Here is a 103,485-nt window from a genome sequence, read left to right on the forward strand (position 1 = left end):
TCACTTCCCCTAAGAAGTCTTCTCAGACCACCAACTGACATGTGAGCTTCCTCCTTCGTTTTGCCCTCAGAACTCTTCCTCAGAGACCTGAGTTTTCTCCTCTGATCTGTTCCTCAGGATGAAACCCCAAATCCTCTTTTTGCATTCAAAGCCCCCTCCCCTATTTCCCCCGACATTTCCAGCCTTCTTATATTCCACATCTCTCCAGTCTTTAGTCAAGTGATACTGGTCTCCTTCCTGTTCCTTTCACAAGACATGGCAGCTTCTGACTCCAGGCATTTTCTCTGGCTGTCCTCTACTTCTTCATCTCTGCCTCCTGGAATGCCACCTTGTACAATCCCTCTTAATTCTAGTGCCTTTCTTCTATTGATTATTTCCAATGTATCCTTGTTAAGGAATATTAAGGGATTCCATTGTCTTTTTGTGTTGTCATATCTTCCAGAAACACTGGACCCACAGTATGCAGGAGGCCCCAAATATGTCAAGGACAAAGCCCCCACCCTGAGCTGACATAATTTGCATCCCAAGTTGGACTTCCTGTGTGTCCTTGGGAGTCAAGACAGGGTGCCAGTTTAGTCTACACTAGGCTGAAAAGTTGCTCTTGCAGCTGGGACCCTTTTTGTTTGTTTGTTTGTTTGTTTGTTTTGCAGGGCAATGAGGGTTAAGTGACTTTCTCAGGGTCACACAGCTAGTGTCAAGCGGCTGAGGCTGGATTTGAACTCGGGTCCTCCTGAATCCAGGACTGGTGCTTTATCCACTCTGCCACCTAGCTACCTCCCTCCCTTATCACTTTTGCCAGTTTAATGGTGGTGAGATGAAACCTCAAAGTTGGTTTAATTTGCATTTTTCTTCTTACTTGTGATTTGGAGCAATATTTTAATAAAATTGTTGAACCTCTGTCTTTCATCTTTGGAAAACTTTATCTGTAGCCTTTGGCCCATATATAGCCATTGGGACTTGGCTCTTAGTCATACATTTGTGCCAAGTCTCTATACAATTTATATATTATCATGTTTCTTTTACTAGAGTGTAAACTCCATGAGGGCAGGGGCTGTTTTCCCAGCCCCTGTACAAAGTAAACTCCTGATAAGGCTTGTTGATATCATAGATATTTGTTGCAAAGATATATTTTTCCATTCCATTATTTCTCTTGTTATTCTAATAACCCTCATTTTTTTTAAATGGGAGAGGCCCCTTCTCTAACTCAGCACCATGTACATAAAGCGATTGGGAAAGAACTCCACAGAACACCACAATGGAGAAAGGAGGAAGAAAGGAGGGCTGAGACACACAATGATTGACAGACTGACTGTCCGATCATGTCAGAGTGACTGCACCCTCTCTTCTCTTCAGGCAAGCAAGATCCAGAACGGAGATGTCTGGGGTTTGCAGTCCCTCGAAAAAGCCCGGATCCAAAGTAACCAATCAGATTTAAGGACAGAAGACTATTGTTTTCCCCCCCCCCCACCACGGAGTACTCCGCCCAGAGGTACGCAGAAACAAATTGATTGACCGATTTATTATCCAATCGAGTTTCCCCGTCCTGCTTTTACTGGTAGCCAAGACCCAGAACAGTAGAGTCTGGGACTTGCAGTCCCGGAAAGAGCGCGGACACTGAAATCACCAACCAGATTTGAGTACAGAGGAACGTACCTATCTAGGGTAGGCTTGTTACTAGGCAACGGCTCTACTGACCAATAAGAATCATTGAGCCCTCGGTTGCCGTGGTGACCGTGTTGACAACAAGATGGCGGCGCTGCCAGGCCGGCTCAGTGCCCTGGCGTGGTGAGTCCCCAGCCAAAGGCCTTCGCTGTCCCTAGTGACCCCCCAAGCAGCCCGGTGTCCTCTCTCCCCGAGAGCCCGTTCCTGGAGCTCACAGTAAGACTGAGTGAGTCGCAGAAGCGGAGTTTGGGGCGGCCTCGGGAGCTTTCCTCCTCCCCCTAGTCCTGTCCAGGAGCTTTCCGTTACCATGACAACGGGTCGGATGAACTTTGAGGAAAGGGAGTGCGGGCTCTTCAGAGTTGAAGGAGGGGGGAGGGTTGGGGTCGCGGAGTGATGATGTCACGCCGCGATAGGAAACGTAATGGGGAAGGGGGAGACAGCCCCCGCGCTCGGGGAGCCCCCAGTCTGGTAGGGGAGACACGGCCTTTTCCCCCTGGGAGCCCCCAGTCTCAGGGGAACGCAGTCCCGCTATTCAGGGCCTTCCTCCTCAGCCCTGGTCTAAGGGAGTGAGAGAGTTGCCCTTAGGAAGCCATCAGTCTGATGACGGTGGAAGGTACCATATCCTGGAAGCTTCTGGTTCCTTGAGAAAGACAGGGCCCATGTAAAGTAAAGGGAATATAATGATAACATCTCCGCAACGTGGAAGGAGTGTGGGGGGAACATGGATGGATAGAGTAGAAGGGGTTTAGGGGAGTCCGTTGGGGAAGGCTGCCTCCGGAGGAATTTTGTGTAGGGCCATCAACTCTATATTTATTGGGCACTTTCTCTGGGTCAGGACCTGGTCATACCAAGCGAAAGACTTGGTTCCTGCGGTCTATAGTCCAGCAGAGGACTAAGACCAAGCATTCATAATACGGGAAGAAGGGGTTAAAGAATATCGTGAAGTGGCCTGTCGGTTCAAAAGGAAGAGATCCCTTCTGATTGGGCAGGCGATTAGGGAAGTCTTCCTAGGAGATGCGGTTTTTGAGCGGGGGTTGAGGGTAAGGCAACACCCGGTCACTGAGTTGTATGTTGCCTTAGGGCTGCAGCCAATGAAATGAGAGGATGCTATGGACGAAAATGGGGCAGGGGAATGGGGCTTGGGGAAATTTGTGATTAAGTGATTAAGAAATCTGTTTGATCGGTTCCTCAAAACATCCTGACCCCAAAACTTCCTGTTTGATTAGCCAGTCGTTTTTTGAGGTGACACTCACTTTTTCCCAGCAGTTCATTTCACTTTTGACTAGCTCTAGTAATTCTGAAGTTTTCTACTCCAATCCCAAATTTGTCTCTTTGCAACTTCAACCCATTTTGCCTTCTGGGATTAAGAAATACAAATTTAATCCCTCTTGTGTGTGTGTACACCTCCCCCCCCCCAATTTATGCAGGTTAAACAATGAGGGGATTGTTTATGGAAGGTTGAACTGAGCCTCACAGCCCACATAAACTCTTTACTATTCTGGAACCTCCTACCCCAACGAACTATTTACAGGGTAAATAGAAGATAATTAACAAAGAAAAGGCACTGGAATCAAGAGGGTTTGAGGAAGGCCTCCTGTAAAAGATGAGCTTTTAGTTGGGATGTAAAGAAAGCCAGGGAGGTCAGTAGTGAGAGCAGAGGAGGGAGGGTGTTCAGGCATGGGAGACAGCCAGAGAGAATGCTGGGAGCCAAGATGAGTGTTTTGTTAGTGGACCAGTGAGAAGGCTGGTAAGGTCAATGAGTAAGGTGTAAGAAGACTGGAAAGGTAGGAAGGGGCTGGGTTATAAAGTGCTCTGAATGCCAAACAGAGCGTTTTGTATTTGATCTTGGAGGCAATAGGGAGCCATTGAGTTTTATTGAGTAGGGGCTGGGGTGACGATCAGAACTGGATTTTAGGAAAATCAGTTTTGTGGTGAATGGAGACTTGGAGTAGGGAAAGACTTTAGACAGTCAGGCCCACCAGCTGCTTGTTGCAGTAATTGAGGTATGAGGTGAAGAGGGTCTGCACCAGGGTGGTAGTGGTGTCAGAGGAGAGAAGGGGGCAAACTTGAGAGATGTTGCAAAGGTGGAATCAGCAGCCCTTGGCAACAGCCTCGCTATGCGGGGTGAGGGATTATGAGGAGTCTAGGATGACTCCTTAGTTGTGAATGATTGGGAGGATGGGGCTGTCTGCCACAAAAGTAGGAAAGATAGAAGTGGGGAAGGATTTATGGAGAAATAAAGAGTTCTTTGGACATGTTGAATTTAAGATGTCTGTACTGGACATCTGGTTTGAAGTGTCTGAGAGGCAGTTGGAGATGTAAGATTGGGTCAGCAGAGGTGGGGGCAGGACAAGTAGATTTGAGAATCATTACATTCAGCTTGCCTTTGGTTAGGCCACCAGGTCTTTTCAGATTAACAGCTGAGTAGCCATTCTTCCCTTCCTACTTTCACTGTTGATTTTTTTTTAGCCTACATGTAAGACTTTATTGATTTTCATCTTTATCAAACTTAATCTTATTTAGTTTTTGTCCCCACGTGTTAACTTGGCAAGATCTTTTTGAATCCTGACTGTTATCCTCCGAGGTTTATGTCATCTGCACATTGGATAAGCCTGTGGCTCATTCCTTTATCCAGTTCATCCATAAAAGTGGTAAACAATCCAGGGGACCCTCCGTAGAGAACTTCCACTTCGACAAGAAATGAGCACTTTGTGCGAAGCTGCTTAGGCAGTTAGGTGGCGCAGCGGATAGAGCACTGGCCTTGGAATCAGGAAGACTCATCTTCATGGGTTCAAATCTGTCCTCAGACACTTACTAGCTGTGTGACCCTGGGCAAGTCACTTATCCCTGTTTACCTCACTCTCCTCATCTATAAAATGAGTCGGAGAAGGAAATGACAAACCACTTAAGTCTCTTTACCGAGAAAACCCCAAATGGGGTCACCAAGAGTCAGACACGACTGAAATGACTCAACAATAAAAAAAAATGTTCTATCAATCTAGCCCACCTGTCTTCATCTTTTCCACAGTAATAGTGTGAAGGATTTTGAAATATTTTGCTAGAATCTAAGTAAATAGTGTTTGTAATATTTGCCCAATTTACCAATCTATTGTTGTTCGGTTGTGTCTGACTATTGGTAACCCCACGAACCATAGCATGCCAGACCCTTCTGTCCTCCACTATCTTTTGAACTCTTTCCAAGCTCATGTTCCTTGCTTCCATCTTCTCCTCTGTCAGCCCCCTTTCCCTTCTGCCTTCAATCTTTCCCAACATCAGGGACTTTTCCATTGAGTCCAGTCTTATTATGTGGCCAAAACATTTCAGCCTCAGTTTCAGTATTTATCCTTAATCCTGTCAAAAAAGGAGAAAGGACTCAAAGTGGCTTTGGGTGATCCCTGCACTCCTTTTTCTTGATTTATCACTAATCATGCTATGATCTCAAAATTTTCCAGGAACAGAAAGAAACCAAACTTACAGGCTTATACTTTGAAGACTTCATCTCTTTTATTTAAAAACTATAGGGACATTTTCCTTTCTCTCCTCCAATCCTTCGGTACCTCTCCTCCTGCCCACAGTTTTTCAGGGATCACTGACAGTGGTTCAGCAATCCATTGACTAGTTTTTTTCAGGATCCTGCGTTGTAGTTAGCCTAGGTCTCGTGGCTTGAATTCACCAGATGCCTGGTGAACTCTCATCTAGCTCTCTTTTTTTAAATTGTGCACCTTCTTTATTAAAATATCATAATAAATAACTTTTTGTCCATTCCAGAAGCTAGAGACCAGCCTAGACAATGGAGCTCAAATCTTTTTACATAATTAGACAAAACCCCATAATGATGAGTCTTCAAAGAAACTGCTATCATTTCTATTTGGTTCAGCATGTTATAAAATTAACAGGTCATTTGGCAAGAAACAGAGTGGGTAGAGGCTCATGGCTAACAAAGTCCCCATTAGCCACTTTTGTTCTTGTCTTTCCAATCTAAGATCATTCTTCTTGGCAGAGAAAACTAGTAAAACAAGAGTTGAACAGCCTAGTCGTCTCTCTGTTTTCCGTTGTTGTCATTCCACATACCCTGATCTGTGTACATATCCTATACAGGCAGGAGAAGGGCACAAGTGCTATGAGATCAGAGGATTACAACCAGCTGAGGAGAAGCAGGCAAGGCGGCAGCAGAGCTTCAGAAGACATCAGGAAGGAGGGTGTTTACTGGGTGTTGCTGCCTGTGTTCTGCCCTGAGATAGTTGCTAGGTGTGGTGTGGTTTGGGGGTTCCCCCCCCCAGGGGAACATAACAGCTGTCTTCAAGTGTTGAAGGTTGTCTTATGATGTCAGAAAGCTGAAGGGTGTATTTGTGTGGGGGGAGGGTGTAGGTGTGTATGTGTGTAGTGTGTGGTGTAGATATGTGTGTGGTGTGTATGTGTGTGATGTGTGTTATATAGATATGTGTGTGGTGTATATGCCTCAGTGGTTCTGAATGGCCTTGAATGCCCGGTGCCTCCCCCTTGGAGATTCTGTGACCTGTGTAAGCAGCACAAAGGAAGAGGGGAAAGGCTCCCACAGCAGCAGCGGCATACCTCTCTGGGGATAGTGGCAGGGAAGTGATCGTAGTATGGAAGGGTAGTGAAAGAGGAGGCCCCAGGCCCCCTTTCCAGAGTGGTGACTGTAAGTCAATTTGTGTCGCATGGGGTGTCTTTCACTTTATACTTTCAGGGACCTTCTGACCAATAGGATCTAGAATTAGCAGCTATGAGTTCCCCTCTGGCCTCACTTTCCAAAATACGGAGGGTGCCTCTGCAGCCGGATGTCCAAAATACAGGGTAAGGAGGACCCAGCCCCTGGCTCTCAGGCAGCTAGTATCCCCAGGTTGGTGCTGGGTGTAGGTATGGAGCAAAACCCCCTGAGAAGTGATAAAGGCCAGACAGCGCTGGGCTGGGAGTTCCCCTGGGTTACTTAACTCTCTGTGCCTCTCTGCCCATGGGCTCTGTTCTTCTGATGTTCCTGACAATTCTCGTACCCTATGACTGATCTGCAGAGATTCTGTCAGCCTCCCCTGGCTGCCCATCCGATGCTGAACAATCCTCCCACCTGGGAAGTTCTGTCGACATCAAAATGAAATCCAGAGATGAATGTGTTCACGTTTGCTGGTGTTAAGTTCAGAATAACAGCAACAAGAAAAGCTGACCCATCACTGTAGCCCTCCCTAGGGCCTCCCAGGCACTGGGAAACTTTTGCTGCTGTCCCAGAGATGCCCTTTGGGAGGAGAAACAGATGGAGATCTGTCCCCTGCCTCCATCTGAGGCCAACCTCGCCTCCCCCAGCTACATGATGAGAGTGTCACAAAGCATTTAACCCTGGTGTGCTACTTGACTGTTTGTCAGAGTACCTCAATCATAACTCACGATTCTATCACACTTGACCTGTTTTCTCATATAATTCTCTCAATTAGGCTCCCCCACACACAGATATTCTGCCCATTTTAGAGATGAAGAAACTGAGACTTAGCCTAAATGTGTCGCCTGTGTTCTGGGACTGGAACCCAGTGCATGGGATCATTTAATGCCAGAGGCTTTGAGTCCCATCCTCTCGGTGTGACTGCCCAGCACCCACCCGGCTCACTGGGTCTCCTGTGGCCTGATGCCTTTCCTCTCGTGGATCTGCTTATTTGATTCCCAAACCACGTCTTCCCTAAGGAAGGGAAGGTGGGCATCATCTCTCACTCTAAGGAGAACAAAGTCCAGACGGAACACTAAGCCTGTTCCCACCGCAGGCCTTCATTCCGCTGGTGGGAGTCTCTAGACTCCAGACCTGTTTGTTTTTGAAGCTGCTTCTCAACTCTGTCCCCTTGTTCTGTTAGACATTTAAGAGCAGTCTAGGGATAGGCCACCCAAGCCCCTGAGTCAGTCCTGTTTTTGTGTCCCCCCCACCCCCCGCTCCGGCTCCCGCTTCCAAGGCAGGAGGAAGGAGGTGGCCTCTACCTCTCCTTCCCACTTCCTTTGGATCCAGGATCAGGGAGCCGCCGGCCAGTGGGCCAGGGAGGAGGCCTTTTGCCAACTCCCCTTTCCCCTCAGAATGTGGCTGTTTCTAACTGGCATTTCCTTTTTACCCCCTCGGGTTTCCAGGAGGCGATCGTTGCCTTCTCGGATGAAAGCCTTTGGAGGTGAGTGTCTGCCCAGTGGTAACTGCTCTTTATCTTCCTGCCCTGGATGCTGCTGCTTGGGGTGGCCGAGCTGAACAAAGGAAGCCCCTTCTCTCATGCTGGTGGTTGTGGGAGGCTGCAGTTGTTGGGGGGTTGGGAGGGGACTTCAGTTGCCACCCCTCCCCCTGAATTATCTGCCAGCTGGGCTGACTGATGCTGCTCCCTTCTCCTCTTGTCCCTGTCACATCTCCCTTCTCCCTCCCCACCCCCACCTCCAAAGTCCTGTTCTCCGGTGTCCAGTTAGTCATCCATCTGCAAACCACCCCCCATGGGATGACGGGATGCCCCTCTCTATGGAAATCCTTCCCGTCTTCCTCCTTGTTCAATCTGATCCCCTCAAGCTTCTGCCTGGGTGTTTTACTCCTCCAGCCCTTTGTCAGTTTGGGATTGCTATCCTATCCTTCATTGTAGCCTCCTTTAGAAAACCCCGCACCGGACTCCGTATTCTGTGATCCACTCCTGACCTTTCCACCCAGGGACTGTCCCTATCTTCCCTTTCCCCTCCTCCCTGCCCTCTCAGGCCTGTCCAGGAGCCGGCCCATATGACTCAAAAGAAAGCCCCATGTTCAGCGTTGGCCTCTTCCTGGCATTCCCTCACCTGCCCAGCTTTCTCTAGGATGACTCTTCTCCCTTTGGTGATGAGTGTCCAACTGGCCATGCAGCGTGCTCTCCGTCTGGCTCAGTCACCTTGAGAGTTGGGTACCGCCCTTCGAGGAATGGGGTCCTTACCCTCTCTTTCTTTGGGAAAACCCTTATCAGCTCTCCCCTTCCCCTACACCAATACCTTGAACCCTGAGACAATGTGGGTTCCAGAGTCTGCATTAAAAAATAACCTCACACTTTTGGGTCTCCAGAGGATGAGGATGATTTGTCAAATGATGGACTTAGTTCAGAAGAAAGGGCCCCGGGCCCTGGCTGCACCAGAGAAAAACCCTTCCATCTGGGAAGATCTGGTAAGTGCTCATGTCTGCCTCTGAAGACCCGAGGCCGACAACATTGTAGGTGGTCAGAGCAGGCCGAGGCCACCTCTTCAGAAGCCCTGACCAGCCCCTATCCTGCCTCCACCAGGCGGGCAGCCCCTTCCATTCTTCCACAGCTCTAGTTGTTAGAAAATGCTAAAGGATTAAGCATTTATTAAGCACCTACTAAGTCCTAAATACTGTGCTAAGCACTTTTATTCATTTATTTATTTGTTTTTGCTTGGCAACGAGGGTTAAGTGATTTGCCCAGGGTCACACAGCTAGTAAGTGTCAAGTGTCTGAAGCTGGCATTTGAACTCCCATCCTCCTGAGTCTAGGGCTGGTGCTTTATCCACTGTGCCACCCAGCTGCCCCCCAAACCAGTCTTTCTAGCATGTTTTATGGGCTACAAAGCACTTTCTAAATATAATTTCATCTGTCTTCCCAACCATGTTGGAGCCAGAGCCTATTATTACTCTTATTTTACGGAGGAGGCATGACAGATTCTCCTCTTGAGAAAATGACCATGTACTGGGAGAAAAGACACAGACCCTTATAGCTATGTGACTGTTGGTTGCTAGGTGCCCTCCTGGCATTCTCTAACACAGGCAGATCCAGAGCTAAGACCTGCTGTGTCCACAGTTCAGATAAGATGATTTCACAGCTTTTATTGACGTTTGCTTCATGCTAGCATAAGTTGTGTTTGAAAGTACTAGCAATTAATCCACAAGCCCTACACTCACACATACCGCACACCACAATGACCCTATGGGGAAGCAAGCCCTTTGATGAGGCCTCTGCTCTTACTCTACAGGCTTGGGCCATTCCCAGAACACATTTGAGGACTAGAACTCCCATCCTTCACAAACAATCCATACATCTCTGTCACTATCTTTGTGTTTTAAGTATACACCCACAGCAGTCACTGCTTCTCCCATGCTTGTCACACCAAGGCAGTCCCCCAGTCAGCTAATGCCACATACAGTGGGCCTCTAGCCACTTCCTGACGCCCTTACATGCACTTATACCATGGAAGGGCAATCAATCTCTTTTGCAATCTTTTCCACAACAGCAAGACAGAATTATGCTCATAAGTGCAACACACCAGTGTTTGTATTCCCTTCTTAGCCCTGCAGCATCCCAAGCTTCTGACAGATACAAGAGAGTGTTATGTGCAAAGGAGATATAGAGGCACGATGAATGCTATGAGATATTTGAGGAAGAGAAATCATTTTTCATTTGGGTAGTTTTAGAGAAGGTTTTATCAAGGATGTGGTACCTGAGTTCGACCTTGAAAGGAATGAGGATATGAGATTTGAAGGAGAGGCCCATTCCAGGCATGGGGGATAGTGTGCATAAAGGCAGAGATATTTGAAAGGGCAGAACAGTCTGCAACGTGGATAAGCCTGGATAGGCAAGTTAGATTGTGGAGGGCCCTGAATTCCAAGGTGATGAATTTATCCTTTGTCAAGCAATGGAGGGACACTCAAGGCTTTTGAGTCAAAGGGTGATATAATCAGAATTAGGAAGATTTCTAGGACAATAGTGTGAATGATGTTTATGAGAAGAGACTAGAGGGGCAGCTAGATGGCGCAGTGGTTAAAGCACCGGCCCTGAATTCAGGAGTACCTGAGTTCAAATCCGACCTCAGACACTTGACACTTACTAGCTGTGTGACCCTGGGCAAGTCACTTAACCCCCATTGCCTACAACAACAACAAAAAAGAAGAGACTAGAGGCAGGAAGACCAGTTTGAAGGCCATTACAATAGCTTGGGGGAAGCTGGAGAAAAGAGAGGTGACTGATTAAATTTGGGATGCAGTTAGTCAAAGAAGGCTCCATGGAAGCATTGAGTCGAGTTTGGAAGAGGGTAAGGATAAGAAATGTGACAGTGCCCTTGTCAGACAGCACCTGGAGAACTGGACATGGCATTTCAGGAGTGAGATCTGCTGAGTGGATGGGGGCTTGAAGCCATCCCATGCCAGGAGGGGTTGAAAGGAAGTGGGGATGAGGAAATGTAGTATAGTGAAAAGGGCACTAGATTTGGAATGTGGAGACCCCAGTTCAAGTCCCTGCTCTTCTACTTAGCTGTCTGATTGTGAGCAAGCAGGGCTTCAGTTTCCTCGTCTATAAATCAGGTAGAATAATACAAGTGCTACCTGCTTCACGGGAAAGCACTTTGTAAACTTTATAGTACTAGAAAAATGAAAATTATTAGTAGGATTAAGTTCAAATTGTAAAAGAAAACATCAGCGGTGGGAGGAGAATGTGTCTGCAGCCTCGATGTCGTGTTAGAAAAGCGCTCTGATGAGGGGGCAGCTATGAGGCACAGTGGATAAAGCATCAGCCCTAGACTCAGGAGGACTTGAGTTCAAATCCAGCTTCAGACACTTGACACTTACTAGCTGTGTGACCCTGGGCAAGTCACTTAACCCTCATTGCCCCGCAAAAAAAAAAAAAAAGCACTCTGATGCTCATTCTGCTTGACCTCCGATGGCAGAACCAGCCCAGCGAATGGAAGTGCCAGGAAGATAGTCTGGTTCTCTTTAAAGCAGTTTCCTCTAGCAAGCAGGGCTGTCCAAAGTGGAGTAGTCTCCTTCCCCATCATTTGGGGCATCCCGGGGGGACCTGGCAGGCATTTGTCTAAGATATGGGAAATGGGATTCCTGCTTCACATTTGTTAATACATCACCAAAGTCCCATTAGTGTTGAGATTCCTTGATTCTTCGTGGATTGGGTATCCCAGGGCAACCTGAACTTCCAGTCGGCCTAGTGATTAAGGAAGGGCTAGGGAGCAGATTTGGACACCCCTGAGGCCGAGCTGAGGGTGTGGAGCCCCAGAAGGTGGGGGCCAGGCGATGGTTAAAGGGTCTCGAAACCTAGCCTGAGCTTCCCCGTGCAGGGTTCTTTCCACTTCCCCTTGGTTACACATTGCCTCCTCCCTCCTTCTCACTGTACACATCATTTCTTCCACAGACTTTGTGAATGCCATTCCATCTTGGGCCCTGTACTGGGGTGGAGACCTAGGGTTTTCAACAAAGGGTAGGGCTGGGGTGGGGGAGGGGTCACCAGGAAGGTGAAGGGTCATTCAAGAAGTGAAGGGTCTAGTCAGGTCAAGGACATAGGGAGATCAGTCAGGGCCTGGAGGTCAAACAAGGGTTGGAAGGTCAATCAGGAGCTGGGAGAATCAGGTCTTAGACAGTCAATAGGTGTGGGAATTTGGGGTGACTGTTGGAATTGGTTCATTGAGGAGGGGGTGGCGGGCAGTCAGTCTCAGGGTGGTCAGTGGGCGAGTCATTCAAAAGCTGGACACACTCTCTGTTTGGTTATCAGAAACCTCAGGAGCTCGGTGGAGTTGGGAGGTTGTGTCAATTTATTTCCTGAACACATGCCCCCCTCCCCTCAGTTCTTCAAGCCTTAAGTCCTTTTTTTGCCAGGGTCCCTACCCCATGACATGGGCCTGGTCTCCTCTTTGGTGAAGAGGTTAACTGAACTGGAACAGAAGGTGAAGACGCAGGCTGAAGAAATCAACTTCAAGGTACTGGGCCCAGGCTGAACCAGCTGCTGGCTGCTAGGCCACGGGTGGTTCCAGATGAGGCTTTTGAGCCCCTGCAGGAAGCCCCTACTGCATGGGATCCTAGTAGCTCAGCAGTTCAGTGGGAGGCATGGGCATCTTCCCTTTGCTCTATCCCTGCCTGGGGTGTTTGGGATCCAGGGCCTCTGTGACCCTGAGCCATGGCAACTGGGTTCCAATGGCTTTGTTCTGCCCCTCATTCTGGAATCTCAGTTTCTATACTTGTGGGCCCGGAAGGAATCACTAGAGGCTTCCCAGAGGCACCATTCCCAGCTTCCTGAGTGCCAGGAACCGGTCTGGGGCTGATGTTGGTGCCTTGGTACTGCAGGACCAGTGGATCAAAAGCCTCAAGTTGAAAATCAAAAACCTGCAGCCAGACGAAGGTAACAGAATCCTCCGGCCAGAGTGCTGGCCCCTCTGGCTTCCCCTCCCACTCCCAACTCCAGCCCTGGTCTAAGAGGCTCACAGTTCTAGTGAAGAGACACATCATCTCTGCCTTGCTGGGGTGGGAGGGGAGCCCGGACACACAAACCTGAAACACATAATATAGAACAATACGCCCTTTGTGTAGACAAGAGAGTAGACCTGCCTGCTTGGCCGCAGAGGGCAGAGCTAGGAGGAAGTTGTACAGAGGCGGATTTAGACTCAGTGGGAGCCAAAGTTTCCTCTGAGAGCCTCCCCAAAGCAGAGTAATCTTCCTTGGGAGGTATTCGCCCTCACTGGGAGTCCTCAAACAGAGGATGAGTAACCTGCTTGTCAGAAGTAAAATCATGGAGGGGATTCTAGGTCAGATGGGAGTTAGATTAGAGGCTCACATCTAGAGCAGGTGGTTGGGGGGAGTGGGAGTCCAGGAGCAGGTAGCTGGGGAAGAGCACTGGGGTGTGGCCATGGGTAGCCCAAGGCTTCGAATGACTACATCCTCCAAGTTTTCTTTCCATCTTCAGCTCAGAAGTCTAAATGCTACATCTGTTGGAAAACAACATGGAGAAGATAATTTAAGGCTTCAAAACGCTGGTCTTATTCAAATTCAAGATAACTGCTGTCTTGTTCCATGTATCACTCTAGTTCGTTTTTGAACTTTGTAAACACTCTTATTAGCTGTGGTTCAGTGACCAAAATGATGACACTTGCAATCCTTGCCTTGAGAAGATCCTAAGAGGGGCAGCTAGGTGGTGCAGTGGATAAAGCACTGGCCTTGGATTCAGGAGGACCCGAGTTCAAATCCAGCCTCAGACACTTGACACTTAACTAGCTGTGTGACCCTGGGCAAGTCACTTAGCCCTCATTGCCCTGCAAAAAATAAAAAAAATAAATAAAAAAAGAAGAAGATCCTAAGAATGAGGTGGTTGGGTTTTGTTTTGTTTTGTTTTGTTTTTTTGTGGGGCAGTGAGGGACAAGTGACTTGCCCAGGGTCACACAGCTAGTAAGTGTCAAGTGTCAGAGGCCAGATTTGAACTCAGGTCCTCCTGAATCCAGGGCCAGTGCTTTATTCACTGTGCCACTTAGCTGCCCCCAAGAACGAGGTTTTGACACAGACATTAATTACAGTGTTGATGCTACCCTACAAGGAGAAGTCTAATGGAGCTAGATCGGGTGACCCGGGTGGCCAAACGAAAGGGTGGCCTGTATGGATTGCCAGTCCCGAAATTGTCATGCACAATGCATAAGCACAGGCTGCCCTGAATGGTTAAGACTGAAAATTTATTATTCAAAAGTCACAAGACTAATAAGTGTGAAAGAAATTTAAATAACTAAACTTGCAATTTGGTGGTGGTGGGGGGGGGGGAGTTTGTAGCATTTCTGCTTCTGAGGTCATTAAGCCTTGTAATTGCACGAAGACTTTGGAGACACCCTGTATGAGAGGGTGGGGATATACTAGCCTTTGAGGAATGAGTCTGGGCAGTGTGTCAGTGGTTGGACAGAAGTTCTTTGAAGTGGGGCAGGTAACCAGGCTATTCACTGTCCTCCCTGGAGGGCCTGGCTGGAGAGGCCCTATGGGAAAGCTGCCTGGAGGCATTATCCATTAAGATCCACACAGTCTACTTAGAATGCTCTCTCTCTCCTCCTTGCTGTCATCTAGCCAGCTCACTGGTGCGACTTCCTCAGTTATGTCAGTGCCTATTTTTCAGGCTTTCTTTTCATCCCAACCCCTTAACACAACCTTCCGGGGCTTCAATATGCATGTCAAAGAGCCCCTTAGCAAACTGACTTTTTCATTCCTCCATTTGAGTGACTCTCTCCACTCCACTCGAACTCCCCACCAGCATGGTCCCACATCCAGCCTCAACCATCTTCCAAACTGCATCACGTCTAAGACCTAAACCGTCACTGTCAGTAACCTCTCCTCCTCGCTAACCACAGCCTCCTCTCTCTCCTTTCCACCTGTTCTCATGCACATGCGACCTACTTACTCTTCACCTTTCTCATGACCTCTGGCCCCTCCACCCATCTCTGTTCTCCCAGTCCCCGTCCCCTGCTTGGGCTTCACTTGTAATTTAATGTCCACTTATTGATTTCATATAATACCCATTTAAAGCATTGCCAAACATTGCCCCCCTAACCATTAGCTCTTCTTGACCTGGGAATCCTTTGGGTAATAGTCACTCTCTGAGCTCTCTACTCCTGCTCTGGGAGAATCATCCATTACCCATTTATGTGGTATCATTTCAGCTGAGCCGTTGTTGTTTGACGCTTCCTCAACCCTTCTCAACTTCCTATTTCATTTGCTATAGTGTCTGTTCTTTGAATCAACCAAACATTCATTAAAAACCTATTGTGGGGGGAGGCTAGGTGGCGCGGTGGATAAAGCACTGGCCCTGGATTCAGGAGGACCTGAGTTCAAATCCGGCCTCAGACACTTGACACTTTTACTAGCTGTGTGACCCTGGGCAAGTCACTTAATCCCCCTTGCCCCGCCAAAACAAAAACAAAAACAAAACCAAAACCAAAAACCTATTGTGTCCTAAAAAAAAATCCCATTGTCTAGCAAAAACCTATTGTGTCCTGAGGACAGAAAAACAACCATGAAAGAATGAAAGAAATCCTGGCCCTTAAGAGCTTTCATGTCCAATAGGCAGTTGTTAACACAAACCTGGAGCTCAGGAGAGATATGGGGGCTAGGTATATATAGAGCTGGGAATTATCTCCATAGAGATGATAACTGACCCCAGAGGCTAATGAAGTTACCAGGTGAGAGTGTGCAGAGAGAGGGAAGAGGGAGAGAAAGGGGAGAGGAGAGCAGAGGAGAGGAGAGGAGGGGAGAGCAGAGGAGAGGTGAGGTGAGAAGAGAGGAGGGGAGGGGAGGGGAGAGCCCAGCACAAAGTTCACAGACATCACCTAGCTGCCTACTTCTCTGAGATCTCTTAGCCCCTCTCCCCCAAATTTCCAAATATCACCAACCATCTTTCTTTCTCCCTGGTCACAGAAAAGATGTCCTCACACCTTGTTAAGGTGAATTACTCTGCCCTAGTTACCAACAACTTTCCCTTTGGCAGATCTGACAGTCTTTTCTAAGACTTCCTCCTCTTGGCTTTTCTGCCACATCAGACACCGTTGAGCCCCACTGCTCTTAGGTTTTCTCTGGATTTTCATGACACTGTTCTCTCCTGGTTCTCCTCCTACCCATCTGCTCCCTCCTTCTCAAGCGCCTTTGCTCTCACTGCCGTAGAGAATCACACATAGCCTCTGATCTTGTCTGTCTCAAACAGACCCTGGCCTTGCTGTGTTCCAAGCTGCAGCTGACGCTCTTCGATCTCTGCTTTCTGACCTTGTCTGTCTCAGACAGGCTCTGGCCTTGAGGTACCCCAGCGGCAATGCCAAGCCTCCGTTAACCACTGACCTCATCTTCGTTTGATAAACTCGCCACTATACCGTGCCTACTCTTTTTTTTTTTTTTTTTTTTTGGTGAGGCAATTGGGGTTAAGCGACTTGCCCAGGGTCACATAGCTAGTGAGTGTTAAGTGTCTGAGACCGGATTTGAACTCAGGTCCTCCTGACTCCAGGGCTGGTGCTCTATCCACTGCGCCACCCAGCTGCCCCTACTCTTTTTGTATATAACCAGGTGGGCTACAAGGCTCGCTGCCCATTGATGGAGGATTGAAAGTCCCTTTGGGCCTGCACAGAATAAACTCTCTCTCTCCACCTTGAGGACCTGTCTAAGTATTTTCTGTGGCAATTGTGGCTCCTTTCTCTCTTTCATTGATTCTTCATCCTCTTCTTGATCCCTTAAACCCTTAAGGTTGGTGCCCCTCAAGGCCGCTTCTTAGTCTCTCTTCTCCTCTGGGTTCTTTCCCTTGGCAGTCTCATTCACTCCCATGGCTTCTGCTGGTCCTTCTGTACAGGTGGCCCCCAAATCAGTATCTCCAGCCCTGCCCTGTCTACTGAACTCCAGATTCACTTTCCTATTGGCCCCCAGGGCACGTGCATTCCAATATCCTCTTAGCACCTCCAATTCAGTGTGTCCAAAACGGAGCTTATTTTCCCCATAAGTCAGTTCCTACTTCTGACTTTGCCATTTCTGTCTCTGGCACTATCATTTACTCCATCTCCCAGGTTTGTATCTTTGGGGCTTCTCTTTGACTCTTCCCTCTTCCTGAATTCTCATATATAGTCAGTTACCAAGTCCTAACAATTCTCCTTCTATCATATCAACTCTCTCCTATTTCAACTGCTTTTACCCAAGTAGAAAAAATATATGTGTGTAGTGTGTGTATATATATATGTATATACACATACACATATATAATACATATGTACACACATGTGTATATATGTGTTATATATACACACACACACACACACACACACATATATATTTACCACCCACCAAATGATCCCAACAGCTTCTTTCCATCAGTCTCCAATCCTGTTCTATCTCTCCTCTTTCTCTTCTCCATTTCAAATGAGCTGTAACTAGCAGTCACTGTCTCTGGGATCAGTTGAGTTTGGGGATGGGGCCGCAGCCTGACTACATGGTTGTATTATCCCCCAGAGGTTGGGCAGTGCAATGATGGGAGTGGCAGTGATGGCCCTGGGACCGTCAGGCTGAGTTTGGGACTGCTGGCCCTTCTAGGGGGGCCGCTCCATTTGTCAGGTTCTGCTCTGCCTGTTAGAATAGTCTTTTCCATATGTAGATCTGATCAGGTCACTCTTTTATGAAAGAATCTTCAGGTCCTATGTCCAGTACCTACTGAATAACATTCAACGGCTTTGCCTTGCATTTGAGGTCCTCTACAGTTTGGTCCCACTCCACCTCTCATATTAAGGCAGGAACTTTGCATGCCAGTCAAATTGGACCAGTCTCTGTCCTGTGATTTCCCACCTCCATGCTGTTCCTTATGCCTCTGGTGCCCTGCAGTCTCCTCTTTGCATGTTGAATTTCTATTCACACATTAAGCTTGACCCTAATTGGTGCCTCTTCCATGCATGCAGTCCTACCTGATCCCACTATGGGTTATTAACAACCTTTTACCTTATATCTCCCCCTCCCTCCCTCCATCTCTCTCTCTCTCTCTCTCTCTCTCTCTCTCTCGGGGCAGTGAAGGTTAAGTGACTTGCCTAGGGTTACACAGCTAGTGAGTGTCAAGTGTCTGAGGCCGGATTTGAACTCAGGTCCTCCTGAATCCAGGGCCGGTGCTTTAGTTAAGTATGTTTATTTCTTATCCATGTCTCATTGAAATTTTAAACCCAACCCAGGGCTTGGCACATAGTAATCATTTAATACATATTGTATGAATGAATGACTTGGTAGAATTTAAAGAATATGCAAGAAGCTGGATTAGTCTACCCCCAAATTTGAAATGGAATGTGGAATTCTGGTGTGTACCCCCAAAACTTCATCCTAGGTTGTGCCTGACCCTTAAAGATGTCTCCTTGGGCAGCACTTGAAAGCCCAATATTGTTGGTCAGTGAGATCACCCTGAGTCTTGCATCTCTGCTATGGTTGTTAGGGACCCCCTGAATGCATCCTGTCTTTTCCAGAAGATCAAAGAAGTTTAACTCGTACAGAAGAACTGGAAGCCAAGTGTCAGCACCTTCAGAATCAGGTCCATGAGATGGAGGTGAGACAGATAAAGGCAGGGAGGGGACGCACCCTGAACACAACTTTGGGGCACCTCCCAGTGACCATAGAGGTGATGGGACCCAGGAGCCATGTGGGCCTTTTTCTAGCCTCCTCACCTATCCACCACTCCTAGTAGACCTTCCTGTCACTCATCCCCACAGGATTCAAATCCTAGCTCTGATGCTACCCATGGGACCTCTGAATCTCAGCTTCTTCTTCTTTTTTTTTTTTTTAGTGAGGCAATTGGGGTTAAGTGACTTGCCCAGGGTCACACAGCTAGTAAGTGTTAAGTGTCTGAGGCCGGATTTGAACTCAGGTACTCCTGACTCCAGGGCCGGTGCTCTATTCCCTGTGCCACCTAGCTGCCCCGAATCTCAGCTTCTTTATCTGTAAAATGAATTGGTCGAACTAAATCATTCCTAAGCTCCCCTCCACCTCTCAATCTTAGGAAACTATGAAAGAGCTGCTGACCTAGAATGTCTTGCTCTGTGTTTTCCCGTGCCCTGATGGATGCAGGTTATAGCTTACATAAATGACAGCTGTCAGCACCATCCTCCTCCTCAGAAACCCCTTTTCCCTCAGTCACAATTTAGCTGGAAGGAAGCAGTGAGATACAGTGGAAATGACCTGGGCCTTGGAATCAGAGGTCCGGATTCTAATGTTGGTCCTGAAATTTCTGAGCTCTGTGACATGGGCAAGCCCCTGAGCATCCCTAGAACATCCACCCTGGGATCTGAGCCTCCTCTCTCCCCATTACAAGGCCAATGGATGAAGGCGAGTTATTATTAGGAAATGGTCACTTTCCTTTTCCTCTGATTGATTGCTTAATGAAGGCAGTGCCTAATGGCCAATGTCACAGCCTAGTTTAGAGCCAGGAAGATAAACCCTCAGACCTCACCCCTCAGCCCAAGCTGCAACATCAGCAGACTCTTCTTATGACGAAGCCAGCCTTAAGCTCGCCTTTCGCATCTCGTTTCCTGGTGCCTTGTTTAACCCAGGTAGCATGCGTCCCCTTGAAACTCCTGTCCTGTGGCTTCTGGCAGGAGCCCTCTTTCAAGGAGAGAAGTTGGTTGGGGGAACAGTCCTAAAGGGGTATGTTCCCCCACAACTTCCCTGTTTTTGTGCTGGAGCTCAGGACAGGGAGATAGGAGACTTGGGTTTGATTCTCAACCTTGGCAGGAGGTCTAACCTGCTATATGAGCTTGAGCAAATCACTCCTCCTTGCTGGGCCTCAGTTTCCTGATCTGTGAGAAGAAGGGCTTAACTGGAGAGAGAATCTCTAAGGGCCTTCTCGACTAGTCACAACAGCTCATGTTTTTTATACTACTTTGGGACTTACAGTGTGAAATGCATCCTTTATCTTGAGATCTAGATAAAGCAAGCCTTGTTATTTTTATTTAACAGATGAGAAAACTGAGACTCAGAGTGAAGCGATTTACCCTAGGTCACACAATTAAGGGAGGCAGAGCCAGGTCTTTGGCTCCAAGTTAGTGTCCTTTCTACCACCCCACGCTCGGTTGTCTCAGCTCTGAGGGTCCCTGCTTCTACTCCTAGGATTAGGCAAAGAGTATGAGGAGCCAAGGCTTCCCAGCTCTGGCCTGGATTCTGCTGTGAGCTTGTTACTCACTGAATCATGAAATCGGTAACCTTCCCTGCCCTTTCCCTTCCTGGTGGCTCTTCAGGAAAGAAGCCCAGCTAGCGGCCCTCTTCCTCTGTGTCTTTCTCTTTTTCCTGCTCAGCGATTTCTGAATGACTATGGACTCGAGTGGGTGGGAGAACCATCAGAAACTCAGATGGACATGGAAACGGACTTGGAGGCGGAGAAGTGGACAATGAAGAAACTCTGGAAGCCAGGTAGAGTGGGCCATTACCTGACTCCAAGCAGGGCACTGGGACCTGGCACCTTTGGGCAAGATGTATCCCCTCTCTGGGACTTGGTTTCCTCGTCTGTAAAATGCTCTTATTTGAGTAGTCTCGAAGGTCCCTCCCAGCACTTACTTTCTAGAGTCTAATTCCCTTCCAGCTCTGATATTCCAACACTGACATTCTATGGTTTTAGGTCCCTCCCAGTTCTGATGGTCTGTGTTCTATAAGCCCTTCCACTTGTAACCTTCAGTGATGTTACATCCTTGTTTTGCTTCCATACTTTTCAATATAGGAATGGCCTGAATTCAATCTTTCTTGCCCATCGAATGGCGTGTTTTTCATCTCTCATCTCCTTTTCCTCTCTTGGCCCCCCTACTTTGTTTCATTCTTGTCTTGACCCTGAAGTTGGGACTCTTATCCTTACCTTTAAAAATTCTTTGTTATTATTGTGAACTTGACATGAACAATGTCAATTTTGAACAGTGCCAAATTACAAATAGTGAACTATGACAAAAATCAACTGTTTGCCCCATACAAAGAACAGAAGAAGAGGACTGTATATGAGACCACAAATCTCCATTATGTATTATTGTTTTTTAAAAAAATAAATTTCAGAGTTATCATGTTAGTTCCCAAACTGCTCTGCTTGTCAGTGTCTTTTTCTGAATTTCCTTCTTCCCTCTTCTATTTATTTTTAAAAGTGATTCATTGAGGGCAGCTAAGTGGCAGGTCCTGGATTCAGGAGGACTTGAGTTCAAACCCAACCTCAGACACTTGACACTTACTAGCTGTGTGACCCTGGGCAAGTCACTTAACTCTCATTGCCCCACCAAAAAACAAACAAAAAAAAGTGATTCATTGATGCTTGCTTGTTTTCTTCTTCTTTTTTTTAAGGATCACAATCATTATCCTTTTCCCATACTTCCCTTCACCCAAATAAAAGCCCTCTCTTGGAACAAATAAATGTAATAATTCAAAACAAATCCACAATTTGCCATGTCTGAAAATGCAGGCATCATTCTCTGTGAGTCTCATTAGCTCTTCTTTAGAAGCATGATTCATTATCAATTTCAGGGAGTCGTGATTTGTTATTGCATTAATCAAGATTCTTAAATCTTTCACAGTTGTTTTCCTTTACTGTGTTGTAGTATAGAAATTGCTCCAATGCTGCTCACTTTACTCTGTATCAGTTCATACAAGTCCTTTGAGGTTTCTCTGATTCTGTCCTTTTTGTCATTTTTTATGGGGTAATCATATTCCATTACATTCATATGCCATAATTTGTGTAGCAAATCCCTAATTGATAGACATCTATTTTGTTTCCAGTTCTTTGTTCCAACAAAAAGAATGCTGTTATAATTATTTTTTTTACATATGGGTCCTATCTCTCTTTCTTTAGAGTATAGGCCAAATCACAGTATCACTGGGTATCAAAGGGTATGCACAGTTGAAATATTTTTATGAATATAGTTCCAAATTGCATTCCAGGAAGTGTTGACCTTCTCACAGTTCCATGACAGCGCCTTTGTGTGCCTGGCCTCCCAAAGCTGCTCTGATAGTGGTTATTTTTCCTTTTTTGGTCATCTTTGCCAATCAAATGGTTTTGAGGTAGAACCTCAGAAGGGTTGGGGTTTTTTTTAACTTTTTTTTATTCTGAACTGAAAGAAAAAAAAAAGATGAGAATTTCCACTTACACAACAAAACACACAGAGAAGATTGTATGTAAAACCATGAATCTTCATTTTGTACTGCTTGCTTTTTTAAAAAGTTATATTTCATAGCTTACTTTCAAAATTGTCCTTTTTGTGCTCCCTTCTGAACTTCCTCCTCTTCTGTGCATTTGAACAAATGTTTCTAAGACCTTCTTTTAAAAATCATTTTTGCTACTTGCCTCCCTTTTCTAATCCTTCACTCCGAATTAAAATAGAGGCAAACAAACAAACCATATAACAAATAAATATAAATAACACAAATCATCCATACAAGTGACCTTGTCTCTTTCCCCCTTCCCCCAAGATCCTCTTCTCCTCCCTCAGTATCCTTCCCCACCTCATTCAAAACCCATTACAAACATTAGTAGTAGTCAATCAAAACAAATGTCCACATTGGCTGTATCCAAAAAGATGGTTGTCTCGTGCTGAATTCTGAGTTCTTCCATTCTCTGTTAGGAGGTGGGTAGCAGGTATCATCATTCGTTCTCTGGAATTGCCGTTGGTCATGCTGATCACATTTATATATCATCACTTGCTTCGCTATTCTCCAATGTATGGGCACTCTCTTGGATTCCCATCCGTTGCCAATTCAGAAAAAGCTATCAATTTTTTTTTGCATATCCTTGAAATTTGTTTTGCTTAGGAATCATCTCCCCCCTTAATCTATATTCTCTCTTTTTCCCTCCCCCCATCCTCCTTTCTCTCCTATTTTCCTCTTGAGTGAAATAGGTGTGTGAATTCGTACATGTATCTATGTGTGTGTGCATGTGCATATGCATGTGTGTGTGTGTTCTTCCTTCTTTAAACTGATTCAGGAGAGAATGAGGTTCAAGTGTCAACCGGTCCTTCTACCTCCTCTTCCTTGTATCTATAGATGTCTACTTGTGCACCCTGAGTCCCTCACCTTCCTCTCCCTTTCCCCTTCCCCCTTCTTTCCACTCTTCTCTTTAGACCATCAAGACATAACAGAACCACTCCCCAGGCCTTGTGTAATTTGATTCCTTCTCTGACCCCTCATGATGATGGTGCATGTGTCTTCTTGCCATATTTAAATGCAGTCAGTTTATCCTTTATAATTCTTCATTCATGTTGCCTTTTTAGGCTTCTCTTCACTCCTTTGTTTAACCTTCAAAGTTTCTCTGCAGCTCTGGTCTTTACATCATGAATGCTTAGAAGTCCTTTATTTTATTAAAGATCCATTTTTTTCTCCTTTAGGATTATATATTCAAGATTTCCTGGGTAAGTTATTTTGGACTGGAAGTTCATATCTTTTCCTTTCTGGACGATCATATTTTAGATTCTATGCTGCTTTATAGTGGTGGTTGCTAAATTATGTGTGAGCCTGTCTGTGGTTCCTTGGTACTCGAATTCTTTCTGTCTGCTTACAGAATATTTATTTATTTATTTTAAATCTGGAAACTCTGGATTTTGGCTATGATGTTCCAGGAGTTTTCATTTGGAGGTTTCATTCAGAAGGTGACTGGTAGATTCTTTCTATTTCCACTTTGCCCTTGGGTTCTAAGAGATATGGGTGGAGCAGCTAAGTGACACAGTGGATAAAGCGCTAGCCCTGGATTCAGGAGCACCTGAGTTCAAATCCACCTTCAGACACTTGGCACTCACTAGCTGTGTGACCCTGGGCAAGTCACTTAACCCTCATTGCCCTGCCCAAAAGGGAAAAAAAAAAAAGAGATATGGGCAATTTTCTTTTAAGATTTCTTTTTTTTTTTTTTTTTTTAGTGAGGCAGTTGGGGTTAAGTGACTTGCCCAGGGTCACACAGCTAGTAAGTGTTAAGTGTCTGAGGTCGGATTTGAACTCAGGTACTCCTGACTCCAGGGCCGGTACTCTATCCACTGCGCCACCTAGCTGCCCCTTAAGATTTCTTGCAATGGGATGTCTAGACTTTTTTTTTTTTAGTTATACTGTAGATAGTCCAACAATTAAAATTTTTTTTCTTCTCGATCTGTTTTCTAGGTCAGTCATTTTTTGCTTTGAGACACTTTACATTTTCTTCCATTTTTTCAGCCTCTAGATTTTGTTTTAACATTTCTTGTTGCCTCATGATATCATTGGCTTCTATTCAATCCATTCAAGTTTTCAGGGAGTTTATTGCTTGGACAAAGTTTTGAACCTCTTGTTCCAAGCTGTTAATTCTTTCTTCCATAGCTTTCCTTTCTTTGCCATTTTTTGCTCAGGGATTTTTAATCTATTTATATAAAAGTTTTGTTTTGTTTTTTTACCTTCCAAGCTGTATTTTTTTTCTTGTAGACATTTTGAAGTCATTCTTTTCTTCTCTGTGTCTTGAGTGTCCCTAGCACCCTAATGGCTCATAAGAATTCACGATGGCTTTTTTGTTTGTTCGTTTGCTCATTCTTCTAACCTCCTTCCTGACTGGGGACTTGGTATCAGGGCTAGGCTCTGTGGCACTTCTGGGAGAAGGTTTGGGCTGGTGCTGTTGCTGTTTTCTTGGGGTATTGAGTGTTGTGTTATTGCAGGATCTCAGGGACAGTCTGGGAAACTGCAAGCTTCTGGGGCTTCCCAAGTGTTTGCCCTGGATTACCAGGGCAAAGTTGATTTGAGCTCTGTGAGTTCCTGACGTGGGTTTGGGTCTGATCAAGAGAAGATGCTGCTGGACTCTTCCCCTATCGTCCAGCTTGGAAAGCTGTGTGGGTTCAAAGTGGCAGAATTTTAAGCTTCCCCTCAGTCTGGGTTTCCTGCTTTGGTTATTTGGTAGGCTGATCTAGATGCTAGAAGTGAGATTCTGCTCTGCACGTGGGAGCTGAGCCTCACTACTGCTTCTGGTGGTGCCTTCTTTCTCAGTCCACTGCACAGGGTCTCCCAACCTGGGAAAGGCAACGCCACTGTGGCCCCACTGTGCACAGGTCCCTTTCTCAATCTTTTCTGGATCTGTGACCCAGAAGTTGTGCCAGTGCCATGGTATGGGTCTGGGATCTCTTTTTGGTGCTTGGGTGCAACCTCTCCCTGATGCTAGAGGGCCATGGGGGCCACATACATGCTCCTGCCCCAACCCTGTCCCCAGTAACTGCAGGCCTCTCTCTCTCTCCCTATGCTGACCTTGATGGGACAAAAGACTCTCTGTGACTTTTTTCTGGGATTTCTCCATCAGGATTCAGTCTGGTGCATTTTACAGCTGTTTGGAGGAGTTGTAGATGGACGATCAGCTACACTGCTTCCTTCTACTTGGCCATCTCAGCTCCTCCATCAGTTCCTGTTTGCCAGCATTCTCTGAAATTGTCTCTCATCATTTGCTGCAACATAGTAATAGCCCATCATATTTAGATGCCATAGTTTGTACAGTCATTCCTTAGACAACCCTTCAATTTCTATCTTTATTTCCTCTTTTAGCCTCCCCACCCCACCCCTCATTTCAGGATCAGAAAGTTTGTTTAGCTTTTGATTTTTCTCTCCCCCATAGTATCCTTCCTCTTAACCCATCCCCTCTACCTGCCACTTGCCCCCGCTTATTTCTCTATTGAGCTTGATATAGTTCTTCTTCTTTTTTTTTTGGTGAGGCAATTGGGGTTAAGTAACTTGTCCAGGGTCACACAGCTAGTAAGTGTGTGTTAAGTGTCTGAGGCCAGATTTGAACTCAGGTCCTCCTGAATCCAGGGCCAGTGCTCTATCTACTGCACCACCTAGCTGCCCTGAGCTCAATATAGTTCTACAACACACTATATGTGTGTGTGTGTGTGTGTGTGTGTGTATGTGGTGGTATGTATGGTATATTGTGCCATTCTTTGTCTGGTTCAGATAACAGTGAAATTCATCTGAATTCCCACTCCCCCCCCCCACTTCCTCTATATTTGCATACTCTATTTTCACATATCTCAGTGATAAGAAATAGCAAGTTTCTCCTTCCCTTTTTTCTACATAAGGTTACCTTTACTCTCCCTTCCTTTTCTTCTCTTAGAACAGAACCTATTCACCCCTAGGTCCTCTACTCTTTCATTATTTAACTCTCTCAATACCCTTTGAAGACATTAAGGTTCTGAGGGGATATTTATTTCTTTTCATTACTAGAATATTAGCAGTGAATCATCATAAGGCCTCTTCCAGTTGCTCAAACAACCTTGCCTTTCTAGGTTTTTCTTCACTCTTGGCTTTGTATTTCCAAGTTTCTACAAGTTCTAGTCTTTCCATCAGGTATGCTCGAAAGTTCTCTATTCCATTAAAGATACTTTCCCCCCCTCCATAGGATCATATTCAGCTTTTTAGGATATGTTATTCTTGGTTGTAAAACTTTATCATTTGAGGGGGCAACTAAGTGGTGCAGTAGATAAAGCACCTGTCCTGGATTCAGGAGGACCTGAGTTCAAATCTGGCCTCAGACATTTACTAGCTATGTGACTCTGGACAAGTCACTTAACTCTCATTGCCCTGCAAAAAAACAAACAAAACAAAAAATAGATATCATTTCCCTTTTGGAGTACAGTATTAGAAGATTTCTTCTCATTAGTAGAAGCTGCCAGATAGAGTAGAAGCTGATCATGACTATGGTTTCTTGGTACTTGAACTTCTTTCTGCCTTCTTGAAGGCTTTTTCTTTGATGTAGGTAGGATTTTAGCTCTAGATTTTGGCTCCGACATTCCTGAGATTTTTGTTTTTGTGGTTTCTTTCAGGAGGTAATCAGGAGGTTTTTTTCCTCATCCTTACTTTGCTCTCTGTTTTTGTCAGATATGAGCAGTTTTCATTTATGATTTCTTGAAATATAGCGTCCAGACCCCTTTTAGATCATTTTTTCTTTACAAACAAGTAATTTGTTAGCAGTTTGCGTGGCATGGAACCATAAGTAATTAACTTAGGTTGTACTGTCATTGTAATTAAATTGGCACAACCTGAGCAGTAGTCAGTCTTTGTATTTATTTAGGTTTGCCTTCATTTCTATAAGGAGTTTTTTATAGTTGTGTTCAATTCCTGTGTGTCTTAGTATCTGGACTCAGAGATATTTTCTGTATTTTGTAGATATTTTGAATGGATTTTCTTTATCTTTTCCTGCTACTGGGTTTTGCTGGTAATATACAGAAAGACATAATTTTTATGGGTTTATTTTATTATCATGATATTTCACTAAATTATTGTTTCACTTTAATTTTGGTTGATTCTCTAAGCTTCATTACATAAACCCTCATATTATTTGCAAAAATGATCATTTTTTCCCTTATTGCTTATGCTTATTTCCTCAGTATTTTCTTTTTGTTTGTTTGTTGCTTTTTGCTGGGCAATGAGGGTTAAGTGACTTGCCCAAGGTCACATAGCTAGTAAGTGTCAAGTGTCTGAGGCTGGATTGGAACTCAGGTCCTCCTGAATCCAGGGCCGGTGCTTTATCCACTGTGCCATGTAGCTGCTCCAGTATTTTCTTATTTTAGGTTTTTTGTTTTGTTTTTTTTTAGTGAGGCAATTGGGGTTAAGTGACTTGCCCAAGGTCACACAGCTAGTAAGTGTTAAGTGTCTGAGGCTGGATTGGAACTCAGGTACTCCTGACTCCAGGGCCAGTGTTCTATCTACTGCACCACCTAGCTGCCCCTATTTTAGAACTATTACCAAAATTTCTAAATACTAAATAATAGTGATAACAGTGGATATTTTTGCCTTACCCCTGAACTTATAAATGCCTCTAATGTTTCTCCATTACAGATAAGGCTAGTTTTTGGCTTGAGATAGATAGAACTTAACATAAGAATAGTCCATTTATTCCTGTGCTTTTTAATGTTTTTTTTAATAAAGAGATATTTTCATCAGAAATTTCTTTTGCATCTATTGATACAATAATATTTTATTGCTTTATTAATATAGTTTATTATGCTTCTAGTTTTCTCAATATTAAATCAACTTTGTTTTCCTGGCCATAGTATATAATTTTTAAGATATTTTTTGTAGTCCCTTTGTTAATATTTTATTTGGTATTTTTGTGTTGCTATTCATTATCAATATTGGCTTATAGTTTTATTTCTTTGCTCTATCTAACCCTGGTTTTGATGCCAGGACTATATTTGTCTCATAGAAGGAGTTTGTTAGGATCCATTTTTCTTGATTTTTGCAAACGATTTATCTAATACTGGAATTAATTGGGGTTTTTTTATTTGTTTGTTTTTTTTTAGTGAGGCAATTGGGGTTAAGTGACTTGCCCAGGGTCACACAGCTAGTAAGTGTTAAGTGTCTGAGGTCGGATTTGAACTCAGGTACTCCTGACTCCAGGGCTGGTGCTCTATCCACTGCGCCACCTAGCTGCCCCTGGAATTAATTGTTCTTTGAATGTTGGACAGTATTCACTTATAAGTCTATCTGGTTCTATATTTTTTTTCTTTGTGAGTTCCTTTTTTGGCTTATCTCTTCCCCCACGTCCCCATGGTTGGGTTATCTAAATTCTCTATTTCTTCTGTGTATGTGCATTGTACTGATGTTATTTCATTATTTATGGTACCTTTAAGCATAGGGTGGCTTTTCTGCTTATTTTTTGTAACTGTCTGTTTTTAGTTACTTTGAAATCATAATTACCTCTGATTTTTAAAAATTCACTTAAAGCATTATAAATTCTTCTCCAGTCTCTCAGTTTAATTCTATTTATATATTAAGTTTTTCTTGTAAACATATTGTTTTATCCTGTGACCTTCCTTCATTCTGTAGGTGTCATTCATCCCTTTAACATTCACTATTTGGACTGGTTCATATGAGTTCAAGATCTCTAAGAAATGGTTATAGTCAGATTCATCATCTTTTCCTTTATCTGTTTCCCAGCTTATTTAAATAGATCAGGGTGGAACTGGCATCATTGCAATAACTTCTTATTTTTATCCTTTCTTCTGATTTGGTGTTGATTTTGACTTTTGCTGTCCTGGTCAGATGGCACAGACAACTGATTTGGGAATGACTTCCACATCTGTAACTAGTACTTTCATCTATGTTAAAATATAGTTGGTTTTCTATTTTGTGAGGTTACTCTGTGTTTACTGTGTCTGCTGCCTTCCAAATTTCTTTTTGAAGAAAGTATTCATGGTGTAGGCATAAGGCTTCTGGTTAGTCTCCAAGGCCTAATGAAAACACCTCTGGGATCTCTTTTATTCCCCTCTCCAGAGAGAACCAGGCAACTATCCTTTCATTTAGCTGCAGTTTTGTTTTTATGAATCAACTTTATTTCAAGGTATCACATAGACCCCTGCGTATTCCCAGCCGAGGTCCCCGTGGTGTCCAACACCCATTGTACAACAGTATGAGAGCATTTTCTACCGCTAGTAAAGCAGCCTCACACTTTCGTCCTTTTGTTAAGAGAAAGGATGCCTATTTCCTTTAGAAGCACGTCCAGGAGTTTTCATCTGTTTCGTTACTATTTAGCATAGCTCCAACTTCTGGCTCCATTCGTGGTAAGTCTGTTCATAATGGAAGGGGTTAACTTCCCCAGTTGCATATCAACATATTCATCTTTGGGCAAAGATCTCAAATGTAGAATGCAAACAATTAAATTAATGTCTGTATGTCTAATAACCATGTGATTCTTTGCATCAGCTGTCCCATTTTCCGCCACTCTGCTATTGTTAGGAGTGGAATAAGTGGACCAGGAACACACAGGACTGAAAACCCACCTTATATTTTTCTTTGTTTCCTGGATTATAGAGAGAAGCAGCAAGTTATAGTGGATAGAATGATTAGCCTAGATTCTAGAAAACTTCAGTTCAAATCCTGAGCTGTGTGACCATAGGCCAGTTGCTTCAGGGTTGATTTGTCTCAGACAACTCCCTAGGATTTAATGAGAAATATAGAAGGGATCGGAGAGAGTTCCCATACCAGGAGTTCTCTGTGCTGATGAAATCACAGATCCTTGGAGGGGATGAGGGGTTGCTAACCAAAGAGTCTATCATCTGGTAGCAGACATGCTGATGATGAGGAATGTTTTCGCTAGGCTGGCCCTTGTAAAGGGCCCAATAAGTCACCAGGACCATGAGTGTAGCCTTTCCAGATTGGTAGAACCCACCAGAGATTGTCCTCAGCAACTTTAGCTTTGAAGAACCTCGTTTTACCTCCAGAATAGCACGAGGCATTGGATTAGGACTTGGGAGGAATAGGACTTCTAAACTCTCTATGGTTTACAAAATACTTTCCTCACAACATCCCTGGGAGGTTGGAAGTGCACATATTGTTTTTCCCAGAAGTGGGGGCAGCTAGGTGGCAGAGTGGATAAAGCACTGGCTCTGGATTCAGGAGGACCTGAGTTCAAATCAGCCTCAGTTGACACTGTGTGACCCTGGGCAAGTCACTTAACCCTCATTGCCCTGCAAAAAAAAAAAATAATAATGAAGTGACTTGTCCCAGATCTCACCACAAGGACATGTCCCAGCCTATGTGTCAACCCACATTTCCTAATTCCTTGTGCATTATTCTTTCCCTTGTATCACACTGGATTAGTGGCTATGAATGTCCGTCCAAGTGCCTTGTGATCATAAAATGGAAATGGGATTTAATTGCCATTATTATAAGTGATCTTAATACAGCCTGATATGGAGTCAAGGGCATGGATCAGGTGACCTTTCAGGGTGCCCTCAGGAACCCTAGGAATTGGGAAATGTGACAGCTCTTTTCCATGCTCCACTGCCCACACACATACCTGTTCTGGGAAGAGGATCACTATGTATTTCATGGCTCCATTCCCATTGGGGAGTCAGACACGAAAGTAGGTAGTATACTTTTCAAAGGGTCACCGGCCCTCAGGGACCCCTTGGTTACTAGGAGAATCCACGGTACCTGCTCCCACGGTGAACTTTGACGAACTGCTGGAGAACCTACGAGATCTCAGTCTTTTGGCTGGGGAGGGGCAGTCCCTGGTACACACCTCATCCAGTATGGCGATGCTCAAGACGCCAGAGCCAGTTCCCCTGACGTTATATCAGAACGGGATCATCATGTTCAATGGGCCCTTCCGCCCCTTCTCAGATGTCTCCACACAGGTAAGGAGTCCCAGTCGGCAGCACACAGGTAGGGCGATCCCAGCAGGCCTGGATGGTAGTCACAGGTCTGTCACTGATTCTCATTGTGACCTTGGGCACTTCACTCTTCTTTTCTGGGCCTTGGTGTCCTCTCCTGCTAAATAGGGAGGGCCAGGCAGGATACCCTTGAGGGGCCTTGAAGCTGTGATGTGCCAACAGGGAGGCTCCTTGATGGTCCTGCCCACTCTGTGTGAAGCCCCATGCCGACCTGGAGGAAGGCAGGGCAGGGGGATGATGATGGAGACCAAAAGTCCACGGGACTGCCCCTGTCCTTATGGAATCCACAGTCCAGTGGAGGTGACTGGTACACAATGATCCCCATGTGCTGCCTGAGGTTGAAGGGGGAAGCCCCTTAATGACTGGGAGGGGCACTGGGTGTGAGGGCCACTGGGACGGTTCACTTTGGACACCCGAAGTAGAGGTGTGTGGAAACGGCATATGAGATAGGCACCTACCGTGCCAAGCACACCGTGCCACTTCCAATGGGACCACAAACAGCTCTGAGTCACCAGAAAGAGCCAAAGGTTTTGGGGAGGTGACTGTCTGTCCTCCAAGAATAAGCCCCACTCACAGCTAAGAGGGCCCTCACCAAATACTTGGCTCCCAGGGGATGAGTCTGGCCACAACAGCTTCTGAAAATCCCTTAGTAAAGTGTGGGGGCGAGGTGAGAAATCCCAGCTCATCGCAGTATTAAAGAAGGGGATCTCCTCTCCCAGCCAATATGAGTAAGTGGGATATTCACGGGGATTGTCTGTGCCCCAGAGAAGTGAAGGCTGATGGGGGGGGTGCCATGATGTACCTTTCCATGGCCACCAGATGTGCCTTTTCCCTGCCAATACTGAGGGTGGCCTCTGCCTTAAAGTCTGGCTGATGGGCACCTCTTCTTACTGCCCTGATGACAGTGCCCACCTACTGCATGCAGGGCGGGTTCAGGGTTATGGGCATCCTATCCAAGTACCTCCTATAGCCCGGCAAACACAGGGCTCAGTCTGTACTGGATGTTCTCACATGCAGAAGGGACCTGGAAGGGAAGCCAGGTCAGGGCTTGGTGTTAACCAGCTTAGCAAGGACTGTGGGGTGGAGGGAATTGGCCTTCTCTGATGCAGTAGCCGCCACTTCCCCACCCAACCTTCCACCTTCTACCCATCTCCCCTGCAGCAGTGCATCCAGGACATCCTGGACGGCTTCTTCCCTTCAGAGCTAAAGAAAATCTACCCCAGTGGAGTCCCTTTCCAGGTGAGGAGCTCTGGTCGTGTCCCTGTTCTTCAGCCTGGGAAGGAGCCTGCCAAAGCCTCCCTGCTCCTCCTTCTATAGCTGGGCATCAACAACGCTTGGGAAGTGAAAAGCAAGAGCAGCACATGGCCCCAGGCCTCTAGAAACTCCCATCTGAGAGGGAAGGCGTGACCGGTGACTTCTGATGGGGTAGACAACCCTTGTCCTTGGGGAGCTCCCCACTCTCAAGGGGGGAAACTAGTGTCCTTAGGATGAAGACACCACACACATCCAGAACACAGAATCAAGGAAAGCTGGTTCAGCATGAGAGGAAGGCAATGGGGGGGGGGGGGGGCATGAACAAGCTAGTTGGGAAGGCTTCCTGGAAGAGGAGACTGGAGCTTGGTTGGGTCTACAGTGAGGCACTGACCTAGCTAAGGGCACCAAACTGTTTAATGGGAATAGGCCTGAGGGCAGGGGGACAAGCTTGGGGGGGAGAGGTCCCAGGAGTGGCTGCCTCAGTCGAACAGGCCGTGAGAGCCCTCTACTGGTCAAACAGAGGGATGGCTGCAGCAAGGAGGCTTGGTTGGCTTCCACTGAATTTAGCCTTTAAGGAGACTTCCCATGCATGTCCTGAGCCACGTACACAGATGTCTCTGCCCTGGTGAAAATTAGTCTAGTTGGGAAGAACTTTGTCATTTAGTGCAAACTCAAAAATCAGAAGACAGCAAGGCAGCTGGGAAAGAGCCCTGGACTGGGGATCAGAGGACCTGGTTGTGAATCCTGGCTGTGGGACCCCAAGTGAGGCTGGCCACTTCCTCTCTGGGATCATTTCCTTTCTGTTGATCAAGGAGTTGGATGAGATGAGCTCTGAGTTAGAATGGTCTTCAGAGTCCAGCAGAATTGAGCAGTCGATAATAACCCCTTTCAAGAAGCCTTTATTAAGGGGGCAGCTAGGTGGCACAGTGGATAAAGCACTGGCCCTGGATTCAGGAGGTCCTGAGTTCAAATCCAGCCTCAGACACTTGACACTAGCTGTGTGACCTTGGGCAAGTCACTTAACCCTCATTGCCCCCCCCAAAAAAACCCACCCACAACCAAGAAACCTTTATTAAGCACCTACTGTTTGCAACCCTTTGCTCAGATAGATGAAAAAGATACTCTCATGGTGCAAGAAGAGGGCCAGGCTCAGAGTTAAAGGGATGTGAAGGGAGCTGGGTATCAGGGAAAGGTTCATAGAATAGGCACCTCCGGGCAGGCTGCCAGGGGAATCTTAGCTGGTAGATTGAGATGACAAGTCAAGTCCATTCCATGCCAGAAAAAGCCTGAGGATGGCATTTATTAGACACCTATGGTGGGCAGAGCCCCGTATCTGGGCAACAGGGGAGAGTTTAGCAAAAACTTCCCACCATTCTCGTCCTCATCGAGACTACAGTCTAATCAAGGAGATGGAGAATACCCCAAAGCAAAGGAATAACAAGAGGCAGCTCAGTGGCTCAACGGATAGAGCCCCAGGCCTGGAGTCTGGAAGACCCAAGTTCAAATCTGGCATCAGACACTTCCTACTGTGTGACCTGGCCAGTCGCTTCGCCCCATTTGCCTTAATCCACTAGAGAAGGCCAATCCCCCCAGTATCTATACCAAGAAAACCCCACTGATAGCATTGGTGTGCTGTAGTCCATGAAGGTCATGAAGAGTTGGACACAAATGAATAACAAAGGCCTCCCTCCTACCTGACTGTTCAGAGAGCTCTCCCTCCGTCATCTCTTTGTGTTGTAGTTATCTTAGGAATAGAGATATTTACTGAGAGCTAGTGGTGGAAGGATGGGCCCCAAATCACTGCTGACTGTGATATTCACCCCTGAGGCAGAGGAAGGGCATAGAGGGACAGAGAAGGAAAAGGGGCAGCTAAGATGGAAGCCTGGGAGAGAGGGGTGGCCCTCATGACAGAGTAGAAAGGACATCGGACTTGGGGCAGAAGAGCCAGGCTTAGCCCTGGCTCAAAGTGGCATTCTTCAGCACTATGGAAATGTCACCTCTTTTGGAGAGGTACCAAGGGGTGGTGAGAAAACTGTTAAACTTAACATCAGTCTCCTTGGGTTCAAATCCCAGGACCACTGCTCGCTAGCTCAGAGACCATAATCAAGTCACTGCTATGAACTTCATTTTCTTCATCTATAAAATGGGAGTAACAATACTTGGAGTACCTATTTCTGAGTTACTCCTCAGTTTCATTATCTCTAAAATGGGCATAGATAACACTTGCTCCCAGAGCTGTTGGGAGGCTAGCACTTTGTTAAGTGCTACAGAATATTGCTATTATCTTCTATCTCTTTCCTGTTTAGACTTGCTGGAGAAGGGTGGGGGAAGAGGATGGAAGGCCTAGAACATCTCTTGAGTTTGGCAGATAGGGAGCCCAAGGGTAGGAGGAGACACACCACCCACATCTCCACCTGCCGTGGGAGAAGACACTCAGTCCTTCCCAACATATTCCTTTCTTTCCCCAGGTGACAGACCTTCGAAATGTGGTTTACCAGGAGAAGCAGCTTCCTAATAAGGTCTTCTCAGGCCCTGGGTATGTGGTAGGAAGGATGAATTCTAAGGAGACCAAAAAACTGAATGACCAGTCAGGTAAGCCTCTGGCTGGGAGGAGAGAAGCCAGGTGGTGGGGGGAACTTCACAGAGTGTTGGAATTGATGGGGCCAAATCACTCTGGACAGGCATCCCCAACAGACTAGGCCCCAACATGACTCGAGAGGCAGTTGGCTTATTCCATTCCACTCTAAAGCACCACCCGTTATTGGGAGGGCCCCTCTTCCACGTGACAGAACTCCTCCAGATACCTGAAAGCAGCCATCACATCCTCTGTTTTCTCAGTGGGGTGAACAGGATTTTATATGGCAGTAGTGTTTAGTCCCTTTTCCTCTTATCCATCCTTTCTAAAATGTGGTACCCACAATGGCCAAGCATCCCCTTGTGGTTTTCTCGGAGCTCCTCCCTTGCATAGATGCCCTGCCTCTTACTGCTGCCACACTGGCTGGTTACCCTCCTCCCCATCCTGTCCTGTGTGCAGCTGATTTTACTTTTAAGTGCAGGCCTTGACATTGATCCCAGTGATGCTCATCTGGCCATGTTAGTGCTCCCTTTCTGTAAATTTGATAAGCATTTAGTCTAGACCTTCATCTAACTCAGCAATGAAGATGCTGAATTGCAGAGGGCCTGGGACAGGTGCCATGTCTAAACTCCATCCCTCTGACAGCGATAGACAGCCCCCTTCCTTTTGTGGGGAACTCCTCCCAGTTCTCCACAATCAGCAAAGAACAGTTTCTGAAAAAGCTTCCTAAATTTGTGATCCGCCACGGGGAAGTGATTGAAGTCCGGGAACCTATCCGGGAAACGCTGGAGGTGAGTGTCAGCTGTCCCCTGGCAGGGCACCTATAGCAACGGGCTGGGACACACTCCGCCAGACTTGGGGGAGCCTGCCTGCTCAGCCATCAAAGGGGGAGAATGGTGTTATTACCCCATACGGCAATGCCTGGGGCAGGATCTCACTTTGGACCACTCTGGGGGTCCTGATGGTTGGAAAGAGCCGCCACATAGGGCAGTTTCCCTGATCTCTAAGTGGAGACTAGACAACAGCCACTGGGCAAAAAGCTCGGGGCTCCAACACTTCCATTGCGTTTTCCATTGCGTTTTCTCCGAGCTGGGCAGCTCTCAGCCCTCCCCCCCTCCATGGGATGGTTTTCCTCTGAGGAATACGCTTACTAATTATCCCTTCACTGGGAATCCCCTCTGCACTTCCCATCAGTCAGCACCAAAGACGGTGGACAGCCTTCTTCCCTGGGGCTCCCTGTGGATAAAGACCATGTCTCCTTTCCTTCAGCCTGTGGATTCCATGAGAACAGGGGTTATTTCTTGCCTGCATCTCGACCCCATCCACACTGTGTGTGTATGTGTACTTGGGCCTAACTTAGGAGATTTCTATTGTAGGCAGCAGACCTTATGGCAGAGTTCTCAGAATACAAGTGGGGAGGGAGGGAGGAGGCCTACAAGTCTCAGGGACAAGGTTTTGCTTCCTTGCCTCCAAGGGCTGCTCTGGGTCCCAGGAGATCTTGGTGGAGACTGAGAGGTGAGAATCCTGAGGGGGGAAATGGGGAGATGAGGGCAGGGCTGGTGATGGGAGAGAGGGCTGAATTACCTTTACAGGAGCCCCCAAGGTGGGCTGGGTGGGGGAGGGAGAGGCCACTGGGAGTAGTCCAAAGCCCCTGCAGCCCTGGGCCCCAGGGTGACGGGGCCGGGGGCCCCCAGGCTGAGGCAATCGTCCAGGGAGATTCCCACCACCACTCTTCGGATCAAGTCTGAGAACGGGGAGCAAACGTTCGTGCTGCCCATGTCACCTCTAGACACCATTGGGGATGTCAGACGGTACCTTGCGCAGGCCAGGTCAGTGCCTCCCACCCTCATCACTTTGCTCCCAATTCTCTACCCTGGCTGAGCATGGTCTTGGAGCCAGTCTGCATGTGACCTTGCCTGAATGCCCCGACCATCCAGCCATCCAACCCTCCTCAGGCTCTTAAGAACATCCTAGATGGGGCAGCTAGGTGGCACAGTGGATAGAGCACTGGCCCTGGATTCAGGAGTACCTGAGTTCAAATCCGGCCTCACTTACTAGCTGTGTGACCCTGGGCAAGTCACTTAACCCCAATTGCCTCACCAAAAAAAAAATAAATAAATAAAAAGAACATTCCAGAGCTGGAAGGGACCTTGGCGATGGCTGTTCCCTTCCCTTTCCTTCCCTCCCCTCCCCCCTTACAGATGGGAAAGGTGAGACTGAGAGGGAAGTCACTTGCCCAGACTGAGTTCATGGCAGAGCCACAACCTGAGTACAGGCCTGGCTGCTAATGTGTCTTCCCAGAAAGAGGCAAACATGCTGGGCCCCTCTCCTCCCACCCCTCTGCAGTCTTGTTCAGAAAAGGGCCAGTGCTGTCCCCCACGCCCAAGTCCACAGTGCGCCTGCCCTCTCTAACATCGTGAACCCTCCCACCGCAGGGACATGGACCCGGCCGAATTTGAAATCTTCACTGCCTTCCCACCTACCGTGTACAGAGATGACTCAAAGACACTGCAGGCCTGTGGGCTGGTGCCCAATGCCATCCTGCTTCTTCGGCCCCCCAAGACTCCACACTCAGCTCCCAGTCTTTAATAAAATCACATTTCCCCATCCACTTTGGGGACTCTGAAAGGCTTGGTCTATACATCCTCTTTGCTACAAACCAGGCCCCCATCTACCCAAAGCCAGCTTCCTAGGGGGGAGGTGAGGACCGCAGCTGGGCTGGGGGGAGGGGAGAGGAGGAGAGTGAAGCGCCCACAGCTGGGGGAGGGTGGGGCCAGGCCTTTGTCTACTCTGCAGGATTCACTTCTCTTTCCTCTTTGGCCCAGGAGATCAGATCAGATCTTGGCTAGAGGAAGGAGAAGCAAGGCCAAGAGTAAGCTGGAAGGTGTGGCCACTGTCAGAGAGTAAACTAGAAGGAGTGGCCCAGTTCTGATTCTCAGTGGTGGCACAGAGGGGACAGTCAACTTATTTGGGGGGCTCAGCCTTTTGTGACACTTCTAGATCACCACCTGGCTGACACCTTAAATCAGGCTGAGTCAAGCAATACAACTTCCACTGCCCAGTCTGGGTGAGTCCCAAAGACACAGGGCCGTATGCACTTAAAGGACAGTTACATACCATACACAGAGTGGTGTGTGCAAGCAAGGCCACCGGGAAACACATGGCACATGAGCCAGGGCTGTAAATACTCCCCAGCCCCAAATGAAAAGCTCCCAGGAGGAGAAGCATGGCAGTGCAGGAGCCAAAGGAAGGGTGGAAAGAGGAGCAAGGCAGAGGCAACCAGCCCTTAACCCACCTTTTCCCAGGCCACCCCAAAGGACCAATCACAAACTGGCTCCAAGCCAACTGGAAGGTAACATTTAATCACCCCTCAGGGCCAGAGGACCTGTGGCTGGTCAATAGGGTGCTGGGCCCTACTGTCAGCTTGTCACCAGATGGCCGCCTTTGGGAGGGGTAGCAGCAGGAGGGAGGATCCCTCCCTGGAGACCCTGTGCAGGCTGAGGAATGAGGGGGAGGGGAAGAGCACAGATACCTCGGGCAGTTCTTAAGACTGATGGGCATGGAATGAATCCTAAAGGGAATGGAATGGCAGATATCCTGGAATTAGAAAGGGAAAAGAAGTTGAGTTATACCAGGAAAGGCCAGGGTCAGGGGCAAGGGAAGAATACAAGGACACATAGGTCCAGTGTCAGGGATGGGGAGTTGGGATCTAGGATCAGCGGTATGGGGGTCTGGAACTGGAACCCAGAAATACAGTACAGGTATAGAAATTGGTCCCAGGCTCCTTCATGACTGGGAGAGGGAATGTTGGTCAGAGTCTATGGGGGTGGGGGGTCAGTCCAGCTTCAGGAACTCCTGCAGGGTGTCCTGCTCCACAGCCTCCACGAAGAGCTCATAGTCCTGGGGGGAAGAAAGGGCACCCTGAGTAATGGGTTGTAGGGGGCCCTGCCTGTCGCCCCACCCCTAAAACCCGACCTGGAGTCCCTTACCCCACAGTATTTGTTCCCATTGCATATCTGGGGTGGGATGGCCTTGGGGTCCCCAGCCAGGGTTCTCATCTCCTCCCGGAGGGCGTTGTCCTGGGAGATATCCACCAGTTCGTACTGAATCCGCTTCCCATCCAGGATGCGGGTCACCTCGCTCTGCTGGGACTTGATCTAGGGGAGCCAAGAGGAGAAGGATGGTGGGGGCACTGAACCAGGGGGCATTGTGGCTGGGGGAGAAAGGGAGGCAACGGCGGGAGAGGAGTTGGGGGAGACTCGCTGTCGAGGTGTGCAAATGCGGGTTAGAGAAAGAACAGAATGAGGACCCTGTACAAAGGGTGGGGGGTGGGGGGCTGGGGAGGATGGGGCAGGGGCCGTCCATGCCAGCCAGTATCTTCGAGGAGGAGGGCGGAGGTGTGCACTGGCGGGGGGTGTCGGAGAGATGGGGAGCCAGACCAGGGGTGGGGTCAGCGCTGGGCCGGAGCCCCCAGCCCCGCCCCCCGGGGAGGCTGGGCCCAGCGGCCGCCGGGCAGCGCCCCGGCTGCAGGAGGGAAGGCGAGGGAGGCTCTCCGGTTTCCCGGGTCGCGCGGCAGCCCGGGACAAGCGGCCCCACTCCGCCCCCTCTTTCTTTCCCCGCTCACCTCCCGGGAACCGGTGACCGAGGTGCTGTAAACGCGGAGGCCGCTCATGCTGTGGCTGGGCCGGGCTGGGCGGACACGCGAGGGCGGGGACAGCGGGGCCGCTCTGGGGCTGCGCGGGCCGGGCCGAGCCGAACCGAGCCGGGCCGGACAGACAGACGGACGGACCGGGGAGCAGGAGCAGCGGCAGCAGGCGGCGGCGGAGGAGGCGGCGGCCGCGCGGCGCTCGGGAGGGGTTTCCTTCCTGCCCCGCCCCGTGAGTCAGTGGCGCTCGGGACCAATGGGCGGGCCCTGAAGGCGGCCGGGGGCGGGGCCTCCCCTTCAGCCTCCGCGGCGGGGGCGGGGGCCAGGGTCGCGCGCTCGGCCTGGAGGCCCCCGCCGCGCGTGGCCTGGGATTCATGGGCACCCCGGGCCCGCCCGGCCCCTGCCTCCGAGCGCCTTCCCAGGGGCCGGGGGGTACGGGCTGGGAGGTGCCATGGGGCAGGCGCGGCCGGGCCTCCCTCGCTCCCCGGGCGCTCCAGGCTTTCCACAACCCCCGCCTTCCCCGAGCTGGAGACACGGAGCCGGGCTTCGGCAGCCCGCGCGGGTGCCTGTGCCTGCCTCGGCCCCCGGCCCCCGGCCAGAGGTGGACCCCTCCTGGAGGCCCCCGAGTGAGGCCCGGGGCCCCCCAGCATGCCCCGCGCCGCCCCGGCCCCAGCCCGGGCCTGTTCCTGCTCAGGTATCCAGGGGACCCCATCTGTTCCCCACTGCGGGGAGATGGGGCAGAGAGGCAGAATTAAAGCCGCGCAGCCAGTTAAACCTTTTATTTTGTAATCAAAATAATACAAACCAGTTGGTATAACAAAGATCCATATAAATATCTGTGCTTATAAACTTGGGGGGGGGCAGCCCTGAGCTCCGAGGGTAGGACACCCCGAGGGGGAGGCAGCTTCCCCAGACATTCTATAAATTAAAGGGCATGGAGAAGAGGATCCTTCCAGGCCTGGGAGGCTGGTGCACCAAGGCTGCCAGGGGCCCGATCCTCAGCCTGGTATCAAGGGCCAGCCCTAATCACGGGTTCTCATGCCCACATCGTGCACACTTAGGACAAGCACACAGAGCCGGGAACAAATGAGGGCACCATTCTCCGCACTGGAAGGATAAAAAAGGGGCCTTGATCCAAGGCTTCTCTAACAGAAGAAAAAACCCAACCTAACAGGCCTTGCAAACAACTCAAATCCAGCCTGTACCAGAAACTAAGAAGCCAAAACGTGAACAGCTAAAAAATCCGGAGCCCAGGGTGCAGAGGTCTGTGTGGGCATTAGTGTTGAGGGTTTTCCAGGGAAGCTTTTCCTAACCCAACAGGGGAGGAAAGGAAGGAGATGAGACTCCCCCAAGAAGCTGGACAGCTAACTCTCCCATAGCCCCCCTGGGCCAAGGTAGCCAGAGGAAAGAAGGGAAAAGGGCAGCCTCTACCCTATTGGCTCCAAGCAGCTGTGGCCAAGCTCCCGAGCCAGAGAGGAGCAGAGGCCTTGCTGAAGGATGGTGAAGACCAGCTGCACCATTCCACCAGTGACAGCATTCAGTCCCCTATTGCTTGCAGAGACCAGGAACAAGGACAAAGAGCGAGCAAGTTATTTGTCTGCTCCATAGCTAGAAACACCACAATCCCAGGTTGAAAAAATGACCCGGGTGGCTCTTAGTGGACAACTTAGTTAAGGTGGGAGGTGAGAGGGAGAATTAAGGCACGAGAATCTCAAGTAATCCTTGGCCCCACAGATTCTTCCTTCCCCCACTAGATCTCATCTTAGTCAAACCTAAGGGAAAACCATGGAGATGTGTGTCTGGGCACCAGAATCCTGGGCATATGGTATCTAAGGCAAGTTGGGGGAGGCATGGAGGGGTCCTTGTCATTAATGATCTGAGGGCAATCGCAGCAAGTGTCCAGAGACTCTTTCTTGCTCGGCCCCTTAAAGAATGCTGTGAGCAAAACAGTGGTCAAGAAGATCTTGGTTCCCATCTGCAAGGATGGCAACAGGCCAGGTTTCCTCACATGGGCCTGAGGCCAAGGCAGGGTTTTCCTGGGCACAACCTGCTGCCCAGGGAAGGCCAGTTAATGATTAACTCACCCTCTCCCATCACCACCCAGGGCCCCCAATCAGGACTGGCAAGTGCCAATAAACATGTTCCTGAAGGACAAGACATATCCTTGGCAGGGGGCTTTCCAACTTATTCATCACTCCCTCACAGCAAATCAAAAGGCAGTCACTGGCCTGGCCTCTCTTCCGCCTGGTTTCTCCCTCTATTTGCTAGGTCTTCACTGGGTGATGCAGTTGTCTCCCATATCCTGGGCATATCTGTCAGATATGGTGGTACGCAATTCCTCGATGTCACGATGCAATTGCCTGACTTCTTCTAACTTCTTGATGATAACATCTGGCTTCTGCAAATCCGGCTCAGTCGAGGGGTGGGCTACAGCTGGGGAAGAAAAATTCATTCAGTAGGCCTAGTGGGAGGAGCTTGCCATGAAGAGATCCACAGACTTGGAACATGGCACCTCAAGGGGCAGCTTATCCCCTACCCATGGGCCTTGGGTCCATCTTGGATCAGACCAACCAATATTGATTTAGAACCTACTATGTGCAAGGAACTAAGGGACTTTAAAAAAAGATAAGCCTTTCAGTTCCTCAAGGAGACTAAGGTGGAAATGCTGGCCTCAGAGGCCTGTGATTGAGGCCTAAGTGTAACTCTTGCTGGGTGACCTGAGCAAGTCCCTGTGCATCTCTGGGTCTGAAACTGCTTGTGTGTAAAAGGAGATGACACCTATATGACACACCTCCCAGGGCTCTAGCTGGATATGATTATGCCTGCTTAGACACTTGACAACTGGATGACCACCACTGGGCTCAAAGGACTGGCAGCTTCCTTCTAGTTCTGTGTTGCTTAATGAGGATCATTTCCTCCCCAGACCCCCCCAGCACCCACCCTGGCCTTGAGACTTACAATGGATGCCCAGGAGAAGGGATAGGTTGGGGTCTTTGCCCTGGGCCCTCTGGGTCACAATGCTGCATACAGCCTGCAGATCATGCAGGCAGCTGCCCAGCTCATGGTGCAGTTCCTGGGCTAGCTGAGCTGTGTCTGCAGAGGGCAAAGATGCTGGCTGGGCCTGGCGAAGGTGCTCCTGGAGGGTCAGGTTCTTCTCAATCAGGTCTTGGTTCTGCCCTGAAAGCTGAGCACACGGGCAAGCCATGATTAAATCCAGGCTGGGGGCGGGTAGACATAAGGCTCTGAGTCAGCAGCAGGCAGCCAGGCCCTGGGTTGGGCCCCCAGATAGCAGGGTCTGACTCTATCCTCCCACCCGCCTAGAAAGGGAGTGTTTTCTCTGTGAAGCCTTGGCCTGCCACAGTAGCTGCTTCCCACAGGGGACCTGAGTCACCAGCCTGCAGGTTCCTATTCAGGAACCAGAGAAGTTACTCTCCACCCCTTGGAAATGCATCTGCAGCCAGTGCCTCAGCCAACACTGTTAGCCAGGCCATTAGAGAAGCCTGAACACATACAAGTGAAATCTGAGGAGAACAAAACCTCCGCTGGAGATACTGGTTTCAATCTTTCCCCTCCACCCTAACAAGAGCGGCTCTGGGCCAGGCTGGCCGGGCCCCATCTCTTTGTGAGGGAGTCGAGGAAAGAAGAGGCAGCAAGAGGAGCAGAGGCTTAGGTGACCAGTGTGTGCCTAGGATTTGGGAAAGTGTCCTGGAGACTGGGCTTCATGGCCTGTGTGACCTTCAGCTAGTTACTGTCGATGGTATTTGGGCAGCTAGATGCCTCAGTGGACAGAGTGCTGGGCCTGGAGTCAGGAAGATGAGTTCAAATTCAGCCTCAGACACTCACTAGCTGTGTGACCCTGGGCAAGTCACTAAACTTCTGTTTATCTAATCTACTGGAGAAGGAAATGGCAAACCACTTCAATATCTTTGCCAAGAAAACCTGACATGAGGTCACAGTCAGACACAACTGAATGACACAGAAGGTACTGATGGAACTATAAGATCTTTTGAGTTGGAAAGAATCTTTGTATGATTAGATCTTTAGATTCCCTTCCAGGCTTCAGGGACTTGGATTCTGCCACCTTGAATTAACTGGCATTGAACACTGCCCTCCTCCCCCCACAACTCCAACTGCAGCTGAACCCATCCCTCATTGAACACTAGACCTATGAAGGATGGTAACTTCACCCCACTACTCTTTCTCTCTGACGTTCTGAGAAGATGCTGAACAGATTTTCCCTCCCCCAGTTCCCACCCACTTTAGCCTTAACCTGGGGCTGAGCCCAGTTAAAGAACTCTTTGAACTCTGCTTCCTGTTCAACTCACTGTACAAGGCAAGAAGAACAGAGACTAAATACAGAAAACATTCTAGGGAAATTAAATCCAGGGGGTGGGGGGTTCAAAATACAAAATATTTTTTATAAAAAAGTTTTAATAGTCCAAAAGTCCATTTGCTGATGTCATCTCCACAAGCCTCAACATCAAATGGTGGCAGAGGAGGGGAGGGGATGGGGACGGCGCTAAAACCCAGGAGTCTAGGGGCCAGCCAACACGCCTGTATACCGGCAGGGGAGTTGGTTAAGCTGTTTTCTGCATTGAGCCAGATAGGTCCTGTAGAAAGGAATCCCAACTGGTCTCCAATAGAGAAACCCTGGCCTCCAAGGCCCCAGACTCTTACCCTGTTCTCACCTCCTTTACTGCCAAGCGCAGCTGCTCCAAGGCATTTTCCCTCCTTCTGGCTTCCTCCTTCAAGGCTTGACCAGCTCCTTCTTCTTGGGCCACTTCTGCCTCCAGGCTCTGGGGGCCACCAAAGGGAGTGGAGAGAGCAAAGGATTACAAGCCAGCCACCAGAAGCTGAGACTGGCTTCTGCCAATTTCCCACCCAGCGGCTTTGGTAAGGGCTATCCAAGGCCAAAGAGCCAGGTGACTGACAGAATGGGAGGATCAAGCAAGGCTTCAGGGAAAGCTGGACCCAAGGACAACTTAGCTTTCAAAAGGCCTGGGTAGCATCAAGGAGGAAGAAAAGAAAGACCTTCTCTCTGGAAAGTGAATATGGTCAAAGGCCTGAAACTGAGACGGCCAGGGTGAGGTACAGGGAAAGGCCAGCAGCCACTGAATTTCAGAGTTGGAAGGGGCCTTCAATGCCAACTAGTCCAACCTGTAGTAATCCAAACAAACACCAGATGTGTGAAAAGTCTGACAAGGGCAGAGTCCAGCGGGACTATCACTCCCTATTTCTGGACCCCAGGCTTCTCTTGGCAGTCTTTCCTGGCTGCCATCACATCTGAGCTCATACTCAGCTCACTAAAACCCAGAGATCTTTTTTTCCAATTAAAGCCTGTCTAACTAGGGACAACCCAGCATCACCTCATCTTCTGGTCTTTTCCTACTCCAATGATGAGTTTTTCTGAACCCACTGTATCTGATTCAGGCCAACTTCCAAGGTGCTGCCAATGTATTTGGTTTTTTTTTTGTTTGTTTGTTTGTTTTTATAATTTTTTTTTTTTTGCAGGCAATGGGGGTTAAGTGACTTGCCCACGGTCACACAGCTAGTAAGTGTCAAGTGTCTGAGGCCGGATTTGAACTCAGGTCCTCCTGACTCCAGGGCCGGTGCTTAACCACCGTGCCATCTAGCTGCCCCATGCTGCCAATGTATTTGTGATCAGACCCTGACCCATCTGTCAGCTAGCCCTCCCAGGTGAGGGTCTGCTACCAATTCACAAAGCACTGAATCTATGCCTTTATCCAAGACTGATAAAATCATTCAACAGCTCAGAGTCAAGGAGAGATCTCTGAGGCACTCTCACTCCTTAGGAGACCGCCTTCAGTCTAGTAACCCTGTCCAAAAAGGATATTATGTTAGTATGACATGGACTCTGGGATTACAACTTCTTTTCTAGGTGTTTCCCATGCATCTCTTTAATAAGATGGAGGGGTTCCCCCACATGCAGCTCTGTAGGTTATGACACAGTTTGTGCTTGGCTGATACCCCTTTAAAAAAGCCCAGGGTCACTGCCATGCCTCAACTTGGCATCGACTGAAGAAGGATGACAGTGAGGACTGAAATCCAGATATGCACAGACAAGGGGTGCTCCCCCAAATCAGCCACAGCCCTTAAAACAGGACCAATTAGAGGTCATACTAAGGTTTTATACAAGCCAGTCCTGAGGAGGATGGGGAGATTAGGCAGGTCTGGGAAGCACAAGATGTATTTGGATCAATACAACATAAATCAGGTCATGCTTACACCCCCACCCCCTTGCAAAAAGCATCATATGGTTAAAGACCCATGTTAACTACCCAGAACAATAGAATTATATGGTTTTGGGTCCCAAAGAGGCAGTAAGACTTCCCAACAAAACTGCTACATTGTAATATTTTCATGCATTTAAATGTTCAGAAGGGACAGCCTGTTACCAGACTAATTTCCCTACTGGACAACTCTAAAAAGCTAAATATAAGTAGCCCAGACCACACAATGCCAAAGGGGCATAGCAGGCTCTGGGATTATTGACTGCAATTCCATTATGTGATGGGTGGAGGGCAGAAATTCTTCCTGTAGGAACATACCTCTGAAAACCACACAAAGATCTGCTTTGCATACAACTTCTGGGATGTATTGAATATATTTGTGAAGATCTGGCACCTGCTTACCTTCACTTGTGAACACAACTGATCTATTTTCTTCTGTTGCTTATCCACAATCTAAAAGGCAAAGAAAAGGGAAAATGCCAGCGCTTATTTCCCCGCAAGTGAGTTTGCACTATCAAACGTCAGTGGCACACTAGCCTCACAGTGCTGTAGGTTCTGGTTGACTCTGGTACAGCTAAGATCCAGGTCATGAATTCTCTGAGTGGGGATTGTTCTTTTCTTTGTGTTTGCATCTCCTCTCTCTCCTTAGCACAGTTCTTAACACAGAGTATGCAATAAATACCTGTTTATTGATTCTGGCAGCTTGGTTAGCTCAGTAGTGAGTTAACTGAAGAGCAGAAAAAGTACTGGCCTTGGATTCAGAAGACCTGGGTTTCAAAATGTACTAGCTATGTGTCTGTGGGCAAATCCCTTAACCTACATCTCAGCTTCCTCATCTGTAAAATGGGGATCATACTATTTGCTTTCCCTCCAACAGAATCATTGTGAGGAAAGTAAACAACATAAAATGACTCATTGTTCTGTCTCTCTGGCACCAGCTAAACCAGGGTTTGGTGGCAACTACTACCTGTTTTTTTACAGCCGTGAGCTAAGAATGATTTTTATATTTTAAAATCAAGTTTTTATGGTACTTAAAAATATAAGAAACCATGATTAACTTGCAGACTGTACAAAAACAAGTGGTGGGCAGCATCTGGCCCTGGGGCTTCTGGTTTACTAACCCCTGGTCTGAACCACTGATCTTGGTCATTATAAATGAATACTGTTGGCAGGAAAAGGATTGAGCAGGATGTGTGCTGAGTGCAAGATGGCCAAGAATCTTGGGAGAAAAAAATCCCTGTCATAGTGTAATGGAAAGAGTACCAGCCTGAAAGGACTTTGTGGTTACATACTGGTTGTGCTCCTCACTAGGTCTGCACCTCAGCCTCCTGCTCTTTTGGAAAATGATGGTATTGGACTTGATGGTCTCCCCTTCTCTCTCTCTCTCTCTCTCTCTCTCTCTCTCTCTCTCTCTCTCTCTCTCTCTCTCTCTCTCTCTGTCCCTCCCTCTCCTGTTGATTTGAAGTCTTACTTCAAAAAATATTTACGAAGTGCCCACTACAGGCAAGGCACTGAGCTTGCTACTGGATAAAAAGCTCCCACCCCCCTAAAAAAGATCCCCATTAAGAAGCCCGTGTGCCAGGGAAAAAGAAAGTGGAGGAAAAAATATCACATACACAGATCAGTTAAGACAAAACTGAGAGGGAGAGAGAATGCTAACAACCAGGTATCTGGGGGCAAAACCAGGAAAAGTTCCCATGGGAGGCGCCTAAGCTCAGCCTCAAGGGAAGCTGGGTATTCTAAGAGGCAAAGGAGGGTAGTTTAGGGTGGGGGCCAGTCTGTGTAAAGGCATGGAGATGGGAGAGGAACCATCCAGTTTGAGTAACAGCTGGTGGTCTACTTTGGCTAGAACATAGTGTGTGTGACTAGGAATAGTAGGAGATTAAAGGTAGAGGGTAGGAGGAGCAGCTAGGTGGCGCAGTGGATAGAGCACTGGACTTGAATTCAGGAGGACCTGAGTTCAAATCTGGCCTCAGACACTTAACACTTACTAGCTGTGTGACCCTGGGCAAGTCACTTAACCCCAATTGCCTCACCAAAAAAAACCAAAAAGGTAGAGGGTAGGTGGGAACCAGACTGTGAAGGTTTGTGTTTTATCCTTGAGGCTATAGAAGATTTTGGAGCTCAGATCTATGTTTTAGGAACAGTAATTTGGCAGCTGTGTGGGGAATGGATTGGAGGAAGACTGGAAAAGGGAGAAATCAATTAGCAAGCTATTGAAACATGTCAGGCAAGAGATTATAAAGGGATGAACTAGGGTAGTAGCTGTGTGAAGGGAGAAAAAGGAAGCTGTAAAGGAAGAATTGAGGAAATGGTGGCAACGAATGGACTTAGAGAGTGAGGGAAAAGGAAGAGGAAATGACTGTAGTTGTGCTCCACTTAGGTAGCATTTCTGGAAACAGGGCCTCCTTTACTTTCCTATCCCTTTATAATGCTTAGCACATAGGAGACACTTCCATCAACATTTACTGAATTGAAAGATGTATTAGTAACATGAGTGAATTTCTTCATTAATGAAGTCTGCTTACCCTGTAGAGTAGCAAAACTTAAGTCTTTTGGATGGAAATCTTTCTCAAATTAATTGCCTCTCTAGTAACCTTAGACTACCATGTCCTTTGAGTTCTTGAATGTTCCATTTATAACTGAAAGGCTGTGCGGTGAAATGGGCAGACCAATGAGTCTGAATTCAGGAGACCAAGGGGGACTCAAGTCCCATCACTGCTCCAAACTTGTTTCTGTAAAAATGAAGACGGGATCTTCCCTAGTTGCTGAGATCAAAGTGGCTCCATAAACTTTATAGCTCCAAGTAAATGTCAGCTATTCCTAGTAGTATTTGTCTATTCCACCCAAAATCATGAAGCACGGCCCTGCTCTCTCCTCATTTGGGCTCTGCCCTGTCTGCCCATGCCTTTGATGGGTCATCCATCTCTTGTCCCTTACCTGACTGTCTGAGGTCCACCCTTCCTTCTCTCTCTCTATTCTCTCTTTCAAGAACCTCAATGATGATCATATCTACTCAGATGGACCCTAAATCTAGATATTGAGTCTTAATCTCACTCTTGAATTTCAGTCCCACATCACCCCCTGCCACACCTGGCTATCCCAACAACTCTCTAAAACTCAAGCTGTCCTAAGCAGAACTCATCTGGAAGCAGCTCTAGTGACCTAGCGATACTCTCAGAGGCTGCTCTGTCTGCCTGATGGGATGGCAAGGAACAGAGCAGTCACCTTCCCTCAATCCCACCTCCTTCAATCGATCACTCTAGCTTACAGCCTTAGTCATTCCTGATTCTTTCCTCTTCCTTTCACTTGTTATCCATCGTGCATTTCTATTGCTCTCTGAGCTATAACTTGAATTCTTCTAAGATCATGATTTGTAGCCACAGAGCATCACAGGCAGAATGACGTGAAAGAGATGGGCTTTTGCAGCAAACAATTTGAGCTGCAGGTTAAACTGCAATCTCCCCTAGATCGACCAAGTCAATATTCTTTCCTTACTTGTATGTTGGCCCAGTCTATCCATTAGTATAACAAGGACATGCATAAACAGAAAGTGAACTTAATTATGGTATTATTTCTAGTTCTACTGTGAAGGACAATCATTATATCAGGTTTTCCTTCAAGACAGATCCTGAAGCTTGATAAAAATTGCCATCATAGAAAAATATCAGGCCAGGTATCCCCTGTTAGGAAACATACCACATGCAATTCACATGTACTTGTGAAAAGCAAGCACACTCTTTTTTTTTTTTTTAGTGAGGCAATTGGGGTTAAGTGACTTGCCCAGTGTCACACAGCTAGTAAGTGTTAATTGTCTGAGGCTGGATTTGAACTCAGGTACTCCTGACTCCAGGGCCAGTGCTCTATCCACTGCGCCACCTAGCTGCCCCACACTATTTCTAACAAACCAAAATGACAAATGATTATAGATGACAATGTAAATATAGACCCAAATATTCGCGACTACTTAGCTTTAACAGTATGATAACCTTCAGTAGCAACCCCTGTTCTTCAGTTTGTTGTTTCTAGTCTGTAAAAAGCTGTTAAACCAGCTAATCTAGCATATTAGAATTGTGTGTAAAATAAGCGTAAAGAAATTCTGGCAGAAGGACTAAACCATGAGAACTGGGGATGAGCTTTAGTGCCAGAACCCTGGCTGGCCAGAGGGTCTTATATTTTGTTCTTCCTGGTTCCCCAAAAGTTATCCAGTGAAGTGTTACCATAAAACACATTTTAAAAATCACCAAAGAAAGCTGTTCCCTGCCTGACTCCCATTTTGGAAAACACAAAGCACTAGACAGAAGAGTTGTAAAATGCATTAGCTCGACTGAGAAGATCAGCTGTTCTGAAGGTGGCCAGGTGCAAGGCCTTCCCTATAGCTCTCCCTCCCCTCCCACTAGACCAGGGCACACACTATCAGTCACCTTCCTGAGGCAATCACACTCTTTCTGCAAAGATTCAGTCTCCACTTTGGGGCTTTCCACTTGTTGAACCAGGCTCCCTCCACCAGCCTTCTTCGAACACTGTTTATCTTGCAAACTGAAAGACAAAGTGTCTCAACAGGTTATCCCATCCACGTGCCAGCCTCCTGCCCTAACTGCTCTCTCTTTTTAGAGTAAGTAGGGCCGAGGCTCTTTGGCTCACTCCCCTTCCAACCCTCTCCTCCTGTCTCACTCAGGTGCTGCTGCACTTTCTGCAGAGAAAAACAAGGGCCCAGGGGCTGCTAATGTGATTTATTTGTCTACCATCCCACGACAAACCAGGAAAGAACAACCAGAGTGTTCAGTAACGGTTACTAACTAGAGAAGCAGGTGCCACCTCCCAAGTTATCTTTCCCTTAGGTGCTGAGGTGCCTTGTTATTTTGTTCCTAAAGCTGACTAAGGGAGCTGAGAGCAGTCCTGGGGTGGGGCTGCTTACCTGTGCACAGCAGAGAGGAGTTCCCGTTCTCTCTGTTTCAGGCTCTCAAGTTGAGATTCCCGCTCTGAGCAGCCTGCCCGGGCCTCTCCCAGCTTTCTCTCTAGATCTGTCATTTGCTCCTGCAGATCTGAGTTCTTCAGCTCTAATTCCCGGAGCTAGAGACAGAAGGCCAGGCTCAGATCCAACAAGTCAGGAGTGCTTCTCCCCCAGGGACCTCAAGGTGTTTTCAATCCAACCGCCAATGAACAGCCCACAACTTTGAACATTGTATACTTGGAATTTTCCTTTGAGGAAGCACAGAGGCTTGAGAGGTAGCATGGTAGAGAGAAAAGAACACTGGACTAGGAGTCAGACGGCCTAGGTCTGCATTCTAGCTCTGCTTCCAGTGGTATGACCTTCCTCAAGTCACTTGACCTCTCTGGGCCTCAATTTCCTTCTCTGTAAAATGAAGGAATCAGATTAGATTCCTCAGGTCCTTTCCCACTCTAGAGTAACCTATAAACTTCCTGGGTGATTCCATTTCCTCCCAACAGGTCAGATACTATTTCTACCTTCTGGCTCTGCTTCTGATGATCCTCCCTAGTGGGTAGGTCAGCCAGATAGCGCTCCAGGGTCTCGATTCGCTGCTGTTTCTCCCGATTTTGCTCCGACTCCTTTTGACATTTCTTTTTCAGGTTGTTAATGTGTTTGTCCCGTCCCTTGACCTGTGTGAAGGGAAGTCACTTTTCTGTCTCAGTTGGCTCAGGGTTTGTTTCTATCAGACCCAGAATGTCAACCTTCTTTTTTCAAATAAACAATCTTTTCCCTTTGGCAATTACAATTGAGAGGTAAGCCTGCAACGAGTAGCCTTTCCCTTGGGACTCAGGATGACGTTGCACTGTGATAAGGGCAGGGAACATGAGAAAGATTAACAGGTCATTTGAGATTGGGGCACCAGTTACAGATTTAGAATGCCAGCACTTTTCAAACAAGGAATGAGAAGGTCACCAATCCTTAGGGGGCCTTAAAAGTAGATGCATTTCCTTCCAAAGGCATGCATCCTGTCTGGTTCACCTAGGTGGACTAACAATACATCTCCCGCCCCCCCTCAAAAAAACCCCATCAGCTGCACAATAAACAAATCACTGGAAAAGGTAAATTCTACCTACAAAGTCTAAGTTTAAAAAACATAATATAGTAGAAAAAGAATTCCATTTAAGACCCAGCCTTGACATATATACTTCTCTGATCCTCCTCAGTTTCCTCATCTATAAAATAGGGCTAATAATACTTATGCTACCCACCTTAAAACGCTGCTCTGAAAAAAGCATTTTGTTAACCAAAAAGTACTATAGAAATGTAGATATTCTTATTTTCAGAAGACACAACCAAAAGGGAAGTAAAAAAAAAAAAGTCAGTGAAAGGAAATAGACACTGACTGATCTCAGAGGAAGCAACTGATAGAACTAAAGGGGAAAATGTGACCAAAGGATGACTCATTAATGAGCTGATGGTCCTGGCTCAGGTGAAACTATCACTATTTACACCTGAAAAGCTGTGTGGTAATGCCTCCTATTTTTCTAATGCTTCATGGTTTCCAAAGAACTCCAGGCACAGCAAGGCTATGAGGTAAGAATGCAGTACGTTATTAACCCTTTTCTACCAGAGGAAACTGAAGGTCAGGGAAATGCCATGTCACAACCACATAGACACTAAGCAAAGGAGCCAAGATTTGGGCCAAAGTCTCCTGCCTCAACGCTGGCCCACTGTTCTTTCTACTACTCTCAGCTGCCACTCTGTAAGAATACAGAAACTTGAGGAATTGAGGATTAGAGGAATGGGAGACCAGAGCCAATGGAAATGGGCCAGCATCCATGGTGTCCAGGTACCTTTCAGGGCAATCACAAGTAGACTGACCAGTATTCTAAGTTTTCCAAGTAGTTGCAAACATAAACTTCTCTCCATGTTTAGTCCACAGGAGGAAGAAAACCAAGCAAACTGAAACCAGGAATAATGGTGTAACTGCTTCTCTCCTCTGCCAGCTGGCAAGGTCTGAGAGAATGGGGGAGTGAACAGTGGGGAATGCCCAAGTACTACTCTATTTACCTCAGGGTAGGTAACCAGAACAGGCAGGCAGCGCTGATGCTCAGAAAACATGGTCTTGGGAGCCCTCCTACCTGGCTCACATCTGCTCCTGGCATGGCCACCAGCATCATGGCCTTGGCAAGGAGAGCCCCAACTTGTCTCTGGATGCCTCCAAATACCTTTCCAATTAGAGGGCAGCCCAACCATCTCTCACTCACCCTTTCCTCTTGTTTCTTTCCTTCTTCTGAATGTTTCTGCAACGCCACCCTGAGGGACTCCCGAATGAGCTGTGCATCCACTTCTGAGGCAGAGAGTTTCTTTTCAAGCTCCATCTTTTCTTTACTGAGAACCTCTGTCTTCTGAGCAAACTGTGCTCGAAGGAAAGTGTTCTCTCGCTGCAACTCCTGCCAGAGAGATGCCCTACGTGTGACAAGTGCCTCAGTTCTTGGCTATATACATACATACATACATACACGTACACACACATGTACACACACACACTTTACACTCAGATAACATAAGGTGAAGAAACTGAGATCTAAGGAAATGAAGTGACTTGCCCATGGTCATAGAGTTCATAAACAGAACTGGGTTTTTGAGTCAATATGAATGAACCAACAGAAAATTTCCTGGACTCAGCAGATAAGTGGGGAAATCAAGTCTGGCTAAGTAACACAGAGTCAAAGGGCATAGGCCCTTATGGGGGAAGGCCATTTCCCTTCATCAGTTCCTCAGCAATACAGCTGTCTGTTCCCTCCTCTAACTGGTTTGCTCTGCAGGTTTGGGGGTGGGGGTGGGGGGAAGGGAAGCCAAGGTTGATGGCTGTTATGGCTGCCCTCTAGCACTGTCTCCATCCGTTGGGAATTTGGCCTCGTGGAAAGAGTATTGGATTAGCAGCAAAGATTTGGAGCCAGAAGGATCTTTAGAGGCTAATGCACCCAACTTCCTCCCTTTAGAGAGAAGCCAAGCGCCTTTCCTGGGTCACACAACGAGCATGTGTCTCAAGTGAGATTGAACACAGCTCTTGCTGACTCCGAGTCCGGTGTCCTACTGCCTCTCTAGAGCCAGTTCTGCTGCTCTGATCTAAAGAACTTCAGGGAAGTCATCCCTTACAGTGGGGCTGTTTCTTCACCTCAAAGTGAGATATTAGTAAAAGTGCAAAGCACAGAGCCTGGCACATAGTAGGTGCTATTTAAATGCTTATTTCCTTCCCTCTCCCTCATCTGTAAAACAAAAGGAAGTTGGGGGAGAACTGACTGGGTTGGGGACCTTCACACCATTCTAAATGCCTTGCCCCACTCACACCTGAAGCCCCTGAAGCTCTCCTCTGGCCCTGGGCCAATATCTAGTTAGATATTGGCAATATCCATTACAATACTGAATGCTTTTACAACACCAAATAAGAAGACAATATGGAATACTTTTTTCACCACCCCTCTCAGTGCTGAGTACATGTCAGTACTTAATAAAGACTGAGTTGAATTCTGAACTCTTTGCTATGACCCTAACATGCTTCCTCACTTCTATGTCCCTGTGCTTTTGCCCACAGCTTCTTCCACACAAAACACCCTCTTGTAATTTCTATTCATCCTTCAAGGCCCAGTCCCTGAATCCATGCCTGGCATCCCACTGGAGAGTGACCACTTCCTCCTGGGAGCTGCCGCAGTGCTTTGTATTTTTTCCTATTGCAATTTCAAATTTTACTTCATATTATGGTAAAGACTGAAGCCTTTGATTCTGTGTGTCTTCCCAATAATAATATCTGGGGGGCCGCTAGGTGGCGCAGTAGATAAAGCACTGGCCCTAGATTCAGGAGGATCTGAGTTCAAATCCAGCCTCAGACACATGACACTAGCTGTGTGACCCTGGGTGTGTCACTTAACCCTCATTGCCCCACAAAAAAACCAAACAAAAACAAAAACCAAATAATATCTGACACAGCAATCAAAAGTTTGCAAAGTGATGTATATTTATTGTCTGATCGGATCCTCACAAGTAAGTACTACTATATTCTCCTCCCTTTACAGATGAGAAAACTGAGAGAAGTAAAGCTATCTGTCTGTAGTTATAATGGGAGGTGTCAGAGGCAGGATTTGAGCCCCAGGTCTCTCCTGACTTGAACCCAGTGCTCTTTCCACTACACCACACTGCCTCACTATAGTATGAACTGTTTAAGAGCAGTTACTGTATTTTATCTCTGTAACAATCTGCCCTTTGTGTGCTATCCCAGGCCATCCCCAGTCTGAGAGGTAGAAACATACACACGCACCCCTACAACAGTGCCCTGGACCTTTGGCTGTTACTTACTTGCAGTCTCAGCATGCAGACACCCCCATAGTGGGCAGGGCGACCCAACAGGGCACTGTGGACCTGAAGCTCACTCTCACGAACTTTCTGTTCCAACTGAGAGATATGCTGCCTCTGCCTGTAAAGAGCCAGCAAAGTCAAGCACAGGCACATGTCAAAGCAAACTTCTTGAGCGACAGCCTGCCTGAAACTGGAGCCTTCCCTTTCCCTAAGCAGACGGACACAATCGGTCCTATTTAACTGAGATGAGAATCTCAAGGTCTGGGCTGATGATAGGGAAGGGAAGAAGGAAAAGGATTTCTGGGGGAAGGGACAAACAACTAAAAATGAGTAAGTCAGTCGTCTGCCCCTCAAAATGACACATACCCCCAAGGTAATGTTAAGCACACTCAAGAACAGGCTAGATATTAAGGCAGCTCTTTCGCTACTAGGCACTGAGAGTATCTTGGAGGCAAATATGAAAAGGCAGGAAGTTATGTTCGGATGGCTATTCCCTTCTCCCTCTGCCCTTACTTGTTGATGAGGAGATCCTTTTCCTTCAGGAGGCTCTCGTTGCTGTTCAGGATGCTCACCCACTGCGCTGGCAAAGATGGAGCATAAGCTGTGGGGTGGTGGCAAGTGGCTCCATTTGGGAGCTGAAAGACAAACAGGCCATGGGAAGTGACTTAATGTCGCTACCCAGAACCCTGCAGGGCCTTTCCTACCCATCTAAAATGAAGAAAATACTTCCATTCCAGCATTCAGAGCCTTCCACAATCTGACTCCCCTCTCCCTTTGCAGGCATTTTCATGGCTGGAAGGCTCCTTTAGTCCAAACCTTACTGGAGAGCAATTCTTTTTATGATATCCAAGAAAAGTATCCATTTAGCCTCTGTCTGAAGGTGGGGGTTGTTCTCCACCTTCCAAGGCCACCCAATTCCATACTTGGACATTAATTTATAGGAAAGGGGCAGCTAGGTGGTGCAGTGGATGGAGCGCCAGCTTTGGAATCAGGAGGACCCAAGTTCAAATCCAGCTTCAGACACTTATTAGCTGTGTGAAGCTGGGCATGTCACTTAGCCCCGATTTTGTTAAAAAAAAAAATGTGTATGTGTGTGTGTGTGTGTGTGTGTGTATGTATTTATTTTTCCTGTATCATTAGCTAAGATCTGCCCATCTGCAACTTCTACCCATTCTTCTAGTTCTGCCTTCTGATGCCAAGGAGAAAAAGTTCAATTCTTTTTCTACTGTTGTCCTTCAAACACTAGAATCTATCAATTCATCAATAAGCATTTATTAAGGACCCACTTTGTGAAGAAAGTTATCAGGTTTCCCTCAAGTCTTTTCTTCAATGAGCTAACCAGCCAGCCTTATGCCCTTGAACACTCACAGCAGAAGTCCCCATCCTGTCCGTCTACCTAAGGACAGGTTCTAGGCTGTCAGTACCTTTCCTCATATGTCTAAGCGACATTCCAATCCAACTGAGCTGGTCCCTCTCACTATCTATCTTGTCCTCTTGGAGGCTCTGCTCCCACTACCCATCCCCCATGACCAAAAGGGGCTCCTCGCTGACAAATGAACGCCTGCCTTTTTTCAAGGCCTGCCTCCTCCGTACAGTCTTTCCACCCCCCCCCCCCCCGAACAATGGCTTCTTTCTCCAATTTCTCACTGCACATAGTTTAAGGTCTATGCTGTGTGTACTCAACCAGTTCTGCCTTGGACCAGATATTTGTACACGGGCCTATTTTCATCCCTCTGCCCCACCCACTGGTCTAAACTCCCAGGGCAGGATCTGTGCCGTATTCCATCTTCTGGTCTCCTATGCCTAAACAGTGCACGTAGATAGCAGAGATCCTTATAAAGCTTGCTGAATTGAAATGACAGAAGAGCTGTGACAGACACCTGGTCCCTGGCCAGCATGATCTTCAGCTGAGCTCTGTGTTGGCTGGGCCTGAGAGAACCCAGTGTTTATTGACTAATTTTAGCTCTCTTTTAGGACTGGAGGAAACTCATGAGGAAGGAGGCTCGGCCTGCAAGCTATATACTGCCCTGCCCCCAAGCAAGGCTCTAAATTCTAAGGAAAGGTCAGTTGGGCTTTATCTGGTAATAGAGACAAAGCACACAGCTGAGTTGGTTCTCATCAGCTAGGGGCTAAGAATTCCTCTTCCTACCACCCCTATTCACTTTACTGGAGGAAGTAGCTAACTGGGAAAACACCATGGGTCTGAAGTCTGAAAAAGTAGGTTTGAAGTTGGGCTTCTATCCACACTAGCTGTGTGACTCTGACTAAGTTGAAGTCTTGGTTTCCTTATTTATAAAATGAGACTAACAGCTCCTGCCTTTCCAGCTCACAAGGATGTTGGAAGAATCAAATCAGATAATGAAAACTTTGGAAATAATATAGTGTGGGAGTGCGCGCGTGCGCGCGCGCACGCACACACGCACGCACGCACGCACGCACACTCAGCATCATCATCCAGAAGCATTTGGACTTCCCTGAAATAGTTCCCCTTACAGCTGAAGCCTTTCTCTTTTCTTAGAAACCTTTTCTGCTTATTAAGTACCAGTGGTCTCAAAGCATTCTTTTGTCTAACACCTCCATCTCCAAGAGAAGTAATCTTTCCTCTTTTTTTTTTTTATTAAAGACTATTCTAGGTCAACCATAAGTACTCAAGGCAAAACCTAAAACCTAAATAATTCTAGGAGGGGCCCCAACATACAGGCCCTGAATTCAGGAGGACATGAGTTCAAATTCAGCCTCAGACACTTGACACTTACTAGTTGTGTGACCCTGGGCAAGTCAACCCTCACTGCCCCACAAAAAAAAAAAAGCATAATTAACAGCACTGTACCTCCAGCGATGCTCATTTCTAAAGTGCTTTAAGATGTACCAAGTATTTTTCTTGCAATACCCTATGTGCTAAGCGTAGGATAGAAGGCTAATGCATACAGCTACTAAGTGGCAGAACCAGAATTCAAACTCTCTTCTTATAGCTCCAGATCTGGTGCTCTTTCTATTATACCATCAGCAGGGCAAATAAGATTTTTCTCATCTTATAGATGTGACAAGACGCTTATAGAGGGTTAAGCAATTCCCTGCCCCCCACCCCCACCCCAAGCTAGCCAACTGGTGTCAGAGACAGGACTTTTAAACCCAAGGTCACTGTTTTCATCACACCATGTTTTAGCAAAGATAACATTATAGTAACAAGAAAAGGGATGTTTACCTTCATTTGTTCCATCTGTAACCGAATTGACTCCAGCTGCTGTCGGCATGTGCTGAGTTCACAAGACTGTTCCTGGGAATGCCAAGTGTCAGGAGCTTGCAGCCACCCCTGCGACTGGAGAGGCTTTGAAAAGCCAGATGCTGCCTGAAGCAGCTCACCAGCAATGGCATGGGTCCCATTTTGTTCACATCCAGCCCCAACACCTGGGGTCTTCTTAGACTCAGGCAGCACCTTGTACAACTCTTTGCCTGTCTCAGCTGTTGGATTTTGCAGAGGAAATCGGTAGTAGGGATCTGAATACAGTGTTTCCATCAGTACAGACTGGTTGAGGGTTGGCTCCATGTTGGGAGTATCAAACTTCCTCATCTCCTCTTCTCTTTCGTGACCCAAAGCAGGAAACCAGGACTGCTCAATTCCATTTTCCCCAGGAGTTCCACAGAGGTACATGAGATCCCTAGGCAGGCCTGGAGACCTGTTCATAGTGCTGAGGTCTCCATTCCGGGGCCACCCCACGTTTTCAGACAATCCTGACACAGGCGGTTTGGAGGAAAGGAGCCCCGTAGGGGTGGAAGCTGGCTTGACTGGAGAGGTCCCCAAAGTAGATGGCATCACATGGGCTGTAGGAATGTTTACTTGTCTTTTGATGGGCTGGAAGGACGAGCTGCCACTTGAGCTGCAAAACTCTGGAGAAAGAAGAGCCTTCTATAAGCCAGGAAAAAAGCATCAAGCCTTCCCAAGTTCAGCTGCTGTAGAGAAAGGGACATCAACTTAGAAGGGTGGCGTGAGTTCTAGGAGCTCAACTGCTAACTTGCCAAGGTAAACCCACAAAAGGCAGTACTGGCTGCTTCTAGAGCCACATCTCCAGGCCCTCCTCTTAAGTTACATTCTATTCCCTGTACCTCCTGAGAAGGCATCTTCCTAGTCAAGAAATTAAGGCTATTAAAAAAACAATTACTACTTATTGAAGGGTACCAAAAGAAGAGAAGAATTAGTTCCTGTCAAAGATCAGCAACCACAAGCTATAGCTCCATCGAAAACAAATTTCCCCTAAGTCCATGGCACAACTAAATGCCACATTGTCACCCCAGTGACTTTCATCACTCTGAGGTGAATGGGAGCATGAAACAACTACCCTAGGGAGAAAATGAAGTCTTGTCTCCTTCAATGCCCAGGGCAGCAAGGAGGCATGGTGCCTGAGCCTGTGACTATACTGGTTCACACACCCCAAACCTGGCTTCACATGGAAATGCAAAGTTATTCTTAGTAACTCTCAGGTTTCACTCCAGCAACACTGAAGCACACTGTATCTTTAATTTTGCTTGCTCCTTGTCAGTGCACCAAAGCCTATGGTCGTGATTTTGAGCTCTTCCTCATATTGGGTCTGTTTCCCCTGACCCCATGTGATTGCTTGGGTATTTATTTCACTTAATCTCTGGATCTGTTTCCACATATTTAAAAAGAATGGGCTGGACTAGGTAATTTCTAAGGTTCCTAAAAATCTCTACTATGCAATTATTCTATGTACTCTTTAGCCTGGGAGATTGATGAGGTCATGATTACTGTCTTCAAACATCTGAATGATAATGTAAAAGAGGAATGAGATTTGTTCCAGTAGACCTTGGAGTGACTTTACAAGAAGGAAGGTTTTTAGCTCAGTCAAACAATCACAGTAGTCAAAAAGGGGGGTGGGGATAGGGTGGAAGTTAAAGAATGAGGTGCCTTGGGAAATGATGAATTCCCAGGCATTGGAGGTATCTAAAAGATGGCACTGTGGGGAGGTTTCCTGGCTCAGGTAAAAGTGGGACTAGATGATTTCTTTGTTTTGTTTTGTTTTGTTTTTTTGGGGGGGGGGATGAGGGTTAAATGACTTGCCCAGGGTCACACAGCTAGCAAGTATCAAGTGTGTGAGGCTAGATTTGAACTCAGGTCCTCCTGAATCCAGGGCTGGTGCTTTATCTACTGCGCCACCTAGCTGCCCCAGGCTAGAAGGTTTTTACAAGGAAGTACTTGATAAGGTACCAAATTTATTACTAAAAATTTTAAATGACTATACCACATCTTTTCATTCAGTCAATCAATCAGTATTCATTGAGCCTATACCATGGCCAGAACACTCTACATGAAGAGAGATCTAAAAGAAGTAATAAGTCAAAGTCTCTGCCTGCTAGGAGACTGCAATCATCCCTGGAGAGGCGACATATAGGAAAACTGAGCAATAGGGGGTTATTACATATCATATTCTCCTGAATGAAGCCCACCATCACTCACTCATAACTTCTCTTTTTTTGAGGTTCATGCTATTCATATTGATATCACCCAATCACAACCCTGGCAGCTACTGTCTATAGACCCTAAGGTCATTTCCCTTCCTTTCTCAATGAATTTGATACCTGGCCCACAGTTGTTTTCTCCTCCCCAACTCCTGCTCTCATACTAGGGGACTCATCATACATGCTGACTCAGCTTCAAACACCCTGACCACTCAATTCCTCAACCTACTCACTGCCTGTGAGCCCCATGGGGGGCTCCCATTCCACCTCACCACATCAGCCACACACAAGATGGTCATACCCTTGATCTTGCCACCCCCCACAAATCCACCACCTTCCCCATTCAAGAATTCCAAAATCCCCTTATCCAAACAAAACCTATTAGATTTCACCAGTTTGCCTCCTTTACAAAATCCTATTCTTTGTCCACACTGTGACCCCTCCAATCCCTTGCCCTCTCAATTCTCTCCTAAGCCACCTCCCCTGCACTAGCCACTTTCTCCTCTCTTGCACATTTGGTCCCACATTCACCTGTACACTGTGCCCCTCTCGTCAATCCCTAGCCCTTATCAACTATGCCCTACCAAGGCTCATCCCTGAATCACTCCCACCATTTGCTGCCTTTGCCCCTACATACATGCCACTGAAAGGAGAAAAACCACAAAATTGTTGTGATTTAGTCCACTCCAAATTTAAGTGACACAACCTCCCCTGGGCCCTCACTGCTGCTAGGCAGTCCCACCATACCTCCCTTCTCAGCTCCCTCTCCACAGCAGCTCTTCCAAACCCTTCCATCCTTCCTCCAACCTCTCATGGTTCCTCCTCCCCCCAGCACTGAGAACCTTGCCTCCTATTTTACAGAAAACATTCAAGCCATTTGCTGTGAACTCCCCTCTTCCTCATCTCCTATCACTCAGATGTCTCTGCTACTCTCCTCCTTCTCCCGTCTCACATGATGAAATGGCCTTACTCCTTACCAAGGCTAACCCTTCTACCTGCTCAGCAATCCCATTCCATCCCATCTCCAACAGATGCTCCAATCTAGTACTTATTTTCTATCCATTCCTTTCCACTGCCTACAAGCATGCCCATATCTCCCCTATCCTGAAAACACCCTCACTTATCCTTCCATCTCTGCTAACTATCATCCTATATCTTTATCCTTTGTAGCTAAACTTTGTAGCTAAACTCGAAAAGTATGTTGACAATAAGGTGCCTCCACCTTCTCTCCTCTCACTCTTTACTTAGCCCCTTACAATTTGGCTTTCAGCCTTATTCTGTTTGAAACTGCTCTTTTCCAAAGTTACCAATGATCCCTTAGTTGCCAAATCCAATGGTCTTTTCTCAACCTTCATTCTCCTCGACTTCTCTGAAGTCTTTGATATGGCTGATGCCCCTCTCTACCTTGACACTCTCTTACCAGGACACAGACTCTCCTAGTTTTCTTCCTACCTATCTGACCACCATTCCTTCCCAGTCTCCTCTGCTGGATCTCCATCCAGATCATGCCCTCTAAACATAGGTGTCCCACCCAGGGCCTCTTCCTGGGCCTCTTCTCTTTTCCCTCTACACTGCTTCATCACTTTGTGATCTCACCAGTTCCCATGGATTTAATTACTTTCTCCTTGATAATGATTCCAATCTACCTATGCTACACTAAGCCCTCTGCTGACCTCCCTTCTCTGATTTCCAAATGGCTTTCAGGCTTCTCAAACTGGATATCTCCCAGACATCTCCAACTCAGTTTGTTCAAACCAGAACTCATGAACTTTCCCCTAACCTCTCCCCACTTCCCTCTTACTGTCAAAAGCATCCAGCAGTCTCAACTCTTCATTATCTCACCCTCCATGTCATCTTTGAAGCACCTCTTGGATACTCCTCCTTCTGTCCTCTGCCAAAGCCATGACACAAGCCTGGACTAGTTTCTATAGTCTCCTGGTTAAGTCCATTTGCCCCAATTCTCTCCCAAATAAGGTGATTTTTTTTCCCCTAAAGTGAAGGTTCAATCGTGTGTGTGTGTGTGTGTGTGTGTGTGTGTGTGTGTGTGTGTGTGTGTTCATGCATGCTCGAGAGCCTGCCCATCAATAAACTCCAGTGGCTCCTTATTGCTTCAGAATCAAATACAAAATCCTTTGAGATTCAAAGCCCTTCATAACCTCCTATCTTTCCAATCTTCTTACATCTTATTCCTTGACATGTGCTCTTCCACCCAGGGACACTGTCCACCAAACAAGACACCCTAACTCTTGGTTATAGGCATTTTCTGTGGCTTCTCCCATGTCTGGAATGTTCTCCCTCCTCAACTCTGTGTATTGGCTTCCTTTACATCTCAACTAAAATCCCATTTTTTTTACAGGAAGCCTTTCCCAACTCCTCTTAATTCTAGTGCCTTTCGTCTCTTAATAATTATTTCCTGTTTATCTTGTATGTGGCTTGTTTGTATATTTGTTTGTTGTCTCTCCCATCAGATATTTAGCTCCCTAAGGGCTAGGATTGTCTTAGCACAGTGCCTGGCACATAGTAGACGCTTAATAAATGTTTATAAGTTGACTGAATTAATCTCTAAAGAATTTCTAGTTTTCCCAGGATTATTCCAGTTATACTGCCCCACATGAAAGCCATCCCACTGCTCCCACCCACCCACCCCCAAAATCTGGTAACCCAGAAAGCTATATCTTGTTTCACTCAGTGAGCTATACAGAAAGAGCATCTGGGAGGAAATCTACCCTACCTAGAATTACTCTTGTTCTATTGATGAGGACAGTTTCTCACACCCTACAACTAGGGTTTCATATGCCCATCCCAAAGCAATACAGGACTACTAAGTATTCAAGTGAGCAACAGAGAGAGTAGGTTTATAGGAGTGCAGAGCAAAAGAAGGAAAACTGCTGTGGATAGGCAACATTATGGAAAAAGCCTTATGGATGACATTGGACTTTAGGTAGACCATGAAGGATGGACACAGTGTGAGGGAGGGCTAACGAACATTTCATGGAAAAGGAAAAAGAGAAACAAACTGGAGAAAAGGCACAATGGTGGGAATGAGCAGAAAGCAAGGCTGCTAGCCTGGCTGGAGAAGAGGGTTTGTTGTAGATAGTGGCAAGCCCTGCATGTTTAACCAAGGAGTTTGGGCTTTGTCCTCTCAGCAGCAGGAAGCCACTAGATGTTAGTGAGCAAGGAACTCTGAAGTGCTATGTAAACGTCAGCTACGATTACTGTTCTCCTACTAACGTCCTCCTCTGCTCTGACTTGGGTAGGTGACCTTGAGCTCTTCAAGGACACATAAGCTCTGGCAGCTCCTACTAAGCTGGAGAGGCTCTGACTATAAGCGCAGTGACAGTCTGCAAGTCTGGACTACAAGAACCAGTTTAGAGAAGACTGGCAACTGGGTACTGAATTGGGGGGGGGGCGGTGGGGGGGGTGTAACAGCAATCATGAAATACTCTCTAAGATGGACAAGGTTGGATCTTCATTAGTAGGGGTTCCCCCACACCAAGGAAGTACAGATCCCTAAAATACTAATCTATTATTACAACAAAAATGAAAACCCAGTGTTTTTAAAAGATATTAACTGCTATCACTGAGAGAGAAAGGGAGACTCAATGAGGAGGTTATTGCAATAGTCTAGGTATCTGGTGAACTTGGAGTAAGGTGGTGGCAATGGAATGGAAAGAGACATTTTGAAGAAACAATCCAACCTGGTCAATGATTAGACTGGCTTTATGAACATTCTAAACTACGGGATCACAATCTAAAAGGGCAGCACAATGTCAGTAAATCTCATTAGCAATCCAAACTTACCCCTCAACGATGTCAGAACATGATGTGCCGATGGCTGAGTCTGCACTGTCAGCCACGCCTGAGCAGCGGCTGAAGCGGCTTCTGTATGGCTCTGAGATGACTGGGGTCTGCCATTCGGTCCCCAGGGAACTGCCCTTCTGAATCAAATTGGAATCTGAAACAAGTGCCACTACCCACCTTTAGTGTGCTCCCCATATATCACTCACTGAAAATATTTAGCAAAGATTACTCTTAAATTCACATGGAAATCAAATCACAAGCCAACAGCCCACCCTTTCAATAGCTGTCCCAGCTATGTGTAACTACCTAACTTCAAAACAGATCAAATATTATCTTGTGTTGAATGAACCATACTTTTCTTTTGTTTTTGGTGCTGTTGTTTACTATTTTTTTTTTTTAGTTAGGCAATTGGGGTTTAAGCAACTTGCCCAGGGCTCACACAGTTAGTAAGTGTTAAGTGTCTGAGGCCGGATTTGAACTCAGGTACTCCTGAATCCAGGGCCGGTGCTCTATCTACTGTGCCATCTAGCTGCCCCATGTTGTTTTCTATTTGAGGTTTTTCGTCATTGCTCTGATTTTTTCTCTTATACATGACTAAGCAGAAATACGTTTAATGTTATTGTGTGTGTGTGTGTGGTGTGTGTGTGTGTGTGTGTGTGTATGTATAAAAAACCTACATCAGATACCTGCTGTCTAGGGAGGGGGGAGAGAGGGGAGAAAAATCCGAAATTTGGAAAGTTCTATATAAAAAAAGTTGAGAACTATCTTACATGTAACGGGAAAAAAAATACTTTATTAAAAAAAAATTTATCTTGTATTTGTTCTGTGCCCAGGATCATGACTGGGACTATGAAGAATATTAAAGAAATAGATGACCCCAGTAGGAGCTTACAGTCTGGTAAAGAGACAAGAAATGTTACACACACACACACACACACACACCACACCACACACACACACACTACATATATATATTTACATATATATGTAAAAACATGAAACCTGCCAAACTGACATCTGAACAATATGATTAAAAGCAAAAACCATTATTACGCAAACAGGCAGTGGGGATCTGGAGAAGGAAAAGGTCAATACAACTAGGAGGTAAGGTGGCATGGTGGAGTGAAGAGAGACTGGATTTTGGAATGAGGAGACCAATGTTTAAATCCTTGCTGCAACACTACATTAGCTGTGTGATCTTGAACATTTATTTAACCTCTGTTTCTTCGATCTGTAAAATGGGAATAATCATGATTTTACAAACTCATCCCAAAGGTGCTGTAAAGAATGGGCTTTATAAACTTACTGTACTTTATAAAATTTGATTATTATTATTATTCAGAGTAGTTTTATAGAGCTTTAGCTGGACCTGAAGGAGAAAGAGGATTTGCTAGACTGAGGTGCAGGAAACTTCTTCATGACAGAGATCAGCATAAGCACAGACATAGGTGGGATTAACCTGGGATGCTCATGGGATAGTGAAGAAACGAATGGGGTTATAACAGAGGGTTCTAACTCAGAAAAGTAGGAGAAAACATGGGAGAAACCAATGGAGCTGAGTTCTAGAGGATCTAGAAAGCAGATCTGAAGAGTTTATATTTTATCCAGAGGGCTATTAAAACCATATTGAATTAAATTAAAACAAAGGTTTCTACCCTTTCAAGGATTTTACTCCTACTGCAGGAATACAGCACATACAAAGGTAAATACAAGAAGAGTCTACTAAATCCCAATAAATGTCCCAGGTGCTAAGGATTACAAAGAAAAAATTTAAACCATATAAGTGAAAGGGACTTTAAGGATCGTTTAGTTTGAAACCTTCATTTCAGAGTTAAGAAAGTAGGTTCAAGGGTTTTTAAATCGACCTCCCCCACCACCATGGAGAAAGTCAGTGCTGGTGACAAGGCTAGAGCCTAGACTTCCTAATGCAGAGTCCCAGACACCCTCTTTCTTTTCTATCACATTGCCTTCCCCATCATCAGCTTTATTCTGGCCTAATTAGAATGCCATTTGGATTATATAATCATTCTGATGAAAGGTAACATGGCAGAGTGGGTAGAAGGCTGGTCTTGGAATCAGTGAGGCTTGGGTTCAAGACATGCCTCTGATCCAGACTGGCTCCTAGATACAGTTTCAGGCAAGTCTATGACTATTAATTACAGATGAGTTGCTAATCTGAATTGGGAGAGGGAATTTCTACACTGGGCCTACCTTATACCAACCAAATCACAGGTTTGAATTTGTAAAAGAGTGTGTTAGGGGCAGCTAGGTGGCGCAGTAGATAGAGCACCAGCCCTGGATTCAGGAGGACCTGAGTTCAAATCTGGCCTCAGACACTTAACAATTACTAGCTGTGTGACCCTGGGCAAGTCACTTAACCCCAAATGCCTCACCACCCCCCCCCAAAAAAAGAGTGCATTATGAAAATTTTGGCTAACAGCACAAAACACTAAGATCCTAACCATTTGTATCATAGGCTGCCCTCTAAATTATAAGCAGAAGCAATCCCCAATTCACATATCTAGAGCTGGAAGGATTTTCAGAGGCCAACTCCCTCATTTACAGACGAGTAAACTGTGACTCAGTGAATTGGTCAAATGGTCAACAGCATCCAGCAGGAGGTTTGAACAAGACTTCTGACTGACACGTGAGCATTTTCTTCTAGTCCAATGGCTGATGGCTTGGGGAGAATTTAGAGATCTCCTCTACTTCTCTCTTCACCCCCACTAGGCCTCAAACTGAGCCCTAATAAAGAAAGTAAAGAAAGATTTCAGGGTTTTAATCTGCGGTGTAGGAAATTATCTTTCTCCTCAAGATCTTATATAATAATTGGTTTATGCTTATGTTCTCTTTTTATATTACAGTTTTCTTGCGTACCACATTCTCCCTACGGGACTATAAGCTCCTTGGGGGAGAGGTATGTTATTAGAAATAACTCCCTTATCTTAAATGCTCAAAGGTTTACAAAGCACTTTCTCATAAAAATCCGTGAGGGAGGTAGAACAAGCAGTGTTCGTTTCATTATACAGATATGGAACCCTGAAGTTCAGGGAAATGAAACAACTTGTTTACAAGCACATAGCTAATAGGGTACAATTCAAATCCAAGTCTCTTGATTCCAAAATTCAGAACTTGGATGAAGAAGATCGGGTTCAAATCCTGTCTCAGATATTAGCTGTGTGACCCTGGGCATATCATTTAACCTCTTAATCTCAGTTTCTTCATCTATAAAATGGAGATAAAAACAGTCCTTTTCTCACAAGGTAAAAACTCACAAGTGAGAATATGTGTGAAGCACGTTACAAATTTTTCCACATTGCCTGCACCCTGTCTTATGGATCATTTAAATTCCTCCTCCTGCCATGCTCTGTACATAGTATAAGGGCTTTAACTACAGTCAGGAGAGGACAACCTGTCCAAGTGCTTGGTGCCTGGAAATGAAATAATCTGGGATAGGGGGGTGAAATAGAAGTCAGCCAGTCTGCCTGAAGCACAGAATGTAGGGGAAAGGGTAGCATGTAAAGAAGCCTGGAAAGACAGGCTGAATTTTTTTTTTGAAAGGTTTTTAATGCCAGTTTGTATTTGACTCAGAAGCAATAAGGAGCGAATGGCTCTTTCTGAAGAGCAATGTGGCCAGTTTTAGGAATATTAATTTGGTAGCTCTATAAAGAGCCGTTGGATAGGACAGACTTGAGGCAGGGAGACCAATTGGGAGGCTGCTTCAACAGTTCAGGGAAAAAGATAATTAAGGCCCTGTTGGTGGGAGATAATAGAGACAGATGATACTGAAGTTATGAAGTTGGGGGCCTGAAAAGATGGTGGTACTGGAAAAAACAGAGAAGTTAGGGAAAGGGTTGGGTTTAGGAGAAAGATAAGAGTTTTGTTTTGGTCATGTCTTTTAAAAATGTCTTTTTGTTTATATACATACATGCATGCATACATACACACATACACATATATTAATATGTGAAAATAAACACCTTAAAAGCTGGGATTTTTCTTTATATCTTATGCCATTCAAGACCATAAGGGCCCTCAAATCAATAGTAACAATGCAAGCCACAGAAAAATGAGGTGATCCAGTATTTGAAGTTTTTTTTAAAAAGAAATGAATGATAATATTCCAGTAGCTCTTGAACAAAGTGAAAAAAGAAAACGCAAAGAAAAAGATCTAAATACAACATTGTATATCTTGTTACTGAAACTAATATGTGCTAACTTCTAGGGGTTGTCTCAAGCTCATTCTCTGCTCATTCGTTAATAACTGTCACTTAGTTCTTTGCTTGGACCTCTCATACACTTTTGCATTATTTTGTGTTCTTGACAAATCACTCTATTTTACAATGAGCCCCATGCAGTAAGGGAAAGTGTTTTAAAAAAAAAACAACACAACTCTACAGAGATCAGATACTTAATATTTGTTGAATTATACAGCAATGTTGTCAAAGAAGGCACTTTTAAAAAACAACTGCTGTTTCCCTTTTGGAATGTGGCATATGAGCTTTCATAAAGCAACTCTGCAAAATTCACAAAAGGGGGGGGTGGTGGTGCTTTAAGAGCGAAATTCCCAGATCTCCAATGACGCCACCAGAATACATTGGCATCCAACTGGAATTTGGATCCTTGCGGGACAGGAGACAACAGGCTGCCCATAAGACTACAAAAACAACATAGGATACAGCAATTAATATTGCTATTTTCTACCTTGTATAATTCTCTATGCTCTCCCCTCCTTTCTTAAGTACCTGTATGCTATTTCAGGTAACATCATGTTAAGAATGCACAACTGTTTGTTCCATCCTCCATATATACATGTCAGTGTCCACTCAGACTTAGTTTTTCATAGATAACAATTCACCTCAAACATTACCATGTGATTTTTAAAAAGTTTTTACACTTCAGTGAATTATGTCTTTTTCCTTCTTCCCTCAAAAGAAATGAAAGAACATAGGCAGGGCTGGGATTTGGCAGAGAAAAATTTGGAGAATTTACCTTTTGGACTGGCTTGGGAAATCCTTCCCCCCGGGTATTTCTCTTGCACAGCCATCCTGGGGGATTCCAATCAACTGGGGAATTAATCAACAACCAATAATTTCACTTAGTATCTTTTAAATCATTATAATCTAATCCACGTTGAACTAAGATTGATTACAAAGCTTACCCCCTACCCACAAGAACATTAAAACTAAGGGTTATAACTCCAAGACAATTTCACTTAAGCACAGCAGTTCCCTCCACTGCTTCTTTTGGGAAAAGAGGAAAACAATAGAGCAGTGGTAGAATGAGTTAATAATTGTAAAGCCCTAATTATCACAGATCACACATCAGCTTAGGTTTCTCCATAAGACCCCATGATATGTAGGACGAACAGAGACCTTAGCCCATGGAGTTAATCAACAAGCTATATAGCAGCTAAGAAGGTTTGAAGCCAGGACACAAAACCAAGTCTTCTGACTGAGTCAAACACGCTTGTCATCACAGTATTATGTGCTATATAGACATATAAACAATTACTATTATTCCCAATTGTGACCTTTTCATTCCTTTTCTGTTATTGTTATTGAGTTGTTTCAGTCAAGTCTCACTCTTCATAACCCTGTTTGGGGTTTTCTTGGCAGAAATACTGGAGCAGTTTGCAATTCCCTTCTACGGCTCATTTTACAGATAAGGAAATTGAGGCTACATTGATGGAAAAAGTTTGTATAAATCAGGATCTAGAAAAGAACATTCTTGGCAAACAGGGTTAAGTGACTTGAACAGAGTCATGCAGTTGGTAAATGTCTGAGGCCAGATTTGAACTCATGAAGATGAGTCTGATTCTGAGCCCAGTATTCTATCCACTGCTCTTTGATTCCATAGACCACTTCCAATTATAGAATAGATGGCATAAAGTATTTATTTAAATCAATCTCTAGTCTTCTTAGTTAGGGATGATGACCATAGTGACAGATGAAAAAGAAGTTTAGTGTAGCAGAAACATTGTTTGTTGTTCTTCATTCTCAAAGAGGACCAAAATGACACCACTATGCTGGTGTTAAGGTATAGTGTGTCCGACTGGCTGATCAGATCAATACGAGCTTGGAAGGCTCTACCACAGGTTGGGCACAAATAGTCCTTGTGAACATTTGGGGTGGATTCTCTAAATTTGTGCATCTTGCGTTTCTTTTGAGCTACTTCGATTCTGCTTTGCTCACAGAGCACAGTGCCTTCTTGATGAGGGTCTGCCATGTTGGGCGGTCCTTTGCCAGTCTCCCATATCACATAATCAATTCCAAAGTTCTTCAGAGAGACCTTGAGAGTGTTTTTGTATTGCTTCTTCTGACCACCATGTGAGTGCCTGCTTTGTGAGTTCTCTGTAATATAGTCTTCTGGTTATGATATTCCTAAGACTTTTCCTTGGGGGCGTGGGGAATGTTCTTTCAAGAGATAATCAATGGATTATTTTTTTCATCATTTCTCTGCCCTCTGGTTTGAATGGATCTTGACAATTTTCATTTATGATTTCTTTTTTTTTTTAAAAAGGACTCTTTTGGGGTGTGTTTTTTTTGGCGGGGCAACAGGGGTTAAGTGACTTGCCCAGGGTCACACACACAGCTAGTAAGTGTCAAGTGTCTGAGGCCAAATTTGAACTCAGGTCTTCCTGAATCCAGGGCCGGTGCTTTATCCACTGTGCCACCTAGCTGCCCCCATTTATGATTTCTTAAAATGTAATGTTCAGGCTTTTTTTTTTTTTGGTCATGGTTTTCAGGTTTTCAATGACTCAAATGATGTCTTCTTGACCTAATTTCTAGGTAATTTTTAATATGTAATATTTTCTTGTATTTTTTCAATCTTTTCAAATTATTCTGATATTTTGGGCTGTCTCAGAGGGTGTGACTTCTGTTTGATCTATTTAGTTTGCAAGGAGTCTGTTATCAAGTAAGGCTTACCACTTTCTCTTTCAAGCTATTTATTCTTTTAATTTTTTTCCCTCCTGAGTTTTTATTATATGTTTTTGTCTCTTACTTCATTTCTTCTAGATATTCATGTAGTCCTTGTGGAAAAATCCATTTTTTTTCTTTTAGTCTATTTGTAGTCATTACAGAATTACTCACCTTCTTTTGGGAAATCTTTAGAGCCATAATTTTTTTAAGAATGCTAGGGAATCACAAAGTCCCTGAGCATTTGGATTGTCCCAATATTGAGCACTGGTTGGTGATGCTCCTGGCAATTTTAAGGTCCCACTCCCAAGGCATTCCGATGACTGGCAGAATCTACTTTTGTTTCTTCTGGACACAGGTTACACATTTTTGGCCTGTCTCTAGACATGCTGGGAGACTACAGGACTGTTTGTCTGTGCTGGAGCTGGCTTTGATGGCACCAGCTTTGTTGGACCTTTTTTTTTTTCTATTGTTCACTGGCTTCTAATTGATTTTTGTGCAGTTTAAGGGTGGAAGACTTCACTGTAGTTTTTCATAGATTTCAATCTGGTGCAGTTTTGGTGAAGCTGGGCGGTCTGCCCTTGTTCAGGTAGCCATCTTCACCAAAAGTCTAGTATATGATATGCTTAAAAATTTTTTTGAATGACTATATTAAGTATAAGGAACATGGGGGCAGCTAGGTGGCACAGTGGATAGAGCACCAGCCCTGGAGTCAGGAGTACCTGAGTTCAAATCCAGCCTCAGACACTTAACACTTACTAGCTGTGTGACCCTGGGCAAGTCACTTAACCCCAATTGCCTCACTTAAAAAAAAAAAAAGGATAAGGAACATGTAGGGGTCTTATTACCATGATCTATTAACATCTTTCACTCTCATTTCAGTACATAATTCTAATATAGATCTCATCTACTCTAAAAGTATTACATGATATTTGGCTTTGTAACGATTGGAATAACGCCACCTGCTGGATACTTACTGTAGAGGAGTTCTGCCCATGAAGGGAAGGTCTTTGAGGGCAAGACCAGGAGTCAGGAAGTGACGCGGGCTAGTGGGAGGAGGAAGGAAGAGACTGGCGCTCAGTCTCGCTCTCTTTTCCTCTGGACTCTGGTGGAGAAGGGAGCTAGAAATGTGCTCTCCCTTTAATAGATAGAAATCTAGGCCTTTTTCTCTCTCTTTACCAAATTCTTATTCTCCTTAATAAATGCTTAAAAGTCTAACTCTTGCTAAAGCTTATAATTTATTGGCGACCACTCATTAGATATTTTAGACAGTTTAGCTAGAATTTTAGCCCTTAACAGCTTCCAAAGATTTGTGATTGACAATGACATATTTCCTTTAAAGATGGAAATTGTTACCCAACCATATCTTAGTAGATAATCTTCATGAAGTTCTATGGTCCTCTCAACAATCCACCTTCTGGCCAACCTTCTGGCATGAAGCCTCACCTTAGTAAGGCTGATTTTTAGATGACAGATACTCAGCTTATCATTAAGGTTCATTCTAGCTTTATAGGACTCACCTGAGCTTGGGTGCCCTTTCTGTAGCTTCTGAGAAACCAGAGTTGCCTCAATACCATAATCAGGCATCAAGACAGGACTTTAGTGAAGGATCATACTTTCCATGTATTGGATATTTATGTATATGTTATTTTCCTGACAAGACTGTAAGATTCTTGAGAGCAGAAGCTATGCCTTATTTAGGTTTGTATCACCGCACCACTGAGCAGAATACATTACACATGGTAGTCACTCTACCCTGACTCCAACATGGTGAGGAAGGACAACAACTAAGACGGGATCCTTTCGTGGAAGCTAAAGGGCCACAAATGGGAACCCTGAGGAGCAAATAGAGGAATTCAGGAACAACTTGGTCTCCAAGACATAGTCCTCTGAGGGGAAATTAACCTTTAGAGAAAACAAGAGGCTTGCCACTTTGCTAACAATGTACTTTACTGCCCTCTGCAGCTTTCTCCTAATCAATACATCCAAGATCTTCAACAGCCTCTCCATAGATCTACCACCACCTACGGAAATCCCAGTTGACTACATTGATGGAAAAAGTTTGTATAAATCAGGATCTAGAAAAGAACATTCTTGGACCAGAGGGCTAAGCCAGCTATCTTCAATTCCTTTCTTACAAATTCCAGTATCTTTTGCTTTATTGCTATCTTTAGTACAGGTCCTCATCACCTCTTACTTGGACTAATGCTGTACTGTAAAAGTCATCCCTTAAAACCATCAAGTCTAGTGGCTCCCTATTAACGCCAGGATCAAATATAAAATCATCCATTTAGCATTTAAAGCCCTTCATAGCCTGGCTCCTCCCTACCTTTCCAGTGTTCTTTACGTTCTGTTTTATTCCACACCAAGTACCCTACAGAAAACACTACTTTGCACTGGCTGTCCCCATGCCTGGAACATTCTCCCTCCTCACCTGCCCCTTTCTAGGTTCTTTGACTCCCTTCAGGATTTAGCTCTTTTTTTCCCCCTCTATAAAACACTTTATAAAGCACATTTACATTTGATCTTCATAGTAACATTATGTGGTAGATAACAAAAGTATGATTTCCCCCATTTTACTGATGATAACAGGGGGATTAGGACAGTGTAATTTGGATCAGTGCTAAGCTAAGTAAGTTTGGTTCTTGAACCTTCTTCCTCTTTCAGTAATTAATATTAACTAACCATACCTTCATATAAGGACTCCTTAGTGGTTCACCCAAGTCTAAGAGGGACCTTGTGATTGACCTAAAGTAAAAGTTCTTTATTTCTATTTCCTTTATTCTTTTTTTTAATCTAATAAAGTATTTTAATTTTTTCCCCGTTACATGTAAAGATAGTTCTCAACTTTTGTTTATACAAGCTTTACAATTTCAGATTTTTCTCCCTCCCTCCCCCCTCCCCTAGACATCAGGTAATCTGATATAGGTTACACACACACACACACACACACACACACACACACACACACACACACACATAATAACATCAAACATATTTCTGCATTAGTCATGTTATATGAGAAAAATCAGAGCAATGACGAAAAACCTCAAAATAGAAAAACATCAGCACCAAGAACAAAAGAAATAGTATGGCTCCTTCAGCATCTATACTCCACAGTTCTTTTTCTTTTTTCCCCTGGATTTGGAGATCCTCTTCTATCATGAGTTCCCTGGAACTCTTCTGTACCACTGCATTGGTGAGAAGAATATAGTCCATCACAGTAGATCAACACTCAATGTTGATGATACTGTGTACAATGTTCTTCTGGTTCTGCTCATCTTACTCATCATCAGCCCTCGCAAGACCCTCCATGTTTCTCTGAACTCCTCCTGCTCATTGTTTCTTACAGCACAATAGTATTCCATTGTATTCATATACCACAACTTGTCCAGCCATTCTCCAATTGATGGGCACCCCCTCAACTTCCAATTCCTTGCCACCACATAAAGACCAGCTATAAATATTTTTGTACATGTGGGTCCCTTTCCCCTTTCCATGATTTCTTTGGGCAAAAGACCCAAAAGTGGTATTGCTGGGTCAAAGGGTATGCACAGCTTTATCGCCCTTTGGGCATAATTCCAAATTGCTCTCCAGAATGGTTGGATCAGTTCACAGCTCCACCAACAATGCATTAGTGTTCCATTTTTTCCACAGCTTCTCCAACATTTATTATTTTCCTTTTTTTGTAATTTTAGCCAATCTGATAGGTGTCAGGTGGTACCTCAGAATTGTTTTAATTTGCATCTCTCTAATCATTAGGATTTAGCTCTTAACTTACCTTCTACAGGCAACTGTTCCAAGATCCTTCTCGATGCCTTCTCCCTTAGCTCTGAGATTACCTTTCATTTAAACTTTTGGGGACTGTTCTCAGTCTTCCTTTGCTAGCTCATCATTCACATCATTCTCCCTAACTATGAGTATTCCCCAAGGTTCTGTCCTGGGCCTTCTTCTCCCTCTGTGTACTATCTTGATAACAGTTCCCATGAGTTTAACTATCATTTCTATGCAGCTGACCCCCAGGTCTACACCCAGCCCTTTCTCTCTGAAGTTCAGTCCAGTATATCTCAAATTTCTAACTCCTACACTTCTGGTTTTTGGATTTTTTTCCCTCAAATTTCTAAGTCCTACACTTCTTTTTTTTTTTTTTTTGGTGAGGCAATTGGGGTTAAGTGACTTGTCCAGGGTCACACAGCTAGTAAGTGTCAAGTGTCTGAGGCCAGATTTGAACTCAGGTCCTCCTGACTCCAGGGCCAGTGCTCTATCTACTGTACCACCTAGCTGCCCCACTCCTACACTTCTGAGTGGCTGTTTCTTACTTGATGTCCTAAAGATAACTTAAGTTCAGGTAGGCAGCTAGTGGCACAGATTCCTGGGCCTAGAGTTAGGAAGATCTGAGTTCAAATCCAGCCTCAGACTCTTGCTCACTGTGTCGTCCAGGATGAGTGACTTAACCTTTGCTTGCCTCAATTTCCTCAAATGTAAAATGGGAATAAGAATAACACCTACCTTGAAGGGTTGTTGGGAGGATCAAATAAGATAGATAGAAGCAGTAGATAGAATGCCTACCCTGGAATCAGGAAGACTCAGGTCTCTGAGTTCAAATCTGGCCTGAGCCATGAGCTGTGTGACCCTGGGCAAGTCACTCAATCCTGTTTACCTCAGTTTCCACATGTGTAAAATGAGCTAGAGAACGAAATGACAAATCACTTCAGTGTCTTCACCAAGAAAACTCCAATTGGGCCCACAAAAAGTCGGACACAATTGAAACGACTAAACAAACATAAATTGTACAATCTGCTGTCACATGTTGCCATTTCTACCTTCACAACATCCTGTACCTCCAAACCCCTGTCTCTATTTATAAAGTCACCAACTTAGTTTAGGCCTTCATGACCTCTCACCTAGATTATTCCAACAGCCTCCTAGTTGGTCTCCTTCCCCCTTGTCTCTCACTAACTCAAATACTTTCTATTGCTGCCAAAGTAATTTTCCTTAAGCACAGACCAGACCATATGACTCCTTTACTTAACCAAGTCCAGTTGCCTGCTGCTAGGCAGTGCCACCATACCTCCCTTCTCAGCTCCCTCTCCATCGCAGCTCTTTCAAACCCTTCCATCCTTCCTCCAACCTCTCATGGTTCCTCCTCCCCCCAGCACTGAGAACCTTACCTTCTATTTTACAGAAAACATTCAAGCCATTTGCTGTGAACTCCCTCTTCCTCATCTCCTATCACTCAGATGTCTCTGCTACCCTCCTCTATCACCTGTCTCACATGATGAAATGGCCTTACTCCTTACCAAGGCTAACCCTTCTACCTGCTCAGCAATCCCATTCCATCCCATCTCCAACAGATGCTCCAATCTAGTACTTATTTTCTATCCATTCCTTTCCACTGCCTACAAGCATGCCCATATCTCCCCTATCCTGAAAACACCCTCATTTATCCTTCCATCTCTTCTGGATTTGGCAACTAAGGAATCATTGGTAACTTTGGAAAGAGCAGTTTCAACAGAATAAGGTTGAAAGCCTTCTGTTTAGGACTTAGGGGGCAAGGATGTCTTCATGGTGATGTCCTCTCCTGGAGCAAACCCCTTGAAACCAGGGCCTGATCGTATTAGTATCTGTAGTGTTTAGCACAATGCTTGGCAGTGCTTAGCACACAGCAAATGCTTAAGAAGTGCTTTCTAGGAGCAGGTAGGTGGTGCAGTGGATAGAGCACTGGCCCTGGAGTCAGGAGGACCTGAGTTCAAATCAGGCCTCAGACACTTAACACTTACTAGCTGTGTGACCCTAGGCAAGTCACTTAACCCCAATTGCCTCACCAAAAAAAAAAAAAAAAAGAAGTGCTTTCTAACTCATTTAAGAGCAGAAGAGCCTGGGCAAACCCAGGGAAAATAGGTTTAGACCAGGTGAGATAGGATAATGAGAAACAATTCTATGGCTTTGTAAATGATAACATCTGAGCTCTGCACTAAGTTTGCTGCATGTTGCTTTTCCTCTTAATTATTTACTGAAGTTATTTTCTTTAATTCAACCTCTTAGATGGTCAAAGAAAAAAAAGGAGCTTTCCTTCTTTATGAGGTTGGTTAAGAGAGTTGGAGAAACCTAGTTTCTAAGTTCCTAGTTGATGTTTCTAAGTACTTTGGAGTTTACAAAGCACTTTCTCTACAATAACTCTGTGAAATATGTTCAACATGCCCCAAACCGAATTTATCTTTTTTCTCCAAACTCTTCCCTCTTCCTAACTTTCCTAATACTATTTTGGGCACTACTATCCTCTCAGTCTGGATGGCTTGAAACCTAGTGTCATGCTTGACTCCACAATCTCTCAAAACCCCCCTTGCCAAATGCTGTCAAGTCTACCTTTATAAATCTCTCAAATACACCCCTCCTTCTCCCCTATGACACTCTCACCCCCTGGTAGAAGCCCTCATTATCTCAGGCCTAAACTATTCCAAGAGCTGCTGGATGGTCTTCCTGCCTGTAGTCTTTCCCTTCTCTAGTCCATCCTAAAGCTCAACTTCTTAACTGCTAGGTAACTTTCTAACTTCGATCTTTCTAAAGTACATGCTCTTCTTCCCATTCAATAAACTCTAGTAGTACCCCATAACCTCCAGCATCAGTTATAAAATCCTGATTGGCTTTTTTTTTCTTTTTTTTGGCGGGACAATGAGGGTTAAGTGACTTGCCCGGGGTCACACAGCTAGACTTGAACTCAAGTCTTCCTGAAATCTAGGGCTGGTGTTTTATCCACTGCACCACCTAGCTGTCCCTGATTGGCTTTTAAAGACTTTCATCACCTGGCCTCTTCCTACCTTTCCAGTGTTCTTTTTATTTTTTGGTGAGACAATTGGGGTTAAGTGACTTGCCCAGGGTCACACAGCTAGTAAGTGTTAAGTGTCTGAGGCCAGATTTGAACTCAGGTACTCCTGACTCCAGGGCCGGTGCTCTATCCACTGCGCCACCTAGCTGCCCCCTTTCCAGTGTTCTTACACCTTACTCCCCCCTTCACATATTGTGATCTAGTGACACTGGCCTCCTAGCTATTCCTCAAACAAGTACTCCTTAGCTCCATACATTTTCACTGATTGTCCCCCATACCCGTAATTCTGTCCCTCCTCAAATCCACCAGGCTTCCCTGATTTCCTTCGAGTCACAGCTAAAATCCCACCTTCTGCAAGAAGCCTTTCCCAAACCTCCTTATTCCTAGTGCCTTCCCTGTAAGATTGCTATCAATTAATCCTCTCTAGATTTCATTTATACATAGCTGTTTACATGTTTTCTCCCCTGTTCAGCTGAGAGTTCCTTGAAAGCAGGGGCTGGTTTTTCTAACACAAACACTTAGCACAGTCCCTGACATTGCTGGTGATTAATCAACAATTGCTAACTGGACTTGAAATAATTGTACAAGAATTACTATTCCCATTTTACAGATGAGGAAACTGAAAAAGGCTGTAATTTGCTTGTGCTCACATAACTAGGAAACATAACAGTCAACATTCTAACCCAGGGCTTAACTTCTTCCACTCGTGACCCCTTTTCACCTGAAAGATGACCCCAGGTATACATGTAACCTTTTACTGTTGCCAGATTTTTCATGACCCCCACACATTCAGTTACATGGGGTCACAACCTACAGTTTAAGAAGCTTTGTCTCAAATAAATTTGATCCCTTGTAAGATTTCCTCCAAGTCTAATGTTCTATGAGCTGGAGCATATCAGAGGAAATAGGGACAGTTATTACCCTGCATCCTTCCCCTCATGCTCCAAACAGATGTGAGAAATCCATTAGAAAATAAAAGGTTTTTGGTTTTGGGTTTTTTTGAGGGGCAATGAGGGTTAAGTGACTTGCCCAGGGTCACACAGCTAGTAAGTAGAAAATGAAAGTCTTAGGGGGAGTGGACCTGTGGTTCTGAGGCTCCTGCTAATTCCTTATCTACCAAAACCGAGTCCTGGACTTGAATTGCTACCCCTCCCCTTTAAAGAGTTGTGATCTGTGTGTAGCATCACCCTCTGCAGCTGCTAGGAGATTGGCACTGCAGACAGAAGAGGATTTAGAGGGAGACATAAGCAGCTGACACAGTAGCGGGAGGAATTTCACACTATCACACCATTTTCATCATCTTGACTATTCATAAACCACCCCCATATCTATCCCCAAACATTACCTTTCCCCAAAATAAGTTTAGAGCTACGCAAAACCAATATAAGCTAATAAGGGGAGAAATTTCTGATCAGTCCCTCACTTAAGCATTCTCTTCCTCCTCAATTTTTCCTAGAGCAGTATTCTGTCTGCATCTCTGCTTTGCCCATCATCTCCCTTACCTTGTATTATGTTTATCTCTGTACATGTCACATCTCCCCTTCTCCTAGAAAGTGAGCTGCTTGATGGCAAGGGACTGTGTAATGTTTATCTTCCTATTCCTAGCATCTAGCAAGGAACCTCCATATAACTGGTACTGAAAAAATGTTTAGAGAATGAATTAGCGTCCAAGACTCAGGAGAACAGAAATGTGAACGAATCCTTTTTAGAGAGTGAGGAATGGAAAGGAAGTTGGAAATGCAGTTGCGATCCTAAACTAAGGGCAAAGGAAAATGAGCGAGGTATGGCAATTGGAAAGGGGAAAGGGGGGGGGGCAGAAGAGATGAGGAAAGAGAAGAGGGTAGGGGGAAGAAGGGCAATGAGAATTCAAGCAGATGCAGCAGTCCGAGGGCAAGGACCGTGTCCTTTTCCATCTTGGCATCCCCATCATCAAGCACGGGCCCTCCCACCCTGTGGGTGGTGAACCTGGATTACAATGAACTGAAGGGGGATGGGGAGGGAGAAAGAAGGGGCGGGGAGAGAAAGAGCACCATGGTGGTGGGGCAAACGGGAACAAGGAGGGGTGAAAGGCCAGTACTAACTCACTGTGACTCGGTACCTCTCTGGGCCTCAGTTTCCCTACCTGAAAAAGGCTGAAGTCGGGTGGTCTTTAAGTTCTGGCAGCCTATGATAAGCCACAATACTTTCTGTTAAGGCGGTTGGCAGAGCGGAATTTGGGTGGGGGCCCGTGCCACGGGAAAGGAGAAACATTTGGTGGTGTTCCTGGCTTTGCGCATGCGCCCTGTCTTCAGCTCTCCCTTTCCCTAGTCAAAGGGGCTCCGAGGGAGCCGTGGCCCCGCCAAGGACAGTGAAGGAGGCTAGAAGGAGTCGGTTCTGGAGAGACACCCCTTCTGAGGAAGACCACTCACCTAGAGTCCGGAAGAGAGAAGCTCCAGTACCTGAGGGAGACCGCCCTCCACAGACGCCGCGTTCCCCTCTCCAACGGCCGTTAGAGCTCCGTACGGCCGCGCCTCAGAGAGCGCGCGCCGCCCCCGCTCCGCCCCTTTCCGTTCGCCTTCGGCCAATCGGAGGACGGGAACACCTCCTTTGCCCCACCCCCGACCGCTGCTCCCTCTGCTCCGCCGAGGCCCAAGGGTCCGGCGGAGGGGGATGGTGGAGAAAACAAACGCTTTTTCTTCAAACTGGCCTAACCGCTGCTCGTAGCCGTTTTCTTTCCTTTTTACCTTGTCTCTCCCAAGATCAGGGTCTTTTCCCTCTTCTCATTATGTAGCCAAAGTATTTAAGCTTCCCTAAGTATTGACCGATTTGATCTCCTTGCTGTCTCAAAAGTCTTCTCCAGCACCACAATTCCAAAGCGTTAATTCTGCTGCGCTCACTTTCCTTATACATTACTAATGGAAAAACCATGGCTTTAACTATACAGACCTTTGTCCGCAAAGTCATGCCTCTGCTTTTTAGCATGCCGTCCAAATTTGCAATAGCTTTCCTTCCAAGGGGCAAATGTCTTTTAATTTCATGGCTGCAGTTGCCGTCTGCAGTGATCTGTGAGTCCAAGAATATAAAACCTGACATCACCTCCTCTTCTTCTCCCTCTTTTTGCCAGGGGCCAGTTGTCAAGATTTTAGGGGCTTGGGTTTTTTTTGTTTTTGTTTTTGTTTTATGTTAAGCTTCAAGCCAGCTTTTACACCCTTCTCTTTCACCCCCATCTAGAGGCTTTTTAATTCCTCTTAACTTTCTGCCCTCTGAGTGGTACCGTCCGCACATCTAAGATTGTTGATATTTCTCCCTGGGACCTTCATTCTGGCTTTTGATTCATTCAGCTTTCAGGGTGTACTCTGCATTGAGGCAAATTGAGGTGAAGTGACTTGCCTAGAATCTCATAGCTAATGAAGAGGATGGAAAAGACAAATGACAAATGTTGGAAGGACTGCAGGATTGCACTGTTGATCAAGCTGTATCAAGTTGGTCCAGCCATTCTACAAAGCAATTAAGAACTGTGCCCCAAGTGCTATTAAATTGTGTGCACCCGTTGACGATTGATAACCACTACTAGGCCAGGGTTCCCAACGAGATCAAAGAAAGAAGGAAAAGGTCCATATGTACACAAATATTTTATAATAGTTTGGGGGTTTTTTTTGTAGTGACAAAACTAGAAACTATTCGAGTGTCCATGAATTAAAGAATGGCTGAACAAATTATGGCAAATGAATGTAATGGAATAGTATGACATAGTAGCTAGAGCCCTGGATCTGGAGTGAGGAAGATGAGTTCAAATCTGGCCTCAAACACTTACTGGCTTGTGACCCTGGGTAAATCATTTAATCTGTCTCAGTTTCTTCATCTATAAAATGGGGATAATAGCACTTATCTTCCAGAGTTGTTGTGAGGAACAAATTACATATTCATAAAACACATAAGTGCTATTAGTATTCTACCATAAGAAATTATCAAAGGGACAGTTTTCAGAAAAGCTTGTGTGAACTGATGCAGAATGAAGTGAGCAGACCCAAGAGAACAGTTTCTATAACAATACTGTAGAGACAAACAACCCTGAAAAACTTCAGAATTCTGATCGATGCAATTGATGTGGGATGGAATTTAGGGTCAAACTGATTATGAGTCGTCCCAAAAGAATTACAAGACTCAGTGACTCAGTTTCCCAAGTTTTATTGCAATACTGTGAGTGACCTCACAGAGAGAACCAGAAACATGGAAAGGTATCACAATGACCAACTACAGCTTCAGAAGAACAAATGGTGAAGCCTGCTTTCCACCTCCTGAAAGGTGATGCCCCAGGGTGCAGAATTTTATATATGTATGTATATGCATACATACATACATATATGTTTAGACATGAACAATGTGGGAATTTATTTTGCTTGACTCTGCATATTCATTACAAGGGTTGTTTGGGTTTTTTTAATGGAGATAGAGGAAGATGGGAGGAAAACAGATTTTTGTTCATTTAAAAAAAGTAAAGTTTAAATTTTTTTAAAAAGAAGAAAGTTCTACATTCCTATTCTAATGAAGAGGCTTTGGGACTCAGTCATCTTGATTGTGAGAGAAATAAAAACAGAATGTTATCTCAATTAGAAACAGAATAAGTGTCTCAAACAAAGACTAAGGGATGTTAATCTCACTCAGACTCAAACACTGGGAGGGAGTCTTACAAGAAGGGGACCTTGAGGCAAGAAAGGGGTCTTGCAGAAAACTAGAAGTTGATTACAGAAGGGGGCTCTAAGGCTAGTAGTCTGGTTGATTTGGGATGCTTGAATGGGGAGGAGGGACATTGGAGGGAAATAGGTAGAGGTATTTGGGACTTTGAGTTAGATTTAGGGATAAAAAGAGAAGTTTGCTGTGGCAAAGTGAGAGTCTGTGTCCATTCTTGCAAGAATGTAATAAAGCTGGGGCAGCTAGATGGCGCAGTGGATAGAGTACCGGCCCTGGATTCAGGAGTACCCGAGTTCAAATCCAGCCTCAGACACTTGACAGTTACTAGCTGTGTGACCCTGGGCAAGTCACTTAACCCCAATTGCCTTACTAAAAAAAAAAAAAAGAATGTAATAAAGCCTTCATATATTCGCCAAAAGGGAAAGTCCAGTATTTTTATTTCTGACAAACTGGATTTTTAACAGAGTGGGCCATGGTATTTACCTCCCTTCCCCTTTAGCCTCATCTCCAAGGGGCAATGGTGATTCACGAGTTAAGCTTATGGTAGGGAGAACATGTGCTTGCCTAGATGAGCCCAAGACTGTTGCTTGGCTGCCTTTTGTTTGTGTTTTTTTCCCCTCTCTGTGCTCACATCATCAACAGCAGCAGCAATAAAATACTGAGAAACAAACATTTCCAGTCCTGATAGTAGTCTCCTAAGTTCAGGGGGGCTGGGAGAGTGGTTAATGTAAGATGAAGGAAGTCTTCGAAGAAGGGTGGCACTTGAGCTGAACACTGAAGAAATATTAGAATTCTAGAAAAGCAGAGATGAGGAAAGAGCATATTCTAGGCACTAGGAATTACTCAAGCTATTATATGGAGGTGATAGAATGTAGAATACAGAAAACAGCTGGTAGTCCAGTTTGTACAGAACACACCACACACCAGACACAGTAGCCATCCAGCCTGGGCTTGGTCCCAGGCCAAGCCTCATTTGGCTATTGCTTGGCCTCTTAGTGGCTCAGAGTAGGTGTAAATAGTAATTGTTTCTGTTTTGGCCAGAAACCCCGAGGGTTTTCTCCCGCTTTCCACCTCCCACCCCCTATTTATTTGTTTGTTTATTTTCCTTTTGACTAGGTAAAAGAGACTATTCTTTGCCTCTTTTCTTTTTCCCTTTTTCTTTTTTTTGGTGGGGCAATGAGGGTTAAGTGACTTGTCCAAGGTCACACAGCTAGTAAGTGTCAAGTGTCTGAGGCAGAATTTGAACTCAGGTTCTTCTGAATCCAGGGCCAGTGCTTTATCCAGTGTGCCACCTACCTTGCCCCCTTTTTGCCTCTTTTCTTACAGAGCCTTTATCACTGAACACATATTGCCTCAGGCAAACTGAGATCCTGAAAGAACTTAGCTTAAAAAAGCCAGGGTCTCCCACTACATCCAGGGCCATTTCCAGTTGTCCTGATGTATGTCTTGCCACTGGCCCTGGATAGCTTTGGAGGAGTGAGGTTGGTGACTTTGCACAGCCCTCCCTCACTTAAATCCAATTCACTGCAAATCATTACATCACCTCCTGGTCAACAACAACAACAACAATAGAGACCTCTAGTGAGAATGCATCCCATTCCAGTGAAGAGAGTGTGAGGAAATGGGGAATGGTCTTCTCTCCATAGGAACATAATAGTCATCAATCAAATTACACTCCTCCAGACCTGTTTGAGGAAAAAGGTCTCCTTCCCCTCCAGCAAACAAGATCACATGGCTCAAGGAGCCCTGAACTGGTCTCAATTAGGTCCACTCCTGGGCTGTGTCCCGATAAGGGAAGATTGAAGAAATGTCCCTGTGTCACCTGCCCCACTGGCTAAGAACCCAAAAAATAATTATGGAAATTAAGTTTAGGAATACTGTGTTCTGTTTAGCTAGTTTTTGCATGTAGATTGTAACCCTTGAATAATCAGACCAGAGATGAAAAAGGGGAGGGTCCATTCGCATTAGGAACTAGGGTTTAAAATGGGGCCTTCGAGCCCCCATTCTTGGCACCCACCAGCTGCACACTGGGTTGCCCATTCTCTCAAAAATGACAATAAATGAACCTTTGACATATCACCACCGCTGAGTTCCAGAGAATTATTGACCAGGAGTCATTTTCCTCACAGAGCCAATGGTTAGGAAGTATTTCCTTTTGTGCAACCAAAACGTGTACAATGTGCAATTTCCATCCCTTTTAGCTGGTAACATTAAGAACAAGTTTAATATTGCTACCATGTGATAAACCTTCAAAAACTTGAAGTCAGCCATCACTATTCATACTGACTCTCCTCTGATCCAGGCTTAAAATCCCAATGACTTCAATACTCATGTGACAGATCTTTAAGGGTCTTGCTTACTGTCCTAGTCATGTCACCACTCTCTACCAATATCATTCCTACAGCATAGGAACTAAAGTTAATGAGCTCTAACCAGGGCAGTATGATTACTTCCCTAGTACTGCCCAAGATTAGCACACACCAAAATCACATATTTTTGAATGCCATATCATGCAGTTGATTCCTATGGAGTTTGTAGTCCACTAAAAACCCAAAGTCTTTTGAAGGTGAATTGCTATCAAGTCATGCCTCTCCTCTTGTATTTGTGAAGCTGATTTTCTGAACCCACATGTAAAACATTATGTTATTAAATTTAATTTTCTTAGATTTAACTTATCCTTCTGGCCTCTTGAGAACTTTTTGGATTCTCACATCTATTTTGTTAGCTATCTTTCTCAGGTTTATAAGACTTGCAAAGTTGAAAAGTATAACAATTATGCCTTCATCTAGGCCCTGGGGCACTCCAGCAAAAGACTCTCTTTGGGATCACGCCCATTTTATCACACTCATTGGAATAATGTGAGAGATTTTGTTAAACATCTTTCTGAAATCTAGGCAGATGGTATCTTTGTCATTTCTCTGATTTTCCAATATAGGAATTGTGGAAAAAAGAGGAAATTCAGTTAGTCTAGCATGACCTATTTTTGATGATGTCATCCTGCCTCTTTGGAACCACTGTGGTTGCAAGCCATCTCTTTAATAATATGTTTCAGAATTTCCCCAGGAATCAGATTCAAGCTCACTGGCCTAGAGTGTTCAGACTCTACTTTTCCATTTGAAAAAACAAAACAATTACGATAATAACCTCCCCTTTCCAATCCTGAGCCAACACTCTTATTCTCCACAGACTTCTAAAGGTCATTGAAAGTCAGTAAGCTATTCTGTCAACAAGAGTTTATTAAGCATCTGCTATGTGCCATTTATGTTTATAAATGCTAATGAAAATTTGCATTTCCATTATCATATATAAACAACTTCAACTCCTTTTAAACTTGAATACTCTTCACATTCTTATAGGATCTCACCATGCCTCTGAATTGTCTTTATCTCCTGTTCTTGCTTCTGTCTTCTATTAGTGGATTTTTAAGATTGGCCAATCATCTCCCCATGCCTTCATATGGGTTTCTCTAGAGAACACTTTCCTTTATCTTCAGAATTGTTTATTTTTGTCTCCTGAAAATTACATTCTCGAGTGCCTCCTATCCCTGCCTTGCCAACTTTAGCTGTAGAATTTCAGTCCGTGGGAACCTCCTTCTCCTTTTTCTGAATCCTTTGAAATCTCTACCAAAACTGTGGTTCATGTCAGACTATCATCGGTGTTTTCCTCTTTCTTTATCTTGACTTCTGATGAAGTAACCATTCCCTGCCAACATTCCCATCATTTTTATTTTAGCTACCAGTTCTCCATTGGTAATGAAAATCAGATCCAGAATAGAAATCCCCACCATTGCTTCTTTTGAAGGATTAAACTATCATTAAGACAAGCCAAAAATTGCGTCTGGATTATTTAAATCTCTCATCATCACTATGTCATGCATCCACTTGAAACATGATCTATGGCAGCTAGGTGGTAGATAAAGCACTATCCCTGGATTCAGGAGGACCTGAGTTCAAATCTGACCTCAGACACTTGACACTTACTAGCTGTGTGACCCTGGGCAAGTCACTTAACCCTCATTGCCCTGCAATAAAAGAAAAAAAGATTTTTTTAAAATGTGATCTGTCTCTAACATCTTGTATTTCTTGCTTCTGGCCAGGTGGTCTGTATTATACTTTAATGACAATATAGCCTTCCTATTTCTCCCTTTGTTAATAATAACAACTAATGATAGCTAACATTTATAACATGCTTACTATGTGCAAGCACTGTGTTAAGCACTTTACAACTCATTTGATTTAACAACTCTGGGAGGTAATAATAATAATAATAACAAGATTTAAATCATGCCTACTATGTGCCAGGCACCGTGCTAAGTGATTTTATGATTATCTTATTTGATCCTCTGAAAAACCCTGAGAGGTGGGTACTATTATTATCCCAATTTTACAGATGAAGAAACTGAGGCAAACAAAGGCTGTGACTCGTTCAGGGTCACACAGCTAGTCACACACCTGAGGCCTGATTTGAAATTAGGTCTTCCTGACTCCAGGCCCAGTGTTGTATGCACAATGATACCACCTAGCTGTCCCATTGATCTTCCCCAAATGTACTCCCTGACATACTTCCCTACTCTGGTTTTTAGATAGTCTTAATTTAATGGATTTTCTTAATAGATGATGCTACTATGCCTCCCCCCAACACTTTAATCCAGTTCTACTAATCAACTATCATCAATGGTCAAGGGCCATGGCCCCTTCTTCCTCAGCAGCCACAGTTAAAGAAAAGTTCCTACCATCCCTCAGCTAACCTCCAATTTATCCTGTCTACAGCTTTTTGTATATGGTTCTTTGCAAGCTGTCTCCCCCATTAGACTGTGAGCTCCTTAAGGGCAAGCACTGTCTTTTGCCTTTCTTTGTATCCCTACTCCTTAGGGCAGTAACTGGCACATAGTAGGTGCTTAATAAACGTTTATTAACTGACTGTCCATCAGAGCCCTTGGCATCATCAAATGATACAACATCAGACCTTTATATGATATTAAAGAAGTTCACTATCTGCTTTGCTGCTGTACCCTAAGGACCATGAGACCTTGCCATCTGCTTTGTAACTGAAGCCTTCCATATGTGTTGTCTCCTCCATTAGACTGTGAGCACCTTGAGAGGAGGGACTGTGACTTTTCTGTTTGTATCCCCTGCTCTTGGAAGAAAGTTTTGCACATAGTGCTTAGTAAATGCTCCCCTGCCCTTCTTTCCTCTTGAGCCATATATCAGGTATTAGCTCTGTTCTACCAAGCTTCCTATATAGGAAAATTTATTTCTTGGGATAGTACAAAGACTGCTGGATTCAGAGTCACAAGGTTTGGGCTGAAATTCATGTCTTACTATCTATGAGACCTTAGACAAACCCCTTAAACCATTTGGGTCCCCCCCCCTTTTTTTTTTTTGTAGGCAATGGGGGTTAAGTGACTTGCCCAGGGTCACACAGCTATTAAGTGTCAAGTGTCTGAGGCCGGATTTGAACTCAGGTACTCCTGAATTCAGGGCTGGTGCTTTAACCACTGTGCCATCTAGCTGCCCCCGGGTCCCCCTTTTTTTTTTTTGTATGTAAAACAAAGGAATTAGACTAGATGTTCATTTAGGTCCTTTTCATTTCCAAATGTATGATTCGATGCCCTTACTTGTTTGCCATGCTTCTTTGTTTTTGTTTTTGCTTTTTGCTAGCTCTTTCTTGGATTTGTTTTCTCCCATGAACTTTTGGGCATTCTATCTATATTATAGCTGTGCTCTCTGATATCTGGTTTGGTAGAAAAAAACTACCATGCAGTTTTCTCCTTTCCATTTATCAGCTATAATAACAACAATAACAACAACAACAACAGCTAACATTTATATATCCCAGAGTCACACAGCTAGTAAATGTCTGAGGCTATATTTGAACTCAGGTCTTTCTGACTCCAACCCTGGCACACTATCCATGTCACCACCTGACTTAAAGCCTTTCTGATGACATTTGTACAAGTTAAGACAAATAGATCATTTGTGTTTTCGATGTCAGGCAGAGTAGATGAAAATATAAACACTAAGCGGTATGTAACAACTGAAATTCTCTGAAGCTTCAGGTGAATTATGGGTTCTTAATTTGATGTTCTTTTAGGTCTGTTGTTAAGAACCATAAGGCTTGGGGACGGCTAGGTGGCACAGTGGATAAAACACCAGCCCTGGATTCAGGAGTATCTGAGTTCAAATCCAACCTCAGACACTTGACACTTACTAGCTGTATGACCCTGGGCAAGTCACTTAACCCCCATTGCCCTGAAAAAAAAGAAGAACCATAAGGCTTCAGCTGATTTTCACCACATTCCCTAGTTATTGGAAAAGCCAATTTTGGAGATTGTTCTAAATCATATTAAGTCTTATTACTGGCAGATTTTAGCAAAATTACCTAGTTTTCTCTGTGACTTGAACCAGAGAAACAAATCTATTTAGAAGCCCCCTTCAGAGCTGCCCTAAGAAAAACACCTATTCCATAATGTCCAAAAGATGTCAAAAGGAACTGTGCTGATTAAAAGGACATTGGGGTGGGGGTGGGGGGCAGCTAGGTGGCGCAGTGGATAGAGCACTGGCCCTGGAATCAGGAGTACCTGAGTTCAAATCCGGCCTCAGACACTTAACACTTACTAGCTGTGTGACCCTGGGCAAGTCACAACCCCAATTGCCTCACCAAAAAAAAAAAATTAATAATAAAAAAGGACATTGGGAGTAGGTTATTATGATATAAGGAGATGATATCATTTAATAGTGATGGCCATTATTACATTACTTTGGCTTTTTGTTTCTGGTGTTTATGTTTGCTGAGTTTTCTCAGTTACCTCGGTGACATGTAATTCTCCCCACACTCTCATTTGAAATTGAGAAGCTGGCTCAGGCTACAACAATCCTTCTCCTCCCTCTATATTGAGGTAGGTTCTTTGGCTCAAATGACCTTGCAAAATCCCATGCTATTTATATTCTTAGCACAAGTCAGGGAACGACTTGTGCTCTGATTAATCAGTCTTGTTGTTTGTGCATTAACCATTTAGGAGAAATGATGAAAAGCCTACATAATCATTAGATCTAATCATTAGAGTTATAGCAGAAACACAACTACCTCCCCCAGGTGACGCCAAGTAGAACCCCTTCTCTTTTTTCACTTGGCTACAGGACAATGGCCTGTTAGCCACCCTTGATAAATGGACTCTTACTACCCTCTCTCTTATTATTCTTTTTAGGCTTTGCCTTAGTTGGATGCTAAAGCCTGTTCTACACTTGCCCCAGAAAAGTTTTGGGTAATATCCACTGCTGATGATGACTATGTTAAAAATCTTATAGAATTAGCTTATAGATAAGTGATCCATGGGAGACATGTCTGCTACTTATCAAAGGGGGAAATTGAGAAAATTAAATTTATTTTGTAATTGATTCTATTCTGTATCATTGTAAACCTTTTGGATAACTGCCTAAGTCATATATATCTTTGTTTTTGAATTAAGTTTAGAAGCTTGTAGGTTCAGAAGTTCAGTCTTCCTCTCCAAGTTAAAAAGTTCAGTTTCCCTATAAGTTACTTTTATTAAACAAAACCCATTATTTCTTTACCACTAGCTGTTCTTGTACTATTAAAAGAAATCTGTTATCTACATACTGTTAGTTATTCTTGGAGGTAGACTAAATCAATTAGGATTTCCTAACAAGATGGAAGGAGGGGTAATTACTATCCCCACATTCCCAATTTCTAGTCAATTCCCACATCTATGATTTTTTTTTACTTTGTAACCAATAGTATTGTTTTCCCCATCTATGATACTGCCTTCTGGGTTTGGGGTGCTTCTCCTTTTGTCCATAAAAATAATCCATCACTCTCATTCAGGGTCTTAGAGTGCTAAGGAGGATAAGATCCAATTTATTACCAAATTCTTGCTTTGCTAATAAATTGATCATGTTCAGAACTTGTGCCTCATTTTACTTTAATTTCACTTGCAACTCCCCCCTCCCCCATTTTTTAGATAAGGAAACTAGCTCAGAGAAGGGGTATGCCATCCTAATGTCACCCAGTAGGACTGAGTAAGAATTAAAGTATATCTTTTTACTCCAGACACAGCGTAAACAGGGTTAGAAGAGTTTCAGATCATGAAATATGAGTCAGATGCCACTATGGTGGAAGTCCTTTTTATTGATTAGGTCCTAAAATGTACTTTCAGGCATTTGCCTCCTGGGGGTTCCTTTGTATATAGTCCCCAGAACTGAGTGGAGAAACTGAGATGAGGAAACCTGACCCCTCCACAGATATTGTTGCCTCTTAGAGTTTGTATATCTTTGTGGCCCTGTCCCTAGGTACCAACTTAGAAAACACAGAAACTCCACTTCTAAGTTATAAGAATTTTCTCTTCTTCCTCCCAAGACCCCTGGAAAAAGGTAGCAGGGAAGTGGAAAACTTATGCCAACATCTGACTCATCACCACCAGGAGAAGGAATGTCAGCCAAATCCTCATGGGTCCTAGAGAGAGAAAGAAATAGAAAGGCTGCAAGCCAGAAATGGAAGATCTAGAGGTGTAGGGGGCTTCCAACTCATAGAATGTTAGAAGTGAGAGGGACCTGAAGACACAATCTATGTTCAAACCATCTGTCAAAGCTGGTTTCAGAGAATCAACATTGTAAGTATGGAATGTAGGCACAGCTCAGCAACAATTCATGCAAAATGAGGTCTCGTTTTTATGGGTTAACGGGTGCAACAGGGCAACCAAAGGATCCAACCCAACTTGGGTACAGTAACCCAAGTGAACCAGTCAGATCATATTTGAAGTATTGCATGCCTGTTCTGGGTGCCACATTTTAGGAAGGTCATTGACAAGGGGGAGAGTGCCCAGGTTGGCAAGAGCACTGGAAACTGTGACATAAGAGTATCACTTCAAACTGGGGAGGTTTAGCTTGGAGAAGAGAATTTTAGCTATTTTCCCACATTTGGAGTGGGAGAAGATTGGGTGTCTTCGGACATAGAGAACTGGACTAACTTGGGACAATAAGCAGATCTTTAGAATCTGTATAAGGAAAACATTCCTACTAATTAGAGCTGTCTCAGAATCGATTAGGCTGCCTGAGGAGAGCCATTTGTTGGGGATATTGTAGAGCAAAGCTTCTTAAACTGTGGGTAGCGACCCCGTATGGGGTCACATAACTGAGTGTGGGGGGGTCTTGAAAAATTCAGCAACAATAGAAGATTATATATACCTATTTTATATGCCTATATGACTCTGGTTGCTTAAAAATTTTCTCAGGCAAAAAGGGGTCACAAGTGGAAAAAGTTTAAGAAGCCCTGTTATAGAGGGAACTCCTGGACTAATATGGGTTTCATTGTTATCCTCTAAAGTCCCTTCTGCCTCTAAGAGTCTGAGATCTGGGAAGTGACTTACCCAAAGTCACTCAGCTAGATGATAGCATAGTAAAACAAAAACCTGTATTCTAGCCCCATATAAGCCCTTTATCCTTTGTAATGGTTGCTAATGAGCTATGTTTTCATTCATTCTTTTTCATATAAGGAAGGAGAGGGAAGAGGAGGGTTACCAGAGGCTTCAGAACACTTGTATTGAATGCAGGCTATGCATATGTGGAGTGGGATTGAAGGAGTGATGCTCTAGTATTTCCTGCTCCCATCACCAGAACATTTTATTTTTATTTATTTATTATTTTTTGGTGAGGCAATTGGGGTTAAGTGAGCTGCCCAGGATCACACAGCTAGTAAGTGTCAAGTGTCTGAGGCTGAATTTGAACTTAGGTCCTCCTGAATTCAGGGCTGGTGCTCTATCCACTGTGCCACCTAGCTGCCCCAACCAGAACATTTTGTCTAGGAGTCCAACAACCCCATCCTTTCAGGTCCTCTCTCTCTAGGGATGGGGAAAAAAATAAGAGACTGTGGAAGAGAGAGGCAAGGAGGCTGAGGGCAAGGACAATATCCCTGGAGGATATCTACCTCTCCTCCTTCCTTCATTCCTGTCCCAGCTCACATACCTGTCTCTCCTCCCATCCAATGTTTTCTTATTATTTTCCTCATCAGAAAAACCTTGGCCATAGTCAGTAGAGAAAACAGAAACCCAGAGAGTCTGAATGACTTTCCCAGGGTTACACTGAGAGTCAAGAGAGAACTGGGACCAGGACCAAGTGAATCTGTCTCCTAAGTTGATATTCAAGCTGTAAGATCTTTGTTGCAACACCAGAATTGGACCATAGAAAATCCTTATTACTGACCTGCCGGGGCCCTGTTGTTGGAAGGGTCAGAACCTGAAAGCACAAGAATTGAGGCATTGATCATGTTCAGGCATCATGGGGTCTGCCCTCAAGCAGCTTACATTCTAGCCAGACTTGAAAAAATAATAGTCCAGGGACTGGGGAGCTCAGTGAGTCAAATTGAACTCATCATCTTCCCCAGCCACCAAAAACCAAAAACCCTGCCCCTCCTCCAAGCCCTCTTATTTCTGGTGATGACAGCACCATCCTTCCAGTCACCCAAGCTCAAAACCTGAGTCCCTGTTCTGCCTCTTTTTGCTCCCTCACTCCTCAAGACTGATGCCAAATCCTTTCAAATACGTCCCTTCCGCTTTTCTGACACTGCCATCTGCTTAGCCTCTAGCCCCGCACCAGCCCCCCTTTCTGGGCTTGTTTTTCCCTTACACTCTCTTCATTGCAGCTCTGCCACCCTTCCTAGATGTTCTGTAACCTTGTCCATTGCTCTCCTGAAGGAGAATCCCATTGGCTTGGCCTCACTGTGGAGCTGTCCAGCCTCAGCATCTATCTTTCTGCCTGGTGAGATTCTTCTCTCCTTTGGAAGCTAAGTCTTTCGTGAATCTTACTCAGATTCCCCCCAGAGGAAGGTGATCTCCTCCTTAGGTTTCTTATTGATGCCCTGTCTGCATTTCTCTTTTATTCTTTTCAAAGGCTATCTTGTATCATAGTTGCTTCTGTCCCTGTTGCCTTAAGCCCTGTGGGGGGTCTAATGTTTTGTCTACCTAGGGCCTTGCCCATAGAAGGTGCTTTGTACATATTTGTTGAATAGAATTGAAAGGATGGGGGGTCAGTGAGGTGTGGGTTTGGGGGCTCAAATAGAGGCACTGTATTGCAGGAGAGCTATGGGGCTTCAGGAATCCTTTTCTGCCGAGGATCTGCTATGGTCTGGGCACATCTATGCCATTGTCGAAGTGGGGATAATATCAGTTGCTCCTTGGACATGGGTCATGATGGCCACCAAAGGCCATTGTCTCCCTCAGTGCCGAGCACAGTGCCTGGTAAACGGGAGGTGCTTCCTGAATTGAATTGTTGAATTGATACCTTGGAACTGGACTGGCCCATATGTTAGCCAACCACTCTTGTCCTCATTCTGGTGTTCCAGGTTCCTCTGCTTCTGGCTCGTCCTAGTACAGGTCTGTGGGAGACATAAGAGATGAGAGATTGGAAAAAGTCCCCTCTTCCTTTCCCTGAGCCAGGTAGGCCCACCTCCCAGAGATATATGGACAAGACCCTGAGCAGCCCAGCCCCTTCTATCAATGTTTATGACCTCACTAGTACATGGGAACCCTGCCCCTCCGGGCCCCACCCCTTATTTTGCTCAATCATGACTAGTCCCTCAGAGGCCTGCCATTATGAACTCTTGGGTCTTGTCCCACCCATTGATGATGTGACCAATCCCTTGGAGAACTGTCCATGCAAGTCCCGCCCCTAGAAATTCTATTCCTTGTATCCCCTTGTGCTGAGCATCATCAAGTCCCACTATTTAAAGTCTGCCCAGCCCTACCCAGGGCTCCTCCTCCACCCCCATGTCCCCCGAGGCATAGATCAGCTCACAGGTTGGCAAGAGCTGTTTCCCTGCTTGTCACACAGTGTCACATGGCTGTGGTAGTACAAGACATCACTGGCGAAGAAACGGAAAGGCTGAAAGGCCAGCTTCACTTTCAAGGAGACCCCATTTATGCTTGTCTGTAACCTCTCGCTGACCGGGCAGCTGTGGGGAGAAGCAGCCCAGGATAGCACCAGGAGTCCTGGATTCTGGGCCCAGACCTGGGACAGACTTGATGTGTAACTGTGCTCAAGTCACTTCTCCTCTATGGGCCTCAATTTCCTCATCTATGAGGCGAGGTGTTTGGACCAAACGATCTCACAGATCCTTTGCTGCCTCAATCTATAATCTATGATAGCCTGAGCTTGCTTTCTTTCTTTCTCTTTCTTTCTCTCTCTCTCACTTTCTTTTTTTTTTTTTTTTTGGTGAGGCAATTGGTGTTAAGTGACTTGCCCAGGGTCACACAGCTAGTAAATGTTAATTGGATTTGAACTCAGGTCCTTCTGACTCTAGGGCCAGTGCTCTATCCACTACACCATCTAGCTGCCCCCTGAGCTTTCTCCTCTTAGGTACTGGCTGGTGTTCACTTGGACATGGAAAGAGCAGGCCATGCAGTAGGGATATAATCACAGGGTGATAGGATTTAAAAGGGACTTTAAAATCCCCTCATTTTATACAGGAAGAAACTGAGCCCTAGAGGAAGATCTAAGGCTCTTGTGGACCCCTATGGATTACAGAAGATGTAGGAACTAGGATTTTACAGCTGTAATTGCTCCTCTCTCCCCTCCCCTTCTGCCATTGTTCTCTTCTCCAAACGATCCAGTGTGACAGGGGCAAGAAGGGACCATTCCAGGGGAGCCCAAGTGTAACTCTCAGGTTTGCCCAAAGGCCACCATTGCCTAGCCCTCCATAAGGATGGAGGTCAAATGTCAGGTCAGCTTGATACCATTCTGATGGGCAACCCAGAGTGGGACCTGACCTCTCCATTTCACACATACATGTTGTGTAGAGTCATGGTCAGCATGACTAGTGACTATGTCATGCGCACACACACGTGCATACAGACACATGACACATGCATGTGAGTACAATGTTTGTGTGCGTAAACCTGTGTGCATACACACGTGCACACAACACACATGCATGAAAATACAGGGCACATAGAAACACACATGTGCACACGATGCACACCTGTGCATACAACACCTGTTCATGTACACACACGTGAACACCCATGGAGGGGGGCAGAGCAGAGATGGAACAATGCAGCTGGGGCACTACTATTTCTCCTGGGAAGCAGCAAGGTGTGATAGAGAGAATCCTGGATTTAAGACGGGGAAAACCTGCCTTTGAATCCTGCCTCTCTTGCTTATTCCTTGTCTGACTTCTTTGGACCTCTCCTTTGTAAAATGAAGGAGGTTGTACTAGATCAGCGATGTCAAACTCAAACAGAAACCAGGGTCACTAAACCGTATATAAGGATCCCTACAGGCTGCATAGAAAATCACATATTAACACTATCTATGTTCTGTTGGATTTGTATCTCTCTTTTTTATTAAATATTTCCCAATTAATTCTAACCTGGTTCCTGCCTTACTCCTGAGTGGTATGGGCCAAATGTAGCAGGTATTCAACAGCTCTGGTCTAGACAAACTTCACTGTCCCTTCTAGCTCTAAAGTCCAAGACTCCAAGTCTTCTTCTAAGGTTTTGTTTTTGTTTTGGGGTGGGGCAATGAGGGTTAAGTGACTTGCCCAGGGTCACACAGCTGGTACGTGTCAAGAGTCTGAGGCCAGATTTGAACTCAGGACCTCCTGAATCTAAGGCCAGTGTGTTATCCACTGCGCCACCTAGCAACCCCAAGTCTTAATCAGTCTCTGCCCTAGACACACTAACCAGTCCTTTTTGCATTCTCTGGCTCCTTTAAGTCCCCTGGTAGAAACATCCATGGGATCGGTTATCACTCTCCCTTTAGATAGCTCCAGGACAGCAGAGATCTCTTTAAGGGGAGGCTCCCTTCTGCTTTGGCCTGGGGCCATCCCTAATTTTCTCTTTTCTAACTCTTACCTAAGACCCTCAGGGTTCCTCCCTCCCAGTTCACAATCTCCTCATTCTCAGTTCAGTGCTCTCCACTATGCCATATTGTCCCTGAAGTTAGGAAGGGGACTTGAAGAAAGAAGAGGCCTTACCTATGTTTCACAAAGTAGTAGGTGGTCTCAGGGGCTAAAGCCCCAGAAGCGTTGGTGCTGGCAAAGAAAGCATTGACCACCAGAACAAACTGCTCTGGGTCAGTGTTGGTGGCTTCTAGGGCCACATATAATGGTGTACGGAAGGCCACAGGCTTGTCCACGATCAGGGAAGAGTACTGGGCATCAGTGAAAATGGACAAGGTGATAATGGAATCCCTGGTGCTTGTGACATGGATGTTGGTAGGTCTTGAGAAGTAATAGAAAGGAGAAGGGAGTAAGAAATGAGCACTGAATTCTGGACTGCTTTTACAGAGCAATTTCCAAGCTATAGGGGATAGGAAGGGAACAAGATAGAATTCTTCACCCTTAATCTTAGGAAAAACGGGGACCACACCATAGCACCCCAGTAATCCCTGGGGTTACTCCTAGCTTTTCATCACTACTGCTAAGCTTCACGGTTTCTTTTTAAGGAAAGTCCTTTTCTTACCTTCACAGTTTGGAAGTCTGTTCTGAGACCTGGGGCAGGGGCCAGCCACAAAGATAACATCCTTGAGGGGTTGATTCTTACTGCTCTGCCTTGGGAGCAACCAGGAATATGGGGGAGGGAGGGACACAGATACAGAATATTGGAGAGTTCTGGCGACAGAGGGCAAAACTTACAGAGAGTTGGCCACTTTGGGGGGCACCTGCTGGCTCACATTTACTACCAGTGGGTAGGCACAGCTGAAGTTGATATCAATGGAGCCACTGGAGAGCTTAGAACCAGGAGGGGCTGGAGGCAGCCGGGTGTTCAGAGAGTACAGGGCATGGCTTGTGTTGGTCTGGAACGAGACACAAGAGAGATCAGGGCTTAGTGATAGAAGGGACTTGAGAACTTAGAATATCAGAGCAGAGAGGGGTCTTAGGGTATTGAAAGCCAGGGTTAGAAGGGGCCTTAGAATATAAAATCAGAACTGAAAGGGGCCTGAAAACATGGGATGTTCGATTTGGCACAGGTCTGAGCATATAGAGCCAGAGCGGGAGGAGAGCTGAGCATGAAGAATTTTAGAATTGAAGGGGCCTCGCAACTAATAAACAAATAGCTGCCCTTATAAATAGTTTAGAAAAGAAAGTGGTAAAACCTACCCAATATTAGGACAAAATCAGAAGACTGAAAAAATAAAGAAAATATAAGCTATCTCCTACCAGAGATAATTGAGCCAGAAAAACAGGTCAAGGAGAGAGAATTTAAGAGCCATCGGATTCCCTGAAAATCATGACCCAAAAAGACTGGGATACTATATTTCAAGAAATCATAAGTAAAACCAGCCAGGATCTATTAGAAACAGCAGGCAAGATGAAGATGAAAGGAATACTGAAGAACTCCCAAAAGAAACCACAAAAAGATTGCCGAGCCATCCACCCAGAGAAAAATCTGAGGGCAGCAATAAGAAAAAACTGGGACCAAAGAGGTAAACCAAGGAAGGGGAGCATAGGCATGGGTTAAGCAGAAGCTAATCAGAGGAGTCAGACATTTATCAGCTGTTTGACTCTGGGCAAGGCATGAATCTCTCTGAGCCTCAGTTTCCTCATTCGTAAAAGTTGGGGACTGGATGAGCAACGATCCCCTGCAGGTCTAAGTCTGTGATCCAAGTACTGAGACGAGATCATTTCAAGTGTCTGAGGCTGGATTTGAACTTAGGTCCTCCTGAATCTAGGGCTGGTGCTCGATCCATTGCTCTGCCTAGCTGCCCCAAATGATCTTATATTTAAACAACACCAAGGCTAACTCCTTGGCAGTGAAGGGGTGGATCAAGACAATGGACAGAGGATGACTGTTTCATATTGACATATAAAAATTAAGTGAGTAGTTAGATGTAGAACTTCATCACAGTTTAGGGGTGATGTGATACAATCTTTGTACTTAGAGCAATATTATCCATTATGCTCTTTATTTTAAAATGTTTGGGTTTAATTTTTGTTTGTTTGTGAGCAATTATATTCTTTTAAAGAAAAACCCCAATGAGTGCCTTCGGTTTTCTGATGGTTTTTTCCCCACATTCCAAGCTTTTCATGGGCCTGCTCACCACAGTGCCTGCTGCTATATCACCCAGAGGACAGGCCCCACATCATAACTATAACTAATAAGCAGTAAGCATTGAAAGAAGGAGGGGTGGGAGACTCAGAGGGGATGAGATATATACAGCTTCTTCGGGAAGTCCTAAACCCTCCAACTATAATGCCAGGATCACATGCATCTGCCCAACTGAAAGTAGGACTGGGGTGGGGGTGGTATGTCTAATGCCCACTCTTCCCCTTCCCCTCATCCTCCCCAATCCCTGCCAAACCAGCTCTGGTCCTTCCCCTTATTTCCAGGGGAGAGGACGGCGTGGGGACTCACAGAAAGCCTAAGTCCGAATGCGCTTTCATTTCTCTTTACCACGAAGGTGATGGCTCTCCAACCTCGGACAATCTTGCTGACCCCAGAACACCCTGGAAAGAGGGCGTCTCCTTGGACCCAGCCGTGTGTCTCCAGGAAGCATTGGCTCAGGGACACTTCCATCCCCCAGGACCCGCAGGACAGGGCCACCGTCACATTATTCACCTCTGGAACAGGAAAGAGGGGAAGATCCCTGTGACCTGGGTAGGGGATGGTACTAGAAGCAGTCTTAGGGTTCTGAGTTCCACCCAGATGACTGTGCACATGCTCTCGTCAATGACACAAACTCCATGTCCCACTTAAGATTCTCTCAATATGGGGGCAGCTAAGTGGTACAGTGGATAAAGCACCAGACCTGGATTCAGGAGGACCTGAGTTCAAAGCTGGCCTCAGACACTTGACATTTCCTAGTTGTGTGACCCTGGGCAAGTCACTTAACCTTCATTGCCCTGCCCCCCCAAAAAAGATTCTCTCAATATAATTTGGTCTTTCTGGACAACACTTGTGTTCATGCAAAGACTGGACCCTAGATAAATAGATTATCATTCGTTCATTCAACAGACACAGCTAGATGGCAAAGTGAATGCCGCGCTGGACTTGGAGTCAGGAAGAGGAGTTCAAAATCAGCTTCAGACACTAACTTGCTGTGTGACCCTGGGCAAGTCACTTCACCTCTTTTAGTTTTCTCAACTGAGAGATCACAGCACCTACTTCAGAAGGTAGTTATAATGGTAAAATGAGATAGGATTTATAGGATTTACTATTATTATCATCACACAGCACTGGGGCAGATACAAGAATACAAAAACCTCCTGAAGCTTCCAGTGGACATCAGACAGGAAAAACACAAAGAACTCTTAATATACAACATTATTTGATAAGCACACTTAAAAAAAAAAATCTAGATCCCCGATGTCACCAATAAAGGGAACTCCCAATGAGAAAAAACCTCCTCCACTGATGCAACTCATCTGTTAATTTTGGTCTTAAGAGTGTTGACTTGCTCATATAGTCAATGTCAGAGGCTGGACTTGAACCCAGCTCTTTCTTTTCTTTTTTCTTTTTTTTGGGGGGCAGGGCAATGAGGGTTAAGTGACTTGCCCAGGGTCACACAGCTTGTAAGTGTCAAGGGTCTGAGGCCGAATTTGAACTCAGGTCCTCCTGAATCCAAGGCCAGTGCTTTATCCACTATGCCACCTAGCTGCCCTAACCCAGCTCTTTCTAATTCTATTGTCAGTGCTATACCACTAAGGTAGGCTACCTTAGGGACCTGGGACATGGTCTACAGGGCTATGGTGAGGATCTAGTTTCTTAGCCTGGTGCTAACACAGCGTTGCATGAAAACCCTCTGTCTGGTATGGTCTTTCTCCTCCCTACCCCAGCCACGATATTTGGAAATCGTGCTCTGAACAGAAAAACTGAAGGACCTAAAGAAGAGACAGTGATACATGCTTCTTCACCAAGTGGCAAAAGACTGGGGGACTACCAGGGCAGAATACTGAGTTGTCAAATTAGGTGTCTCAACAGGAGGTTTCTGCTTTACTTTCCTTTATCACAAAGGAGGCTTGGATGTGGGGGAGAGGGTGTTGGTGTTGGTTAATGACTAGGATGTAAAGACCTTTGAGGAAAAGATAGCAAGTGATTGAACAAGACCCAGCTTCTCCATGAAAAGCCTTCTCTAATTCTTAGCAGCCAAAAGTGGTTCATTAGGGTCCACACTACTCCTTTAATACATCTTATCTTGTACTATAGTTATGTGCATCCCTATCTCCCTCCCTCTCCCTTCTTCTAGACTTCATCCTATTCAGCATTTTTTTTCATCTCATGCAGCTGGCCCAGGGTCTTCTTATCCCTAGAAGCTAAAAAAAAATTTTTTTTTAAATAAATAAATAGTTGTTGTTCGGCCATGTCCCATTCTTCATGATCCCATTTGGGGTTTTCTTGGCAAAGAAAATCAAGTGGTTTGCCATTCTCTCTCCAACCCATTTTTTTGTTTGTTTGTTTGTTTGTTTTAGTGAGGCAATTAGGGTTAAGTAACTTGCCCAGGGTCACACAGCTAGTAAGTGTTAAGTGTCTGAGGCCAGATTTGAACTCAGGTACTCCTGACTCCAAGGCCGGTGCTCTATCCACTGCGCCATCTAGCTGCCCCTCTCCCACCCATTTTTAAAGATGAAGAAACTGAGGCAAGTAGGGTAAAGTGACTTACCCAGGGTCACATGGCTAGGAAGTATCTGAGGTCTTCCTAACTCTAGGCCTAATACTCTATCTACCATACCACCCAGCAGCCAGAAATATATAAGTACTTTCATATGGCAAGGTGCGGGAGAAAGAGCCTTAGATCTAGTTGGAGTCGAAGGACCTGAGTTCAAATCCAGTTTCTGATATTTACATCTGTATAACCTCGAGCAATTCCTATTGCTAATATGAATATTATGCAAACTTAAGGGTGTGCAAAGCATTTTTCATGATTAAGGAAGATGATGCTTACCACACAGCCCAGTATGGGGAAGGTACTACAGGTATTATTAGCCTGGCTTTTTTATGGACTGAAAAAAAACAAATCCTGCAGAAACTCAGAGATCACAGAGCTAGTGAGCATCCCAAGTAGAATTCAAACCCAGGTCTCTCCCAGCTCCAGACCCAGCACTTTTCCATGGTACCAAACTAGGCCAGGCCTAATCTCTGTTTATCTGTAAAACAGAGAGGTTGAACTATGCTCTCCAAAATCCCTTCCAACCTTCAATCCTACAACCCTACAGTGATCTTGGGATCAGCTCCAAAGGACAGATAAAAGTGGTTTCTTTTGAAACTGGTCAAAATTTTTCTGCTTGGTCACACATCTCAGAGCCCTCAATTCAGCCCTTCACTCCACTCATTACTCAGGGACAGTCTATGGAAAACTATGGCTTTGTTTGCCTTGATGTCATCCACAAGGGCCCTCCATCCATCTCTAATTGCTGTCAGTCTCTTTCATCCCTTGTTACAAAATCCCTCTGGAGTTAGTTGATACTTCTAGCCTGTCTTAGCTCCTCAGGAGGTATAGAGGAAAGATCACTGATTGGAGCCGGGTGGGGGATCCCGTTTTCTGCTTCCTTTTCCACTCCCAGCTTTGCCTGTTGAAAAGTCTTACCTATATTAAGGGCTCAACTTGGGTACCACATTCTTCATGATGCCTTTTCTAAACCCCAAGGTGGAAGTGACTGTTACCTCATCTGCCCTCATAGCACCTTATATTCCTTGTAGGTGTTCAAATTTATATTATATTCATGTTCATATCTTATCTCCCCTATTACCCAGTGTTCTACATACAGTGAGAGCTCAATAAATGTATTTGGAGTAAAGGGATGACGGAGTTAGGAGGTCTGGACTGGAAACCCAGGCTAACCATTTATTGAGCAAAGGTCACTCATGGTCACAAGGCTAACAAGCCTCAGTTTCTTCTATATAACAAGTGGTAACAATACCCACCTCTCAGGGTCAGAGTTCATCTGAGATAGATAATGCATGAAATCTCTTTGTAATTCCTGATTGTAAAGTGCCATATAAATTTGAATTGGTATTACTGACAACAGTAACACCCATAAGGTTGTGGTTTTTACCCCATACCCTGGAAAGCAAGATATGGCCATAGGCTCAGCTTAAATTTACTTCTTTCTGACTTGGAGAGCCCTCTAATTCTGTTTATCCTATTCCTCCCTCAGCTCCACCCCTTCAATCCCATTATCAGCACTGATCACATTTGTGATTTGAGCAATTTTTATTATCCCAGCCCTAAAATCTTTCAGCCTCGGATTCCCATTCAGTGGAAAAGAGAGCAGGAAGGAGATTGGAAATGGTAAGGTAGGACACACTAGATTCATGGACAAAATAGATAATTCACCTGTGGCCAATTTGAGAATTAGCCCCATCTTGTAGCCCAGTCTGCCCTGAGGCAACCTCCTGCCCCACCCCTTTTCCCACAGTATTCACATAGGCCTCCTATTTACCTGGGCGAGCATAGAGGCTGCTATTGCACATGCAGCCTCTCTCGAGGGTGGGGCTAGGGTATTCATCTGAGGCACAGGGTTTGCTCATCAAGGGCAAGGAGCTACCAGCCCCAGACGTAAGAGGGGATGTATTTATCCCAGAGGAGCTAGCCCCGAGTGCTGTTGGCAGTGTGGTGGTTGTCGTCCTTGGTGCCTCATGCGTTGTATCCGTACGGGCCGTCAGCTTCAAGGAACCTGTGGGAGGGTGTGGAGTGGTCTCTTCTTGGCTCTCAGACCTAGAGCTCATTGTGGCTACTGAAGAAATCGTGTCCTTCAGCGTGTCTGTTGTTGGGGCCTCGGTCATAGCTTTGGTTTCTGACACAGTTTTC

The 103,485-nt window shown here is 45.4% G+C and overlaps 3 protein-coding genes across 13 annotated transcripts; 1 reads left to right on the plus strand and 2 right to left on the minus strand.

Annotated features, from left to right (window-relative positions):
• The first annotated feature begins 1,721 nt into the window (after nucleotides 1-1,721).
• UBXN11 (UBX domain protein 11) lies at nucleotides 1,722-37,571 on the plus strand. 7 transcript variants are annotated; one of them, XM_043998337.1, is made up of 15 exons: nucleotides 1,722-1,785; nucleotides 6,371-6,477; nucleotides 7,780-7,817; nucleotides 8,711-8,809; nucleotides 12,253-12,353; nucleotides 12,718-12,772; nucleotides 18,369-18,448; nucleotides 20,190-20,304; nucleotides 30,769-30,986; nucleotides 32,184-32,261; nucleotides 34,745-34,868; nucleotides 35,497-35,642; nucleotides 36,326-36,366; nucleotides 36,546-36,680; nucleotides 37,287-37,571. In XM_043998337.1, the coding sequence occupies exons 2-15, from the start codon at nucleotides 6,407-6,409 to the stop codon at nucleotides 37,438-37,440; spliced, it is 1,455 nt and encodes a 484-aa protein (XP_043854272.1). In that variant the 5' UTR covers nucleotides 1,722-1,785; nucleotides 6,371-6,406; the 3' UTR covers nucleotides 37,441-37,571. The 7 variants fall into 7 exon arrangements, with proteins under 7 accessions (XP_043854272.1, XP_043854271.1, XP_043854276.1 ...); XM_043998336.1 differs by having other exon boundaries at nucleotides 1,750-1,888; XM_043998341.1 differs by having other exon boundaries at nucleotides 1,750-1,888; nucleotides 35,605-35,642.
• Nucleotides 37,572-38,186: 615 nt separating this feature from the next.
• SH3BGRL3 (SH3 domain binding glutamate rich protein like 3) lies at nucleotides 38,187-39,699 on the minus strand. The gene is made up of 3 exons (XM_043998343.1): nucleotides 39,476-39,699; nucleotides 38,841-39,008; nucleotides 38,187-38,751 (listed from the first exon to the last, which is right to left on the minus strand). The coding sequence occupies exons 1-3, from the start codon at nucleotides 39,521-39,523 to the stop codon at nucleotides 38,686-38,688; spliced, it is 282 nt and encodes a 93-aa protein (XP_043854278.1). The 5' UTR covers nucleotides 39,524-39,699; the 3' UTR covers nucleotides 38,187-38,685.
• A 567-nt stretch (nucleotides 39,700-40,266) lies between these two features.
• CEP85 (centrosomal protein 85) lies at nucleotides 40,267-80,583 on the minus strand. Of its 5 annotated transcripts, XM_043997876.1 has the most exons (14): nucleotides 80,467-80,583; nucleotides 69,305-69,378; nucleotides 64,314-64,466; nucleotides 58,242-58,924; nucleotides 55,550-55,671; nucleotides 55,037-55,154; nucleotides 52,948-53,133; nucleotides 51,217-51,369; nucleotides 50,666-50,820; nucleotides 50,172-50,286; nucleotides 46,150-46,200; nucleotides 44,185-44,292; nucleotides 42,455-42,680; nucleotides 40,267-41,929 (listed from the first exon to the last, which is right to left on the minus strand). In XM_043997876.1, exons 2-14 carry the CDS (start codon nucleotides 69,357-69,359, stop codon nucleotides 41,769-41,771), a joined length of 2,286 nt encoding a protein of 761 aa, XP_043853811.1. In that variant the 5' UTR covers nucleotides 69,360-69,378; nucleotides 80,467-80,583; the 3' UTR covers nucleotides 40,267-41,768. The 5 variants fall into 5 exon arrangements, with proteins under 5 accessions (XP_043853811.1, XP_043853813.1, XP_043853815.1 ...); XM_043997878.1 differs by lacking the exon at nucleotides 46,150-46,200; XM_043997880.1 differs by lacking the exon at nucleotides 64,314-64,466 and having other exon boundaries at nucleotides 58,242-58,987; nucleotides 80,467-80,513.
• Between the last annotated feature and the right edge of the window lie 22,902 nt (nucleotides 80,584-103,485).

The sequence above is a fragment of the Dromiciops gliroides genome, chromosome 3, assembly GCF_019393635.1.
Source record: "Dromiciops gliroides isolate mDroGli1 chromosome 3, mDroGli1.pri, whole genome shotgun sequence".
NCBI classification, from domain to species: Eukaryota; Metazoa; Chordata; class Mammalia; order Microbiotheria; family Microbiotheriidae; genus Dromiciops; species Dromiciops gliroides.

What these genes read in the sequence shown, in the direction of transcription:
- UBXN11 (XM_043998337.1), top strand. Translation starts at nt 6,407, where the DNA reads ATGAGTTCCCCTCTGGCCTCACTTTCCAAAATACGGAGGGTGCCTCTG. An exon ending in CCGGATGTCCAAAATACAGG is followed by an intron (nt 6,478 to 7,779) that starts GTAAGGAGGACC and finishes TCGGGTTTCCAG; the next exon opens with GAGGCGATCGTTGCCTTCTC. An exon ending in AAAACTGAATGACCAGTCAG is followed by an intron (nt 34,869 to 35,496) that starts GTAAGCCTCTGG and finishes TCCCTCTGACAG; the next exon opens with CGATAGACAGCCCCCTTCCT.
- SH3BGRL3 (XM_043998343.1), bottom strand. Translation starts at nt 39,523, where the DNA reads ATGAGCGGCCTCCGCGTTTACAGCACCTCGGTCACCGGTTCCCGGGAG. An exon ending in CGGTCACCGGTTCCCGGGAG is followed by an intron (nt 39,009 to 39,475) that starts GTGAGCGGGGAA and finishes TGGCTCCCCTAG; the next exon opens with ATCAAGTCCCAGCAGAGCGA. An exon ending in ATGGGAACAAATACTGTGGG is followed by an intron (nt 38,752 to 38,840) that starts GTAAGGGACTCC and finishes TCTTCCCCCCAG; the next exon opens with GACTATGAGCTCTTCGTGGA.
- CEP85 (XM_043997876.1), bottom strand. Translation starts at nt 69,359, where the DNA reads ATGGCTGTGCAAGAGAAATACCCGGGGGGAAGGATTTCCCAAGCCAGT. An exon ending in TACAGATGGAACAAATGAAG is followed by an intron (nt 55,672 to 58,241) that starts GTAAACATCCCT and finishes TTTGTCTTTCAG; the next exon opens with CTCCCAAATGGAGCCACTTG. An exon ending in TCTGCATGCTGAGACTGCAA is followed by an intron (nt 53,134 to 55,036) that starts GTAAGTAACAGC and finishes TCTCTCTGGCAG; the next exon opens with GAGTTGCAGCGAGAGAACAC.